The 104493-nt window shown below is 30.7% G+C and overlaps 4 protein-coding genes across 5 annotated transcripts; 3 read left to right on the plus strand and 1 right to left on the minus strand.

Annotated features, from left to right (window-relative positions):
* The first annotated feature begins 25716 nt into the window (after nt 1-25716).
* Nucleotides 25717-40707, plus strand: LOC107453958 (uncharacterized). The gene is made up of 7 exons (XM_043053956.3): nt 25717-26034; nt 29960-30064; nt 31149-31253; nt 34230-34331; nt 36778-36900; nt 37950-38046; nt 40583-40707. The coding sequence occupies exons 1-7, from the start codon at nt 25854-25856 to the stop codon at nt 40593-40595; spliced, it is 726 nt and encodes a 241-aa protein (XP_042909890.2). The 5' UTR covers nt 25717-25853; the 3' UTR covers nt 40596-40707.
* An 8787-nt stretch (nt 40708-49494) lies between these two features.
* Nucleotides 49495-65742, plus strand: LOC147814896 (uncharacterized). Its single transcript, XM_043053957.3, has 6 exons — nt 49495-49811; nt 54768-54872; nt 60212-60313; nt 61563-61685; nt 62427-62523; nt 65617-65742. The coding sequence occupies exons 1-6, from the start codon at nt 49631-49633 to the stop codon at nt 65627-65629; spliced, it is 621 nt and encodes a 206-aa protein (XP_042909891.2). The 5' UTR covers nt 49495-49630; the 3' UTR covers nt 65630-65742.
* A 5166-nt stretch (nt 65743-70908) lies between these two features.
* LOC107445413 (uncharacterized) lies at nt 70909-99889 on the plus strand. Of its 2 annotated transcripts, XM_071177339.2 has the most exons (8): nt 70909-71308; nt 76901-76993; nt 78635-78739; nt 80011-80115; nt 83050-83151; nt 88053-88149; nt 89749-89830; nt 99663-99889. In XM_071177339.2, exons 1-7 carry the CDS (start codon nt 71122-71124, stop codon nt 89804-89806), a joined length of 747 nt encoding a protein of 248 aa, XP_071033440.1. In that variant the 5' UTR covers nt 70909-71121; the 3' UTR covers nt 89807-89830; nt 99663-99889. The 2 variants fall into 2 exon arrangements, with proteins under 2 accessions (XP_071033440.1, XP_071033442.1); XM_071177341.2 differs by lacking the exon at nt 89749-89830 and having other exon boundaries at nt 70991-71308.
* On the minus strand, nt 94090-97104 carry LOC107441308 (uncharacterized). Its single transcript, XM_043056605.3, has 3 exons — nt 96751-97104; nt 95577-95733; nt 94090-94641 (listed from the first exon to the last, which is right to left on the minus strand). The coding sequence occupies exons 2-3, from the start codon at nt 95630-95632 to the stop codon at nt 94194-94196; spliced, it is 504 nt and encodes a 167-aa protein (XP_042912539.2). The 5' UTR covers nt 95633-95733; nt 96751-97104; the 3' UTR covers nt 94090-94193.
* Nucleotides 99890-104493: the final 4604 nt, after the last annotated feature.

A 104493-nucleotide genomic window follows, 5' to 3' on the forward strand; every position in this document is an offset into this window, starting at 1 on the left:
TTATAAGCTTATTCAGAGTTAGTACTTATACTTACTAAACATCCGCATATGCATTTGATACAGCATTTCGTTTATACAATTGGAGTTTGATAAAATCCTATCTCAGTCGAATAGACACAGGTCCATTCTCACTCGAGTATCATGCGAATGACAATCTGATTGGTTGAAACTATTTACATGCGAACAACTAGCCAATAAGGTACTCGTATGTGTGAGAGTTTTCGCAAGCGGAAAAATTGCATCCGATGAGAATGACCCCGATGTCAACGTTAGCGCACAACCGGTTTCCGGAGGAACTTGAAGGATGAAGGGAATTCAAAATGCTATTAATGCAACAGGTACTGTATGCATCACTCTCTCTTTTTTTCTTTTCATCTACGAAATTAATAAATTCTATTGATAAACAACAATTTAAAAATGGCAACAACAACTGAAAAGCTGTCTTCTCCAGTTTCGGTTCTTCCTTTCAAATAAAAAAGATATTAATGCTGTAAAGCTCAGATATTACTTTTCAGTCCTTTAATATTAAAGAGCGAATTTTTTCATTCAAACGTTTAATTTTCGATTTATAAATTTCAGTAAATATGAAGTAAAGCAGAGTTTTATGTTATCGTTTATTCTAAGCCAAGGAGCGAGAGCCATAGAAAATGAAACCGTTGCGCTGATTGGGTAATGAACTTACGTATGAATGCCAATCTCTGATTGGTTGAAAATGAGTTGAATGAGACAAAAAGAGTCGAGAATCGAATGAACGATCCTCTGATTGGTTAAAAATGAGCCGAATGCGAGAAAAAGAATCAAGAGTCGAATAAACGACTCAATGAACTGTTTGCCTATCTCTTAGCATTAAAAGAATCATAAAGCCAAATGAATCGATTCTTTTGAACTGTTTCCTATCCCTTAACATTGAAATCGGCTCAAAGAGTTGAATTGAACTTCTAAACGATTCATTTGAGTCGTTTCGTATCTCTTAACATTGATATCGGCTCAAAGAGTTGATTTGGATTTCCAATCAGTTCTTTTGAGTCGTTTTCCTATACTTTAACATTGCATTCGATTCACTGAACTGTTTAAATGATTCATTTGAGCGGTTTTATATCTTTTAACATTAAAAGAACTGTTTTGAGAAACGAATCGATTCTTTTCGCTATTATCTTTTTTTCTAAAATTAAAAGATGCCTTCAGAGGGATGGGGGTTATGAAAAGGGGCAAGTAACTAAAAATTTTCAGAAAAAAAGACAGGTTTATTTTTTTTTATTTATTTATTTATTTATTTTTTTTAAGAAAAGATAAAAAAAATATTTATTTTTTAAATGATTGAAAAACTGTTTATTGCGAAAAATGTGAGTATTTAGAGTAAATATTCTTTTACTGCAGGGGGGAGGGATATTTTCAATTATTTTATTTATTTTATTTTTTTTCCCCCTTTTCTATTTTTTTTTTGTTAGGAATACTTTTAGACAAACTTATTGAATATCAATGCATATCCTCTCATTTTTTCAAGTTTTAATTTTTTAAGTTTTAAAACGCAATTGAACTATTTTTTTATTTTGTTTCACGTTATACAATTTGAATTTTTTTCATTATTATAAGTGAATTTAACGTTTTATTTTTTTACGAATATCTTTATTATTCATTATTGGTCTTTATATTAACAATTTTTTTTAAAAAAAATTATTATTATTTAATAAAATTGATGAATCAAACAAATATTAAAAAAAAAATAAAAATATTAAAATTCTAAAAAAATTATTAGCATTGCCTAGATTAGCAGTTCCTAAATGGTGTTTCGCGGAACCCTTGGGTTCCGTTTAAAATTACAGGGGCTCCACTAGTTAGTACTTTTTACAGCCACATTCAACTGGACCACCCAAGTGGAACATTCTGCTTTTGAACCCTAGAGCCCAAGATCTAGATTAATGGTTCCCAATTGGTGTTCCGGGTAGCCCTATGGTTCCGTGGAAAAGTTACAGCGGTTACACGAGATAGTACTTTTATAGCCACCCAAGTAGAACATTCAACTTCTGACCCCTAGAGTATAGGATCTAAAAGAGTGGTTCCCAAATGATGTTCCATGGAACCCTAGAGTTCCGCCAAGAATTGCAAGGGTTTCTCTAATTGGTACTTTTTTTAACCACATTCGGCTGATCGCTTAACTGGAATATTCTGCTTCTGCACCCTAGAGACTAAGATCTAAATTAATAGTCCACAATTGGTGTTCCGGAAAGCTCAATGGTTCCGTGGAAAAGTTACAACGGTTACACGAGATAGTACTTTTATAGCCACCCAAGTAGAACATCCAACTTCTGACCCCTAGAGTATAGGATCTAAAAGAGTGGTTCCCAAATGGTGTTCCATGGAACCCTAGAGTTCCGCCAAGAATTGCAAGGGTTTCTCTAATTGGTACTTTTTTTAGCCACATTCGGCTGACCGCTTAACTGGAATATTCTGCTTCTGCACCCTAGAGCGTAAGATCTAAATTAATAGTCCCCAATTGGTGTTCCGAAAAGCCCTATGGTTCCGTGGAAAGGTTACAGCGGCAACACGAGATAGTACTTTTATCAGGTGTTCCGCCGAAAGAACGTTAATTATTTAGAGTTCCAGGGCAGAAAAATATTGAGAGCCCCTGACTTAGATCAACTAATTCAAATACTAAAATAGTCTAAACTAATTTGTACGACCACCTTTTATAAAGACTCTTCCATTATAACGACCATTAAAAAAAGAATCAAAGAATCGATTCATATAACCGTTCATTTTAGTGAATTGATTCTAAAGAATCGATTCATTTAAATGAATCGATTGGCACATCACTATAATTAATTATTAATAATAATTAATAATTAATTAATTTAATAAATAAATTAATTAATTTAATTAATGCATTTATAGATTTTTTAATTTATTTTTAAAATTAATTAATAAGTAAATTAATTATTTTCACTATTTAAAAAGTGAGGGAATGACACTAATAGTGAGGGAATGATATTTTATTTTAATACATGTTTTTATCTAAGTTACATCTACCTAAAGTTTGAAAATGATAACATACTAAGTATATCTAATATTTATTATAATTTAGTCTTATATATTTAATAGTTTTTACAGGTTTGGGAAATAAAATTGGCTGGCACGATTGAACAAAAAAAAATTTAATAATATACTCATCTTGAATCATTCCCTCACTTTATACACTAGTGAGGGAATGACGAATTCAATAAAATTTAAAAATAACAGTTAGGCCTAATTAATTTCTGAAGTCAATCACATACAATTACATTCATACAAGAAAGCAACATATAATTATCCACTTTCTCGATGAAGTTGTATTTTATTTTACTCTAAAAAATGACATGAGGGAATGACAAATGTAAAAAATTTTACCTGGTTTGATTCATTCAAATTTATTCCACAGCAAAGCTTCTTTAAGTTGAAGATGGAAACATACTGCAATTTTGTTCTATGATGCCAGTTGTTAACTTCTGAAGTTTTTATTAAAATATTTTTATTCTAAGAAGATTGCTGGTGATAAGAACATTGTAGTGAGGGAATGACGCGAAACACTGGGGACAAAGTTTAAGATAGTGCTGTGTTAATATTTTTATCAGAAATTAAATTTAAAATTGATTTTCTGAATTCTATATTTCAGTACTCTGAAATAAAAAACACGAATTTGTAAAAAAAAAAAAAAAAATATTTCAGAAACAATTTTTTTCTTTTTTTAAATCAGCAGTGGGGACAAGTGAGGGAATGACATATTGGTATATTTTAATTATCTAAAATAAATAAAAAATAAAAATTGATAATTTTATTTTTATTCTTTTGTTAGCTTGCATTCTGAAGGACACTTTCCCTGAATTTTTTTTTTTCGTAAGCTGTAAAACAAACATAAAATATACTGGGGACATGAAAATGACTGTTTTTGTGAGAATGACCCATATATAGTTTTAATTCTAATTTCTAAATGTTATTTAGAATTTATTTATTTTTTTTGTATTTAAAAACACATATATTAAAGTTTTTAATTGAGGATAAATGAAAGCATTTTATTAAAACAACCCTTTTCAGCCAATCATGCTTTTCATCTACGTGACAAATAAAATTTAAGAACAATTCCACCATGCATGAAGTTCATTTTAAGATAAATAAATAAATAAAACAAAGCATCAATCTCAGTTTTAAAAAAAAAAAAGCAATTTTAATTGTTTTTGATGAAATAACTTTTAACGTCATTTACAATTATTCCAATTTTTTATTAACTTATAAAATTTACAACTAATGAAAGTTACTGATAATTGGAATGGGTGTTAATGTTCCTAACTTAAAAAAAAACTATCTACAAATGGCGAATGACACTTCAAGTACCTTCCTTGTTTAAGAGACTGGAGAGCTTGTTTTTGATATTTTTGTCATTAACCTCTCCAAAAGTTTGATAAATTTTTAAAACCATTCTATTTATCCAATACAAGTTATCATTGTAGCGTGACTTTATAGTATACTATATAATTATTTTTTTGTTAAAATTCACATTTTTTTTGAGGCGCATAAACTCCAATTGTGTCTAAATCATTTTTATGCCTATAGTACCTCTGTTTCTTTTTTACTAATTCATTGTAAGCTTTCTTTGAATATTGAATACAGTGTTTTTATTTTTTTAAGAATTGAAATTAATGTCAAATGCAATGCTGTATATTTTTTTAACTCATCAAAAAACAATCTTGAATCATTTATGCAGTAACTGGTGCTGCCAATGTGAGTTTGGAACTTTTTTAATGAAACTCTTAATTACATTGCCAATTTTTTTAATGTGTAATTGTAAAATCTACATAATCTTTTGTTAAAATAATTACTGTAATTTCTTATTTATTCTGTAGTGTGTTTTAAAAACTTTAAAAGGCGTGTAATATTTTTTTAGCTATTTCCATTGCAAATTGCAGAAAATTTATTTATTTTTTCTGCGTAAAGGAAGGATAGTATTTCTTTAATGTATTTTGTTTAGTATTTTCACTGCTTGTCATTGTTGATATATTGTTTATGAAGATTGTTGATCTTGTTTCTTGTTGGAAATTCTTAGTATATTAAGTAGTATACTTAATCAAAAATTCGTTGTTTTCATTTTTTTAAACTAAGCATTTGTTTTAATTAAATACCTTTATTCAAATGTTAAATTTATGGTTATTTAATTTTGAAAAATATGACACTGCGTAACTTTGATATAGTGATAAGATTTTCTGCTTCTAAAAAAAAAATTATTCAAAATTTAAATTTATTGACATTAAACAAAAAAATTTCTGACAATATTTTTTATCACTAATACACAATTCTTTTTGTTCTGCGATCCAAACTATAAAAGTAAGTATTAAATGATTTTTTATGTCAAAATCCAAAATAATTATCTGAGTTTATAAGTAGTAAAAGAGTTTTCATATCTAAAAGAATATTTAATTAGGTTACCTAAAAGATAGGAATTCAATAACTCAATGGAGGAATATTTAATCATTTAAGTTAAAAGTTCAAATACATTTTTATTTTATTTTCGCTGTAAAATACTCTACGACTTTCAGCGGCTGGGTTATTCTTTGATGTAAAATCTTAAAAATAGCTTTTATAAAGTGTGTTTTTTATTGCATTACTCTAATTCTAATATTGAAGGAAACATATATTCTTTTATCATTTAATAAAGCTCTTAATTTTTTTTCAAAAAAATCTGATTATGAATTTTGATTTTTTTTTTAATTAAAAATCGAATTTAAAAAAAAAAACTTCACTTTTTTTTTTTCTTTTATATTATTCATCTGTTGCAATTTATGTAAATGTTGCTGCATTGTATATATTTCTATTAATGTTGTTTGAAACATTTTGTACTTGATTAAGTAGGTTCATCAAAAATAAAGGTTGGAAATTATTCCCCGTTTTGTGTTTTGATGAATTGTTTTTAATTTTAAAATGTCATTCATTATTTTTTATGTGATAGTTATCCCTATGTTTTTTCAGAAATCGCAAGTGTTGTGAGTCAAATTTTATTTATAAGAAAGAAAAATAAATAACCTGTAAATTATATCAATCATAGGCTTCAGACAGGCTTTCTTGAGAAGTCTTTTTTTTTTTTTTTTTCACTTATGTTGACAATAATGTCATCTACTTTGGAACTTAGCCCAGTCTATAAAGTTAGGGAACCCTTTTATTAAAATTTAAATTAGCATTGAAAAGTTTAATTCACGATTTTTTTTAATGGTGAATTTGATTTTTTAATTTGTTAACTATCCCTTATTTTAAGATCAACTTCATATTATTATCAACTTATTTAGTTTAGTCACTAACTAAATTTGAAGCATTCTATTACATTTTGCCCTTAATTGTTAATCTATATTAAGTTAAATATTGTACGCTATTTTATTTTAAAAATTGTAATAAATGAAATAGCAATTATATATTTTATTTAGCATTTTAATATGATTTTGAGAAGTTATCTCTGCTACTCTAAAAAAAAACATAGCAGTGTTATTAAATAGAAATGTCGCCAAAAGTTGGAATACCTGTTTATTGATATTATTCTAAATATATTAAAATATAATGAATGATAAGACTTTTTTCTCTTTGAAGTTTTAGTATTTCATCTAAATTTTATCATCACGTGATATTCTGTGTCTATGTAAAATTCATCTAATGAAACCATGCGTAAAAATAAAGTCTAATATATTTTTGAAAATCAAAAATTTTATTTACATGTTTGTCAACTTTAAATACTTTGTACTTCACTGCAGGGATGCCATTTCCATACTTAGTTAGCAGATTTTATCCTCTTACAAAAAATAGAAATTATGGAAAGTAAAAAGAAATCAAAAATTATTTTCATATTTGATTATGAGAAATTCGTCATAAGTATTTAACATTCTCATAATATTAATATTTCCATTATGGTATATGGAAATTAAAGAATATATTATTTTCATATTAATAACACAAATTACATTCAATTCCATTTTATTAATTTTTTTCTTTCTAATTCACTTTTTTTCTCTCTACCATATTTAAATTATCAAAATGGTGGCAAAACAATGAAAAGTCTGGAAATTTTATCAATGTGGAAAAATTGCGGGAAATTTCAGGGTTAAAAATTGAATTTTTTTTTCCTTTTTAATACATTCATAAAGTTTACATAAAAATTTGATTAATTTTTAAAAATATACTTTTGTAAAAAAATTGATTCGATATTCATTTAAATTTGTTGCACTATCGAAATCAAAAATTTTTGTCCTCATTAAAAATCAAATATTTCCCACAGTGACTGAAAATAACTTACAGTTTTCTTTTATCTGTCATAAATAGCAGCATAACATAAACTAAAATGTGTGGGCCATCCGTCACATATTATATTTACTCTATTTTTAATTTACTTTATTCTTGTAATATATTTTTTTAAAAATAGTTACCTATTTTCAATTTCAATGCCAAGTAAAAGTGTTTTTTAAATATGTTTTACGTACTTGCATATTGTGAAATTTAAAATTAACAATAAAATGTATGTCAGTGAAAAAAAATTATAAAATTAGTTTAAAAAATGCAGGGAATATTTTCCTCCCTCATTCAAGTAACGAAAATAAAGATTTATCCTTCACATTTACCTAGAAAACTCATACAAAACGTATTAAAAATATATTATTATTAACAAACAATATTGTAACAAAAATAATAAAAAAGTTCTAAGTGAATCGTGTAAAAGTTTTTTGTATCTAATAATTAGAAACTATTTTTTTTTTCCGTATGCCTGTTTAGGCAGTAGGCGATTGTTCCTGTTTTTCAGTGGCGCAATCTATGGCCAGGAATTCAACTTCTGCCACGTCATTCACTCAACCACAACCCGTTTTTAGGGTGGGTCACATGCACACACAAAGGAGAAAAGACATAGAGCACACAGAGAGCGAAAGAAACATCCATGCCTTGCCCAGGATTCGAACCCACGACCTTTCTGATGCAAGGAGAGTTTCCTGCCCCCTACACAGGCCGGTCAGCATTAGAAACTAATCACTAAGAAATTAAAACCCTAGTTACTGTTTGTTCAAGCTCAGCACTAAACACCCTCATGAATTTGCAAAGACAAAGAGCTAATTGGTCAGTTTGATATGAAATTAAGAATAATTTAGATCAAGAGACAAAAAAAGAAATCATTCAATCTTTATTACTCTTGGCAGAACAAGTTTTTGTCATTATTCATAACACAAACCACATATAAGTTTTAAAAGTACTAATATTTAAATAAACACAAAACTACATGAGAACAGTTGAAATGTGTACAGAAAAATTATAATATTTTGAAGCTACTTTCTGATTTAATCCACCTTTAGTCTTTTCTTTCTTTTTTTTTTTTTTGTATATTTTGAACATCAATTAGTAATTTACATGCATTTTCCTGTCTTAAATTATCCATATAACACATCCATTGTCAATTTAACCAGACTTAGAAAAAAAATTTATGAACTGAAAATGTACTCCTGATAGTGTATTCATAATTTATATTAAAAAGTATTTTTGCCATAAGACAATGATTTTTTAAAAAAAAATAGGTGATATAAATCAAATATCTTTTTAAAATTAAATTATTTAAATCATGCCAATCCTGTTTTTGAAGAGGGAAATAAATATATAGTCTTTTTTTTCTCTTTTATTCAATATTTTTTTCTTGCTTTAATGAAATTTAAAAGTAATTTTGTTTTATAAAGGAAAATATCTTCTACTTGCTGTAAAAAAACTGTGATACCCATTAGTGAGTGCTTTCCACGCCTTTTCACAGTTTACATCTGAAACTTGTATAGAATTGATTAACGATAGTACTTCGCATTTAACTGATAATTTTAGATATTGCAATTTTTGAGAATCTGATAATTCATTATTGCATACAGAAACTGAAAATAAATCTCGAAATGAAAATATATCACCTGAGAAAGTAGGTAAGTCCAGCTTTGGAAGATTGATGTAAATCTTTGGAGTTTCAGCTACAACCGAAGTTTGAAATTGTGCGTTAGTCAAATTACTATTTCGTTTCTTTAAAGACAATTCAAAACTATCTAATTTATTCAGTAAGTCGAAAAACTCAGTTTCGTAATCTGAATAATTTTCTTCGTCGTAAACAACTAAGATGTCTTTGAAAAGATTTGAAACTTCCAAATTGAGTTCACTTATTTGGACGTAAACAAATATCAGAATGTGCAGCGTTAAGTTCAGTATCTTGCAACAAGTCAGAGATAGAATTAGTTACCCTAGTAACTTCACTTTTAATTACTCTTTTGAGCTTAAGTAACTCTTCTAGTAATTTTGGCGTATTGAAAGCTCATGAAAAGTAATCCAAAGCCCTAACTAAAATTTAATTTCGATGGCTCCGGCTCGACGGACCAGAATGTGGGGAATGCTAACATGAAATAAACTATTTATTAAAAATTTTAAAATAAAAACATACTTGAACTTCCAAATAGTTGGGAAAGGAAACTATGCTCCCTGAAGCTCGCATAAAAGCTAAAGTCATACAAATGAAATAAAAGTGGCCCAAAGTTTGGACCCCTTACTATTTATAATAACATAAATAATTGTAATTATAATTTTAATTATGATAGTAATATTAACTATAAGGTTCTTTTACAGCGTTTTAAGGCTTTCGTTAATTTTACACATGGGTGCAAGTCTTCCGTCCCCAGGACGGATTTCCGTCTTTCGAAAGTGTCCGCGGACGGAAGTAAGACGGAAACAAGACTGACTCGAAGACGGAAATAGGAGAAAAAAAATTTCTGTCCTTAAAAATATTTTCTAGGTCTACGTTATTGGTCTACTTTCTTTGTTGTTATTTTACAGGGATGAAAGACTTCCGCGGAAATCCGCTTTTTTCTCCCAATTTTTAAAATTTCCGACCATGTTCCAAAAACTAAAATTTTTGAAGAGTTAAATTAAAGAACCCTAGCCGGCCTGAACGATAGTTGGATTACCGCGACTTCCGCTATAGAGTGGAAAGGAGTCTAAGCGTTTCGTTTCTGACCACCGTTATTTGATTTCTTTTGTTTGGCTGATTTTCCGAATTTTAAATGTTAGGAACTGCTCCGGAATCGCTAAAATCGCGATTTTTAATCAGACGATTTTAATATCAATCATCGATTTTCGTATTTAACTGATTTAAAAGTTACGTGCTGCGATTTTTTTTACGCTATTTAAAACTCATACTAGCAATTCCTATTCACTCAATTTAAATATCCAATATCGCGATTTGTGTTTAAGCGTTTTTAAAACCCAATATCGCGATTTGTATTCTCGCGAGTTTAAAATCCAACGTCACAATACGTATTCACGCATTTTAGAATCCAATATTTCGATTCATTATCACGCAGTTGTATCGTTTTTCGTATTTGTACGCTATTTAAAAATTACTCATTGCGATTCGTTTTGACCTGATCAAAAAATTATGCATCGTTATTCTTAATTACGCGATTTAAAAATTCAATATCACAATTTGTATTTAAGCGGTTTTAAAACCCAGTATCGCTATTTGTATTCTCGCGAGTTTAAAATACAACGTCGTGATTCGTATTCACTCATTTTTAAATCCAATATTTCGATTCATTATCACGCAGTTGTAATATCAGATATCGTTTCTCGTATTTGTACGCTATTTAAAAATTACTCATTGCGATTTGTATTCACGTGATCTAAAAATTCTGCATCGTGATTCTTAATTACGCTATTTAAAAATTCAATACCGCAATTTGTACTTTCGTGTTTTTAAAATCCAACAGCGCGATTCATATTCACGTGATTTTAAAATCCAACCTCAGAATTCATATTCAAGTGATTTTATAATCCAAAATCGCGATTCATATTCACGCGATTTTATAATCATAAATCGCGATTCATATTCACGCGATTTTATAATCCAAAATCGCGATTCATATTCACGCGATTTTAAAATCCAATATCGTGATTTGTATTTTCGTGTTTTTAAAATCCAACAGCTTGATTCATATTTACGCGATTTTAAAATCCAACCGCACGATTCATATTCACGCGATTTTAAAATCCAAAATCGCGATTCATATTCACACGAATTTAAAATCCAATATCGCGATTCATATTCACGCGATTTTAAAATCCAATACCGCGACTCATATTCACGCGATTTTAAAATCCAATATCGCGATTCTTCAAAGAAGTAGAAGTAAGTTTTTTCTTGAATTAGTTACTGTAAAGATGTGGTATATTTTTCATTAGTAAGCAATTTAATAGTTGTGCCTTCCTATAATTGCTTAATTTTTTTTGATATGGTAGTCAAAATTTTACAATTCTATTTCGGAAAAATTTGAAGTTAACTGTCTAAATGCTTCTCCCACTTTAAATATTAAATAAGAATCTCCCAGCATAGTTAAAAGTTGTTTTTATAATTCTCAGTATCATATAGAGCACCCCCTCCCCCCCGTCCTCCCAGTGACATGCTTTGTAAAAGTTCAGCTTTTTTTATTTTTGTCCACTTTCATGCCTGTATTTTATCAAAAGACAGATGAATAAATATTTTTTGTACAGTATTTAAACTTGATGTATTATGGTAAAGCTTTCTTAGATAGTTTGCATATGTCGAGGGGATATTGTGTATGTTAGGTATTTCAGTCAAAAAATTTTCAGTCTTGGCCTTTTTTCCAACTTGCACCCATGATTTTACATAGTTCTAGTCACAATTCTGTCCGAAGAGGACACAAAAGTTTGGACACTTTAACAGGGTTCCCGAGGTCCTTGAAAAATTTTAAAAGTGGTAGTAAATTTAGGACGATGCTACAGTATATATTTTTTTTATTTTAATATACCTTTTTAACTTTAAGTGCTGGAATTTTCGAGCATATATATTTTCTTTTGAAAAAAATTTTTAGTGGTGGCTACACAGAAATAAAAATATCAAAATTTATTTTATTTTGTTACCACTTTTTAAAATTCTGAAGGACTGTGGGAACCCTGTTTAATGATAATTTTACTTCTTGCGTATTTCGCCATATCTTGAGAACTTTTTAAGCGAATTGAAAAAATTTTACACTCAGATATAAAGTTCATTTATCCATAAATAATTCAAACTAAAAAATAAATTTCAGTAAATACTTTTATTTTTTATTATTTTATTTAATAATAGACGAAACAATTTTGAATTGTAAGGTATAAAATTTTCTCATCATTTTAAAGTATCTAATTTCATATGACCTTATACAAAATTTGAACAAAATCGGCAGAATAGTTCCTGAGAAATCTAATTTTTAAATAGTCCGGTATTTAAAATTTGATTTCTCAGGAGCTATTCAACCGATTTCGTTCAAATTCTGTATTTTCCCATGTAAAATTAGATATTTAAAATGATGTAAAAAATTTATACCTTAAATTTCAACATTTTTTCAGACTAATATCAAATTAAGTAATAAAAATTAATAAGCATTTACTGAAATTTATTTTTTGCATGTAATTATCTTCGGATAAACGAATTTTATAATTGTGTTCAAAAAATTTTCAATTCACTTAAAAAATTTTCGAGATATGGTGAAATACACAAAAAATAAAAATTGTTTGAAGAAGTCCAAAACTTTGACCGCTCTCCTGACCAAACTATGAGGAGCATATTTCCCATATTATATATATATATATACAGGAATGCACACAAAAAAAATTGAGTTTCCTTTAAAATAAAGTTTTTTGGTAATGTACAAATACAAATTTTTTGTCCTCAAATAACTTAAAGTCATCCTTAGAAATAATTATTATAATATTTCCTTAACGTTTAATGTTAAGTATTTAACCACATGTTGTTTGCTACTTAAGTTTCACAGCATGTTTGAGTTGTTTATAAAAAGTTGCTATTTCTAAGAGCGAACAGCATTTACGTATCATCCATTTCAGTCATATTAATCCTACCACCATTTGAAACCCGGACCACTGCGGGAAGTACAGAACCTTTGTCGGAAACAAAGATAAAAAGTATAAACATCAGGGTTTGCTATGTAAGCGTCGCCGTTTAAGCGAGCAGAAAAACGTGATATCGCAACGTGTCGAATCTGAAGTGAGACACACAAAAAGGAAAATGTTCAAACCAGTTTCGTTGCCGAAAGAAACAGTGACCTTTTTTTTTTTTTTTTTTTTTTTTGTCTTTCAACTTTTCTCTGTTTCCTCCGTCAACCAAACAGGATTTTATATTTTTTATCCCTTCTTCCTTATCATTCGTGAAATCTTGATTAACTTTATTTTCATCAAAAACTCTTAAAATAAATGTTATCGGCTCACACTATATAACACACTGATTATTACTTTAGAAAAAAAAAAACGATTTTAGACTTTGGGTAAAAATTGATGATGAATTTTTACTTACTTACCTTACTTATCCTCTACGTGCCTTTGGGCACTTAAGGCCTCCAACGCCTCCTGTCTCTAGCAATAGATCTTGCTTCCTCCCAGCCAGATATTCTACATTCTTTTAATTCGTCCAAAAACTTGCGCTGGCTGGTAAGTTTGGGTCTTCCTCTTGTTCTTTTACCATCAGGGGCCCATGTAAGCGCAACAGATGTAATTTTTTCTTTGGGCATTCTAAGGATATGTCCGAGCCAGCTCCATCTTCGTTTTTTAATTTCATCTTCTATTGTTTTTATTTTAGCTTTCTTTAATAGATTTTGATTTGATACTTCGTAAGGCCAGAAAATTTTAAAAATAAATCTTAAACATTTGTTTTGAAAGGTTTCTAATTTTTATATTTCGATCTTAGTCTGTTTCCAGGTTTCTGCCAGGGCTAAAGAGAATACAAGGGCTAGTTCACTCCGCTCTTAAAGCTGAAGCTACGATTTCCCTCCTCATGACGTCACTGTGTCTACAGATCTCGGAGATCGCAAGCAAAGATATGATAACTTTGCATCTTTCTCTTGTAAAAATAAGTTGGACTTCTTCTGGTTATTAGCCTTCAAACTTTACGTAATTAACACATTATTTCCGTTCATAAACATAGTTCAAAAAAAACTTTCTTGGTTATTATATTAAAAAAATACTGTTACATGTGGTCCGCTGGGTATCAAAAATTAAAGAATGTTAATTAATTAAAAGCAATTTACACTAAAAAGAAGAAAGCACATGATATCTTGTAGTGGAAATACATCTTGGAAAGGCGCCGCAATATCCCATCAAAAAGAAAGAACATAAAAAATCATACCTTCAATCAATCCATTGGAGAAAAGGAGACATCTAAAAATAAAAAAAGGCCCAGCTGCAATAGTTTAAAAAGACACAAGGAAAAGTCCAGAGTTCATTTTTTTTTTTGTAGTTTATTACTGCAGATCACTTCTTATCAATAAAATCGTTGGGGCATCAGAATCACAAGTATGTCCAGTTAGGGGTCACAAGGCATATTTTTCAACATTGATCATCTTTTCATCTCCTAGTAGCATCAGTGGCGGAAAACAACAATTTTAATTGTTTGTTAAAGAAAACACTTAATTGTTCGTTAAAAACAAAAAACAATCTTAATTGTTTGCTAAAAAATGAAAACAACAATTTTAATTGTTTGTTAAAGAAAACTTTTGACCTACAAACTCGTCAAAACAACATTTACTCTACCCGAAGTAGACAGCAAAAAAATTTTTTTGCATGGAAAATAAAATTACAGATATAAAAGTGACTTAATGAGTATAAAAACTTACTCAGTAAATGTGAAAAAAATGAGGTAATTCATTAACTCAAATGGTTCCTTATAAAAAGGAATGAAAAAAATTGATTTTGTTTGCTGAATTATGCTTATATATAAAAAAATTGAGAATTGCAAACAAATGAAAACAAATCAGGCTAACATTGTAGACTGATGGTAGTCCGAGTTTAAACGAATGAAAAAAAATTTGTACAACACAATTTTGTACAACAAATTATTGAAAAAAATTTTAAAACCAATCAAATACGACTGATAATTTAGAATTCCGAGTTAAAACGACAAAAAAATTAGTATACAACCTATGAATTATGCATGGGTTCAGAAATCAAAGTCATTAGTGAGATCAATTAAGTGCACAAAAATTAACAAGTTAAAACTTAGAGATTTAAATTTAAAAAAAAGACTTAAAGTAATAGAAACGCCTAGGCAAAGACATTGAACTTAACACCTGCAAAAACTAAGTTAGAAATTACACCTTAAAAAATCACAGACATATTTCTCACTAAAAAAATTGATCACCTAAGTATGTTGAAATCATAGTCTACACACAACTATGTATAACAAACACACACCAAAAACAAAATTTATCTATAGACAAAATTTATAAACAAGGATCAAAAACGCTGCTTACCAATACTGGTAACTAATGATTACTTAAAATGTCCATAAACAATGCCTATAAAGTATGCTTAAAAATGAAAATTCATGAATTCACATATTATGAATAAATATAAAAATGCTTGATGAACATAAAAAAATAAAAAATATTGATGAACATAAGAATAAAACCAGTTTGATGAACATAAAAATAACAAAAAGTGCTTGCAAGCAGACATAAACAAAATTAAAATCATCAATACTACAGATACAAAAAAAATTTTGTATCTAAAACACAGAGCTGTAGCCGTTTACTACGTTCTGAGAATCCAAAAGTTATGTAATAAAACATTATTCATTACATAAGAAAAGAAAAAAAATACTGTACAGGAGCAAGGATCAAAAAAAAATGAAAAAAAATTGGCATTCGAAATTTTTGTGTCATCCTCAAAGATTAATTACGTGTTTACTAATGTTAAAAATGTCTAAAACATGACCTAACAATCATTAGAAAAAAATTGTAAAAGTTAGACAAGAACCAACCCAAAGAAACAGGCACCTAAAATGGTATAAAGGTAAAAGTCACTGTAAGGAGAACCCCCCTCATCATCCACCAGTTGTAAAAACACAGTTTGCAAAACCTCATAAAAACAATTAATTTACACACAGTAAGTTACAAAAATGAAATATAAAAATTACTGAAACCATTATGCAAAACAACCTATTGGCATTGCATCAGAACTGGCATGGGACACAATCGTTCCATGGACATGCAACGGCCAGCGTCACATACGAACGTATCACCATAACACTTATCATACATATACCAATAAAAATTTTAAATGTTAAATTTATAACTAACAATTATTTGTTTCTCAAATTATAAGGACAAGCCTTAGGAAAAGTGATACTTGTATCAGTTACATTATCCGAGGTATCAACGGGTTGAAACAACAAGTTTTGTCTCCTATGAGGACACAGACGTAATCTATCAATATGTACAGTTTGTTTAGGTGCATTGGGGTTATCTAAAATCTGAACCACATAATCGACATCATTAAATTTTGAAACAATGGTAAAAGGACCGTCAAATTTGGGTTTAAAAACATTAGTGTGCTTTAAATAAACAATATCACCTATATCAAGTGATCTTAACTTGGCTTTTGTAATTTGTCTAGAATTTTGCTTAACTTGAGCCCTTTCTGAATTACTATAAGCATTATCATACGCAATATTCAGTTGATTTAAAGTATCTAACAAATAATGGGATTTATCTAAATGTACAGGTTCTATGCTAGACTCAAAACAATCAAAAATTAATGCCAAATTACGGCCAAAATGTAACATATTAGGGGTAAACTTTGTTGCAGAGTGAATTGTGCCATTATAAATATTTTGATGAATTACTAAACTGGTTGCAAATGATACACCCTTCTCATGCAAAGTCAAAACAGAAGATTTTATTGCTTGATTAATTCGTTCGCTCATTCCATTACTTTGGGGATGAGCTGCACTACTATGTGCCAATTTAATTCCTAACTTTTTATTTATTAACTCAAATACTTCAGCCTTGAACTGAGTACCAAGATCGGTTAAAAGATATAGCATTCTACCATAATGTGAAATGTAAGTAATTAAGTGTTTAGAAACTGTTTCTGAAGTTAAATTTTGTAATTGATTTAAGATTAAATGACGAGAAAAGTGATCAATAAATGTTAAAATGTAACCACAATTTTTAATAGGCCCAACAATGTCCATTGAGACAAATTGACCAGGTCTTTGCGGTAACCACATAGATTTTAAAGGAGCAGGCTTGCTCGAAGATTGTTTATGTTTAATACATAATTCACAGGATTTGACATAATTAAGAGTATCAGCATAACATCCTTTCCAAAAGTATCTGCTAGAGACTAGTTCATACGTTTTTTGAATTCCAGTGTGAGAAACATGACAAATATTTAATATCTTAGATTTTAAAGAATTAGGGACCACTATTCTATGATTGTGGGGAGAAGTCTGGGTGGCATACATTAAAACATTATCAATTAGAAAGAAATTTTCAGTTTTGGACTGATTGACTAATGTTGGTTTATTTAAAAGAGATATAATTTCTAGAATATATTGATCTTTGCTTTGCTCATTCTTGAATGTATCTAAAGAAATTTCTAGGGGAGCATCATTACAAGTTAAATTATTAAGCACATGATCATCATCAATATCCGTAAAGGGTAAAATTAATTCAGACTCCTTATTATCAATTGCATTTTGATGAAAATTAGGGTCCGGAGACCGACTAAACCAGTCTGCTAACACATTGTCAGGACCAGGTACATAAATAAAATCAAAAGAATATTCACTTAAGGCTAAAAGCCACCGAGTAATTATATCAGCAGGGGAAGTAATTTTACGATAATGTGCTAGAGGTTTACTGTCACTTAAAACGGTGAATTTTCTATTGTACAAATATGATTTGAAGGCAGTAACACCTTTAAATATAGCAAATAACTCAAGTTTGATCGCAGGATAATTACGCTCAGCTTTTGATAGAGATTTACTAAAAAATGAAACAGGGTGAAGAGACTCTTCATGCTCCTGCATTAATACAGCCGAAATGCCGAGTTTACTGGCATCAGTATTTAGAAAGAAAGGTTTTTCAAAATCTGGTAACCTAACAAACGGTTTGGAGAAAAATGCTTGTTGTAACGCATCAAATGCATGTTGTTGTTCATCCGTCCATTTAAATTTTGATTGCTTTGTAGCAACCTTAGTCAAAACAGCAATTAATTGAGCGAAATTTGGAATTAAATGGCGATAAAAGCCACACACACCTATAAACTTTTTAACGTGTTTGGCATTACGAGGGGTAGCAAAAGAAGTAACTTTAGAAATATTAGACTCAGTTGGTGTTATGCATTGATGAGAAATTACAAAACCGAGATATTCAACAGAATCTTTAAAGAAAGAACATTTATTAGGAGCTAAAGTTAAGTTGTACTTGATTAAAATTTTAAGTAAAGCTGATAGCCTAGATTGCATCTCCTCAAACGAATTTGCTCCAATGAGGAAGTCATCCTGATAAGCGTGGATACCTTTAACCCCATCAGCATTTAATTCCTCAATAATTAGGTCTACTAAAGCCTGGAAAGTACTCGCTGCCGTTTTGAGGCCAAAAACGAGTCGTCTATTAGCGAAGGATCCAAAAGGAGTAGTAAAAGTTAGTATGTCCTGTAGGTGTTCAGGAAGCATAACCTGTCTATAGGCTTCTCGTATATCACACTTTGTGAAAAATTTATACGAAGAAATTTCATTAATTATAGTGCTTATTTTTGGCAAAGGGTAAGTGGAGCTTTCCACCACTGCATTAAGTAATCTTAAGTCCAAAGCTAAACGATACTTAGGTTTACCCTGACTATTTTCTGAGTTTTTCTTTTTGACTAAAACTAGTGGAGCAGCCCAATGGCTAACATGCCTATGAATAATACCGGCTTCCACTAATTCATCTAGTTCTTGTTTAATGTCATCCCTTAAAGCATATGGAATTTCAAATGGTAAGGTTTTTATTGCATTATCATTTTTTAATGTTAAAGAGGGAACCACACGATCAGTACATCCTAAAGTTTTTATGGTTTTGGAAAATGCAGCAAAATTCTCTAATAAAATGTTTTGAAGAATTAACTTTTGATCAGTGTCTAAATGTGCTAAATCAAAATCAGTAGATTTTAGTTCATCTTTTCTTAAATTTAAAATATCCTGAGAAGCAGTAATTAAATTACACTGTTCAATATTATTAATCTCATTCACATTTACCTTATTACTATCATTACTATTTTTGACAACAAAATTATATCTTATATTACCTATATTCAAACCTTTATTTAAGTGAACAGTGTTATCAGAATTATTTAGAATTATTATGTTAAAAGAATTGTTGTCAATAACATTAATCGAGGGATGAATTAAAATGTTTGTATTATAAGTAGGGGTGAAGTACACCTCTTTATTTATTTGTTTATCAAAAGAATCAATTCTTAAATGGGCAATAGCAGTCTCGCCTGGCTCAATATTGAGCTTATTCCTCAAAACAACATGCACCTGTTCATTATTGTTATCATTACAAGTTAATTCATGAGAATTATTTAAGGGAATACTAAAATTACTAAATATTGCACACTCTCGTTTATAATTGATTATAACATTATGCTTTCTTAAGAAATCATAACCGAGAATGCCTTGAAAGGTATTACTCCTAATATCTGCTACAAAAAATTGGTGTCTAAAAAACTGGTTATTGATCTTAAATGAAATTTCAGCACACGCTGTAAATTGAAGTTGAGAGTTGACAGTCCTAATTTGTACCTTTCTTGATAAAAATTTTACTTTATTATTAGTCCTGATTTTATTAAAAGTATCTAGAGTCAACAATGACACTGACGAACCACTGTCCAGCAAGAAATTAACTTTAACGTTACTAAAATTAGATGCAATGGTTGGAAGACTCACCTCGTCTGACACAATATTTATATGCTCAATATTCTCTTTATAATCACAATTAGTCAAAAACTCCCGAATTGTTACATTTGCATTATGCATAGATTCTGACATAAAATCATTAATATTAAAAATTTTGGATGGTTTGGTGGATGAGGAGACAGGTCCATCCCTTACTGCCTCCTGCGAGAGTTTAAAGGATTATTTCCCCTGTTATTATTAGCATTAACTCTAGGTCGAAATGGTTCACCTTGAACCGGAATAGGTGGTGGTGGATACTGCGGTGCAGTAAATCGGGGAGGAGCCACGGGGAGCTGTGGCGGAAAATAATGCATCGCCATGTTGGGACCCGTATAATTTTGTCTGAATTGCCTTTGATATGTGCGACAATTACTCATGATGTGGCCAGAGCGTCCACAGAAAGCACAGGTAAGGTGTGGGGTTGTTCGGGGTTGTTCTTGTCTAACCCGATCCTGACCCTGCACAGGTGTACGTAAAAGGGGACAAGTTTTTGTATCATGTCCTTCGTTACAAATTTTGCAATTAGATTGCATAGTCTCAATTTGGGTAGTCAAAAACTCTAGCTGTTTAGCAATTAAGGTGAGCTGGTCAGGTGCAGCAGAAGTGCACTGAGTTACTGAATGAGCAGCGACTAACGAAGTAGCCGAACCAGCTAAAGACTGTTGAATTGACACAATATGATTAGCCCGTTTGACCATCTCGCGATAGTCCTGTATCCCCTCAATGAGAATGGTCTCCTTGAGATGCAAAGGGATAGCGGACAAAAACTGCATAGCTTTTATTTTAGACAAGGCAGTTTGATCATTGATAAAGCTGTATGCTTTATGGGCTAGGGTGTCTATACGATACTCAAGATTTTTGATTGTTTCAGAGGGCAAGAGGATAATTGCCTGAAATTTTGCCAAATCAGCCGAGGAAGAATCATCTTGTTGGAAAAAGTTTAAGAGTAGCTTGCATGCTTCCTCAAATTTTGTAACTGCTCTACATTCAGGAGAATTCTGAAAAAATGTAAGAGCAGATCCCGACAATTTTGATTTTAGCAGGTATAAAGCTGCCTCATTTTCATATTTATTTAACTTGACCAACTCTTGAAGTTGAGTCAAAAACCAACTGACATTTTGAGAATTCCCGGAGAATTCCGGAGTAGTAAAATTAAACTTTGGTGCTTGCTTACAAGCATCTACATCATTACTATTATCAGGCATAATTGCCAAATTAAAATTGGTCCTGCGGGTTTGAATTGGGGGCATCTACCAAAAATATTTTATATTGATTAGCATCATTGAAAAAAACCTTTACATAAAAATATAGTATAAAATTACCATTACTACAACAATACCATATATTTTAAAAATTAAATTTTAAGAAAAATTGTATGCAACAAATCACAATTAAAAAAATTGCCATATGAAAAGGAATTATGATATGACTCAAATGATTACTTTGAATTATCTAACCATATGAAACATCTTGAAAAACAAGTATTAAATAATACTGACAATTAAATATTTAAAGAAGTATTAGAAATAAAACATTCATAAACATGACTCATTTAACCTGTGACCATGAATTTTATCATGAATTTATGTGAACTAGTTAAATATTGAAAAAAAAACAACATTTTAAAGACTGATATAAATACAAATTACTTATTATTACTAATGATTAACTTCAACAAATGACAATGACCTCTAAAATTAATATACGCATTACTGCTATTCAAAATGAAATTATTCAATAAGTGAACCTTAAGTTTAAATCAAAAAAATTAAAATTATAATCATTCAAATACATAAGAGCTGTGCGATTCTTACTCAACCAATATGGCATTTGTGTAAACATCAATAACATTGAACATCAATTTTAAATACTAAAATCAAATCCTATTTTAGATGATTTATGAAGAAATAGTTAACTGCATTTTCTCACTTAAAGTTATACTATTAATTAAAATAGTTACCCTGATCAATATCACAAAACAATTGCATGAATCAATTTACAGCATATAGTAATTATTATTATTTTAAATCAACTCAAAAATCATACTTAACTTAATATATAAACACCAGCTTGAAGTCAAAATTAATCATATATTTATTTATTATTTGCAGCAATTGAGCCCAACAATGTAGGTAATAAATGAAAACCTACTTTTTACATAAAGCATTACAGTACTGATTATTTTTTTAGAAAAAAAGACATGTAGGTAGCTAGAAATTTTGGTCAAAAATCAAAATCTTCAATCATTTAATGATTAAAATAACAAAATGCCAGGAATTAATTTCTTAAATCTTCAATTACTGTTAATCAAAAGAATTATTATATTAAACAAAATTAAAATTATATATATTAATTATAATTAAACCTTAAATCATTTTTAGAAAACAAAAAAATTTGATAAACAAGTACCACAGCAATGTGGCTGGTCAACGGCGCCAAATGTTACATGTGGTCCGCTGGGTATCAAAAATTAAAGAATGTTAATTAATTAAAATAAATTTACACTAAAAAGAAGAAAGCACATGATATCTTGTAGTGGAAATACATCTTGGAAAGGCGCCGCAATATCCCATCAAAAAGAAAGAACATAAAAAATCATACCTTCAATCAATCCATTGGAGAAAAGGAGACATCTAAAAATAAAAAAAGGCCCAGCTGCAATAGTTTAAAAAGACACAAGGAAAAGTCCAGAGTTCATTTTTTTTTTTTGTAGTTTATTACTGCAGATCACTTCTTATCAATAAAATCGTTGGGGCATCAGAATCACAAGTATGTCCAGTTAGGGGTCACAAGGCATATTTTTCAACATTGATCATCTTTTCAACTCCTAGTAGCATCAGTGGCGGCTGGCAGTTGTCGCAGTCGACACATAAACCTTTCGCTTCTGGAAGGGCGATCCAAAAAATTACGATGGTGATAGATTGATTTTCGTTCTTGTCGAAAAAAACCGCATCCTTGGGGAGTCGGCGGGCAGGTATTACGCCATTAAAAAAGGAGTGAAGTTCCTTCCCTCAAACAGAGAGAAAACCGAAGCAAAATAAACGCTCAGTACGCGAGCGAGGTGACTGAGAAAAATCAGAGTATCGAATAATCACTTAAATGTTCATGGCAAGGAAACAAAAGCAAAACAATCACAGCCCGCAGAGGGTCGGAGAAATATGACCGCCATATATTTAAACAAAAATAAAACTCCGTCTCTCCAAAGAGAGGAGGGGGTGAAAATGAAAAACCCCTGTTAAGGGATCGTAAGATGGTGTTGACAACTAAATTTCGAATGTTTTTCGCTCCCAGAAATGGGCGGTATTTAAAGAAATAGCTAGAAGTGGAAGTTAAACTTCCTAAAAAGCCAAAAAAATCGAGCTTAAGGAGCGAACTGAACTGAGTTAACTAACCCCTTAAATTTAAGCAGAATTAAATACTAACGGCGACCGTACAGTAACGAAAAACATGTGTTGACATCAAAGGTCGCCGACAGCATTTTTTCCACGAAAAGGAGTGTCTGAGGAATGTGCAAGGAGCTTCCTGGGGAAAATGTCCTCATTGCGCTAACGCGTTAAGGGGCGAGAAGAAAAAAGATGAAGACAATAAAAACTGAATCAAAAATTATAAATTAAGCCGAAAAATAAGTATTTCGATTAATAAAACGGGATATTTAGAAATTAGGCTGTGACTTAATGTCACAAATACCATTTTAAACTTGTTGCAATGGTTTTTACTTCATCCTCATTTACTGAGTCCCATAAAAAATTGTCTTCCCCCATCCAAAATATTAGAAACTCCACACTTTTTAAAAGATTTTACAATAACATTTGAATCTACATTTTGTGACGCGTGTAATGTCCTCTGACACATAACATCTATAGAAAAATAATAGACTTATCCACAGAGGTCGACTTATACACCAGACATACCAGAAAGTCTCGTAATCAAAAATAGGAAGTTAACTTATACAACAGGTCGAATAAAAATGTTTTGCTAGTTGGTGAAAATGACACGATAAATACTTTATTTTAAAAAGTTCAGTTTTAACTTTAACTATTAAGAAAAATGAAGGCATATATCGACACTTTTTTTATCTACATATTCTTTTATAAAGATAAGTTAAGTTAAATTTAGAATCCCTGATTTTAAAATATGTCGTTAATAGCAATTTGTTCATACTTAATCATTAGGAAACATCAATCTTAAACGCTAATTACTGAAACAAAATAATAATTTAGGTTCATAATGACATCAGAAATTTTACAATTGTTTATAGACATTTAAATTTACGATGATATAATATATAGATATTTAAATTGAAGAGAATATAATTTTTAAAAAAAATCATAAATATTTAGAATAACTACATTAAAAAATATGTTATGAAATTAGGAGAATTTCAACTATATACTATATATTTTATTTATACTTTTTACTTACATTTTAATTTTCTTTGACTTTATCTATTTTTTAATTCTTTTCCCCTGCCTTTCTTTATGAAGTAGCGAGGCGGTTTCTATTTAGATAATGAATTTTTATAAAAGTTCTTTACGACAGAATAAACGTATTGCGGTTTTATATTAACTGTGTCATTTCGGAATCCATTCTTTACATAGTTGTTCATTTACTTTAGGGAACACGCGAAAAATTATACTTTTTCCTTTTGTTTTTATATCAGAATTTTTGCAAGTTGCAATCGCGCAAACTGGCATTTCGATAATAGTTTTAAATTCTTGTAAATTCACTGCAAAAACTGAGGAAAGTCATTATAGAAAATAACAAATGTCTTAGAATATCTCGCAAAAAGAAATGATCCAATATTAGTTAGAGCTAGTAAGGCCAAACGCTCCGTTCTTGAAGTAAAAGTGCGAGCTTTGCGCCAAAGTGACGTCACTAGAGTGACGTCAGAGGATCGGCGCGGCAAGAGATACTTCAAAGGAGTGAACCAGCCCTTCTATTCTCTTTAGCCCTGGGTTTCTGCTCCATATAATAGTACTGCTCTAACAATAGCTTCGTAAACAACTATTTTTGACTTTATTTTAATATTTGACTCTCTTCAAAACCTATGTAATCCCTTAAAACATGTTCTTGCTTTGATTATTCTCTGTCTAATATCTTCACTACTTCCACCTTTTTTTTATCTACAATAGAACCTAAATAGCTAAATGACTCTATGTCATCTATTTCGTGATTTTCGATTTTAATTATGTCATTTTTCTTTTGATTTATTCTCATTACTTTAGTTTTCTTCTTGTTTATGAATAAACCTTCACTATTTGAATATTTGTTGAATTTGTCTGTTTTAAGCTGAAGGTCTGTACATTTGGATGAAATAAGTACGATGTCATCAGCAAAATCAAGGTCTTCTAAAGTAGTTGTGAAATTCCACCTTATTCCTCTTTTTTCATAATGAAATTTTATTTTAACCTTATTACCTTTTTCAATACACATTTAAGTACTAGTCTTATTATTCTATAATTTCACTCATTTATAAATATAATTGCGAGTTAATCATTGATTGTTATGTTAAAGATAACGCTATTATTTTTAAGCTAACAACTAATCAAAGCACAAAACCAAATATGGTACATGGTGATAATAACGGATACAATAAACCGAAAGATGACTTCAGCGTATTTATGGATTTCATCTCTCCTATGCTAAAAAACACCATTAATGATTTTTAGTTTATAATTACATTAGGCAAATGTAGAGCTATACAAAACATAAAAATTAAATCAGTAGTTTAAAAATTCAACAGCGTTTTTTTCTTAATTACAAACGCGAAATTAATTAATTACAAAAGAAAAATCTTTTTTTTTTTTAAATATTTCCTACTGATTTCTTTTTTTCCCTAGCAATTAACACTTCGCTTGGCAACCTGATAAGGTGATAAGGATATGTCTTATCAACCTGTTTCTCCCACCAACAAATTATCAAGTTAATACTTCAATAAAAATATGGCAATCCAAGTTGACGCATTTTACTATCTTCGACAAATTATATTACTTAAATTAATGCTTTAGTTATGAAACCAATTTGTATTTACGCATTAAATAGAAAGGTCTAAAAAATGGTTGTGCTCTGCCTATTAGTCACATTCCTCTTGGGTGTTAATCTTTCGGACCAAGTTTCTGTTCAAGCTAAAAATATTACTGACATTTTAGAAGAACAGAATGAAAACAAATTGCAACCACTTACTAGTGATTCCAAAAACATAATTGGATTAAAAAACGAGAGTTATTATGAACAGGGTGAGTACTTGTATTTTACTTTTAATCAACAAAAAAAAAAAAAAAAAAAAAAAAAAAAAAAAAAAAAATATATATATATATATATATATATATATATATATATATATATATATATATATATATATATATATATATATATATATATATATATATATATATATATATATATATATATATATATATATGTAGTTAAAATCTTGTAAAAATAATAAAAACATAATAATATGTAGATAAAGATCTCAAATTAAAATTTAAGGGAATGAGGTAGAAAAACGATATAGATATCATTAATTTATAGTTATTGAAGAAAGCAGAACAGAAAACATCGGAAATCATTGCCTGATAAAATTGGAAATGTTTCACTAACACAGTCAAACAGGTTTTAGTATTTTAAGTTCTGAATCCTGCATTGGGTACCAGGACATATGGGTATCGGTGGAAATGAGCTAGCTGACGAAGCAGCACGGGCTGGCTCTAATGCAATTTTCTGGGGCCCTGAACCTGCGCTGGGAATTTCTCCCTCCTCATTTAGGGCAACCATATTCAAGCTCTACGGCAAGATCGCCCATGAGCAGTGGCGCGCTGCTGACGGTCAGAGACAAGCTAAGGAGCTGAATCGAGACTGTCCTAGTGTACGTCATAAGGAGCTCTTAAAGCTTAACAGAAACAGTATAAGGAAGATCATTGGTCTTCTTACTGGTCACTGTATCCTCAGAAGACACCTAAACATTATGGAAATAGAATCAAATTCTCTTTGTCGGGGATGTCATCTAGAAGAAGAGACATCACGACACATACTCTGTGATTGTGAGGTCTATTCTGCTCAAAGATTTGAGCATTTAGGACAGCATATTGTCAATGCCTGGGAACTGCAAGATGTTCCTGTGAGGTGCTTGCTGAATTTTATTTCAGCCATAGGGCTTTCATGCTAATCATGATTTTAGGGTTTGGGTACAATAGACCTCTGGTCGATGTGTCCTGCTCGTCAGAGCTGCCCAACCACTAAGTCTAAGTTCTGAATCTAGTAGAAACTAAAATTTCTGTATAAATGTCAGTTAATTTTGTACTAATTTGGCCAGCATTAATTTTATTAAACTTGCCTTTTTAGTTTTAGTGTGCAATTTGTTAGTTGCTTGCTAATTGTTTCTAAACGTTTCTTTAGTTATTCTTGTGAGTAAAACATTTTACACTCGACAATAAAACAGAAAATTTTTTCGTTTTAGTATTTCAAAACAAAGTATGTTAAGAGGTAAATATTAAATCTTCAGGATATTGCATCATGTATTTTACTGAAACATTTGTACAGACTTTAACTTACGGATGAAGTTAAATATTTTGTTCGTTCAACCATTTTTAACACACAACATCGTTTCTGCAACTGCAAAATTAAATTTGCTGCCATTTAGAAAAGTGGCAAATATTTTCACAAGTGTGTATAAATTTTGAATTAAAATATCGGGAATCTAGAAAAGGATTAGAAATTAAAAAAAAAAAAAAAAAAAGACTATTGAAATTAAACGGAATAGAAATTCTGCTTTATGCTTAGGAAAGTGGAATTTTCAATCTCACCTAGTTCTAAGTTTAATTTCAAAGGGAGTGCAACTGATTACAAAAAAACTATAAAAACAATGCGTTTTCTGCTTCTTAGAGTATTGTAACTGATATTTTGCTCGGACGTATGTAAACTTCTTGCCAAGGTAAACTTTATGGCTGAATTGTCAGAACGCAGTCTATTGCAATTTGCGCGCTTGCCATTGCAAAAATTCTGACACAATTGTTTCATAATTGTTTTCATTCTTCAGCGTCATCTGTCAACAATCTTTGTAACTAATTAATCCTGTAATTTGTGAAACAGAAAAAACAAGTTTTGAAATTGTATTTCGGTTCACAGAACATTGGGGATCAAATTACGGTTTTTTTTTTTCTTTAGTTTTTTTTTCTTTAGTTTTTTTTTCTTTAGTTTTTTTTTCTTTAGTTTTTTTTCTTTAGTTTTTTTTCATTTATTTCTTTTCATTTTTGTTTTTATTCTATATTATAGGTCTTACATACTCGCAGTTTCAGTTTAAAAAATTTCGTATCAATTTAAGGCAAAAAGTACCGGCATTTAGGGTGACGGTACTTTTAACCGTAAATTCAATTTTTTCTATTAAATTTTACAGAACAATAAATGTGATATACTGTTATTTTTATAGCAATATATACTGTGGAATTATTGTAATTTGCATACTGTAAAAAGAAAATTATAGTAAGGAAAGCCGCGGAAAATTATAGTAAGGAAATATAGTAAGGAAAGCCGCGGTCGAACGTTTAAGCCCTTTCACCTTAGTTTTACTTTTTGCGTATTTCGCCATACCTTGTGAGCATTTTATTCTGAAAAAAAAATTTAACGCTAACATAAAACTCATTTATTCAACGATAATTCAATGTAAAAAAGTAATTTTATTTATTAATTTATTTAATAATTGCTGGCAGAGTTTAGTTGCGCTGTGGAAAATGCTTAGCAAGTATAATGAAAAAGTCATCTTTGAACTAATCAGAACTTTAATTAAGCAAGAAAAATCATAACTAAACTTAAACATAATAATAGAAAACATATCCTCTCCATAACATGTGGTAACGAATTCAATACATACAGTCATGAAAATCAAAAAAAAAAAAAAAAAAAAATCCAATCTTGATTTGTTATATATATACAAAATAACAGCTGCATAAAGCTGCATAACACAAAATTAATACTATGCAAATTCTGTCTTTAAATTATTTTTAAATGTTCGAACTCCCTCTTTCAGAGGTTTTTCGAACTCGTGATCTCTGACTCTTACTCGAACCTTGTTCATTGAAATTCATAGTCTGACAATATTATCAAAAAAACACTTAGAAATGAAAAGTGTACAGATTTTACATTAATTTAAAGAATTATATGACAAAATACAAGTTTGAATAAAATCAGTTAGTTCGCTCTTGAGAAATACAATTTTAAGTCACATATTTAATTACATTAAGGAGTCATGTATTATTATCTTTTTACCGTACATTTTTTTTTACTGTACATTAACATTCATTAATTTCGATGATTCCATTATTTTATTTTCAAGAAATGCACAAAATAAATAAACGCATACGAAGATAATCTTTTATTCAAGTAAAGGAAACAAAGAAGCATTTTTTATTTCCTTCTTTAGCATGCACAATGTATTTTGCCCAAAATTTTCCATAAATCAAAGAAACCCCTCTTTTTACCGTTCCACATTTTGGGAGTACTTGCTTGTTTAGTTTGTTCGAATTTCAGGACGCAATGCTCCATCGACAATCAATTATTTCCCACAGTTGATTTTCGTATGTAATATCTATATTTAAATAATTCTTATAATAGCACGTATAGTTTGCGTAAATAATGCATTGCATTTTGCATACAGTAATCAAAATGAATCACTTTTTAATACAGATGTCAATAAAAGTAGTTTTACAAACAAACGGTGAATAAGTATTGAATTATTTTACATTCTTCAGATGAAAACTTGAAAAAAAAGTTCTACTGAACTTTTTTTTCAAGAATGGACCACAGTGTACGTAGTCACAATAAACTATGCAATTAGAGATAATCGCATTTCACTCATTAAGCCATCTCAATTTAATATAGTAACATAATCCTCTATACTTACGACTAATTACGCTCCCATTTTTCTAAAATTAGTTCCATGGAGATTACAACTTGGTAAGCGAAAACCCTTTTATCAGATCAAAAGTTATGTTGGGATTGTTTTATTTTCGGTATTTAACTTCGAAGATTCTACAGAAGATTATTTCATTCGGTATATATTTTTTAAAAAAAATCATTTCCTTCGAAAATCAAACTATATTTACTCTATACGTTTCAACTTCGTGAAAAATCTAAGTAATTTATGTGGATATATTTTTGTTCTAGAATGTGACTGTGGATTTGGATCAAGATCATGCTACTATAACTCATATGGAGTGAAAATTTGCGACTGCAGAACTGATTACGAAGAAAACAATGGCAAATGTGAACGTAATGACTCTTTGCTTTCTAATATTCTTAATCCATTCTACCTATTTACAATGTTATTTATAAAATTATGTAAATCATATCGACCTTTAATTTTATGAGAAGTTTTTATTACTTATGTATGTTGCATGATGAAAACTGGTAAGAATAAGTTAACAAAATCATTGGAGAAACTACCTGCATATAAAAACAGTATTTAAATTTTGAAATTTTTATTCTTTTAAATAAAATTTGCTTCAACAAAATTACATAAAATATTTCTCAAGTTCAGGCTTTTATATTCATGTATGGAATTTTAAGTTTAGGTTAAAAAAAATTCATGCAAGAATTTCGCCCGTCAGTCTAACGACAAAATCGTTATAGTTCATACAAATTGCGATACATTCAGAATTATACATTGCGAAACTTTACTTTAAAGGATAATCAAAACTATGCATTGCGAAACTATACGAATTGCGATACATTCAGAACTGCATATTACGAAACTATACGAATTACGATGCAGTCAAATTTATATATGGCAGAACTATACAAATTGCGATACATTGAGAGCTATACATTGCGAAACTATATGAATTGCGAGACATTCAGGAATACTCATGTTTTGAGTTTTGATGGAAGCGTACACGTTAGATCTATGAAGGAAAAGCTACCTACGGTATTTTTTTTATGAATTCAGCTTCGGATCACTAATAATTTCTAAGCAAGTGTTCAGAAAGTATCTAAGAGTTTTTATTCAGATAAAACAATTTAGTGTTATTAACAAGTTCAATATAGACGAATTTCACTTTACAAATTGCTATTAAAGCAACAAAATTAATTCGATTTACATTCTTTGGGAAAACGTAAAAAATGATATCAAAAATTTCTAGTTACATTCAATATGATTTTGCAGATACTTACGTACAAAATTTTTATAGTGTGTAACACTGCATAAATTGAAATATGTTTGCGGGAATATCTTTTTATATTCCTGTACTTCACTAACAATTATCGTTCACTAACAATTCACTATTAATTTTTTTTTATATTGTATTGAATTAAATAGGTTTAAAACATAGTAAAAATAAAAACTCTTATTCAACAGGGTGTTATTGTGGATTCAATGCTAGATCATGCACTTTCATAAATAACAAAAAAGTCTGTAGATGTCCAGAAAATTATTTACAAAACGACTTCGGCCAATGTATAGGTAAGTATAGTTTGGTTATAAATATTAGAATTAGTAGATGGGGAAAACAACGTCATATAATTCCATATACTATAAAAATTTTATATTTTTATTTGGTTTACCAAACATAAACTTTGATGTACATCTAAATGACTAGCTTCATGTGGGCTTAACTGAGCATTAAAATCACTTTTAGCTGAATATATAACATCCATATTTAAAAGTAATACAAACACAATTGTGTATTATATATATATATATATATATATATATATATATATATATATATATATATATATATATATATATATATATATATATATATATATATATATATATATATATATATATATATATATATATATATATATATATATAAACGGCACATAAAGAGCAGTGGTATGAGTTTTTCTTTTATTACTTGTACAGACTATTATGCTGAACTGTCCTGAATTCATACTTGAGGTATTTTTTGTGATTTGATAGCTGTCGGAAAAATTTTAAATTTTTACTAAAGTTCAATACATCAAGATCAATTGAAATCAAAGTGCTTCCGCGCAGGCAACAGCTAGATGGTGCATATTGCTTTAAACTGTGTTTGGAATGGAGGGCTTGAAGAATTAGAATATTTGAATACAACTATGCAGTGCATATGGCTTAGTTACCCTTAAAGTTTCTATGTTGCTTGAAACGTGACCAAGCCTGTGACCAAAGGCGGCTAGTTTAACTATAAAACAGAATGAAATGTGGTCTCCTGAGTTAGAAGACTCGAAGTTTCTAATTTTAGCCACGGCAACTGAGCACTTCTAGTTGCTTTTCAATTGCTTTATAGTTAATTGTATTATGGAATGGTCTTTGTACCATAATACAGTAGTTTTCATCTAATAATATTATATCTATCTCACAAATTTTAAGTCGCTAAGTGCCTGATTTATGCATCTAGAAACTTCTATTTGGCATGAATTCTTTAATGCTGTTTAATCCAATTGCCAGATGTATTCTTAACAAGCATCTTTTACAAAAGTCGTGCTCGAATTCTTTGTAGCAGCAATGTCATATTTCATTCACACTTTTTAGATATACTAGCCGTTTTTAATACGCAGCGTTGTCATCTTTCAAAATTATCTCGTACAACGAACATATAAAATTTAATGGTGACAAAGCCTAACGCAAAGCACAACTAAATTAAAATATTTTAACTCCTCAAGCCCTCCTCCAATCATATCAAGGTAAATAGTTTTGGTGCTTGAAAACATTTTAGTATTCGTTGAAGTGGCTTGATTAGCGTATACCATAAGTTGAAGAGGTTGGATGTTTTCACCATAAGTTTAAGAATTTACCATTCGTCGTATTGTAGTTGTCCATATATTATACCAGTATGATGTTAGGTAAGCAATTTTTTAACAAAAATCATAAATTGCTTAAAAATCAAATTATAATCAATAAAAATGCGCTCCAAAGTAAAATAATGATTCATTTTTGTGTACATATAAATTAATAAATTTAAAAAATGGTCCGGACGATGCGACTGTAGGGCTAAACCCCACATGACACCTTCGTCCACCAAGAAATCAAAAATGCAAGCGTCATGCGTAAGTTGAAATAGTTTTCGCCAAGGAAAGTTAAGGAATCCATATATTGGCTATTAATTGATTAGATTACCTTAACCTTATGCATCCAAATGTGTTGGTGGAAAAGAATGAGTGAGAAATATTAACGAATTTCAATGAAATCAACGCATTAGCAACCATATAACAGTTTTCGAATTTTATGCTAATGTGTTAGGTAGAAGTAGAGGGAATCTCTTAATACAAATTTTATTCTGCACTCAGTTTGAAGCTGTGGTATAAAAGGATTACAGATTTGTATTAATGATTTTTATTCATTAAAAAAATATTAAATAAGATAATAATTTGGTTTTTAAATATTAGGAAATATTTCATGCTTATTTCAAAATGGCAAATTCTAACACGTCAATTAGTTAATAATTAACGTACTTATTGCGTGTACTTATTGCGTGTACTTATTGCGTGTAATTAACGTACTTAAATAACGTAATTTATTGCGTGTTTAAATTAGCTTAAAGTAAGATTTGAAAACATAAAACGCAATTCTCTTTCTTACGAAAGTGCAGGATTCTCAAACTCTAAAAATGCAAATCAAAATGTTAGCAAGAAATAGACAAAACGGAAGTAAGAAACTTAGGCTGAGTGGCAACAAAATCGCACAAATCACCTTAAGTATGAGTTCGGGACATTTCCGCATAGAAGGTCGCAGATATTGTAAATTATTTCTATTTCTATCATGAGATAAGATAGAAAATTTATCCCTGCTTCATTATTCGAGCTGTAACTTGAATATTATATCTATGTTATTGCTCGTAAAAGAAAAACAACCGAACCAATAATTGTTAAGTCAGCATGTCTATAGCACCGTTTATCTTTAAAATTTCTACAGCCATTTCAATCAAAACAATCAAACAGATCCACACATCTACAGATCAATATGTTCGAGATTTGGTATGTCGATATTATATCGATATTAGAAAACGATGCAGCATCGCTCCTGCTGAAACGTTCAAATTCATTCCTAGTTTCGATAGATTAAAAAAGCCAGAATTCCTATAAATCCCGATTTAACTGGATTGGAAGATACATCGCTGTATTTCAATTATTTCGAGAAAAATAATATCTGATAGAAATAATTAGAATTTATAAAACTATCTATAATTTATGGGGGAACCTTCAGGTAATTAGGACAGATAACGGTCCCAGTTAATTTTAAAAAAGTGAGGTTCTGTAGCTTTAGCTAGTCGTTTCTTTTTTCCTTTTTTTTTCTTTTCTTTTTTTTCATTTCAATTTATTTATTGGAATGCAAATTTAGTGATATAATGAAGTTTTGTGTCCAATATGAGCTTAACGAATCGTAAATTGCCAGTTTTTTGTTGCATTTCTTTTATTTATAAATTAAAAATTGTTTTTGTTTATTTCATGGTAGAATGTGATTGTGGATACGATGCAATAAGTTGCCATTTAAAAGGTTTCTCTAAAGTATGCACTTGTAGAAAAGGATACATTGCTGAATATGGTAAATGCGAAAGTAAGTTAAGCACAATTTTATATACAAGTTACTCCTGCTAAAGATAATTTCTCGTTATCTATTAAAACAACAGTAATCTATTAAAATAATAATTATCTATTAAAATAATAGGTTGTGGTTTCGGTAATGCTGTATATTAGCTAGTTATTAGCATTTGGTTCAGCCAGCTTCGATGTAGGAAGTTTCTGACACCCAAATAAATATTTTTTTTTCAATTAATTTGCCTTCGTTATAAAATGCTATTCCAATTTCTGACATAGTACACACCATCGAGTTAGAGATTCCCTTTTATAGATTTAAACAGTTTCTCGATACAATTTTATGATATCTATTTCATGATAGACATAATTTTATAATGAATTCGTGTATCTCTTTAATCTCGTCTCGGTAAATAACTTTCATTTGATTTTTACGCATCATGGTGGAAGTGAGAATCTCGGTTAGATATTTAATTAAATAGTGTGTATATTATGTCAAAAATTAAAATCACGCTCCATTACGGTGCCTATTATTTTTTATTCGAAGTTTGCTTTATCAAATGTGAGCTAATTAATATACGAATAAACTTCCTAAATTTAGAGTTTTTATGCATTTTAAGTGGATTAATTTAAATTGTTTTTACAAAATTGAAAAAAGTGTTAATTTTTGTTAACTAAATTTTTAAAAAAAAATTTAAGGCAAAAAATAGTTAAATTTTGTTAAATAAATTTGTAAAAAAATTAAGCGATAATTTAAATATTTTTTTCCAATTTAATTACTAAAAAGAGTAAAAATTGCCGAAACAAATTTAAGCTAAGAAAGTTTTGCTCGGAACTAGATTTTTCTTGAACGCATTGCAACACCTCCAACCAAAATTGAAATCATAAGAATTTCGTTACAGCAATACTTAATTTATTTTGGATTTTCTTCGACTTCTGACAATTGAACGTTTCGTTTTGTGTTCATTCTACTGCTTATTACACTTTTTTTTTTTATTTCGTCGTGTGGTGCGTTAAGTAAATGAGAAATTTTTCTGACTAGCGAGTAAGGCTGACACATTTGTCCAAGTGAGAAGAATGGATTTTTCAATTTTCCTCTAATATCAGCAACGTATAAAATGACTAAAATGACGACATTCTTTAGAATGCCAGCTCAATGTTTAATATACCTTGTGTTTTCAGGAAAAGTATGAAATATCGAAATTACATATTTTACCCAGCCATGATATGTAGAAAACTTGTAAGTCAGTCATTTAATCAGAAATCATTCTAAAATATGAGTAATAATTTTCATCTTATACCTTGCCGGTTTTTTATCAGTCATTTTATAGTAAAACAAGTGAAATATTGTGTAGAATTCTATAAATAGTGCGTAAATATTAATCATTTTAAGTATCCCTCTCGATTTTATGAATTATATACAATACGACTTTAGAATACATTCTTTACTATACGTTCTATACAATATATTCCATACAATACAGTATATAGAAAGTCATATTTTGACGGTAACATAAACACTTGATAGTCGGACTACAAGCACAAGCGCTTGTTATGAAATAACATATCTGTCTGGGAAAAAAGTAACCGTTAATTTTGTGTTTTCATTGTAGCTTCGATGATACCATAATTTTTTTTTGCTGGCTGATTAATAATTCCGGATAAGGTACACCGATTTTCAATTTGCCATCGTGGACCATGCACTGTTTTAAGAGTTTTGAGCGCAATAATAACTGTAATATCATCCTCTTTGCACCACAGTTTCATTCAAAGATTAAACGAAATTACGTCATATTTCCTGTTAATTTATGCCATTAACATTAAATATGACGTACGATAGATTTGTGGGGTACAATGTAGGTACGATATAAATGCTGTTGCGTAACCAATTCAACGTAAAACCAATTTTTAAGGTGTATTTGAACCAAAAAATACAAATTGATTTTATATTTTAATTTTCACAACTAATTATTTTAGGAAGAAAAATATTATGTACTTGCGAAGTAACATTATTTATTTTGAAATGTTGCAGAAATTCATGTTACCTTTTGCTCCCGCGCCTAATTAATTCAAAAAAAGAAAGAGAGATGGCGCTGAGAAGTGTCATGTGTATGAAAAAGAAATAGGGAAAAAAATGTGAAAAAGGAGCAAGTGGTTGTCTTTTATGGTGGTAAAAAATACAAATTAAAATATGAGTTTTGCAATATGATTAAAGCCCGCAAAAATAAAAATGTAACACAAACCAATTGCATAGAACCAGCTAAAAAGTGTTTTCTGAATTACTATTGTTCAGCCTTAAACGCCTATTATTTTGGTTCATGTTAAGAATTAAAAATAAAGTTTAGAAAATATGTTTAAAATATTGGTATCGAAAACAGTTACGATAGTTTAATTTTAAAGTTATTTAGATTATTTTCGCAAATATACCTGTGACGTGCACATATTGCAAGTTAATTTTGTTTTTACAGGATGTGATTGTGGACCAAATAGCATTTCCTGTGAACTCACTTCTGATAAATATACCAGATGCACATGTGTGGCAGGTTACGTAGCTGAAAGAAGAACGTGGGAGATGGACGAAAACTGCAAATGTAAATACTTTTATAAGATCATCATGAAAAAAAATAGTAAAATAAAAAGTATACACGTTTGGAATCGCAAATAAACGTGAAAGAGAGGGGAAAGACGGTTAAGAAATCTGACAAGTCGCTTTAAGTAAGCCAAGTGTGATTTCAAGATCAAGAATACTTTTTTTAAAACACTTTCGAGCTTAAAGCTGCTGTCACAGACAATTTTGTATATCCGTCTTCCTTTTGCCACATATACTATTATTCCAGATAATCAGTAGTTAAATTTCTTTGATTTAACAATGGTTCGCTATATAACCTTATCATATAATCAGTCTTAAAGAACCTTTTTCAACTCACCTACCACCTCAACTAAACATTGCGGTTAGATTTTGTAATCAAAGGCTACTATTGAATTAATATATTTTGCTTTGGCTATAATAATTCAATATTAGAATGTACTCTTTTTTTCTTATGTAATCGTGTGAGAGGATGACGAGTTTGTATCTTTTCCTTATTTTGTCTTCCGGCTTTTAATTTTTTTTGTTGAAAATTTATGAATATTTGTCTTAAATTTTTTTGACAATTTTAATTATTTTTAATATTAAATTTTCAAATTTCATGATTTTTAAAATTTTATTCCTTGTTTCTCTCTCTCCCTCTTCCTCTCTCTCAAGGCATATTTGCATATTTTATATATATATATATTTTATATATATATATATATATATATATATATATATATATATATATATATATATATATATATATATATATATATATATATATATATATATATATATATATATATATATATATATATATATATATATATATATATATATATATATATATATATATATATATATATATATATATATATATATATATATATATATATATATATATGATATACCTTCACAAACTCATTTAACGTAATCCCCATACTCGAAGCACGATTTTGTCTTCCATCATCCTATTTGGTAAATGCACAACACAATTTGAATCGTTAATACCAACCGTTGTACCAAATCACACATTATCGATATATCTTTATTTTTTCTTCTTTACAGTACCTGAGGCTAGTGGATGGAGAATTGCAACCTATATCGAATCCGTGATTTTTGCCCTCATCATCATCGTGTGCACCATCATCATTTGCTGCAAAAGGTATCCGAAGAAAGCCTAATTCTAGAACTTACCATATGATAACTTTAAACTTATTTGACGTTGACAAATTTTATGCAATATAAAAGAAATGAATGAATAACATTGCAGGCATTTGTATTTTAACTGACGTTTATATTTAATTTTTATGTTTAATATATTTTTTACTTAATGAAACAGCTTCAGAAAACAACTATTCTGAAGATCACAAGAAAAAGTTGGGCCAATTGTTTTAATTTTTTTAAAACATATATAATGATTTTTTTAAATATTTAAGCTATTTGTGCTTTCTTAAACCCAGATGCGATAATGGCAAGATAGAATACATAGTTTAAAATTTACACTTTTCTTATAGTTTAAGACAGTTAACAGTTAATAATAATGCCTTTTTTTTCTCAAAAAATCTTTAAAAAATATCTTAATGAGGGAGGAAATGATTACAATAACAATAACGGAAAATATTAGATAGGTTAAAAACTGGGTTGCCATAATGGTAAAAGAAACTTAATGGTAAGAAAGGAAACTTAGAATAATTTTAATAACAAAGCGGCATAACCTGCTTCTTAAAAATTTCATCGGAAAAATTATCTCGTTGGCTTCCAGCTTACTAGTCAGTATAATTTCTATGAATCGGAATATATTACAGTCTCTTTTTCGATATTTTCCTTGATTTCCAACTGCTTCTCACACCATTTAACTGAGGTTAATTCTTCGCTCCAACAATAAATAAACTTTTCAAAAAGCTCAATTTCGATTACTGCAACCAAGTGCATTTACGGACACTTCTTTTACAGTGGACAAGATGAAGGGTTGCAACGCCATTGAATCTCATTTTCGATGTACAATTTCATTTCATGATTCTTATCAGAAATTGCGATTTCAGCCAAAACGCCTTTCTCTTGAAAGAACCTGACAGCTTCTTTCTCTGTTTTGGGCAAATCCCAAATTTTCATTGCTTTTTGCGTAAATTTTTCGCATTAAGAAAAAGACGTGACTGATGAGGGGGAAATGACAGCTTGCTTTGAAAATGTGGAGACAAAAGGTTACCAGAAGCGAGATTCCGTTTGACTTTGGATGCATCATTATTAGCGGCTTTATCACCTGCTCCGGTATAATGGAAAAGTACCAAATATTTCAAGCATTTCATTTTTTTTTAAAGATAGCATTTGTGATGTTTCTTATCTTCCAATCCATCCAATCAAAAAAGAAGTTTATTGCACGTCTTTCAATGTCTAAATATATTTTTAATTTTTATGTCAGATTCCCTCATTGGGTGCTTGCACTTCGAGAAGAAGATCCCAAAAAATACCGTATAGCACATCGAAATTGCTTAAATATAATTTCTTCTCATCTACGTCTTTTTATTATTTTACCTAATAATAGGGGAAAATATTTTGGCTTGTAAGGTATACAATGTTTCGCCTCATTTTTAAGTATCTAATTTTACATGGCAAAATAGAAAATTTGAGCGAAATCGGTTGAATAGCTCCTGAGAAATTAAATTTTAAAATAGTCCGTTATTTAAAATTTGATTTCTCTTGATTTATTCAACCGATTTCGTTCAAAATCTATAATTTTTTCCATGTAAAATTAGATACTTCAAAATGATGTAAAAAATTTTATACCTTACTTTTCAAAATTTTTTAGAATACATTTCAAATGCATTTCTTACAGAATACATTTTTAGAATACAGTACATTTCAAAACTTAAATAAAATAATAAAAAAGGATAAATATTTACTAAAATTTATTTTTTGCATGGAATTATCTTCGGATAAATGAATATTGTATTTGTGTGTAAGAAATTATTAGTTAACTCAAAAAGTTCTCGAGATATGGTAAAATACTCGAAAAATAAGAATAACATGAAAAGGTCCAAACCTTTTTTATTTTATTTTTATAACCGTCGTTGAACAGCCGACCCAATTTCATGGATTTACGACTACTTACGTTCCACTCCGTAGCCTTTTAATTTTGAACCAATCCAGAAGACAAGGAAACTCCTGGATCAGTACCCCCAGAGGTATTGATTTGTTGGGGGAACCTGGAGGACTTTGAGACTCGACAGAATTAACGTGCATCAGTCACCATTTACTACACGGGGAGTCTTCGGCCGGCGAGGATCGAACCCACGACCTCTTGGATATGGGCCCAGCGCCCTACCGACCAGGCTATCCCGGCCCTGGTCCAAACCTTTGACCACTCTCCTGACCAAACTATTAGGACTATATTTTCCAGATTGCGGCTACATCCTATATTTTGGACATCAAAAATCGGAATCCGCAGGAAAAAAGGTTCAGTGAAAGTATGTTTTTGAGTCTGATTTCGTTATTGTCTGTACTAATTAAAGAGTAAATTTGAGGTCACCCCCTTAAGCCAGTATGATTGAGTCCTAAAACGGGAAAATTCGATCATTAGGGATTAAACGATATTCAGCGTGGTTCGTTTTTTTCCGCTTTGTACATTACCACCATAGTCAAAATGAAAAGTATGGAATATATTTATAAAATTGTAATATAAATTTCCATTTCTTTTTCAGAGAATCTGATTAGAAAATAAGTTTGCTTCAAGAATGTCCTTTCACTACCCGATCTGTTTGAACAACTAAGAAACTCATATTTGTCTAAGACACAAAATGCAATAAATTATTAGAAATAAGAAAAAGGATTTCATTTCTTTCATTTTTTTTTCTTCTTAATTTTGTTCATTCTCAAAAGGTTACAGTTGAAAAAGAAAAAGCGCAAGAACACTTTTCATCAGCTCTCATGATAAGTTGCTGAGACCACTAACAATCGCTGTACCATTTTCAATCAAAATGTTAGAAGTAATATGATAAAAAATAACAATGCCAATGTTATTCGAAATAACACATCTTGAACTACAAATAATTTTTCATACGGTTTTTTTCCTTCTCATGGTTGCCTGGCTTAAAGTATCAGATACGCTTCGCATCTCAGAGAGTGTAAGAGTAAATCTACTGCAAACGCTTTTCATTGACTGAAGTGGGGTTAAGTTCCGATTCAGGTAAAGTATAACAGAGAATAAATCTACTGTAAGCGTTTTTCATAAACTAAAGTGGGATTAAGTTCTGATTCAGGTGAAGTATAACAGAGAATAAATCTATTGCAAACGTTTTTCATAAACTAAAGTGGGATTAAGTTCCGATTCAGGTGAAGTATAACAGAGAATAAATCTATTGCAAACGTTTTTCATAAACTAAAGTGGGATTAAGTTCCGATTCAGGTGAAGTATAACAGAGAATAAATCTAATGCAAACGTTTTTCATAAACTAAAGTGGGATTAAGTTCCGATTCAGGTGAAGTATAACAGAGAATAAAGACAATATTTCACAATTAAACAGATCCCCCGACGCATTTCGGAAAACATTGAAAATATTCATGACATTTTTATTTAAACCAATAAAAATAATAGTTACATCTAAACTCAGTACAAATCTCAAGATAAATTTCTCGACAACAGGCGTCAGCTGTCCACAGCTATGAAATATTAAAGGTGAAATTATTCCTCCAAAAATAGCCCTTTTCAAAAAATTTACATTTCTCGTTTTAGTTTAATCAAAACACTGAATGCAAATATGTTCTCTCCTTTTTTTTACTTTCATTTATTTAAGTATTATAATTTATTATTTTTTTTTTTTAAATTTAACTTGTGACATGAAGATATAATAAATTTCGCAGGAAAAGTAACATCATAAAAATGTTCCGAAACGTATTCCTCAAGGGAAAAAAAAATTATTATTTAAAGTAAAGCAACCTCTGGAAAAAATATCTGTCTGCATCCCTGCTTATAGAAAATCTCGTATGTTATTTTTTTGTACAGCTGTGCGTTGAAGATAATAACAAATTTAAAAATATTCCTACATGATAATACGTAAACATATCTAAAGAAAATATTTAAAAAATACCCTCTTAATCGCCTAAGTCCATTTTACAGTTCTAAGTCAACAACAGAAATATAAACTGTAAAAAAAAATATATATATATATATATATATATATATATATATATATATATATATATATATATATATATATATATATATATATATATATATATATATATATATATATATATATATATATATATATATATATATATATATATATATATATATATATATATATATATATATATATATATATATATATATATATATATACACTAGTGGGCTCCGCATCCTGCTCGCTACCGCTCGCCAACCCCCGATAATTGCTACGCAATTGCATTTTTGTTTGCTTCGCGAACAAAATTAAAGTCGTCTTCCTGGAGATTAGCTGACAATTTTTCTGCACCTACATCACATAGAGAGAATATGATAGGATTGTAAAATGTCAGAGGTGCTTATTATCAGCATAATTAACTTATATAAAGCAATCTTAATACAAACAATATTATAAACTTATATAAAGTGAGGAAGCAATATTATTTAACACATTACTATAGGGCATTAGCCGGAGATTAATCTCCGTATCCGAAGCACGCGTGTCAGAGCCTAATGGCTATATCACACGAGAGAAAATATGTGCAACTGCAAGTGTAACTGCAAGTGTAACGCATTTCTTGGATTAAATTATTAAAATGTCCCTGCTCTTTTCTTTTAAGATTTAACTCTTTCACCCATGAGCGCTGATTTGTTTTCAATAATTGTAGCAACTGAATTCTACGATGCAATAGTAATTTTTTCATTTTTTCTTATCCATTTTAAAATACACTAATATAAAATAAAAATAACAATTAATAAGTACGTAAAATTAAAATGAATCTTTAAATGAAATTTAGAAATTAAAATGAAAAACAATGTTAATTTTGGCAGATTAGAAGAGATCGTTCGAAGCATCGAAACTTGGAAAATACACGAGAAAAAACAGGAAAACAAGATTCTGAAGAAGAAGAAGAAGAAGAAAAAAAGAGCGCTCGCTGTTAAATGTCTGTTTTTGCGCATGCGCGAACATGGAAACGGGTTTGTTGTATCTTGCGGTGTGAAGGTACTTGAAATCAGGTGCAACAGATTCACTGCAACAGAGGAGAAAAATCGTGTTTCGCATCGTTGTTGCGTTCGGTGTGTAGGCGCCTTAAGTGCAACTGTAAGTGAAATTTCTCCAAAAATTGCTCGTGTGATATAGAAATCACGGTTGCATGAAATATCTGCAACCGTTCAGGCAATTTCTTTCATGAACCAATCAGATCGTTTGCTTTTATGACGTTTCAATTTTATGTGATGACGTATACAAATGTAAATAAAAATGGCGGCGACGTTGGTGAAGAGTATGATCGGATGAAATTTTTTTATAGACGAAACGGAACAGTTTTTTAGTTTAATAATAACATTTTCTTTAAAATCAAAGCATTAAAAATACTTTCACACGATGAAATAACCATCTCAATGCAGTTGATGTACTACCATAACAGGAACCTGCACATCATTTTAGTATCGGTGAGTATAGTACACTATTTTCTAGATAAATTTTCCTTTAAAATATTTATTTATTTTAAGCTAATAAAATTAAAACTTATTATAATTTGTTCCGATCAAAGTTTTAATTACTTTAAATGGAAATAATTTCTATTTTTATATATGTAAAGATTTATACTGGCTAAAAGCTTTACTTTGAAATATTCGCCAAGCAACTCGCCAAACTTTGTTACATTATTATAACATAAAATATAATAATGATTATATTTCTTTATTTTCAAATTTTAAACTTTATTACTGTTGATTGTAAAAGCATGTGTCCGATTACTTGAAATTTTTTTATTATTATAATTATTTGTGAATTAATTATTTTATTCTTCCCTAAGAATTCTTTTAATTTTTGAAAATCTAAAATGCAAATTTCCAATCTCCTTGTCTGTTTCTACATTCATCCCCTCAATTCTTTTTTTTTTTTTTTGTGTGTGTGATGATTTACTAATGATACTTTACTTTTTATTTATACTTCACATTTATATTTTGATACTTAGCTTTTCAACAATGACAGTAAGTATGTAAGTGTACCTTACTAATTTTTCAATATACATAAATTTTTAATAGTCTTCGATCATAAATACAATCTATTTTTCTTAAATCAAATTTCAATCCAAACATAAGAACTACAAAACCAAATATACCTGCCATATTTCATTAGTGTATAGAATAATCCTAGAACTCTAATCAAAATATCTGTCAAACTTAAAATAAGTTTAAAGGGGATACCTAAGGACTTAAATGATTTCAAATTAATGGTATTTAATCTCTCTTATTCTAATAATGTGTTGGTAAAATTTTATCATGAAAGTCATTTCTTTCTTTTATTTCAGATATTTCGTATAATCCTGTAAGGTTTGTCTGGTGAAGAAGGAAAGAGATGCAATACTGTTTTTATGAAAGAAATTAAAAAATAAGAAATGAAAATGAATAATGTTCTAAATGTTTCACTTGACAATAAATGTTTTGTTTTTTTAATTGATTCTTGTATTATTTAAAATGCAAAACAAAACACGTAAAAGTCAGTAACAAAATAATATGATACATAAAAAGTATGTTCTTAATAAAATATTGTTGTTGTTTTTTTCATAGTTATAAATAAATTTTAATTTATATACTGTATATTACAATAAATTTGTCCTAAAATAAATCCTATAATTTTTAATTAAATTATCTCATATCAATAAAGAATGTTTTAAATTTTACAATAATAAATTGTAAGTATGACATTGAAAATCCTCTTATATTTAAAAAAAAATTTTACTAAGAAATTGGAAAAAATAATGTTCATATAAGTGATATTCCTGATATGCAATGTGTAAATGAATAAAATTGATGATCCCTTAAAAACTAAACTAAACTCAGCGGCGCGACAGTCCACAGAGGGCCAAGGCCTTCTGTGCCCACCTCAGTTTTCTTGTCCTTTGGGCTCTGGGATGCAGGAGCATTTGTTCCGGTTAGGTGTTCAGCCATACGTGAAACCCCCAGTGTTTAGCTCCCAAGTATGCTTGGTACTCATTTATCGACCCACTGAAGGAATGAAAGGCTGAGTCAACCTTGCTCGGCCCGAGGATCGAACCAGGGACCTGTGGCACGACAGCGCGAAGAGCTACCGCTCAGCCACCGGGCGTGATGATTCCTTAATGCAATGTAAATTAATTTGATGACAATAAAATTCTGACACATTGTAGTATAGACAAGTATAGACATTATTTATTATGTATTTTTTAGACTAAATTAAAAAAAATAGAATTGATTTGATAGAACTAATAGTTTTGATGTTATAAATATTTTATGAGCAAAAGGAAAGTCAAAAATTGTATATTTCATACATTAAACCCTCATTTCTTCTAAAGAATTATTTCAAAGGACTATGTTTTTTAATTAAGCTTAAAAAATTAAATTTGAAGAAATGCCTTACTTGTTTAGATAGCAATGTCAGTTGCATAAAATGGTGTAAGTCATAAAATTGTCCTTTCTACACATGAAACTTTTATAAATTTTCGAGTAGCTAAACTATTAAATCAGACAGCTTGTTTTTATTCTCATTCGATTTAGCGTATACATAGATAACGATACCGCACTTGCCTTGCTAGCATGTTAGATAATAAATATATATAAATAAACTATGCTTTTACAGGGTGCGGAGCAAAATTCAACAAAAAATAAGCAACTTTTAAGAACATTTTAGGCACTCAAAAAAAATTTTTAAGCACTATGTAAATTGACAAAATGCAAAATAAATCTCAGACTTCACATGATCATGATAAAATAACTAGAATTTGACAAAGAACTCTTTTCTTGATTATATTAGCCATTAAAAAATAATCAAGAGATTTTTCGGTTCGATTTCAGAGGGTGAAAAATAAAGCCTGAAATTGAGAATATCTTGCAAAATACAGCAGAGTTGCACATGAGAAAGCAAGGATCTCACCGAACCCAGCTCACTAGACGCACATGCGGACTCACAAGTACTTCACCAAACCTGTAAAATGATTGGCGCTTTCATACGCTATGGACTGGCGGTGCGCTGAAATTGATCGTGGTTGAATGAATTCTGAAAACGTGAAATAGAAAAATGTGAAAAACACGTTTTTACATAATACGTGGCGAAAATCGGCATTCCCTTTCATAAATTTCATTTTCGAAAAGGGAAAATAAAGCATCTTTTAAAAACACCCATTAAGAAAAGCACCTTTAAGGGCCTTTAAAAAATGAATATCGAAAATAAGCACCTTTAAGCACTTTTCAAAAACGCTACGCACCATGTTTTATACCTTAGTCACTCAAATCAAGATAAAAAAAAATTGTCAAAATTATAGATAGTATTTAAGTCCATCCCCCTTTCACCCCCTTATCCTTTCAGGGACGCAGCATGAAATTCAATGATATCTTAATATCATCTCATATTATGAGGTAGAAATCATAATCCTTTTTATACTATGCTACTTCACTATTGGGGAAATAAAGTTTTTTAGAATTTTAATTTGCTGCTGAAAAAAAGACTTAACACAAATACAAATGTAAAAAATTAAATCAAAATCAATCAATATTCTACAGCGTCTGTGATTTCTTTTTCCTCCCTTTACGAACATCGTTCAGAAACTATGATATAATAAAATATGATAAAATAAAATATGAGGCAAAAATAAAGATAAATAACAAAATATGGTAACCCAATTACATGCAACCGTTCAGGCAATTAAGCAACCCTTTCGGCAACTCCGAACGGAGGAATTGCGCTTAGAGTTTCACTTAACTTGCAGTTACACTTGCAGTTGCACATATTTTTCTCTCGTGTGATAGAGGCATAACTCAAATCATTGATCTTATAGGATGCCGGAAGTTCCCGATATGGAGACATCTAAGACATTTCTATGAAAGATATTTCTATCTTAAGACATTTATCTGAAATTCTACTCGACAATGCTGAATCACTGTCCTGGATATAAATTTGAGCAATATTGTGATTATGATTATTAGGTGGGATCAAGCTTGTTGTCGCAGTAACATTGACATCACCTTTAAAAGTAAGACAACTGATCCCTTTAAAAGAAATTTCATGAGATGGCCAAAAAGTTACCATCGCAAATGCAGAGTTGTACAATCGAACATTCTGTTTAAGGTTAATTGCATCAGAATGGCTGCCAAGTAAAAGATCTTTTAATATTTCTGGATATTCCACATTGGCGAGCTCAACTTTGCCATGATGGCAGCAATTAAATTTCGTTCTGCCATGCTCTGCTGGAAACAAAAGAGCACCACAGTTTACACATTCATCACTGAATATTCCAACGGAAAAAGAGGGTATAATGTCTTAAAGATATTATGTGAGATGATGAAGGGATAGCACTGATACAGACTCACCAAGGTATTTGTTTTCATTTAAACGTCTTGACTCTTCAACATTTCCTCGCCGCGCATTCCGCCGTCGCGTGTTGATAGCACTATGATTATTTTCCAGCTGCTAAATTTTGTTCAGCTCTATGGCGCTGTTGATATCGCCCAAGATATTCACGGCGACCGTTTTTTATAAAAGATATAAGTTTTTTAAAATAAACTCTATTCAATATATTTTGATAATTTGGAATGTAAATAGTTTCTTTAGAGAGTGTTGATTCGTGCTTCTAATAACTCTACCAGATTTATCAAAGCTATTAAAATATATTGGAATTCTAAAATAAATAACTGCTTTCTATCAAAACAAACATTCTATTATAAAACTTTAGAACAATTATCTTTTTACATTGCCACTCAAAATTATTAATAAACACTGGATAATATTGCGTTAATGACACTTTTATCTAATGACGTCATAAGCAATCGTTTGCATAAAGTTTAGTTCATAATAATCATATATAATCGCTTGCATAAATAATCGTTCGGTCTTTTTATAGCTCCACGTAACAAGTGTGAGGATTTTTTTTTCGGAATGGCGATGTTATAATTTTGTTGTTGAGTTAATATGTCTTCCTTTTTATGAGCGTAATAGTAGAGTTTTCTTAATTATTTGATTCGAAGTCCTCTGAGTTTTATTTGAGGTCAGTTTGCATTTTGTATTTTTTGACAGCATTATTAAAAATTATTACCTTTTCACACACATGCGTTCTCAATTTTGATTGGCTGTTTTGTGCGTTACTAACCAGAAGTCTTCTGTGATTGGCTATGTGTTATCATTCCACTCTCTTCTTATATATAAAGATGTATAGGAATGCAAAAAAAAATCTGAGTATCTGTCATATTAGAAATCAAGCTTCTTGGTATCTTGGGTAAACACTGTAATGCATCCTCAATAATCAAATACAAATTTTTTTGTCTTCAAATAACTTAAAGTGATACTTATAAATATTTATTAGAGTATTTACTTAATATTTAACGGATTAATGCTAAGTACTTAACCACATGTTTTTTGCTACTTAAGCTTTATAGCAGGTTTGAGTCGTTCATGAAAAAATGCTATTTCTAAGAGCGATCAGCATTTACAGAACATTCATTTCAGTCATATAAATCCTACCACTAGTTAAAATCTAGAATATCCACCATTTGAAGCCCGGACCACTGCAAGAAGTATACTAGGATCTTCGTCGGAAACAAAGATAAAAAGTATAAACATCAGGGTTCGTTATATAAGAGAGCAGAAAAACGTGATATCGCAACGTGTCGAATCTGAAGTGAGACACACAAAAAGGAAAATGTTCAAACCAATTTCGTTGCCGAAAGAAACAGTGAAGTTTTTTTGTCTTTCAACTTTTCTCTGTTTCCTCCGTCAATCAAACAGGATTTTATATTTTTAATCCCTTCTTCCTTATCATTCGTGAAATCTTGATTAATTTTATTTTCTTCAAAAAATCTTAACATAAATGTTAACAGCTCACACTATATAACACACTTTATATTACTTTAGAAAGAAAAAAAAAACAATTTTAGACTTTTGGTAAAAATTGATGACGAATTTTTTTTTTAGCCTAATTACCTTTTTCAATACACATACCTTTCAAAGTACTAGCCTTAATATTCTATAATTTCACTCATTTATAAGTATAATTGCGAGTATTATAAATGTTTATGTTTAAGATAACGCTATTATTGTTAAGCTAACAACTAATCAAAACACAAAACCAAATATGGTACATTGTAATAATATCGGATACAATAATCCGAAGGATGACTTCAGCGTATTATTGGGTTTCATCTCTCCTATGTTAAACTACACCATAGATGATTTTTAGTTTATAATTACATTAGGTTAGTGTAGAGCTATACAAAACATAAAAATTAAATCAGTAGTTTAAAAAATTCAACAGCGTCGTTTTCTTTATTATAAATTACAAAAGATAAATTAATTGTTAATTACAAAAGCAAAAGCATTTTTTTTAATAAATACTGATTTCTTTTCTTCCCTAGCAATTAACACTTTGCTTGGCAACCTGATAAGGTGATAAGGATATGTCTTATCAAACTGTTTCTCCCTGCAACAAATTATCCAGTTAATGTATCAATAAATATATGGCAATCCAAATTGATGCATTTTTCTATCTTCGACAAATTAGATCACTTAAATTAGTGCTTTAGTTATGAAGAATTAAATAGAAAAGTCTGAAAAATGGTTGCATGCTGCCTATCAGTCTCATTCCTCTTGGGGGTTTATCTTTTTGACCAAGTTTCTGTTCAAGCTAAAAATGTTACAGACATTTTAGATGAACAGAATGAAAATGTATTGCAAGCACTTAAAATCGAATCCGAAAACATACTTGGATTAAAAAACGAGAGTTATTATGAACTGGGTGAGTACTTGTATTTTACTCTTAATCAACAAAAAATATTTATATTTAGGTATCTTGTAAAAATATTAAAAACATAATATGCAGATAAGGATCTCACAAATTAAAATTTAAGTGAATGAGGTAGAAAGGTCGAGGAAGATTGAGGAAAACAGGACAGGAAACATCGGAAATCATTTGCTTGCCTGATAAAATTGGAAATGTTTATAACGTTCCTAACGCAATGAAACAGGTTTTAGTATTTTTAGTTCTGAATCTAGTAGTAATTAAAATTTCTGTATAGGTATCAGTTAATTTTGTACCAATTTAGTCAACATTAATTTTATTAAACTTGTATTTTTAGTTTTAGTGTGTAATTTGTCAATTGCTTGTTAATTGTTTCTAAACGTTGCTTTAGTTGTTCTTGTGAGTAAAACATTTTACACTCCACAGTAAAACAGAGAATTTCCTAAGAATTTCAGAAGCAATTTTTGCAGAAGGGCTGCTGATCATGCTTTTAGCATGTTTTTGTCCAGGAGAATTGCGCCAAACTTTGTTCATCTCCTGTTTTTCCCATTTTAGGACGGCCTTCTTTGTAGTCTTCATATTGATTCCACAGAAGGGTTTCGTTCCTATTGGATTGAAAGAGGATCCCTGTCATGCGAGTTCATCAGCTCTTTCATTACCATCAATTCCCATATGCCCTGGTACCCAAATAAGAATGATTTTATTCCTTTTTGCCAGTTCTATTAGGAGATTCTTGCATTCCAGAACAATTTTTGATTTAACTTAAAATGAGTAAAGAGCCATCAAGGCTGCTTGACTGACTTGTTCAGTGATATGGTTGTACACAACCTGCGAGTTTCTGCTGCAATTTCTAGATCATAATTATCTCTAATATAATTTTCTCCCAGTTCAGTCAGTCCCATGATATCGTCTTGGAATTTCTTCCAATTTGTTCTCATGGGGTCTCTGAAGCAGCGGTCAATATTTATATTGGAGTTTATTTCAAAATGGATGTTTTGATGGTCGGAACCTGATGGTCTCCCATCTACTTTCCATTTCGTGATATTTTTACTAATAGCCGGTGTTGCTATAGTAATGTCAATTACTTCAGAACGATTAGAAGTTATGAAAGTAGGGTCATTGCCCTTGTTCAAAATATCTAAATTGTAATTAAGAATAAATTCTAAAAAAACACTCACCTCTTTTATTTGTGTCTGTGCTGCCCCAGACAGTATGGTTAGCATTGCAGTCCAGCCCTAAGACTACCTGAAAGCTGTTTTCTGCATAAAACTGCAGGAGTTTGTGCAGTGTTTGATCAGGTGGAGCCTTCTCTTCATAGGGTAGGTAGACTGAGCAAAAAACAATTTCTCGGTCTCTTCCCTCTATGTTGAGTCTGACTTTCACTGCTGTTAAATCTCTATGAATAAAATCTGTTAGAGGTAGAACCTTAATATCTTTATTTATTAGGATACATGTTCTAGCTTCACTATTAAGATTATAAATGAGCTTACCTTTTGTTCCTTTGAGGCCACTGATTTTTCCCCTGACAAGCCAAGGTTCTTGGATCAGGGCCAGGTGAAAATCCTCATCAAGAAATTTCTTGGTGAGGTTTGTGGTGCCACTTCTACTGTGGTGGATGTTGGCTTGAAGAACCTTCACCCCCATCGTTTTTGGAAGATTTGTCTAGGACTTTGGCTTGAACTTGGTGAAGTCCGATATAAAATTTATACCCCCTTTTGCCAAGTGTAGCCGCGTCCAGTTCAGGCACGCTAAGGACGATGGTCTGTCCTGATGGTTCATTCTTCCGATGAAGTATGTTCCATTCGGTTGGAGTAAGCCCACCATTTTGTGCTTCAATCTTTCTCAGGACCTCTTTGGGCTCCAGTTTACTACAGACTTTTGGCAGTTTAGCAATGATCTTAGTGGTTCTGAGAAGTTTCCTTGCCTCTCCTACCAAGAGAGCTTGCTCCTGCCATGGGTTTAACTCAACTACAATCTGTTCCAGCCACTTAGAGCTCCCCAGATCTGCACAGTTGATGATAAGTGCCCCATTTTCTAGTCTGCAAGAAAGAAAAGTGGGAACAAAACCCTCTTCATTTCTAGAAATTTTTTTCAGTTATCAAGAACTCAAGGTCTAAGGCCTGTTCTTCGGATAAATGCTCAAGAGGATGTCCTTCAAGAATCACAGCCATTTTAACTGCCGTTAGAGCTTCCTTAAAGGTTATACCTTCAGGTCCTTCTTTCCTGGCAGCCTTTGGGGCTACATCTTGTTCCATCCTTTGTCTTTGTCTTTTCTCGCCTCTCTGTTTTGGTTTGGGTTTTTCTACCCAGGTACCTTCAGCCATCTTCTTTTCTCGGGCAAGTTTCTTTTTCTGTGCACCAGACAGTCTTTTTTTAAGTTTGATCCCATCCATGGAGGCAGTCATGCTATTAATAGCTTCCTGCCCCACTTGAGATGTTGATTGGGTAGAGGTCATTTCTACCTCTTTTGATGAAGGGTTCATGTTTTCTCCTTCAGTTGGTTTTTCCCTAGTTTCCTTTCCTTTTGCAGAAAGGTCTACTTTGGGATTTTCACCTGCAAATGCAGTAATTTTAGTTGTATTTTTGTCATTTTCAGCCATAAATTACCTCAAATAAAAAGCTCAGGTAAAGAAAGTCAGCCCAGCATTGCCTGAGTTCAATGCAAGGCAATTACTCTAGATGTTCGCCAGTCAAACTAGAGGCTCCGTTAAGACACTATAACCGCAGTGCCATTCACCCAAGGCACGGGTCGCGTAACACCTGGATTACGGGAGTTGGTTCGCGACCTCCTATTTGTTATTCAGAGGCTATCCTGTCAGTGCTACAGGACATTCGGCTATCCACCACCTGCCGTCGCGCGTGGTAGCCGCTCAAGCCCCAGGCGCGCAACTGATTACAAAAAAAACTATAAAAACAATGCCTTTTCTGCTTCCTAGAGTATTGTAACTGATATTTTGCTCGGTCGTCTGTAAACTTTATATTTACTACACGATGTTGCCATTGCAAAAATTCTGACACAATTGTTTCATAATTGTTTTCATTCTTCAGCGTAATCTTACGACAATCTTTGTAACTATTTATGCCTCCAGTTTATGAAATAGAAAGAAACAAGTAATGGAATTGTATTTCGGTTCGCAGAACATCGTGAATTTGGATCAAATTAATGTTAAATCAGTTTAGTTATTTAAATTATAGCAAATTACGGCTTACGGTTTTTGGACTATAATAATATAATATTAGAAAGCACTATTTTTGAAGGTATAATAGTGTGAACTAAAGACGATATATTAAAACTCTTCGTTATTAAATTGTTTTTAATTTTGAATTATATTTAAATTTGCATTTAAATTTTTAATAAATAATTTTTTTCTTAAATTTTTTTGTTTACTTCTCTGTTGCCTTTCCATTTCTGTTTTTATCTCATATTATAGGTCTTACATACTAGCAGTTTCACTGTAACAAATTTCGTATCAATTTACGATAAAAAGTACCGGCATTTAGGGGAACAGTACTTTTAACCGAAAATTCTTTTTTTTTTTCTATTAAATTTTACGGAACAAAAAATCTGATATATTGTAATTTTTATATCAATATATATTGTTAAATTATTATAATTTACTTACTGTAAAAATTAAGGTGAGAAAATTTCCAGTAAAAATGGATTTTGCGCAAAAGTAAGTCAGAAACTGAAATAAAGTCAAGAAAGCGCGGTCGAACCCTTTCACCTTAGTTTTACTTTTTGCGTATTTCACCATGCCCCGTGATCGTTTTATTCTGAAGAGAAAAAAAAAATTTTCACGCCAACATAAAACTTATTTATTCAAAGATAATTCAATGCAAAAAAATTAAATATTATTTATTATTACTTTATTTAATAATATCAACAAAAAAACACTTTGAAGGGAAAGATGTACAGATTTTACATTAATTTAAAGAATGTAATTTCATACGACAAAATACAAGTTTGAGTAAAATCGGTTAGTTCGCTCCTGAGAAATCCAATTTTAAGTCGCAAATTTAATTATATTAAAAAGCCATATATTATTTTTTTGTACCTACTGTACATTAACATTCATTAATTTCGATGATTCCATTATTTTATTTTCAAGAAATACTCAAAATAAATAAACGCATACGAAGATAATCTTTTATTCAAGCAAAAGAAACAAAGAAACATATTTTATTTCATTTCCTTCTTTAGCATGCACAATGTATTTTGTCCAAAATTTTCCATAAATCAAATAAACCCCTCTTTTTACCTCTCCACATTTTGGGAGCACTTGCTTGTTTGGTTTGTCCGAATTTCAGGACGCGATGCTCCAGTGACAATCAATTATTTTTGATGTAATATCTAACACTTGATTTTCGTATGTAATATCTATTTAAATAATTCTTATAATAGCACGTATACTTAGCGTAAATATAGCATTGCATTTGCATTCAACCACTTTTTAGTACAGAAGTTAATAAAAGCGGTATTACAAACAAAAGGTGCAATAGTATTGAATTATTTTACATTCTTTTAATGAAAACTTTAAAAAAAAGTTCTAATGAACTTTTTTCAAGTTTTCAAGAAGGGACTACAGTGTACGTAGTCACAATAAACTATGCAATTAGAGAAAATCGCATTCCACTCATTGAGCTATCTCAATTTAACGTGATATAATATATTTACGTGATATATTCCATTTTTCTAAAATTAGCTCTATGGAGACAACAACTCCTTGGTAAGCTTGGTACAACTTGGTAAGCGAAAGTACTTTTATCAGGTCAAAATTTATGCTGGGATTATTTCATATACGGTATTCAACTTCGAAGATTTTACAGAAGATTATTTCATTCACTATATTTTTTTGTAAAATCATTTCCTTCGAAAATCAAACTATATTTACTCTATACGTTTCAACTACATGAAAAATCTAAGTAATTTATGTGGATATATTTTTGTTCTAGAATGTGACTGTGGAATTGGATCAATATATTGCCACTATAACACATATGGTGTAAAAATTTGCGACTGCGGAGCTGATTACGCTCAAAACAATGACAAGTGTGAAAGTAATGACTCTTTGCTTTATAATATTCTTAATAAATTTTACCTATTTGCAATGTTATTTATAATATTATGTGTATCATATCGACCTTTAATTTTATGAGAAGTTTTTATTACTTATGTATTTTGTATGATGTAAACTAGTAAGAATAAGTTAACAAAATCATTATGAAAACTAGCTGCATATGAAAACAGTATTCAAACTTTGAAACTTTTATTCTTTTAAATAAAATTTGCTTCAACAAAATTACATAAAATATCTTCCTAGTTCAGGCTTTTATATCTATGTAAGGAATTTTCAATGTGTAAAAAAAAAAAAATCAAATTTTCGTGAGAGAATTTTGCCCGTCAATCCAACGACGAAATTATTATAGTTTATACCAATTGCGATGCATTCAGAATTGCAGATTATAGAACTGAATTATAGAGCTATTATACTTCACTATAGCAATTATCGTTCACTAACAATTTACTGTTAAATTATTATTGTTATATTGTATTGAAGTAAATGCGTTTAAAACATAGTAAAAAAGAAAACTATTATTCAACAGGGTGTTATTGTGGACTCCATGCTACATTGTGCGCTTTCAAATATAACAAAAAAGTGTGTACATGTCCAGAAAATTATTTGCAAAACTATAATGACCAATGTGCAGTTGGTTATAAATATTAATACCAATTGGTTATAAATATTAGAATTAATAAAAGAGTAAAAACCATAAAAAGTACCGACCATAACACAAACTTTAAAAATCTGACCATAAAAATCTCTTTTAGCTGAATATATAACCTCCATATTTTTAAAGTAATGCAAACACAATTGTAACATGTTTGGTATGCAGCAGTATATCGAAAAATTATTGTTTGACCAAATAGTATGAGTAGTAGATAAGTAGAAATATAAGTAGAAATATTATAAGTAATTAAATAGCATAAGTAGTAATAGCAGGATTGCCTTGGGTAGCTGAAAATAAAAAACGTGTTGACAAATGTTTTATTAAAAGATACTGAAATTAGAAGTTTTTTCAAGCCTATTTTTTTTTGTAATTACTATTGACAGGGAATGTAAAGAATGATTTTTTTTTTAAAATATGAATAATTCAAAATGTAAGTCAAAGCCGTAGTTACGATAGAAAAATGAAAGAGATAATAAATAAACAAATGTATATATATATATATATATATATATATATATATATATATATATATATATATATATATATATATATATATATATATATATATATATATATATATATATATATATTTCACGCGGCTAAAACCAGTTCGCATATGCTTACGTTCGTGTATAAATTGATTAACATTGTAATGCAATACGTTAAAAATAAATACAAATAGGAAGTATATTAAAAATCTCCTGAATAAAATATATGCATTCTTAAATATAAAAGTATTGCCTACAAGCTCGTGCAAAACATGCAATAATTATAAAAACTCACGACTATGCTGAACTGTCCTTAACTCATACTTTTTTGTGGTATTTTTTGTGGTTTCATCGCCGTCTGAAAAATTTTAAATTATTACTAAAGTTCAATACGTCAAGGTCAATTGAAATCAAAGTACTTCCACGCAGGCAAAAGCTAGACGGTGGAAAGATTTGGTTAATGCATATTGCTAAAAACTAATTAAGGTGTTAGGATTGGTGGCTTGAAGAATTAGAATATTTAACCCAACTAGGCAGTGCATTTGGCTTAGTTACCCTTAAAGTTGACCAAGCCGGTCACCAACGGCTGATAGTTTAACTATAAAACAGAATGAAATGTGGTCTTCTGAGTTAGAAGACGCTAAGTCTCTAATTTTAGCAACGGCAACTAAGCTCTACTATTTGCTTTTCAATTGTGTTATGGCTAGTCATATTATGGAACTGTCTTTGTACCACAATAAAATAATATTCGTCAAATAACATTGCTTCTATCTCACACATTGAAAGTTGCTAAGGGTCTGATTTATGCATCCGGAAACTTCTATTTGTCATGAATTCTATAACGCTGTTTTAATCCATTTGCATTCGTATAAAAGTAAGGATCATCGTAATTCAGCAATGACTTCATAAATAATAGTATAGGCATAAAACAATCCAAGTTGTACTCTTTAAATTCAGAAGTATGAGCTTCTGACTTAAGCAATTGAATATTTAACGGTTACTAAGCACAGGGTATCCTAAATTCAGGAGGTTATTCATTTCATGCTTAAAGGCATTTATTCACTTAGGATAAATAATAAATATAAATAATTACGTCGTAAATACGTTTTTATTTCTATAAAAATGCAAAAATATTTAAAATCGTTACTTAAAGCATAACTAAGAGTTCAATACTACTTTAAATGCTACTTACGACTATGGGATGAATAATAACTATATTGTTTCAAATAAATATATACCAGAGTTTATGGTGTCACATAAGAATGTATATTGTAACCTATATAACCTGTAATATATATATATGGTTGATTCTCACGAAATATGACAATTTACTGTCCCTTGCTCCAAGATCTAATACTATTATACTTAAAGAATTTTTTTTTAAAAAAAATTGATAAATAACATCGCTGTTAACATTTTAAAATGACTCTGTGCACTAGCAATGACTGCTTTGTATAGTTAAAAAATTTAATTGAACTTCAAAATGTCATTTTCCTGGCATGTCCCAAACAATGTTTCCAATAATAAATAGCTTCAAAACTTCCCATAAATTTTTCAATGTCTAATTTTTTTTTTATCTCATCCGTTGTAAGCATTTCTAGAATACACGCAGAGGGTAATATTTACAAAAACTTCGTTTAAAATCATTTTTGCTGTCAATAATTTGTTTGTCCCAAGAAAATGTGTCATTTTCCTGGCTACTTTTATTTAGTGGTTTATGACCAAAACAGTTAGGCATTCAAGATTTGGTGAATTTCTATTTTATTTTTTTTCTCGAGCAAATGTCAATAAACTACACTGCTGTCTTTAAGGTATTAATAAGTGTAACTAAAGAAGCACACAAAATAAATTTAGATTATTTTGAAGACTTTAAATTTCAAGAAATTTTTTTGTCCGAATTGTCATGTTTCGTGAGAATCACCTATATATATATATATATATATATATATATATAGATATATATATATATATATTATATATATATATATATATATATATATATATATATATATATATATATATATATATATATATATATATATATATATATATATATATATATATATGAAATGGTAGCAGTCATGGTGAGTGATGTTAGGCCACGCAGATAGCAGTTGGAAGGCAAAAAATATTTTATTAACTTCACATAGTATATTTAAGACATTTTCTAGCAAAGGCGGAGCTCCAAATCGCACTCAAAAACTGTGTGCTTAAGTTTTTATCCTAGGGAAAGTAGCAAAGGAATTTCCCTCTATTTTGTTATATTTGAGGGGAAAAGGGAAGTGATAAGGATTACTATTGGTTTATGAAAGAAAACTAGCTTTTCCCACACAGAGCATAGGGAGATATGTCCTGCTCTTAATTAAATGCATAGTTGAGCCAAAAATAGATTTAAGAACAGGATGTGGCTTTTAAAAGTGTGAGAAAGTATTTCGTTTAGAATAATTAATTAGGATGAAGTTTTATAGCAAAGAAACTAACGTAAAAAGATTAATAGAAGCTTTTTATGTTACATCCCCCCTCGCCGAAAAATTTTAACTAACATCAAAAAATTTTTTAAAATTATCCCTTTGCAAAACTTTCTTTATGATGACACAATTAAAATAATAATAATAATATTTGTAAAATCAACAAGATATAAAGTAACATGAATTATAAAAAAAACACACTTGCACACTATGTAAAAAAAATTTTCATACAGTGCTAGAGGAAGAAAAAAAAATTTGAAGTAGCGCTACTATCGAAATGAAGTGTTAGATCTCCATTTTCAAAAAATTGTTTGTGATTAAGTTTTTTCAGTCCTTCTTTATAATCACAGTAAATAAAGTTATTCCTCATACTAACACAAATAAAATAAACTTTTCACTTAAGACAAGAAAATCTACAAAAATTTCCTAAAAGATGTAAATATTCATATTCAATAACAAGAAAGATACAAAAATATGAAAATGCAAGTGATATGAGATATAAAAATACAAACTGACACTTTTTATCAAAAAAATTTTCAATATAAAATGTAAAAAAATTTTTGACACAATGGTCTTTAATCTGAAGTTTAAGACTTCAGTATTTTTATTTCAATGAGATAATAAAAAGTTTGACACTTGGTCTTTAATCTGAAGTTTAAGACCCCCGCGCAGGTTCGTATCCTGCCGGCTTGAAATGGTAGCAGTCATGGTGAGTGATGTTAGGCCACGCAGATAGCAGTTGGAAGGCAAAAAATATTTTATTAACTTCACATAGTATATTTAAGACATTTTCTAGCAAAGGCGGAGCTCCAAATCGCACTCAAAAACTGTGTGCTTAAGTTTTTATCCTAGGGAAAGTAGCAAAGGAATTTCCCTCTATTTTGTTATATTTGAGGGGAAAAGGGAAGTGATAAGGATTACTATTGGTTTATGAAAGAAAACTAGCTTTTCCCACACAGAGCATAGGGAGATATGTCCTGCTCTTAATTAAATGCATAGTTGAGCCAAAAATAGATTTAAGAACAGGATGTGGCTTTTAAAAGTGTGAGAAAGTATTTCGTTTAGAATAATTAATTAGGATGAAGTTTTATAGCAAAGAAACTAACGTAAAAAGATTAATAGAAGCTTTTTATGTTACATATATATATATATATATATATATATAGCATAATTGTGGATAGTATACCTATAATTGTAATTAATCATAAATACTCTATATTGTTTTTATTTAAGGTTGGGTATGATTTTTCGTCGATAGAACCTTCCTACAACGCGATTTATATGGATATCAGAGAACGATGTAGCATCGCTCCAGCAGAAACGTTCAAACGCATTGTTAGTTTTTATACTTTAAAAAAGCCAGAATTCCGATGCATCTCGATTTAACTTGATTGGAAGATACACCTTCGTGTTTCAATTATGCCGATAAAAAATAAAATATGATAGAAATAATCAGAATTCCCAAAATTTAAGAAATTTTTATAATTTATTATAGAACTTTCAGGTAATCTGGACAGATAACGGTCCCAGTTAATCAAAAAAGTAAGGTTGTGTTATTTAGCTTTTTTTTAAAATTGCAGTTTATTGGAATGCAAAATTAGTGATTCGGTGATGTTTTGTATTCAATCTCAGCTTAACAAACCGAAAATTGTCACTTATACATTGCATTTCCCTTATTTAAAAATTAAATATTGTTTTCATTTTATGGTAGAATGTGATTGTGGATATGATGCAATAAGTTGCCACTTAAATGGTTCGTTTAAAGTATGCACTTGTAGAGAGGGATACATTGCTGAACATGGTAAATGCGAAAGTAAGTTAAACACAATTTGATATATTTGAAATTCCTGATAATGATAATTTCTTGTTATCTATTAAAATAATAGTTCCTATAGGTCTTGGTTTCCACAATGCTGTATATTAGCTGTTTATTAGCATTTGGTTCGGCCAGCTTCGATGTATGAAGTTTCTGACACTTTAAAGAAATGTTTTTTTTTCTTATAAAATATAATTGTTTTCTTGTTATGAAATATGATTCCAATTTCTGACACAATACACATCATCGTGCTAAAGATAGATTTTTATAGATTTAAAAAGTTTCCAGAAATCGTCCATGCTAGATATAATATAGATATAATTTGAAAATGATTTCGTGTATCCTTTTAATCTCGTTTCGGTAAATAACTCTCATTTCATTGTTATGCATCACGAGAGAAATTAGAATCTCGGTTATCACGAGGGAAACTAGAATCTGTCGGGAACAGAAGGAACTGTAAATTTTGTGGTTTGATTGTAGCCTCAATGAATTTTTTTTTTTTTTTTTTTTTTTTTTGCTGGTTGATTAATAATTCCGGATAAGGTACAATGAATCTCAATTTTTCACTGCGAACTATACACTGTTTTAAGAGTTTTCAGAGCAATAATAATTGTAATATCATCCAATTTTGCATCAGAGTTTCCTTAAGGATGAAGAAATTTACCCCCTGTTAACTAATGCAATTAACAAGAATTATGACGTACGATAGGTTTTTGACGTAGGTACGATATAGATGCTGTCCCGAAATACATAGATTCAACGTTAAACCTATTTTTAAGGTGTATTTAAACCAAAAAAAATACAAATTGATTTTATACTTTCATTTTCACAATTAATTATTTTGGGAAGTAAAGTACTACATGCTTGCAAAGTAATATTATTTATTCTGAAATGTTGCAGAAGTGCATGTTACCCTTTGCTCTCTCGCCTAATTAATTCAAAAAAAGGTGGTAAAAAATACAAATAAAAATATGAGTTTTGCAATATGATTAAAGCCAGCAAAAATAAAAATATAAGACAAACCAATTGCATAGAACCAGCTAAAAAGTGTTTTCTGGATTACTATTGTTCCGTCTTAAACGCATGTTATTGGTTTATGTAAAGAATTAAAAATAAAGTTCAGAAAATATGTTTAAAATATTGGAATCAAAAACAGTTACGATGGTTTAATTTGAAAGTTATTTAGATTATTTTAGCAAATATACCTGTGACGTGTACATATTACAATTTAGTTTTGTTTTTGCAGGATGTGATTGTGGACCAAATAGCATTTCCTGTGAACTAACTTTTGACAAATATACTAGATGCACATGTGTGCCCGGTTACGTAGCTCAAAGAAGAACGTGGTTTGTGAACGAATACTGCAAACGTAAATACTTTTATAAATTCATTATAGAAAAATTAGGAATATAAAAATTATACGCGCTTGGTATCGCAAATAAACGTGAGGGAAAGACGGTTAAGAAATCTGACAAGTCGATTAAAGCAAGCTAAGTGATTTCAAAATAAAGAATAATTTTTTTAAAACACTTTCAAGCCTAAAGATGCTGTCACAGACAATTTTGAAATTTTGTATTTCCGTCTTTCTTAATAGAATTTTTCCATATATACTATCATTCCAGATAATCAATAGCTTTATTTCTTTGATTAAACAATAATTCGCTATCTAACTTTAATTAATCAGTTCTTCTAAAATCTTTTTCAACTCACCTACCACCTCAATTAAACATTGCGGTTAGATTTTGTAATCAAAGGCTACTATTGAATTAATATATTTTGCTTTGGCTATAATAATTCAATATCAGAAAGTACTCTTTTTTTCGGATATAATCGTGTGAGATGATGACGAGTTTGTATCTTTTCCTTGTCCACCGGCTTTTGAATTTTCTTTTTAAATATTTGTTTTAAAATTTTTTGATTAGTTTTTCTTTTTAAAAATCCACTTTTTGTCCTCTCTCTCATTTAGCGTAATCATTTATAACTCGTGGCATGATTTCGTCTTCAATCATCTTCTTATAAGGATTGAACAATTTAAACAAATAATACCAACCGTTGAACCAAATCACACGTAATCGATACACACCTAATGTCATTTTTTTCTTCTTTTCAGTACCTTCGGTTGGTGGATGGAGAATTGCAATTTACGTTGAATCCGTGCTTTTTGCCCTCATCATCATCGTTTGTACCATCATCATTTGCCGCAAAAGGTATCAGAAGAAAGCCTAATTCTAGAACTTACCATATGATAACTTTAAACTTATTTGACGTTGACAAATTTTTATGCAATATAAAAGAAATGAATGAATAACATTGCAGGCATTTGTATGTTAACTGACGTTTATATTTAATTTTTATGTTTAATATATTTTTTACTCAATGAAACAGCTTCAGAAAACAACTATTCTGAAGATCACAAGAAAAAGTTGGGCCAATTGTTTTAATTTTTTTTAAACATATAAGGATTTTTTTTAATATTTAATCTACTTGTGCTTTCTTAAACCCAGATACGATAACGGCAGGATAGAATACAATGTTTAAAATTTTCACTTTTCTTATAGTTTAAAACAGTTAACAGTTAATAATACTGAAATATCTTTGAAAAATATCTTAATGAGCGTGGCAAATGATTACATTACAGAATAATGAGGGTGGAAATGATTACAATGACGATAACGAGAAATATTAGATAGGTGAAGATCTGGGTTGATATGTTAGTAAAAGAAACTTAAATAGTAAAAAGGGAAACTTGGAATAATTTTGATAACAACGCGACATAACCTACTTCTAAAAATTTCATCTGAAAAATTATCTCGTTGGCAGCGTTTACATCGCAATGATCAAGCAACTCCGAAATACTTAATGTAACACCTTTTCCAGATTTCATGAAGGAAATAGTTCAAGAAAATATTTCAAACATTTCATTTTTTTAAACATAGCATTAGTGATGTTTCTTATCTTATAGCTCCACCTGACCAAAAAAGTCACGTATTCTAAAGATAGCATTAGTGCTGTTTGCTAGCTTATAGCTCCATCTGATCAAAAAAAAGTTTATTGCACGTCTTTTAATATCGAAATATATTTTTAATTTTTACGTCAGATTCCCTCATTGGGTGCTTTCATTTCGAGAAGAAGATCCCGGATACCCACAGTGACCAATGACGTCAGCTCCTTCTAATCTCATATGAGCAAAATGGCGTGTTAAAATTGAGCTAAGTTTCACCACTTAAATTAGGATGTAAATAAATGTGAAGTCTTTTAAATACCGTATTACACATCGAAATTGCTTAAATATGATTCCGAGTCGTCTACGTCTTTTTACTTTACTTTGTTTTATTATTTGTTGACATATTTTATTGTAACCGTGATATATTTTTTAATTGTGTACCTCGCAACTTCGATGCAGAATTAGTTTATTTATATTCTACGTGGCTTCGTGCGGGGTCTTTCTGTTAAGCATAAAACATATAGAGATGGAATGAAAATATTTGTGAAAGAATCACTGAGAAAGAATATAAAATGTCGCACTTAAGAGAATTTATACAGGACGGGCTTGGCTTACTCGAAATAGGATGGAAAGAACAGTTGCTAACAAAAACAAATGCCACGTTTTCACAAGATACCCACCTAACGTCACTTGGCGGAGTTTACATCGTTAAAACCAATCAACTCCGTAATGCTTAGTGTAACACCCCTTCCGGATTTAATCAACGAAATAGTTTTTGACATTTTGTTACAGAAGCTTTGTAACGAAATTGCGGCATATTATATGCATGTACTTTTTGAAAGAAATATTTTTATTAATGAAAATTGCGTTCCACTTTCCCCAATTCATCTTGTAGCAATGAAAAGTGTGAGGGAGGAATAAGAGAAAGAGCTAAATAAAAAGAAGAGGAAAAAACAAAACAATCATTCACAGAAGAGTATTGAAAACCTAATATCCAATTCTTCAAAAATTCTTGGGAGACTAGTTACCCGTTATAACTTGTTTCTGAGGTAAAAAATAAATACCTTTTCAAAAGACTCACTAGGTGTTACGATCGAAACGTACTTAACATCTCGCGTACAGAGCGCAAAAATATAAACGGATCACTCTAAATAACTTTCAATCTAATGATCAAATCTTCGCGTTCTAGGGTTCAATTTTAATAGTTCGACGGAGTGACCTCAAACATGCTAAATAATTATTGTTCACGATATTTTAAGTTATAAAATCAGGCACAAAAATGTACTTCTGAATAAATGTACCACTTTTTTCGACAGATTCAGATGTCTGACCCCTGAAATGTTGGGGGTTGCCACAATCTGGACGATAGGGTCACAATTGCTTGTCAAGAGAGCGGCTCAAAGTTTAGATTCCTTAACGTTAATTTTAATTTTTGCGTATTTTGTCAGATCTAGAGAACTTTTCAAACAAATTGAAAATTTTTTTACACAATTATAGTAATCAATGCAAATTCATAAATAATGATGATAGATATAAATTATATAAAGTCACTTATCCAGCGATAATTCCATAAAAATATAACTCTGTATAAATATTTGTTATTCCTTGTTATTTTATTTATTAATAGTCGAATAAATTTTGAATTGTAATGCATACAATTCCGTAAATTCTTTTTTTAAAAAAAACCCATTTTAAATGGCAAAATACTAAATTTGAGCAAAATTGGTTAAATAGTTCCTGAGACATTAAATTTTAAAAGTATTACTTTTTCAAGCGTTGTACTACTACTAGCAAGTACTACTTTTTCAAGCACCTAACAATTTAAAATTTTTCGATAACTATTACATAAAATAAAAAAAATTCATTGAAAAAATTTTTTTGCATGAAATTATCTTTAAAAAAACACATTTCATAATTGAGAGAAAATGTATTAATCCTTTGAAAAGTTCTCGATACATGCCAAAATACGTTAAAAGTAAAATTAACATTAAGGTCCCAATTTTAGACCGAACTTCTGTCCAAATCAGTGTGACCATATCTCCCAGATTGCAGCTCTCAGATTTTAGGGAAAAGAAATTCGATTCCGTAGATAAAAAAGGTATGCTTGTTCAGAAAAAGTACGTTTTTGTGCCTGATTTCGTAATTCTTATCGTCTGCACTAACTAAATAGTAAATTTGAGGTCACCTCCTTGAACCTTTAAGATGGAATCCTAAAACGTAAAAATCCGATCATTAAATCAAAGATTATTCAGCGTGGTCCATATTTTTACTCTTTGTACCATCAGTGTTGTCCTCAAAATAAAAAGTATGGAATATATTTATAAAATTGTAATACATGTTTTATTCTTTTTTTCAGAGCATCTGATTAGAAAATAAGCTTGCTTCAAGTATGTCTCATCACTGTTTGGATCTGTTTGAACAATTAAGAAACTCATATTTGTCTAAGTCATAAAATGCAATAAATTATTAGAAATGAAAAAAAGAATTTGATATCTTTCATTTTTTTAATTCTCAGAAGGTTATAGTTGAAAAAGAAAAAGCGTAACAACACTTTATATCACCTTGCTGAAACCACTAAAAATCGCTGCACCATCTTTAATCAAAATGTTAAAAAATGTGTTAAATATGTTAAAAAAATAACAATGCCAATGTTATCCGAAATAACAAGTCTTGAATTAAAAATATTTTTTCACACGCTTCTATTCCTTCTCATGGTTGCCTAGGTTAAAATATCAGATACGCTTCTCATCTTAAAAGTGTAAAAGAATAAATCTACTGCAAACGTTTCTCATAGTGGTTAGTTCCAATTCAGGTGAAGTATAGCAGAGAAAAAAACTACTGCAACCGTTTTTCATAGACTGAAGTGGGATTAGGTTCCGATTCAGGAGTTGTATAACAGATAATTAGCTGCAAACGTTTCACATAGACCACAGTGGGATTAGGTTCCGATTCAGGAGTAGTATAACAGGGAATAAATCTACTGCAAATGTTTTTCATAGACTGAAGTGGGGTTAAGTTCTAATTCTGGTGAAGTATAAACGATAATTTACTGCAAATGTTTTTCATAGACTGAAGTGGGGTTAAGTTCTAATTCTGGTGAAGTATAACCGATAATTTACTGCAAATGTTTTTCATAGACTGAAGTGGGGTTAAGTTCTAATTCTGGTGAAGTATAAACGATAATTTACTGCAAATGTTTTTCATAGACTGAAGTGGGGTTAAGTTCTAATTCTGGTGAAGTATAAACGATAATTTACTGCAAATGTTTTTCATAGACTGAAGTGGGGTTAAGTTCTAATTCAGGTGAAGTATAACCGATAATTTACTGCAAATGTTTTTCATAGACTGAAGTGGGGTTAAGTTCTAATTCAGGTGAAGTATAACCGATAATTTACTGCAAATGTTTCTCATAGACTGAAGTGGGGTTAAGTTCTAATTCAGGTGAAGTATAACAGATAATTTACTGCAAATGTTTATCATAGACTGAAGTGGGGTTAAGTTCTAATTCAGGTGAAGTATAACAGATAATTTACTGCATATGTTTCTCATAGACTGAAGTGGGGTTAAGTTCTAATTCAGGTGAAGTATAACCGATAATTTACTGCAAATGTTTTTCATAGACTGAAGAGGGATGAAGCTCCAAGTCAGGTGAAGTATAACAGAGAATAAATCCACTACAAACGATTTTTATAGTCTGAAGTGGTTAAGTTCTGATTCGAGAGTTCCCATAGATGAAAATTTGCCAAGTAGTAGAAAACAAAGAACTCTATTGGTATATGCAACCTGTGTTTTTTTTAATTAAATGATGTAGCGAAGTTAATTAGTTAGCAACTTTTATGCGAAAAAAATTAAATATTTGCACGAGTCTTCTTAAATAATAAAATTAACCGCCTCTCATGCCTCTAGACAGACAAATATTTTCATCGCCACTAAAGAAAAAGATAAACACAGTATGTTACAAAACTAGCTGAATATTTTTTCGATTGCGCAGATTTGGACGCATAATTCATCGAAATCGACGCAATCAAGAGTTTCCTTACATTAATTGTTGCCTATTTTTGTTTGAGGTGATGATTTCATAGTTGTTAGTGCAAACTTGTTTGGCTAAAAAATAAGTAATTTCGTGTGCTTTTGTTTTTGAATATTGTAACACAAAAAAGTTAACTGATCTGGTGGCTGCAATAAAAAAAATGTGCATCTCTCGCTTTTAACATTGCACCGAACTTGTATATAGAAGTGAGATTTTTTTCTTCACACTGGGACAAGAAAAACTCGCAGCTCATTAGAACTACAATAGAACCTCAAAAATTGATTACCTCTCTATGTTGACCGAAATTTTATAGTTTGAATGGCCACAGCACATTTTAATTAAGATTTACCTCTCTAGGTTGATCACTTTGTAGTAGGTTATTGGTAATAAATATCTATAATTTACTCACTGTAACTTGACTACATATGTGTTTTCTTGAATTTGTTTTTTCTCAAATATGTCATTTGTTCCCCACATACTTCCAGGAATTTCTTTATCATTTCGTTAACTTTCTTCAGTCATTTAGCTTAGTAGTGGTAGTGGTGAAAAAATTACTTAAAATGAAAATACTAAACTAAAAATAACTTAAATTACATTACCACTAGAAAATATTTTTTTACAAAGTGGTGCCAGTTGACATCTCTGTTCCATGAGAGAGCATTTCAAGGAGGGGAGTTTCTCTCTTCCCGGATTCATTTTTTCGCACCGACCTGGGTCAAAACATTGCTTAAATATTGTCCCCAGCAACCCTTTTTTAAAAAGTTAAATGTCGTAATCATAGTCCCTGCCACTGCTGCAGACGAAAGCCGAGAGGAGTTCTTTTGATCGACTGATAATAACTAGATAGAATAATTAAGGCAAGAGTTTACAGCGAAAATGAATGTTTTAACACTTTGTTGACCGGCAATTTTACACCGAAATTGTGTGTCATGTCATTAGCTATTATTGTGTAAATAAATGTGAAAATAAAGTAACACATCCTAAGCGTTGCACAAAGCTCTAGGTAAACTTTTAACTCTCTCTCTCTCTCTCATCATTAGAATATTACCATAGATCCATTATCTTGACATAATAATAATCAATTTCGTATCATTTGTACTTGAACAAAACAGGTTTAGGTTTTTGGCTATGGTTGGGGGAAGAGAGTACACTTGAATGACTTACTAAAATTATTTTAAAACCTTTGAGTTTAATGTTAAAAACAACATACTTAGACATATACAGGTAAGCTAAAGCAGCAGAACCACCTTCAGGCTTGACCGGTTTTGTATGTAATTCAAACAGTCCACTTGATGAACATGGAGCTTCTAAAAGTACATTGTCGGGGTTCTCTTTTCGGAAAAAACGACAAACCATGTCATCTGAATCTCCAAAGTTTGAGATTCCTCGTTTCATCGCCTTTGAAGCTGATAGTACATTTTTGCTGATATCTGGTGCATACAATGCATCACTGAGCTCAATAGACTTTTGAAAGACTCTAACAGTTGCTCACATGTCAGCCATACGCTGGTATTGTCTGTTTGTTACCAACTACTATTATCTGGCTTGTCAAAATGACGATACGTCTTGAAATATTCAGCTGAATTTGTGATGTTGTCGTAGCTCCATCGTCTTTGAGCCACACATTTTGGCTGCTGTCATCCTGGCAAATAAATGCACTACAATGAATGAGTAGTTGCAAGAAAAGTTTCGGTTTTATTACCTGACGTCTTTGGCTTGTCTGGAAAATCAGGACAAAATTTCCCCGTGTGCGGTGACTTATTGCACCGGAAACAGTTGCCACGAAAAGCTTTTCACGCCGTCATTGGCCTTACTAAGTTTACTCATACCCTTAGTTCTTGAAGGTTGAGATTGGCTCGCCATTTGAGACCTTGTCCCCTTCGTCCATTTCTTCCCATCGTTTGCTACATACGCTGTTGTGGCGTCTTCTTTTATGCACACACTTTGCCTTCGAAGGCGCATCTTTATTTGTTCCATCAGTCTCTCGGGTGACTTTTCAGCTTTGGGTATTCATCATCTGGAAGAATCGATAGAATGCTCGACATGGGGCACATTTTGAGGTAACTTCCCTTCTCCACTCATCTTCTGTTCGCTTTGCAAGTACGAGAGATTTCATAAAATCTTCACCCTTTTCTATTTTGAAAGTGAAAAATTGCTGAAGGAGAGTATCCAATTCTACACTCGACACTTTGTCGAAGTTGTTCAGCAACCCCTTCCATATTTCCCGTGCATATGAATTAGATTTAAGATATCCGCTGATACATTTGATCGAATAATTATTGCGGCATTCGTCTTTGTGTAGGATACGAGAGCTTTGTTGTGCTCGCCGACCGTCTCGGCGCTGGCGTCTTTCACAGGTACCGACGGTTCTACAACAGAGCCATCCAAAATTCCAACACAATCATTAAGGATTAATAAAGAGTTGATTTCTAACTTCCAGTCAGTCCAGTTGGACGCACCCTCCAATTTCGTGCACTGTTTAAAGTTCTTTCTATCTGTTAATTCCCATTCAACATATAGATTGCGCTGTAAGCGCGAATTGAATTTCAATTGTAGAACTGAGTGCTGAAGCAGCAGTGTATGTGTACGTGTAACAGGTTCACGAGCGAGTCTGTAATGCTGGTACAAAATAAATGAGTTGTGAATACAGTCCAATTATTGTGAGCTATTGATCTAACTAAACTGGTCAAATGGTCCTCCGAGAACGGAGGTGAGTTAATACCTATGGAATAAAATACGAATTTTATCGCTAAAAAGGTACGTACCAGTTTCGGAATTTGATTGAGATAAATTGGGCATTGACTCTATATAAATATAAACTATGTTTAAAGGTGCGAAAAAAGAGGACTTACGGCAAATTGCCCGCATTTTTTGCGTCTCCCACTCGAAGGTGCTAATTGAAATTTTTGAGAACTTTTTAGGAACGAAGACTAAAATTGCCTTTCTCATTTGCCTTCCAAATTTTAGGTCCCTAACACAAATAACGAAGACGCACGAGCTCTTTCATTTATTATTATATATGTTATTGAAAAAGCACAAACTGGTGATTGTCGACTTTCATCGATGAATGTCAGCAATCACATATTCTCTTTATGAGTGTCTAAATGTATGTCATCGTGAAAGGCCGAAATTGGTGACTGTCGACTTTCATCAGTAAATGTTTACAATCACATATTTGCTTTGGTAAATGTCCAAAATATTTGCTAAATCTGATTTGAAATGAAATTCTTCGTCGATATTTAAATATTTATTCCTTATTTTTATAACTGATTAGGCTATGTGGTACAGCGAATACAATGAAAGTGTGGGGATAATAACCAGTATTCTATACCTTAATGTATTTTATGATTAAATATCATTGTCAGGTATACGCATGCCTGATGGTATTCCTTACACTGATGTACTTAAGGTTAATTACCATTGTCCGAAACTCCCTGCTCTGTTTTTTTAATCTATCCTAAACGGTTATAAAATTATCTAATGAATATTAAAATATCAATAAATAAATTAAAATCAATTTTGGTTTGGTGACTGTTGACATTCGCAGGTGAAAGTCGACATTCTCCAGATCTCCATCTTTCACGGCAACAATATATAGCATGAAAAATAACAATTTGTTCACATTGGTGACACATGCCGTAACGAATAGATAAAAAAGATAACAAAGCGTTCTTATCGTTTTGCGTTCATTCTCATTTCATTAATGGAGTTATTATTTCAATAAAAGGATGAAAATAAAGTGGGTGATTTTTATTATCTTTTACAAATTATATCTTTTAAATGGTGGTGAAAGCAGTGTGGGTTCACTCATTAAAGAAAATAAGCTAAAAGATGATTGAGTTTTATAAATGTGCCGTAATTTTCATGACAGTAAATTTGGTTTTCTCAGTTTCTATTCGGGCGAGAAACGTTTCCAAAATTTTTGATGAGCAGAGCGAAAATGCATCGCAAACAATTAGGATTTCTTCTGAAAAAGCGCCATCATTAGGATTTGAAAATAAGAGCTTTCATAGTTTGCGTAAGTATAAAATTACATTGTGGTTCGTTATTATGCTGGTACTTCATATCGGGAATCTCATCTGCATTTATCTAACTTTAGCTCGATGAAAGTTTCAGTAAAGTTTTGGTATTAGTTCAATATAAATATTATTTTTTGAATATAAATATTCAAAATAAATATTATATACCTTTGTAAGCTTTTGAGATCATCATTAATTTATTTTATTCACTTATTTATTTGTAACTGGCGATAAACAGCCAACCCATTGCTGAGAATAAAACTATCAATATTCTATTGCCTATCAAGGTGGAACTACGACGTATGCGCGTGACTTGAAGAAGAAAACCGCGAAAACCTGTCACGGTCAGTGCGACAGCAATGAGATTCTAAACCATGATCCGTCTACGACTGAGGATGTTTTATGAATCGGGAGCAGAATTCGTAGCAACCAGCCATCTTTGGGATTCGAATCTGGTTCAGTACGTTTAGAGATATGCACTCTTTCCCACTAAGCCATTGTAAGAATTCGTAAATTTGATTCATTTTAAAACCGTCATTGAACGGCAGACCCAATTATTGATTTTACGACTACTTGTCTTCAACTCTATAGCCTTGTAATTTTGAACCCAATCCAGAAGACAAGGAAATGCCGAGTATTGGGGGAAATTTGCCTTCCAGGAAAGACTTTTTTGATTAAACTATCCCTTATTTGCGTTTCATGGAAAGGAAAACCATGAAAACCATCCACGGTTAGTCTGATGGCAAGGAGACTCTACCTCATGACTCATTCATCACTGAGAATATTTTACGTCGACACTGTGGTCGGTAAGAGAAAGGTGCGGAATTCGTACTGACCAGCCATTGTTGGGATTCGAACCCGGTTTGCCTCATTTGGAGGCGAGCGCTCTATAGCCAGAGTCCCTTCGACTTATCGTAAATTTATTGAGAATCGTTCAGAGTGAATAGAAACTTCCTCCTTACTTTTCCAGACAAGTAAATTATTAGATTTAGCTCATTTATTTGACGCTAAATCAATACAGTGGCGTACAGTGGCGTTTTTCAATTGCACGGCAGAATTTAATTTTCTGCCGTGCAGTTGAAAAACTAACGCAAGCGAAAAAAAATTCAAATTTGAAATTTTTATATATTTGGCATCTTTGCATTGGTAAGCTACTTATTACAAGAAATTTTTTTTTTCGGAAATAAATTTTGTTCTGCTAGTTTTCTGGCTCTCAGTTTTAGCATTCACAGTGTTAGTAATGAAAGGAAAATTGTTGTCTAACCACTTTTTTAGGAATCAATCGTGAAGCACTTACGTTGATTTTTCAATTGCCCGGCAATATTATTCCCTGGAACAAACTACTTTTTCTGTATTGTACTCTTACTATCCTATCATATTTTCATGTTTGTTGTTGATTTTCATGTTTTGAGGATAACTTTAATATTGTGAAGTTAAATAAAACAGATGCGGGTGTTGGGTGATACAAACAAATACCAAAATCCGGATGTCAAGAAAAAAAGAAGAAGAAAACACCAAGAATAACTTTTGATTTTATGAACGGATTTTCACGCGCTAAGACTTATTTTAAATTTTATTACTCAAAAACTGTTTTATCGAATAGGCTGTGATTTGTATTCTACGCTAAAAAAAAAAATTTATGCCACACAATTCAAAATATTTTCGACTGTTATTAAAAAATACTAATAAAAAACTACGAAAAAAATTTTTTTGCCCAGAATTATCCTTGAATAAATGAATAGTTTAAAAAAAATTCAAAAAATTTCGAAGTGCGTCGAAATGCTTCAAAAGTAAAATTAAAAATTAGGGGTCAAAGCCCTAAATTGCTCTCCAGTCAGGGGACCATATTTTTCAGATTGTGGCTAGGGAATCAGGAATGTTTGTTTAGAGATAGTGCGTTTTTGTGTTTATTTCGATAGCTAAAATATAGCCTGTACTAAGTAATTAGCATTATATTTACATTTACATTACAATTATATTTACATTTAGCTTCTCGAACCATTATGATTAAGCCCTGGTACATGTAAATACCATTAGACACACATTTTTTTCATAAACACTTTCCTTCCCTTTATTTTTTATTTATTTATTTATTTATTTATTTATATTACACACTGCGTGTCCTATGACAATGGTGAAATCATTTAAATATGTTTATACCCCTGCTGTTACAAAACGTTATCCATCTCTGCATAAATTTCATAGTTTATAATTAAAATAAAAGGTGCTGAGCTATGGTTAGATAATTTGCCACGCTTACAATTTCTAAAGTAAAACCAATTTTTTATAAAAAAAACTTTGAAAAAAAATCCTCTTTCTGATAAACCTTGACAACCTGATAAGGTGATAAGAATTTATCTTATCAATCTGTTTCTTTTTCACTGTTTTTTTAACAAAAAATATGGCAATGGAACGGGTGCATTTTTTCCTCTTTTACCAGTAATATAAATTAAACTAGGAGGCTTCGCCCCCTTCTCGCTTGCGCTCGCCAACCCCCGGAACTGCTTTCGCAATTCGATGCTCGCTCATTGGATACGTTCTTAACGTCTAGCTTTTGTATACTTATTTGAACACTGAAGTTCCGAAAACTTTTCACTGTAGAAAATTCTAAACCTGTGCATTTCAATATTAATTTGAAATAGAAAGCAGTTCACATATTTTTCTTAATCACACTATACTAAATTTCAGTTGTTGACAAAAGTAACTGTTGTAAGTTTTGTTTTAAAGTCTTTCCCATCAGAGGGCTAAAACCATGTGTTGTAAAACAATATGAAATAGTACTGAACGCCGGATGTAAAGCATTGGCTTCGATGAAGATAATTTTGTGAGAATTTTTTTGATAATTGGGTATAATATAAAAAAAACACAACTACTTCCACTTAGTAGGAATAACATTTACCATGACGCAATGCTAAATTCTATGCCACAATTCACATAAATGCCACTATCCACATAAATCAATTATTAATCAAAAATCGAATATCAATTACTTTTCTTTATAATGCAATAAAATCTGGCGAGCAGCTATTTAAACGATCAAACACTTCGTTTGTTTATTTGTGGCTTGAAGTTAGGCTCGCAGAAAATGCCGTTCATGGGTTAAATTTAGTAGGAATAACACAACCTGTGACGTAGACTATAGTATACCCAATTTGGTGAGAATTCACCCGATTAGACATATGATACTCACTACGTACTCTTGCGCGCCGAAGCCTATAAATTAAAACGTAAAAGCGTTTTATATAATATAGATTAGCCATATGATGCTCACTACGTGCTCTTGCGCGCCGAATTCAATTAATTAAAAATGAAAACTGTTGTTACTGTTGTTGTTCAATTGGGTATAATATAGCCTACGTCACAGGTTGTGTTGTTCCTACTAAATTTAACCCATGAACGGCATTTTCTGCGAGCCTAACTTCAAGCCACAAATAAACAAACGAAGTGTTCGATCGTTTAAATAGCTGCTCGCCAGATTTTATTGCATTATAAAGAAAAGTTATTGAAACTAAATACAACTAAATAAACAACAACAACTAAAACAAATAACAACAACTACTAATAACAATAACTAAATAAACAACAACTAAATTCCATTCGTTTAGCATTGCGTCATATGTTGTTCCTACTAAATCGAAGTAGTTGTGTTTTTTTCATATTATACCCAATTAATTAAAAATGAAAAGAAATATCATCGGTTTTATTGATACATACGTACGTATTAGCGTTTTTTATAATGCTAGGAGGCTTCGCCCCCTGGTCGCTGGCCCTCGCCAACCCCCGGAACTGCTTTCGCAGTTCATTTCGGATTGCTTCGCAATCCGATGCTCGCTTTGCTTGCTCATTGGAACGTTCTTAACGTTTAGCTTTTATATACTTTTTTGAACACTGAAGTTCCGAAAACTTTTTATTGTAGAAAATTCTAAACCTGTGCATTTCAATATTAATTTGAAATTGCAAACAGTTCACATATTTTTCTTAATCACACTATTCTAAATTTCAGTTTTTGACAAAAGTAACTGTTGTAAGTTTTGTTTTAAAGTCTTTCCCACCAGAGGGCTAAAGCCATGTGTTGTAAAACAATATGAAATAGTAGTCTGCCTCTGAACGCCGGATGTATTAGCTTCGATGAAGATAATTTTGTATTTTTAATTCTCTGAAGGGTCCACCCTAATAATATGGAATTTGTAAAATAAATGCATATATTTTTGATTATTGATGAAGCCCATCATTTTGTGTTTTCATCAGTGTTCAGAAGCAGAACAACTATACGTTTTTTATTCTATCACAAAAATATAAAATTTATAAAAAACAAAGAAAAGAGTAAGAAAATGAGTATAGTCGTGGAAAAAGTTAAAATTATAATATAGTTTTCGTCAGTTAAAATAAAACTTTTTGTTTAAGTCGTTGCTAACAATTCAAATTTCTCCGAGGCAATTCTAAACCTTAATTTTGTTCTAAATGTCAGTATTCAGACACGCAACAGAAGTTTAGTATAAAGTTGCAAAATGCAAATATATATATATATATATATATATATATATATATATATATATATATATATATATATATATATATATATATATATATATATATATATATATATATATATATATATATATATATATATATATATATATATATATATATATATATATATATATATATATATATAGAAAAATAAAAAAGGATCATAGAAGTAAAAATGAAGGTAGTATTGTCAAGTTGAAACACGATATTTTTAGTTTTGATGTCAACAATACAATTCAATTGTTTCCGTTGTTAAATAAAATGTCAACAATTCAAATTTTTCTGAGGCAACTCTTAACCTCCAAATATTATTTTTTTATGTACACATTTCTAAATGTCAGTATTCAACCACAAAACTCGTTCTGTAGTATTTCTAATTGTATTCTCTTCTGGAGTTTCAGTAGAGCGGCTTTCTCTTCTTCGTAGATTGTTACATATCGTACGCAGATTATTAAGATTCATAATAAAATTCTAATAAAATTTAACTTAAAACATGAAATAGTAAAACGACATCTAATAATCTAACAAAGCGTGGAATAGTAAAAAGAGCTCAACTCAAAATATTGCAGCAATAGCATAACACTTCTCATTTCTGCCAATGAAAAGGAACTATTTCAGAACTCAAAACCAACCAACCGTTTTTTTCTCGGCGAAAATCGGAGATGTGGCACACCCATATTCGGTTAGAATTCGTTGAGAATCGAAGACAAATACTATTGTGTTTATGTAATGAGTTCACAACTTCTTAATTATGTGGATAAATACAAAAAAAAGCTTAGATATTTGTACAAAACGCCTACAATTAAAAATGTAAACTGTTGTCAACGCGAGAATAGAAATATCATCGGTTTTATTGATACATACGTACGTATAAGCGTTTTATATAATATAGATAGATAGATTGTTTGCATGAATTTAGTAATGAATTCAATTTGTATTTATGCTTTTAAAATGAAAATCTGGAAGATGGTAGTGTGCTACATATTTGTCACACTCTTTTTGACTGTTAATCTTTTTTAACCAAGTTTATGTTCAAGCTAAAAATGTTACTGATATTTTAGATGAACAGAATGAAGACGGATCGTATGCACCTAAAAACGATTCCAAAAATGCACTGTTACTTGGATTGAAAAATGATAGCTTTTATGAACCGGGTAAGTACGTAAATTTCTTGTGATTCCCACGAGGTATTCTATAATAACCGCCTTTGATATATATTTTCAGAATCCTTGTTGAGAACAAAGTCAAAATAATACGAACATTAGAGAATTTTAGATACAAATTGAAGTAATTAAGAAACGAAAAATCAGCTTTGAAAAAACTGTGGTGCAGTGCCTATGCGAATTGTGTATTAAACAACCCAAAAAATAAAGTGAAGAAAAACATTATTTCCAGTTACGTGAAATCGACCTCTCAAATACACTTTATAGGGTGTAGTTAAATCTAAATACCAATTAATGAGAATTCTTACACCAAGCTCAGGTGCATTCGCACCATTCTTAAAATATTTTCAATTTCGAAAACACCGATTACGGGATACTTAGGGATTCGTCAGTAAATTGTTTACAATCGAGTACGAAATGGCCTGAGTGTATCGGTGTTTTCCCGTTGTTTTACACCTAAAAACCAAAAGTTCTCAATTACAAAATGTTTGTTTTCAGCTGTATTATATTTTCAATATAGCAGGAAGCATATTTCCCACTTTATGCGCACGCACATCATTGCGCACCTCATCACGCATCCCATTGCGCACCTCCTAACCCTTTTACTAAACAGTGGTTAGATAGGCATTCTGATTCTTTCCGCGCAGCGAATCTGATGGAAGCCTATCGAGGTTGATGGCCTCTTCGTATATGTTAATCACTTTTTACAAATGTTAGTTATAATCAAAACTATACAGAGGCTGAAAAAAGAACACCTATTAAAATATTAAACGATGTGAAATTAATAGAGAGGTGATTTCGAGTAAAAAGAAATTCTTTTCTTTTATAACCTACGATGAACAGTGGTCATAATTTAGAGTTTACGACTAGCAATGTTCAACTCCGTAGCCTTGGAATTTTGGTACCAACCCAGAAGACAAGGGAACTCCTGAATCAAGCATTGGGATAAACTAGACCTCGTGTAGAACTTTCTGATGGAACCAATACACATTTTCGTTACATGGAGATGAAAACCACGAGAAACTCTCATAATTAGCCCAACGGCAAGAGGATTCTAACCCATAATCCGTCAACTATTGAAGATATTTTGCGTCAGCACTGTGGTAGGTACGAGCTCGGAGCGGAATTGGTATCAACCAGCCAACGCTGGGATTTGAACCTGTGTCATCTCATTTTGAGGCGAATACTCTATCCCCTGAACCGCAACAGTTGTAAAGTAAAAAATTATCATAAACAGAAACTCGCTACGATTGCTCGCAATTATTGACACAACGCTCCGAGTCACACACGAGTATGAACACTGCATTTGTCAACAAAGAAGATCTTTGAGGTAAAAGCTTCACATTTTCGAGACCAACGGCATGGTGGTGGCAACGTTATCTGTATTAGCTGCATTGCACACCAACCTCATTTACTTCCTAGATAGACTGCTATTTGGTCTCCCCCAGAGAAAGAACTCTGTCTCTTCATTATAACTGCTTAGTACCTTAATCACTGCGTTATTATAATTCAATTTCTAATATGGTACACTTAAATAAAGATCATTTGCTAAGGACAATGAAACTGCATTTTTTTATGAATTTCAATAATTTGACAAATTAAAATAATTTACATGAATTTATTTTGTTTTAGAATGTGACTGTGGATTCGGTTCAAATGGATGTCGCTATAATGTTTATGGAGAAAAAGTTTGTGACTGTAGTGTTGATTATGCTCAAAACAATGGCAGGTGTGAACGTAAGAATTATTTTATTTATTATTCAATATTTATTCTACATATGCGCAATTTAACAAATGCTTTAACATTCTTTAGATCTTTATAGACCTTTAATTTGATTAGGACCTAAAAAAATTAGGGAAGCGACGATAAAAGCAAGTAAATCATTAGTGAAACTTTTATAATAAGAACACTGTTTTATGTTAATTTTTTCTGCTTCTAAATTTTAACTTCCGTTCACAAAATCTCTTGATATTAAAAATCAAAAGTGTGAGTTTGGGTGTTCAACTCAACTATTTGCTTTGTTCTTCAGAGTGAAACTTATAAAACTTTTTTTTTAAGTTGAAATTACCATACTAAATAGAAAAATAAACACAGAAAATAATGGAATAAAAAGAATAATATTCGATTAATAGTTCGAGAATTTTAAATTGATGGGGTAAATACCATACTACAGGGAGCATCATCACCCAAGCATGACCAAGCCCCATTTTCAGGGCTCGATCTTTTAAAGGCTATGGTAAGGTTTCCACGTAATTTTGACCCTGATCAGATAGCGTGGACAATACCTGAGCTGGTACCTTTCTCTCCAAACTTCCACACTGCAACCAACATGAGGACTTTAAGCCACGACAGATTTGACCAGCACTGCCAGTACACACTATCAAATCTGATTTGCAAATTTTACAGTCCTGTAAAATTTCAATTAGGATAAACGAAGATGGTCCACGTCAATTTAAGCTGAGGAAAAAACAATAAAAGCATTAATGGATGCGGGCAACACCCATTTTCCGAATGGATAAAATTACTTTCCGAACAATCCAATGTAAGCTCTAAAATGTAATTGTTTTGGGTTACATATGGTCTACGTATTCACTTTATCACAATAACTCATTATTTATTTATTTTTTTGACTAGTATGATTTAGGGAGAAGATTGTACGAACTAGGCAACCGGTTTCCTAAATCGTATCATTTGCAAATCTTGCGAAAATAATTGCTTTTCAGTACTTTCTACACAATTATTATCGCCAAAAAGTAAAACAAGTAGCTGAATAACTATTTTTCCTTGTTCAAATATTTCAAATGTATATTAAGTACTTAGATATTTTAAATATTTCAAATTACCAGTGAATTTTGGCTGATGAAAATTTAAACGTGATAAGTGGTATGGTTCAGGCCATCCTGTACATCAGTGTGAAAATTTTGAGCTCGTCGTAATGTGTCGAAGCAAATATGTTTAAAGAATGGTAAAAAAAATAATAATTTTTTTTCTTTTTTTTTTTTAACAGACTGTTATTGTGGAATCCTAGCTATCTCCTGTGAATTCGAAAATAATAAAAAGAAGTGTTTGTGTTACTCAAAGTATGCTCAAAATCCTTACGATCAATGTGAAAGTAAGTATGACTCTATTATGGTTACCTGATCTTATGTGTATCGTAATTAATTTAAGATGAAAAAAATCCCGCCTTATGGTTTTTTTTATTTGATTGTTCAAAGAAAAGTTTTGGTGAGATTCTATATGTATAATCACTTTATATCGACGCATCTGGCTTTTAAAATTTTTTTTTAGCCTAAATATTTTAATGAAACATCAATATTATTTTTTTTTAAAAATAATACAAAATTGCAACACTGCAAAAAATTTTAACGTATCTCAACTTCAAAAATTCAGGCAACTACTTTACACCTAAGTAGTGCAGCGGAACACCATCATAGATAACTCTTGGACTAGAAGTTCCAATTTAGCAAGAACCAAAGATATACAGTAAAAATATTTCAGTGTGTTAACACCAAATAAGGTAGCAACTACTTTACACCAAAGTAATGTAGTTAGAAACAGTACATAACTCTTGCATCTAGTGTTTCACTACAATATTCTTTTACACTGCATATTTTTGTTTTTCAATAAAACTAAAATTTGCAATTACAATAAGATATATATATATAAGTCAGTTATAAAAGTTATTTTTACAGCCCAATATGAAGCAAAAATCATCAATTCAAAAAATTAATATATAAACTAATTCTTAAAATAACACACGCGCATCCAAGAGAGAATCTTAATACAAATTCGAGCTAAAACTAACAGAACGGAATCGGGTAGAAATTATACATAATAAAATCGGTTATTACCCGAGATTTCGGTTAATACGAGAGATTCGGATAATAAGAAATCGGTTGATACGCATAATTTTATTTTAAAACCTCAGACATTTTAAAATCATCTGTATTACGCAACTAAAAACAGACATTCAGATGTAGCGGAGCATTTTATTTTCTGTAGACGAATAACAGCGTTGAAAATCGAAAAATTCTTGCCACGCCAGCTCATTCCAGAATGTAAAATAACTACATGAAATATTCTATTTGGAGCGCGATGTTTAGACAATGCCAACCTTCATCTATGAAAAGGTACCCCATCATAGAATCGAGTTAACATGTCTTATATACTAGTAAATTGTAATTTCGTAGTGGTAGATACGCTACAGTACTCCCCCACCGGAATTATATCTGTGATAGAATTCGATAAACGGATGCCATTAGTTGATTGTTTTTTTTTTTTTTTTTTTTTTTTTTTTTTTTTTTTTTTTTTTTTTTTTTTTTTTTTTTGCTGTTTTTTTTGGTGAGAGAAGCGGGGAGAGCTGGATTAAGGTTACCGGGTTTTGAGCTTTAGCCATAAAAGCTGTATTAAGATCATGTTGCGTGTGTGTGATCTCTCCTGTGTTGCTATTAGCAGTCGAGTGTGTGCAGAAACCTTTTATGTGTAAATGAGACTGAGAAGCAACAATGCGAGGAGGACGATGATGCAGTCACAAATAGCAAGTCAATTGTTCAATGCGGACCATCCATCGAAGTATTCGTGATTATATCACGTCCGTAGGTCACCAATGTGGAGCTAGATGTTTACACAATGTCAACCTTCATCTATGAAAAGGTACCTCATCATAGAATCGAGTTAACATGTCTTATATACTAGTGAATTGGAATTGTAATTTTGTAGTGGTAGATACGCTACACGCGTTTCTGGAATTTCTTATAGTCAAAGCGCACCAACATCGGTGTTTTGGGAAGTTCTCGTGAGATGTTAGTGTGAGATTAATCAATTTTTAGAATTTAGATTTGCAGTGAGTTACCCCTACAACTATTAAATTCCAATTTACTAGTATATATGACAAGCTAACTTGACGAGCTTTTTAATAAATGACGGTTAACATCGTCGATAGTCCGTCTACACCCTCATTTTTTTATAAATTAGACATGATTTGAGCACGCCTACCTCGACTGAAACTCCCGCTTCAATTTGAACACACCTATGGACGGTCCACAGTGAACAGTTGACTTGCTATTTGTGACTTCGACATTGTTCCCCTCCCGCTGTTGTTACTCGGTCTCGTTCACACACAAGGGGGACCTGTACACACTCGACTGATAATTGCAGCACAGGAGCAATCACGCCTACAACCATGATTCTATTACAGCTCTCACATTAATAGCACTCAAAGACCAGTATCTTAATACTGCTCTCCCGGCCTTTGGCAAAAACAGCAGTGAATTAACTGGTGGTATCCATTCATCGATTTCTATGCAGTTCAGTTAGATTTTATCTTGAGGTACCTTTTGATAGATGACAGTAGACAGTGTCGAAAACCTTCCCCGCATATTTAAATTACACCCTTTAAATATTTTATGAACACTCAATTTGATGTTAACTCTGAATAAAGTGGCCCTTCACGCAATTTTTTGGGTTGTTCAACATCATATTGACGCCCGGTGCCTGAGTGGTAGCGCCTCGCGCTCCTGTGCCACAGATCCTGGGCTCGGTCCTCGGGCCGGGCAAAGGTTGACTCAGCCTATCATCCTTTCAGTGGGTCGATAAATGAGTACCAAGCATGCTTGGGAACTAAACACTGGGGGTTTCGCGTTCGGCTGACCACTTAACCGGCTCCTGCACTCCAGAGCTCAAGTTCAAGAAAACTGAGAAGGAGTAAGAAAACTGAGATGACAGTAGGCCTTGGCCCTCTATGGACTGTCGCGCCACTGAGTTTAGTTTTGTCAACATCATATTCGAGGAGTCTTGATTGTATACAGCAATCCCAATCAAGATTTCGTATTAAGTGAATTTTATGAAGTATAATCTGAATTTTTCGGAGGCTTTATTAAAAATGAACGCATTTTCGTATTGTATTTCGCAGTTTATTTATTGCAATAAAATTTAATTGCATTTCGTAGTCAATCAGAGAATAGCAAACCGTGAATTGTTATTCAAAATTTCTATTTTTTACTATCCCTCATTAAATATTATCAATCCTGTTATTTATTTCTGACAGGATGTGATTGTGGATATGATGCAGAAGGTTGCCATTTCAATGGATTCTCGAAGGTGTGCGTTTGTAGAGGGGGGTACATATATGCATCTAATAAATGCGAATGTAAGTTAATTACTATTTTACCTTCTATCTATTTTAGAATCCTCTTCATAATATTTTTACTTTATTTATTAATAATAATTTTCAAAGATGGTGATTTGTACACTGTGTTATATTTTATAACTATTATGTCTTTTTTGATTCAGTCAACTTGGATGTAAGAATTTACTGGCACCTCTATCAACACCTCCTAGAAGTAGAAAGGCCTCAGCACGGATTAATTTAGTAGTCCGATGTGTAAAAGTGTGAACGTGAACATTAATTATATTCTTATTACATATTTAGTATTCCATGTTTTGGCAACAGCAGTATTTAGTATTCCATGTTTTGGCAACAGCAGTTCTTGTGTACGATATAGATTTTGAGTTTTTAGAATAACGGTGTGTGTAAATTTTAATAAAGTATTGATTTGTTTTTCTTTTAAAAGTTGTTTCTTACATTATCAGAAGTGGGATTAACAGGCAACTGTAATTAATTTTGAGTTTTGAGTTTGAAATGGCATTTTTATCCCGACTTCGCAAAGATCAGTTACGTTACGTAGCTAATGAGTTATCTGAAGATGCTTCGTCTACTACTTTGAAAATCCCTGACTTGAGAAAGTTAATATTGAATAGCGAGAAATACGATGAAGAAATGGTTCGAGGAATGGTAGAAAATTTAGTTGAAGACGCCGAGCGCCTTCGTCAAGAAGAGAAAGAAAAAGCCGAGCGCCTTCGTCAAGAAGAGAAAGAAAAAGCCGAGCGCCAACATGCATATGCATTGGAAAAAGAAAAAGCCGATCGCCAACATGAATTGGAACTCAAGAAGTTAGATATTGCTGCTAAAACTTCAGAAGTAGTCGAAACTGAAGTAATAACATCGTCGCCAAAAGTTGATTGGCAGTCACAACTGAGAAAGTTTTCTACGAGTAATGAGGATATCAGCCTTTATTTAGTACATTTCGAGAGAGTAATGAAAAGAGTACAAATGCCAAGTTCATTGTGGATGGCATGTTTAATTAACCAGTTACCAAGTGAAATTGTCCAAATGATAATGAGAGAACCAGAAGAACAGTCAGAAAATTATGACTATGTTAAATCTCTTTTGCTTAAGTGCTACAGACTAAGTCCTGAAAAATTTAGACAACTTTTTTATTCTCATGAGAATACTGATGGAAAGTCATGGAAAGAATATTACCACGAGCTTGAAACGTATTTTAATGGGTGGACTGCAGGACTTAAAATAAGTAGTTTTGAGAGTTTAAAAGACCTGATCATCACAGATCGAATGAAAGCTCGGGTGCCGCCAGATATACGAGAACGTTACTTGGATCAGTGGACCCATATAATTTCACCTTATACATTAGCTGAAAAGGTAGATGAATTTATTGAACTCAAAGATGTTTTTAAGAATCATATTCAGTATAATAATAAATATAGTAACAATAAGTTTTTGAAAGAAGAAAATGTCGCCAAAGGTGAACAAACAGAGCCAATTCGAAGTACAACTAATAATCAAACTGTTTGCTACAATTGTTATGATACCGGCCATTTTGCCCGTGATTGTGTAAATCCAAAACGTCCAAAGTTTTGTACTGCCTGCAAAACAGAAGGACATGGTACAAAGGAATGTCCAAAGATAGCGTCTTTCCCATTAGTCAATGCAGTTTCGTTTTCACCCAGTTCCAGTAATAGTACAACGAAGAATATTATCATAGAAGAAGTAAATACAAGTGCTCTTATGGATACCGCTGCTGATATATCTATGTTAAAATATAGTTTTGCACAAACGCTTAATAAAAATATTCATAAAAATATAGTTACACGAATTCGGGGTATTGGAGGTGTAAGGAAGTCACTAGGAATTATCATACTTAATGTGACTATAGACAGGGTAAAGCTGAAGGAAGTTCTGTTTTATGTAGTGACTGATGATACATTTGAAGGCCCGGATGTTCTCATAGGGAAGGACATCATTGACGCACCCGAGATAATAATGGTTAGAAATCAAGGCAGGTCCAAGTTAGTTCATGTGGAAGACCTGGATTTTTTGCATGATTTCCAGATTAATGAAATGCCTGATAGGGTTGTGTTGAAGACCCTCGAAAAGTTCGTGATTGAACCGCGTACAGTTCAATTGGTAACGCAAGATCTACTACCAACATCAAATGACTACGTAAATCCAACAAAACTGCAAAGAAATGCACAAGAAAAGATGAAAAGGAATTATGACAAACATCGATGTGATGCATTTAAGTACAATATAGGTGACGTTGTGGTCGTAAGACGATTACCTGAACAAACTGCCTTATCTAACACTAAAACCCAAGTTAAGTACAGAGGTCCTTTGACAGTCATCAAAATATTACCATCCGACACTTATCAAGTAACTGATTTACGCGCAGTTGGACAAGGAAGAAGAAGGCAACATAATTATACGACTACCGCCCACGCTTCGCAAATGAAACTATTTCATCTGGTCAACGACGAAGATCCGTGTGATGATGGGGACAATATTACTGGAAGTAAGAAAAACTTCATTGCTTGTGAGCCCATAAACGACAACAATAGTACAAATCAATGCAACGACGATCCAAATAAAAATTTAAGCCAAGATAACAGTAGACCAAAGAGGTGTAAAAGTGTGCCGCTTCACTTGAAGGATTATAAGTTGTTTCGAAGGGACGAGGTCGTCCAAAAGTCAGGATGGTCGAGTGTAAAAGTGTGAACGTGAACATTAATTATATTCTTATTACATATTTAGTATTCCTTGTTTTGGCAACAGCAGTATTTAGTATTCCATGTTTTGGCAACAGCAGTTCTTGTGTACGATATAGATTTTGAGTTTTTAGAATAACGGTGTGTGTAAATTTTAATAAAGTATTGATTTGTTTTTCTTTTAAAAGTTGTTTCTTACAGATGTGACAAAGTTAACTGCGCAGTAGATGAAAAATAAGATGTTATTACGTTCAGGGTACTAAGCTGCGCAGTGGTTGAAAATACGAAATATGTCATTACGTTTGGACTACTAAGGGATATTTATGGTAACCCGTGCAGAGGCCTACTCTTTTCTTGGAGGTGTTGCCTCTATACTCTGTAGTAAGTTAAGAAAAAAAATTATCTCAACTTTATACAGAGAGCCTGTTTGCATCTAAGTTTACGCCTAATGGATGCCAAACTCCCACCTCAATTTCGCCAGATCTTGGATGGACGTTGCACAACCTCCTTTTTTAATGTTTTCAATTAATAATAATAACAATTATTAACAAGAATAATCAATTAACATGTGTTCGAACGTATAACATTCGTAACAAAATATGTGTTCGAATTTAAAGAAACTAATGAAAGAATACTAAATGTATTTCTTGACGAATATTTGCTTCTACATTGAAACAGAAGTACAAATTCTTTATCTCGGAGTTGATTTGTTAAGAATATATCAGCATCAGACGGGTCATCTTTAGTGATCCAATCAAACCCAATGATCTTGCAACGTTATGTAGTTGTTTCTTTTTCAAGAACGAATGTTCATCTTATTTACCCAAAGTATGTCGCCAAGTCTATGATTCCAGTAAGACTACGGAACTATAGCCTTTTTTAAATAATTCTATGATATATATCGTAAAAGATAGCACGGATTAAATTTCTGTCTCATATGTTTAGATTTTAAAAGGTTTTTTACTGTTTCGAAAGCATATTTGCATAATTTGATAATGAAATAAAAACGGTACTATATGCAACCGCGGATGATTACTTAAATCCTATACTGCAATGGGGTTCTTGCAACAGAGTATAAGAACAATTTGGTTTGAATGTTTATAGTGCTAATTGGAATGTATTCGTAATTCAACATTATTTTTAAACAATTGTATAGCTTTATATAGTCTTATGTTGAAACATTGTATCAGTGTGTTAAAATATCTTCAACATATTAAGTTTGTTTTTCAAATGTATGTCGCTATTGCCATTCGCTGTGCAATACTTCCAATTAATTAAAAACATTACAGATATTAAATAGCCATTACGTGGCCAATATCAAGACGATTTACGTCCCCTCTAACAATTTAAAATCATTAAAAAATAATATACCTTGAAAGTTGAATATAAATGGTGAAATTTAATAATTAGCACAAATGAGCAGTGATGGGTCAGGGGACAGAGCATTCGCCTTCCAATTAGGTGAACCGGGTTCGAATCTCAGCAATGGTTGGTGGATACGAATTCCGCATCCGGCCACAGTGCTGACGTAAAAAGTCCCCAGTGGTGGGGGATCATGGGTTAAAGTCCCCTAGCCGTCACGGGTGATTTTCATGGTTTTCCTCTCCATGTAACTCAAATAAGGGTTAGTTCCATCAAAAGTTGATGCAAATTTCTCCTATCTCAGCAATGACTGGTGGATACGAATTCCGCATCCGGCTTACACCAACCACAGTGCTGACGTAAAAAGTCCCCAGTGGTGGTGGATCATGGGTTAAAGTCCCCTAGCCGTCACGGATGGTTTTCATGGTTTTCCTCTCCATGTAACTCAAATATGGGTTAGTTCCATCTAAAGTCGATGCAAATTTCTCCTATCATTCGGTCCAGGAGTTCCCTTGTCTTCTGGATTGGGTTCAAAATTACAAGGCTACAGAGTTGAACATTAGTAGTCCTAAACCTTAAAATTGGGTCGGCTGTTCAACGATGGATATAAAATAAAATATAAAATAATTAACACTAGTGCGCCATGGTGGTTTAGGGGAAAGAACGCCCACCGCGATAAAATAAAAAAACAATCATTTTTTAAAATTTAAATTCCAAACCCGACATTCAATTTTTAATAAATATTTATTTCAATAAAAGTGCCAATGAAAAAAATCTTCAATTTAAAATGATAATTTTGCCTAAAAACAAGAACCGCTTTTGATAGATTTTTCTTTTTCTTTACAGTGGATGTAATTAGTGGATGGAGAATTGCCACTTACATTGAATCTGCAATTTTTGCCATGATCATTATCGTCTGCACTATCATAATTTGCTGCAAAAGGTATTGAAAAAGAGTATTTTTTACACCCACCTCCTAATAAATTTCAACACTGATAAATGTTGACATTTATCAGTGTTGATAATGAAAACAAAAAGAAATCAAACAAATAATCAAAACAAAAGGATAATCAAAACAAAAAGAAGAAAATCATGTAAGGGAGTCTTAATGCACGTTAATTAAAATGTTTCTGCTTAAATATAAGGTTTCATTTTTTTTTTTAACTTAGTGATAATTTATTTCATTTTTCGAAAAATGAGACGAAAAATTAGCTGTTTATTTTCATTTTCTATTTAAATGATGCGGTAATTAATATTTAATTTAAATGTAGGCTTACAAGGTATAAAAAATTTTAATCCTGAAAAATAGTTATTATATTGCAAGACGCTATTGCGAAAAAAAACATCATTAATGATGTTTAAAAATAATTCATGATGCATGAAAAATAATTCATTTTTGTATAATAAAATTCTGTAGTTAGGGAAAGACTGCCAGTAATTTACTTGTAAAAATAATTCATTTTTGCAAAACAAAATAGAAAATAAAGAAGTTGTTTCATTAAATTTAGAGAAAAAATGTTTGTTTATTTTTAGATAATTTAGATACACTTAGATTCGTATTGTAGAGTACAAGTCTATATTTGTCAGGTTTCAGATTTTGTTTTAATTCTTTTTTAAATTTAATTTCAACATAATTTAAACTGATGAAATCCAATTTGAATGAAGTTTTAAAAAAAACATTTTTACGTTAATTTCACAAAAAAAATTTTTTTTTTCTAAAATCGAAAAGCACGTCACTCTATAATATTTAACTACCTTTCGAAAACTGCGGATTTAGTAGAGAAAAAAATAGAGAATATAAAATACCGTAAATATTATATTTAAAATACGATTGTGGGTGACGAATTTTTCAATAAAATATTTAAATAATACTTTTATTGATGTTTTTGTGGGTAATGTGGGCTTCTTATGTAGTTAGTTTAACAGTAATAAATTCCTTATAGAAAACAAAAACAAATATTTATTGATAATATAAGTGCACTCGCAACTTTCTACATTCACGTATACGTCATATTGACGTTCTACAACTTTTCTATCACAATAACCGCTGTTGCCATTCTTCATTTACAATATATATGCGTTTACATTAAGAAAATATCACCTTTAAAAAACTCTTGTTTAATAACATGTAACGCAGTTTAACAATATGTTTAGTAACATAATAATTTTAACGACGCGAACAAATATAACATGTTAAATAATTTTTGATCAAATCACTACTGCTTGTAGAAAATAATGTTTCATTTTCGTCAATGTAATGCACATTTCGTCCAAAAAAGAAACCGTTTTCTTTTTCAATTGATAAAAATTTGTCGTTTATATGCGTATTATTAAAAATATAATTAGAACAATGCTGTATACTTCTCTTCAGTAATTGAACGAAATTGATCTTGGGATATATCTTCCACAAAATCGTTCAGCTTTAGAAACATTACTTTGTAATATTCCAATTCGCATAATAAAATCGTTGTACATCCCCGTTCATTTGATGATTTCCTTTCACTCGCAACAGTAGCGTTTTTAACCCTTTTTGTTCACGTAGGTTTGCACCACAGATCTCTTTTATGTACTGGATTGCTGATTCAATGATTCGAACTTGATGCCGGCGTTGGCGAAGAACTTCGGTGAGTTGAAGTATACAGGGTATCCAGAATTCCAACGTCATCACTCTCTCATTTGCAACATAATTTTCACCTTTAAATCATCTGTCCACTATTTCTTGTGTGCATATTGTTGTGCGTTATCAGTTATTTTATTAGTTACTGGAACATTACTTTTGAGAAGTAAAGTAAAATAAAGCGTAAAGTATAAAGTAAAGCATGAACGATAAATCAAAAAGCTTATAAAGTAAATAATAAATTAAGGCGAATTAAAGGGCAAATGAAGAAAAAAGTAAAATAAAGCATATCGGAAGTAATGCGTGTATGAGATAAAGTAATGCGAAGAACTTAAAGTAAAGTAAAACTAAACAACAAAGTCTTAAGTAAAATGCAGAGTATTGTAAAGCGTAAAGTATATTGCAAAGAATAACGTAAAACGTAAGGAATAAAGTAAAGCGCAAAATATAAAGCAGAGTGTAAAATATAACATACAAAGTGAAAATTGTGCAAAGTCAAACGTAAAGTCAAGTAAAGTGTAAAGTAAGTCGTAACATATTAAGTATAGTGCAAAGTATAAAGTAAAGTACACTTTATTTAAAGTGTAAGGTAAAAAGTGGCGTAAAGTTGAAAGCAAAGTAAAATAAAGCATAAATCAAAGTAAAGAATATAATAAGAAGTAAAACTTAAAATATAAAATAAAATGAAATAAAATGTTAGTAAAGCGCATAGTCTATACATCTATACATAATAATAAACGCAGCTGTGTGTGTGTGTCTGTAATCACAATATATCGCCCCAGAAGCCTCGCCCGGGCACGAAACTCGGCCCATAATTGTGTTTTGACATAATGAAGAAGTATTTTTTTTCTTTTTCAAAAATTTTGATTAGTTATTTAGTTATCAGTCATTTTGTAAGTCTATGCTTTTCGTCTGCTTTTTCGTCTTCAAAGAGCCATATTCAAAAAACTATTAAAAAATGCATATACTTTTCCCCACTCTTATAAATGTATGCTAACGCGAACCTCACAATTGAAATATTAATTTTCGACAACTTAAGGTCTGGTTTCTTAGGACAAACGCCTTATCTGGGCGTCAGCGGGACGTCAACGTCACGCTGACGCCAACGAAATACTGGTTTGTTAGCTCAAGACCTGGTTTCTTAGAACTAGCGCCTTATCTGGGCGTCAGCGTTAAGTTGGCGTTACCATGACGCCAAGAAATACTGGTTTGTTAGCTCAGCGTGAGCAGTCGTTCCAAAGCAGACATTATCTCTCATTGCGCATGCGTTAATAACGTAAACAAATATTTTTTTGATTTTGTAGCTCGATCCCATAACTTTGTGTTATTGTTGACCAAAAAAAATGACCTTGTCCAAGAAAGAACATATTATAGCTTTTTTGAATGATGAAGAAGAGGAGGAAGAAGTTATGTTTAATGTCTTCCTTAAAAATGAAAAAGTTGATGAAATCTTCACAAATAGAGCTACTGAAGGTACTTATGCTATACTGATTAGGAGACATTTATTTTTCAATGACGAAAAATTCCGTCAGTACTTCCGTCTTTCGCCAGAGCTTTTCAAAGAATTGTACGGCATTGTTGAGTGCGATATAACAAGTCGTGCCTATAATCGAAGAAGACAGCCGATTTCAAAGGAAGAGAAACTATGCCTAACACTTGAGTAAGAATTGATTTATTATTATTTGTTATTGTTTCATAGCATTAAATATGCATAATATCTATTAGCTCGATACTTATAAAATATTTTATAACATTTATGAATTTTTCTGTTTTAATAACGCTTTAATAATTTATGAAGCAAAATATTTTTTTAGTTAAATTTCGCAAAAAATCGTAAAAATACATATTTTGGGGATATTTCCATATCTTTATCTGTCCCGCCAATTGCAATCACCAAGATGCCAAATAGATTTTAAACTTGAAAATTTAAAAACAAAAGCATGTAGATGTTTGCCCAGTTTTGGTTTCTAGTTATACCTCACATGTTGAGCGCTTTTTGTGATTTTTATTCTTAGTTTCTTGCGGGCCACTACCCGGAAGTTGCCAAGACTTGGTGATATTCTGCTACAGATCACGATACGGAAATCTCTGCCATATTTCAAATGATATAATCATGTACAATTTGTCCTTTTTCAAATTCTTGTTTTTAAAATATTTATATATTTTTTAATTTTGTATTTGGTAGATTTTTTATGCTAAAAATAAGTAAAAATTTTTATAACTGAGGTAATAGAGCAAACTTTATTAACGACTAGGAAACAAATATAACTTGTATTAGCCTCCGGCACAGATCTCTAATTGAAATTTGAAAACTCTCATAATTTTTTTAGAATGCCTGGATGGAGAGAGATATATTGCATTGCATGAGGGAGATGCCATGCTTTGTTATTTTTGTATTTTCTAGCTTTCTAGGAAAAAAAAGTAGAAAATTACTTAAATTCGATATCTCACTACAATTTTTTTAATTCTTCACTCTAAAAATAGATCTTTAAACTAATGATTTTTTATTATGCTTAAAATATATCATTCAATTTCAGGTACCTTGCAACAGGAGAATCCTTTCGATCTTTAGCTTTCACTTATCGTATCTGTCATACCTGGATTAGCCATATTATTGAAGAAGTTTTAGACAGTATAATAAAGAACGCCATGCCCTTATATATGCCACAACCTACAGAAGAAATGTTTAAGAACATTGAAAAAGAATTTTTTAGATTGTGGAATTATCCCAATTGTTGTGGTGCTATTGATGGAAAACATATTAAAATTGTGTGCCCGAAAAAAAGTGGCAGTGCGTATTTCTGTTACAAAGATTATTTTTCTACTGTTTTGCTGGCATTAGTAGATGCTCGTTATTGTTTCCTTTCAGTAGATGTGGGTTCATACGGAAAAGAAGGCGATAGTACTATCTTTCAAAACTCTAATTTAAAGAAGAATATAGAGTTAGGAGTAATTAAACTTCCTGAACCGAAATGTCTCCCACATACCAAAATTCTAAGTCCGCATGTGTTCGTAGGTGATGCGGCATTTGCTTTAACCTGCAATATGATGAAGCCCTACCCTGAATCTCAAGCCCTGCGCGATGAGGAGAAATCGGCTTATAATTATCGGCATTGCAGGGCAAGAAGAACATCAGAAAATGCTTTTGGTATTTTATGCCAATATTTTAGAGTTTTTTTTAAGCCAATTGCATGCAAAATTACTATGGTAAATAAGTTAATTTTAGCCTGTTGCATCCTGCACAATATGCTTCGTCGTAGAAATGTAGCTTGGCCGAAGGAACAGGGGAAGAAAAAAAGTTTGCAGCTGCCCAAAAAGAACTTATTGAAACCTGCCGCTTGTAACAACAATCATGCTTCTTTTAAAGCTAAACTCATAAGAGAAAATTTTGCAAAATATTTCAGTAGTAAAGATGGTTCCTTAAAATGGCAAGCAGGGAAAGTCAAGAGGGCTTAATAGGAATCTTGCAATTTTCATTTAAAAAATAATTGAACGCTTCTGTATAATAATAAATACTGTAAATAATCAATTTAATGTCTGCAATAAATTCCTACTATTCTATGCTAAAAAATATACCCACCTGATATTTGCTCTATTTTCAATATTTTTCTTCATAAATCTTAATTTACAAATTGCTTATTTTTAAAGAAGTGTCCATTGTATTATATAATTCATAATTAATTTTACTCAATTTTCACCTTATTATACTATAAATTTCTGAATTATTTTTATACAATCTTCTTGATTAGTATGAACAACACATAATTATATTTGTAATTAAATTTAAATTCAATTTACAAGAATTATAACATATTACAAATCTTCTTAGAAAAAACTATATTACATATGAACTGTATTTATATCAGTAGAAAACTAAATGGGTATAATTGAGACAAGATTTTTCCTTTATGCGATTTTATATACATTTAATGGGAAATTATAATTTAAAAGTTTAACAAAACGTTCAGTCCATTTTTGATTGAATTGATTTTTTTTAATGAAATAACGAAAGGAACTTTTATGTTTTATTATTATTTCTGAATAAAATCCTTCATTATTACACCCTAATCAAACTGAAAACAAAACTTAACCACACCCTAAAAGAGGAATTTATTAATCACATTGTAAAAAAAATCTTTTATGCTTAATATTCGGTTAAAAATCAAATTGTATCAACTAGATAGGATTGTTTTAATATCATTGAATTTTAGAAAACAGAACTGCCAGCAAAAGATTTAAGTTTTGGTTTACATAAAATACAGTATTCATATTTTTTTTTATCAATTATGAAGGTTTTATTAATATACATCTCTTTCTCCATATATATATCTATATCCATATATATTATGCATAATAATTGTAACAAAGTATCAATTATTAATGTTTTCTTCTTCAAGATCGAATATCATATTAGCAATTTTTCTTTTTGCGTCAACTTGCAGTCTTTCTGGAAAAGACTTTACAGTCATGGCAATAGACTTAAAAAAAACATCTATTTCATCTTCTTTCTCTTTTAACAAGGACTTTAAAATTTCTGTTCTTTCTTTCCTTGAAGCTTGCAGTTCCTGCCAGTAACGTTCTTTTTTGCTAACCTTTTGCCTAGTACTAGATTGGTTGTAAAAGGAGTTACCGGGTTTGCTCGTTTCTTCAAAAGAAACATCATTTCCCTCTTCTATAACCTCCAAACTCTGATCTGTGTCTGTGTCTTGTGGAGTATCATCATCTTCATAGCAGATACTCTCATTATCGCCTTCGGCAATCAGTCCTATATCATGCTGATTTTCTGATGACGTTGATGCCCGGACATTAGAGAGCGTTCTGAAATTAAGGAATATTTTAATAAAACATAAAATTGTAAAACAGGTGCTTGATGGAAGTGAATGTAATTTCTTTGAAACTATCATTCCAAGGCTAATCTACACAATTTTCGTTAAAATGTCAACTAACCCAGCTCAAAATTTTGTTCAACTAACATTTTTTTGGTTACTTTTCCGTTATACTGGCGCAGGTGATAAAGGCGCCAATAATGATGCAACCAATGCCAAACTGAATATCGTCGCTGGTAACTTTTGTCTCCACATTTTCAAAGCAAGTCGCGCCAATTTTTTTTATCAGTCACGCCTTTGTCTTAATATGAAAAATTAACGCAAAAAGCGATTAAAAATTTGGGATTTGTCCGAAACTTTGAGGTCAGAGTCTTTCAAGAGAAAGAAGTTTTGGCTGAAATAACAACTTGTGATAAGAATCATAAAATGAAATTGTACATTGGAGATGAAATTGAATAGCGTTGCAGCCTTTTATCTTGTCGCTCTAAAAGAAGTATCCGTAAAGGCACATGGGTTCACCGTGTGCTGTAACTAAAAACTCTGCTTGGCGATTTGCGCCGGTATGATGGAAAAGTACCATTTTATAGCAGTTGATTATTTTTTATATGATTTCTTTTAAATTGAATTTAATATAAGCCGAAAAAGTTTGCATGTAGTGGCTCTAAAATTAAAAGAGCGTATCGATATCAGTCACAGATCTATTAGGTTTTAGAAAAAAGTGGTTGCTAAGCTTTTAGAGTGTATCGATCATTGGCTACTTCAGAAATTTTAAATTTTCAGGTTTATTCTGATTGTCACCTATATTTTTCTTCGTTAAAAACTAACTTGCAAAAAGAAAAAATCGAAAATATATAGTACTAATCACTGAGATTATTTATCCCATAAAAGTTATTTTGTGTAACTAACATTTTCATTAAAAATTCTTACTCATTTTTCAATATGTATGTTCCTTCTAAAAACCTTAAAGAGTCCATTCTTTGCATATTAATGCATTTTCGTTTTGCTGCAGAACCAGTAGGAAGTTTCTTTTTATTTCAGACGTAATAATCTCTTATTGTTTTCCACCTTTTCTTTAACGTATCAACTAAAGACAATAAAATATAATAGATTACAAAAATATAGTAGGTAAAAAAAGTATAAAAGTTAAGAAAATATGATGGGTAACAAAGTTTAACTAAGCTTTAAACTCATGCAATTAATTTTTAAGAATGCAAATAAGAGCAGCAAAGTTAAATCTTAATGCAATTATTGAATATGGACTTTTTTAATGTTGAAAAAAGATGTCCGAAATTAATTTTGCTTCTTCTTTTTCGACAGCTTTTTAGCATTCGAAAATGATGCATCTCCATTCCATGCATATGTATTGAGTATTAATATAAAACAATTTTTACTACAATAAAATAGTTCAAAATATTTTAGGATTTTATTTTATAAATATTTAAATTATAATTATCATAGTAAAATTTTATTTATCCTTACTATTAACTTAAGTTTTTTAGACCTCTTATAAAAACTGAAGTAAATAAATACAAGTGGATATTTCTGTATCTCCTGATCTGTGTCAGAATAATCGCCAAGTTTTGGTAGCTTCAAGGTAATGTCCCTCTAGAAACTAAGAAAAATATCACAGAAAAGGACAAACTCGAAAGGTATAATTAGCAAACCACGGGCAAACATCTACATATTTTTCTAAAATAAAAAAATAAAAATTGCACTTTTAAAATCTATTTGGCACTTTGACGATTGTAGTTGGCGCGACAGATCACGGTACATAAATATACCTAAAATGTTTTATGATTTGCTCATACAAATATTTAGATTATAATTATCATAGTAAAATTTTACTATTAATTTAAGTTCTTCAGATCTCTTATATAAAAACTAAAGTAAATTACCAATAAACCCTAAATGTCTTACTATTTAATGGATAATCAGACCGGTTCCAATCTCATGTAGATACAATTACATACGCATAATTAAATAAATTTCTAAGTAATATATATTTAGAAAAAGGGATCTTCTTATAATAGAAATACATATTTGCTGTTATAAAGATAAATAACATATGCTTGCAAGTATATAATAGCAAACTTGTACTAACCTGCAATTCCTGTCTCTTTTTCAATCTCTAACCATAGATTGTTCTTAAGCACTAAATCTTTGTAAGATTTAGATCTTACATTATACAAATTAGGTCGCTTTTTTATTTCAGAGATTAATTTCTCCTCGAAATCAAAATCTTGGCTGATTTCAATGCGCTGTTGGTTGTTGTTATCCGCCATTGCTTCCATCGTTAACGTCACGCTGTAATCCAACTGTAGTTGAGTTGGACGGCAATTTTCATTCAAGATGAGCGTCTGATGACGTATGCTGTCAAGCTCACAAATGGACCAATCAGAGGTTAACGCTGATTTCCAGCTGACGCCGACGTTTAGGACGACAGGCTAAGAAACCAGGCCTTTAAACCAATAATATACGAAGGAATTAATAATTTAATTATAAAGTTCGCATTAGTTTACATTTATTAAAGTGGAGAAAAGTTTAACTTTTGTATTAAAAATGTGGCAATATTCGATACGTAAATAGAACGCTTCGCTTTGATATATTTGTCGCTGTTCATAATTGTTATAATAAGTTTTTCTTCTTCTTTCCACGCTCTATTTTTTTTTCTTAAGCGAAGACGATAATTTTTATAGCGATATTGTAGTACTTTGTACAACTAAAAATTCTTTTCACAACACTTTAAAAATATTTACTTTATTTTCTTTATATATACAGAGAACAGTCGTCAAAGAATTCGATTAGGTTGAAAAACATTTCGCTAAAAAGGAACGAATTCCAAAAGAAAAAATAAACAACTTAAAGAATAAAAATGCTGATGCCAGCCAATTTTTTGAAAGTTAACTTAGAAATAACAAACCAAACGATGTTAAATAACAAACCAAACGATGTTAACAAAATGACGTAGAAAGCGCAACTAGATCAAAATTATACAAGCACAACTAGATCAAATTATAATACCTGAGTGCTTGACGTAACAGATATAGAAATAGAATTTGATACCATAAAAAATTATATAGAAATAGAAATTGATACCATAAAAAATTTATTCGTTTTCGTGTTCTTTTCATGTATTTAGCATTTTAGTTTTTTTTTCCTTAAGCGTTGTAGCTATATAATTTCAAACATCCTCAAGAGCTATAACACATCTGCAGCAGAACTGGATATGAAGACAAAATTGCTGGACAGGAACACTTTAATTGTCCACTAATCTTCAGATTTCCTGCTATGTTTTAAAAAACTTTATTTGTGAAAACCTTCAGAGTGGCGGACAGCTGGCCGCCTTAGGTGGCTAGTATAAAATAAAGTGCAAAATATAACACTAAGTAAAGTGTAAAATATAAAGTAAAAAATGAAAAAAAAGTATGTAAAGTAAATAGTAAAGACAGGTCAAGTAAAGTGGAAAGTAAAGTAAAACGCAAAGTATTAAGTAAAGAAAAATGTAAAGTAACTAAATATTTGTTTAAATTCAAGAAAGAGAAAAATTTCAATCCAGAAAAGAGCGAAATACATAATTGTTTAATCCGAACCGAAAAGACTTCATGTTTGTTTTTTTTACCCCATTCTAGTAGAGGAGGAAACGTATGCCTTTGGTTCATATGCTAACCTCATGATTTTTAGAGAGAACTAAAAAAAACGTAGACAAAATTTATAAATAATACGCAATTTCTTTTAAACAGTGTCAAGATTCGTTGATTTTGTGAAAAGAATTTCTTATATACTTGTTTGTTTGTTCTTTCTTAAATAAAGAAGATTCGTCAATTTTCTAATATATTTTAAGATAGCAACGCCCATTGACATTAATGATAACATTAAAGCCTAAACTCGGAGAGAGTTAGCAAATTCTATTGTTTTGGTTACATCAACATATCCAGTAACATATAGAGATCAGTGTGCTAGTTAGTACTGGTGCATGCTCACTTCACTAACTGTGTCAGTTACTTTAATTATTACGTACGGGACCGTCTAATGATACGCGATTGCAGAAAATTCTAATAAGTCAAGATGACACATATTATGACGCAGAAAAATTCTTAAGCCATAACAATGTATCAAATGTCGAAACTTATTTGATATTTCGCGTATGCGTTAAAAAACGAGGACAAGCTGACTGACTTCTGTTCTAATAATCGGATTTTCCCGTTATAGATTATAACCTTAATCGTTCGATAGCATTACCTTAAATAAGTTAATTAGTTAAGACAGACAATATTTCAATTTACGAAATCATGCACTTTTCATGAACAAATATACTTTTTTGTTCGGCTGATTCAGATTGTTTACCCTTAAAAAATGGAAAATGGGCTATCCACAATTTGAAAAATTGTGTTTATCTGAAACATTTAAAGCGAATAAAAAAAACACAAAATTAAAGAGCTTGTTTATCCAAAAATATCTGGTTGAAAAAAAATTCTTTACAATCTTGTATTTTACTTACATATATTTATTTCAATAATAAACTGAATTCACGGTATACAAACTTATACACCATTTTAAGCTACGTTATTTTAAATGACTAAACTTAAAACTTGAAAGGAGTAAATTAAATAATTTTTAGAAAATAAAAATTTAAAAATACGACTTTTCTAAGAGGGCAAAATAATCAATCTTTCAGTGTGTGGCAGTCCCTTCCCACAATTATATTAATATATTTGAGTGTCAAGAATCTGAATCCATCAAAAATTCAATCCAAAGCCATCGCTTTGTTTATTCTGAAAAATACACTTTTGCTTTTTCTTAACTTATAACATCATCTGTACAGATTTAAAGCACATTTAATGTCAGACGCACGAACCATTAAGATTTAGTCCTTGCACATGGCATTTCAATCATTAGATCAAAAGTTATCCAGAATGTGGGGGGAGGGGGTGCTCTTTAGATCAGTATCATCGTCATAACGAAAAGTAAATTCTACTTATGAAATTAGTAATTGAATTTTTTTCTTCTTTTTAGTGCGTCTGAATAGAAACAAAGTTTGTCTCCTGTCGTATCTTGAACTGTCCCATGACTATCGAACCTGCCTGAACTAACTACAGATGTGTCTCAAATAAATGAAATAAACAGTGAACAACAGCAAAAAGAGAGTTTTATTTCTTTCATTTTTTAAAATTTTCTTCTTGTTTTTCATTTTATTATTTTTACCTTTTTTTTCCTTTTTGTAAATAAAAAAGATCGAAACATTTTATTATGCCTTCGAATGTCACAACTCCTTGTATCATTTAAATATTGTTAAAAGCGATGAACTAGATTACTTATTTCTCTGGAATTTGGAAACGGCAATAGATTGAAAAACGATGGGAGATCTAGTTACGCCACTGATATTTTTAAGTTTTTTGATTTGTTCATTAGTATGATGTTCTTTTTTTGATAGAACTGCTATGTTTAAAATTATTAAAAAGTTAAAGTTTTTAATTTGGTATTGGCAGTTTTTTTCAAACAAAGTTGCGTTTTAATTAGTTCTAGTTCGTGTTTTAACACATATGACGGGATAGAAACAACTGTTATTAATCAAATGCTTTAGGTAATATGACACAACCCTTCCCAAAATAGCAGGTCTTGAAATATAAACGTACCTTTACGTGAGTTTGCTATGAATATATACGTTTACATTTGTAACAAATATGCTTCTTATATGAAAGTGTACCAGAAAAACAGATCCTTTACAGACATTTTACAATAGCTTAAATGATATCCCGATTCATGCAGTGGAAAATGTGGAACTTTCTTGTAATCATTAGTAACGGTAATTATTAGTAAGTGTTCGCAAGACCCTCACTTTTAAATGGCAGCACTTGCACGAGCTTTTAAGCCAATTCTGGTAATCTTAAAACCCACTGCCAGAAACCATCAACGCTTTTCACTCCTAAAGCCTGAAATAAAACAATTTTAGCTAAAACAATTTTAGATTCAAGCGATATTGAATCTGTTATGTGCCGTATGTAAAAGTTTCTTAATTTACCAAAAGCTCTTCCACTAGGGAGCTCTAGGAAGCATACATTTCCAGGTTCATTACTTGTCTTAACAAATATCTTCTTAAAATCAATATAAGAAAAAGCACTTCCTGCAAAATTCGTCACATTTACCACTAGAAACAGTTGAAGATTTTCCGCTTCTAGCAACAAATCAAAGAAGATAAAGTAAAAATGTTTCAGTTGATAGTGATGATGTGACTAATTCAAGATGTGAAGCTCGATCAACGACACATGTAATAATACAAATCAGTGTCTTTGCTAGTCCTGTGCATTTTAAAGATTGCAGGACTTACAAAAGACACATCAGTCATTTGGAAAACAGCATCATGAATCATATCAGCTGTGTTGATACAGTTAATGGGTTTAAGATTTGGCAGATTTCTATGCATTTTCACAATACCGTACGAGATTTGAATATAGAATTAATAGTTCTTCTACAACAGAGAACGTAAATTCTTTCTCCAAGAGAGTTCGATGTGTAAGAAACACCAGCATGTCCCCTTTTTATGTTTGAACAGTACTAATACGAACTAATGTAAACAACGTTTAAGAGCACAAAAATATTTATAAATGCAGAGAGCTGTTTCGGATGCTCAAAGGGCAAAATTCATCAGTGCAACCTGTTGCACTGATGAAGGTTGCCCTTTGAGCATCCGAAAGAGCTGTCTGCATTTATAAATATTTTTGTGTATTTCAGCACAAAGGTCGCCCACTTGTGTATTTATGATTGACTTCAATGGATCTTACTGGGTAAGTCTTATTATTATTATTGTTTCCATTCTATTCTATTCCTTTCATATTTGTTATTGCTGTTCCTATCAGTCTGTTGAACTGATGAAGATTGCCCTTTCAGTATCCGAAACAGCTATCTGCATTTATAAATATTTTTGTGCTCTTAAACGTTGTTTACCTTAGTTTGTATTTTAGCACTAAGGTCGCCCACTTGTGTATTTAGTACTAATACGTTTTAAAATATAGGGTGCTCTTCAGGCTCAGTGTGTAAAGTTGTAATATTAGGTGTCTTAGTGTAATATCAGGTGTGTAAAGTTTATATTTATTAATCTTAACAACGTAACTACAAAGTAACATAGCACAGTTCATGATATTTCAGTCCCGTTACCGTTTCGGTCCTGTTGCCATTTTGGTCCCTTCCTGATTCAATCCCTTGTGGAAGAACATTTATCTATCGAATTATTGCCAATTTTGAACTGGTCTGAAGATTATTATATTGGAAGATCAAATCTACGAGGTATTCGAAAAATGCCATTGTTTCTATTTGAAGTTTACAGATTGTTTCTATTTACATATTTTTGAAAAAATATTAAATGGTGAATCACGTTCGAACCTTTATGTAGAAGCTACGAAAAATGCAAAACTAGTTCAGCGTCGATCATCCAACAATATGGAAGTTCATTAAAAGCAATAAGAAAATTCGAAGTAGAAGTGACAAATTGTATAAAGAATTTGTTCTGAGAGAAGAACCTTAAAAAAAAACGAAAGAATTTTGAAAATCCTTATAGATTTTCAATATAATAAAAACAGTCGAACACTAAAAGAATATTTATGAGGGATTGCTCAAAAATTTCTTACGAATAAGCGAAAAGCATTTTTATTTCTTAATGAAAATTATCCTTTCTTTGGTATCATTACATAATAACTATAATGAAATAAATTATCATTTATTTTATTATATTTATTATGTAATGATTTATTATGTTCTGAATTTTGATAAATAAATAAATATATATATAAGAACAATACCTTTCAGCTCCATGCAATGCAATCAGGGAAAATTTTAGAAATTATTAAACACAAAATGGGGCACCACAAGCACATAATATGTGATGTACTTATACTTATGTTAATATAACTAACAAGTGAATTATCTTATAAATTGCTCTGGAATTAATTTCGAAAATCGAAATTCTTGCATGTTACAATAATGAACATGCATGTTGCAATAATGAACTCGTTTACGAAAATATTTTTTCACGAAATAATATTTTTTATATTTATTATTATTAGTATTTAATTTAACAATGATCAAAAAAGTTCTTAATTGCAATAAGTTCAATTTTTTTACTTATTTTAACAATTTAACCTTCATAACAAAGTTTCGAACTTAATCAGTTTCGAACTTAATCAGTTGGTTTAATGCTTATCAGTTGAGTTTGAAAGCAATAAGATAAACAGAATATGAAGAAAAAAAATTTAAAAAAAGAAGAAAATGGAAAGGTCGTATTCCGCTCAAATTTTTGATTTTCCATTTAATTCTTATTTAACTTTCTATTCAATTAGCTCTTTTTCAACTTATCACTAAATTATTTTTCATCGATTCTGTTTCAGTTTGGATGAAATTTTATTTATCTTTCAACTCATAACTCTTTCGATAATTTTAACATTAAATAATAAAAAATAAATAGATATAAATTAAAATTATTCCTTGCATAAAATTATCTTTATTAAACGAGTTTCATAAATGGCACAAAAAATATTTTCATTTGTTTATACTTACACCGAAGGTATATATTTCTTCGTAGGTACACTGAGTAATTGTGCTGTAAAAAATCGTTTCAAAATCGCTTTATTTCTTCCTTGCATAACGAAGGCCCTTTTAAAGGTGTCATTCTAGAAACAAAAAAACAAAAAAATAGTAAGTTTGTGGGGATTTCTTTTCCATCGAGACAATCAAAAATACATAATTTTTAAAAAAGTTTCTTCATATAATTTTGGGTAAAAATTAATTTTTCCAAAGCGCTACAAAACAATGTGGTGGTTTTTCATCACAGAATCTTATCGTTTTGTAATGTTAACGGTTGATTAGAAGACAGAAATTATTTTAATGATATATGCAAAATAATAGATGAATCCACAGGAGTTTTTTTTTAATCACTTCATGTAAAAGAGCACAACTTTAAAAAATTCTAAATTTTTCGAAAAGCTTATTGCAATATATTTTTAAAAAACACACAAAAAAGTTTTTAAAAAAGCTAAGTAATTCACTAAAAAATAATATTAAATTTAGAGTTTAAATTTGAAGTTAATCTTTCAATATTTGTTTGATCCATGAATAAGATCAGAAACGAAAAATATAATTTCGTAAAAAAAGAAAAAAAAAAGCTCATCAAGCTTTCGAGGCGTAAGCAGAAAACCGTAAAGAACTGGTAAGATATTTAAAATCGATGACTTAAATACTTTTGTTCCATAAATCTGTGGGTATTATTTTAGGTACTGAGAGGTTTCAAGAAAAGAAAGAAAAAAAACTGATCTTTCAAAGACCTTCTAAACTATGCATTTTTCCTTCTTTTAACAGCACTAACCAATACTTTTTCTTCAATAAATTAGCTGAATTCCAGGCATGAGAAAATTCGCTTACTAATAGGTAGCTCTTAACCCTTACTAATAGGAGTATTCTTCTGTTATCACTAACATGCAATCGAAATCAGGAAATCAAAAGCAATAATATAGTATTTCATAGAAATTTTGAATACTTTTTCTACGAGGGAGGTGAAAAAAATAATTACTCAATTAATCGGCATAAATCACCACTGCGCAATCTAATACAAAATTGATAAGCATATGTCGATACTATTAGAAAGATAACATCATTCAGTTTATCTTTCATTCCATCATTCTTCGTAAACATTCTGTTTGTCTTTCTCAATCAGTTTATGATATTAATTAAACAAAACACGATTTTAAAAGTCCGACTCACCAAAAATAAATTTTATTGATTCTTTGCATGATTTGAGACTATAAATAATGTTACTATTTATAGAAATTTAATGACTGTCAAAATTTACCCTGGACTA

The sequence above is a fragment of the Parasteatoda tepidariorum genome, chromosome 2, assembly GCF_982258835.1.
Source record: "Parasteatoda tepidariorum strain Cologne lab strain chromosome 2, Ptep-v5.0, whole genome shotgun sequence".
In the NCBI taxonomy this organism is placed as follows: Eukaryota; Metazoa; Arthropoda; class Arachnida; order Araneae; family Theridiidae; genus Parasteatoda; species Parasteatoda tepidariorum.

Excerpts from the sequence above, each read along its gene's own strand:
- LOC107453958 (XM_043053956.3), top strand. The coding sequence starts at position 25,854 with ATGGTTGTGCTCTGCCTATTAGTCACATTCCTCTTGGGTGTTAATCTT. Across the intron at positions 26,035-29,959 it reads CGAGAGTTATTATGAACAGG|AATGTGACTGTGGATTTGGA; the intron begins GTGAGTACTTGT and ends TTTTTGTTCTAG. Across the intron at positions 30,065-31,148 it reads AAACAATGGCAAATGTGAAC|GGTGTTATTGTGGATTCAAT; the intron begins GTAATGACTCTT and ends CTTATTCAACAG.
- LOC107445413 (XM_071177339.2), top strand. The coding sequence starts at position 71,122 with ATGATTGAGTTTTATAAATGTGCCGTAATTTTCATGACAGTAAATTTG. Across the intron at positions 78,740-80,010 it reads AAACAATGGCAGGTGTGAAC|ACTGTTATTGTGGAATCCTA; the intron begins GTAAGAATTATT and ends TTTTTTTAACAG. Across the intron at positions 80,116-83,049 it reads TCCTTACGATCAATGTGAAA|GATGTGATTGTGGATATGAT; the intron begins GTAAGTATGACT and ends TATTTCTGACAG.
- LOC147814896 (XM_043053957.3), top strand. The coding sequence starts at position 49,631 with ATGGTTGCATGCTGCCTATCAGTCTCATTCCTCTTGGGGGTTTATCTT. Across the intron at positions 60,314-61,562 it reads TGAACATGGTAAATGCGAAA|GATGTGATTGTGGACCAAAT; the intron begins GTAAGTTAAACA and ends TTGTTTTTGCAG. Across the intron at positions 61,686-62,426 it reads TGTGAACGAATACTGCAAAC|TACCTTCGGTTGGTGGATGG; the intron begins GTAAATACTTTT and ends TCTTCTTTTCAG.
- LOC107441308 (XM_043056605.3), bottom strand. The coding sequence starts at position 95,632 with ATGCAAAGAATGGACTCTTTAAGGTTTTTAGAAGGAACATACATATTG. Across the intron at positions 94,642-95,576 it reads ACATACATATTGAAAAATGA|AACGCTCTCTAATGTCCGGG; the intron begins GTAAGAATTTTT and ends CCTTAATTTCAG.